At 42.2% G+C, this 144,179-nt stretch overlaps 4 protein-coding genes, 1 long non-coding RNA gene and 1 pseudogene across 6 annotated transcripts; 4 read left to right on the plus strand and 2 right to left on the minus strand.

Moving 5' to 3' along the window:
• Positions 1 to 10,879: 10,879 nt before the first annotated feature.
• LOC309632712 (olfactory receptor 2A5-like) lies at positions 10,880 to 23,158 on the plus strand (annotated as a pseudogene). Its single transcript has one exon. The product of its transcript is annotated as an olfactory receptor 2A5-like (transcript).
• A 5,893-nt stretch (positions 23,159 to 29,051) lies between these two features.
• On the plus strand, positions 29,052 to 35,342 carry OR2A7 (olfactory receptor family 2 subfamily A member 7). Its single transcript, XM_082400497.1, is given in 3 exon segments — positions 29,052 to 31,127; positions 31,132 to 31,191; positions 31,195 to 35,342. Coding segments are annotated over 3 exon segments (921 nt in total). The 5' UTR covers positions 29,052 to 30,962; the 3' UTR covers positions 31,891 to 35,342.
• Positions 35,343 to 35,460: 118 nt separating this feature from the next.
• OR2A1 (olfactory receptor family 2 subfamily A member 1) lies at positions 35,461 to 44,060 on the plus strand. Its single transcript, XM_082400496.1, is given in 5 exon segments — positions 35,461 to 42,136; positions 42,139 to 42,497; positions 42,501 to 42,742; positions 42,744 to 42,790; positions 42,793 to 44,060. Coding segments are annotated over 5 exon segments (918 nt in total). The 5' UTR covers positions 35,461 to 41,973; the 3' UTR covers positions 42,900 to 44,060.
• Positions 44,061 to 52,099: 8,039 nt separating this feature from the next.
• On the minus strand, positions 52,100 to 58,454 carry LOC309632719. The gene is made up of 2 exons (XR_014247027.1): positions 55,865 to 58,454; positions 52,100 to 55,537 (listed from the first exon to the last, which is right to left on the minus strand). It is a non-coding gene; the product is annotated as an uncharacterized lncRNA (long non-coding RNA).
• A 304-nt stretch (positions 58,455 to 58,758) lies between these two features.
• Positions 58,759 to 84,453, plus strand: ARHGEF5 (Rho guanine nucleotide exchange factor 5). Its single transcript, XM_082400457.1, has 15 exons — positions 58,759 to 58,911; positions 65,564 to 68,681; positions 69,267 to 69,318; positions 69,738 to 69,802; positions 70,013 to 70,266; positions 75,095 to 75,255; positions 75,779 to 75,931; positions 76,235 to 76,364; positions 76,610 to 76,684; positions 77,116 to 77,205; positions 78,353 to 78,510; positions 79,530 to 79,691; positions 81,120 to 81,190; positions 82,766 to 82,870; positions 83,506 to 84,453. Exons 2-15 carry the CDS (start codon positions 65,576 to 65,578, stop codon positions 83,661 to 83,663), a joined length of 4,740 nt encoding a protein of 1,579 aa, XP_082256583.1. The 5' UTR covers positions 58,759 to 58,911; positions 65,564 to 65,575; the 3' UTR covers positions 83,664 to 84,453.
• Positions 84,454 to 97,916: 13,463 nt separating this feature from the next.
• NOBOX (NOBOX oogenesis homeobox) lies at positions 97,917 to 102,619 on the minus strand (the record flags this gene model as incomplete). Its single annotated transcript, XM_082398755.1, has 7 exons — positions 97,917 to 98,894; positions 99,592 to 99,896; positions 100,209 to 100,440; positions 100,659 to 100,744; positions 101,017 to 101,214; positions 101,352 to 101,559; positions 101,983 to 102,619. Coding segments are annotated over 7 exons (1,968 nt in total), but the record flags the coding sequence as incomplete, so codon positions are not given.
• Positions 102,620 to 144,179: the final 41,560 nt, after the last annotated feature.

Raw genomic sequence — 144,179 nt, forward strand, 5'->3', positions numbered from 1 at the left:
GATATACCCTGCATCTGTGGAATACCTGAATAGACAACAAAATATCCCAAAATAGAGGCGGTGGACTTTGGGAGCAACTGTAGACTTGGGGTCTGCTGTCTACGACTGATTAGTTTCTGATTTTTATGTTTATCTTAGTATAGTCTTTAGCGGTTGTTATCATTGGTGGATTTGTTGATTGGTTTGGTTGCTCTCTTTTTTTTAATTAAAAAAATTTCTTTATTTTAATAAAATTTATTTTCTTTCTTTTTTTCCTCACTTTCCTTCTGCGCTGTTTGGCTGACAGGGTCTTGGTGCTCTGGCCTAGTGTCAGGTCTGAGCCTCTGAGGTGGGAGAGCTGAGTTAAGCACATTGGACCACCAGAGACCTCCTAGCCACACATAATATCAGTTGGCGAGAGGTCTCCCAGATATCTGTGTCTCAATGCTAAGACCCAGCTCCACCCAATGGCCAGCAAGTTCTAGTGCTGGATGCCCCATGCCAAACAACTAGCAAGACAGGAACACAACCCCACCCATTAGCAGAGAGGCTGCCTAAAATCATATTAACTTCACAGACACCCCAAAACACACCACTGGATGCAGTTCTGCCCACCAGAAAGACAAGATCCAGCCCCACCCACCAGAACACAAGCACCAGTCCCCTCCACCAGGAAACCTACAGAAGCCACTGAACCAACTTCATCCACTGGGTGCAGACAACAAAAACAATGGGAACTATGAACCTGCAGACTGCAAAAAGGAGACCCCAACCACAGTAAGTTAAACAAAATGAGAAGACAGAGAAATATGCAGCAGATGAAGGAGCAAGGTAAAAACCCACCAGACCTAACAAATGAAGAGGAAATAGGCAGCCTACCTGAAAAAGAATTCAGAGTAATGATAGTAAAGAGGATCCAAAATCTTGGAAATAGACTGGAGAAAATTCAAGAAACGTTTAACAAGGACCTGGAAGAATGAAAGGGCAAACAAACAATGATGAACAACACAATAAATGAAATTAAAAATTCTCTAGAAGGGATCAATAGCAGAATAACTGAGGCAGAAGAACGGATAAATGAGCTGGAAGATAGAATAGTGGAAATAACTACTGCAGAGAAGAATAAAGAAACAAGAATGGAAAGAATTGAGGACAGTCTCAGAGACCTCTGGGACAACATTAAACATGCCAACATTCGAATTAGAGGGGTCCCAGAAGAAGAAGAGGAAAAAGAAAGGGTCTGAGAAAATACTTGAAGAGATTTTAGTTGAAAACTTCCCTAACATGGGAAAGAAAATAGTCATTCAAGTCCAGGAAGCACAGAGAGTCCCATACAGGATAAATCCAAGGAGAAACATGACAAGACACATAGTAATCAAACTATCAAAAATTAAATACAAAGAAAAAATATTAAAAGCAGCAAGGGAAAAGCAACAAATAACATATAAGGGAATCCCCATAAGGTTAAGAGCTGATCTTTCAGCAGAAACTCTGCAAGTCAGAAGGGAGTGGCAGGACATATTTAAAGTGATGAAAGGGAAAAACCTACAATGAAGATTACTCTACCCAGCAAGGATCTCATTCAGATGCAACGGAGAAATTAAAACCTTTACAGACAAGCAAAAGCTTAGATAATTTAGCACCACCAAACCAGCTTTACAGCAAATGCTAAAGGAACGTCTCTAGGCAGGAAACACAAGAGAAGGAAAAGACCTAAAAAATAAAAACCCAAAACAATTAAGAAAATGGTAATAAGAACATACATATCGATAATTACCTTAAATGTAAATGGATTAAATGCTCCCACCAAAAGACATAGACTGGCTGAATGGAAACAAAAACAAGACCCATATATATGCTGTCTACAAGAGACCCACTTCAGACCTAGGGACACATACAGACTGAAAGTGAGGGGATGGAAAAAGATATTCCATGCAAATGGAAATCAAAAGAAAGCTGGAGTAGCAATTCTCATATCAGACAAAATAGACTTTAAAATAAAGACTGTTACAAGAGACAAAGAAGGACACTACATAATGATCAAGAGAACCATCCAAGAAGAAGATATAACAATTGTAAATATTTATGCACCCAACACAGGAGCACCTCAATACATAAAGGAAATGCTAACAGCCATAAAAGGGGAAATCGACAGTAACACAATCATAGTAGGGGACCTTAACACCCCACTTTCACCAAGGGACAGATCATCCAAAATGAAAATAAATAAGGAAACACAAGCTTTAAATGACACATCAAACAAGGTGGACTTAATTGATGTTTATAGGACATTCCATCCAAAAACAACAGAATATACATTTTTCTCAAGTGCTCATGGAACATTTTCCAGGATAGATCATATCTTGGGTCACAAATAACCCTTGGTAAATTTAAGAAAATTCAAATCAAGTATCTTTTCTGACCACAATGCATTGAGACTAGATATCAATTACAAGAAAAAAAAAACGTAAAAAATACAAACACACGGAGGCTAAGCGATACGCTACTAAATAACCAAGAGATCACTGAAGAAATCAAAGAGGAAGTCAAAAAATACCTAGAAAAAAACGACAATGAAAACACGATGACACAAAACCTATGGGATGCAGCAAAAGCAGTTCTAAGAGGGAACTTTATAGCAATACAATCCTACCTCAAGAAACAAGAAAAATCTCAAATAAACAACCTAAACTTACACCTAGAGCAATTAGAGAAAGAAGAACAAAAAGACCCCCAATGTTAATAGAAGGAAAGAAATAAAGATCAGATCAGAAATAAATGAAAAAGAAATGAAGGAAATGATAGCAAAGATCAATAAAACTAAAAGCTGGTTCTTTGAGAAGATAAAAAAAATTGATGAACCATTAGCCAGACTCATCAGGCAAAAAAGGGAGAGGGCTCAAATCAACAGAATTAGAAATGAAAAAGGAGAAGTAGCAACTGACCCTGCAGAAATACAAAGGATCATGAGAGACTATTACATGCAACTCTATGCCAATAAAATGTACAACCTGGAAGAAATGGACAAATTCTTAGAAAAGCACAGCCTTTTGAGACTGAACCAGGAAGAAATGGAAAATATAAACAGACCAATCACAAGCCCTGAAATTGAAACTGTGATTAAAAATCTTCCAACAAACAAGTCCATGACCAGATGGCTTCACAGGTGAATTCTATCAAACATTTAGTGAAGAGCTAACACCTATCCTTCTCAAACTCTTCCAGAATATAGCAGAGGGAGGAACACTCCCAAACTCATTCTACTAGACAACTATCACGTTGATACCTAAACCAGACAAATATGTCACAAAAAAAGAAATCTACAGGCCAATATCACTGATGAACGTAGATGCAACAATCCTCAACAAAATACCAGCAAACAGAATCCACCAGCACATTAAAAGGATCATACACCATGATCAAGTGGGGTTTATCCCAGGAATGCAAGGATTCTTCAGTATACACAAATCAGTGTGATACACCATATTAACAACTTGAAGGATAAAAACCATATGATCATCTTAATAGATGCAGAAAAAGCTTTTGACAATATTCAACACCCATTTATAATAAAAACTCTCCAGAAAGTAGGCATAGAGGGAACCTACCTCAACATAATAAAGGCCACATATGAGAAACCCACAGCCAACATGGTTCTCAGTGGTGAAAAACTGAAAGCATTTCCTCTAAGATCAGGAACAAGACAAGGTTGCCCACTCTCATTGCTATTATTCAACATAGTTTTGGAGGTTTTAGCCACAACAATCAGAGAAGAAAAAGAAAAGGAATCTAAATCAGAAAAGAAGAAGTAAAACTGTCACTGTTTGCAGATGACATGATACTATACATAGAGAATCCTAAAGAGGCTACCAGAAAACTACTATAGTTAATCAATGAATTTGGAAAAGTAGTAGGATACAAAATTAATGCACAGAAATATCTTGTATTCCTATACACTAATGATGAAAAATCTGAAAGAGAAATTAAGGACACACTCCCATTTACCATTGCAACAAAAAGAATAAAATATCTAGGAATAAACCTACCTACGGGGACAAAGACCTGTAAGCAGAAAACTATAAGACACTGATTTAAGAAATTAAAGACAATACAATCAGATGGAGAGATATACCATGTTCTTGGATCGGAAGAATCAACATTGTGAAAATGACTATACTACCCATAGCAATCTACAGATTGATTGCAATCCCTTTCAAACTACCAATGGCATTTTTCACAGAACTAGAATAAAAAATTTCACAATTTATATGGAAACACAAAAGACCCCAAATAGACAAAGTAATCTTGAGAAACAAAAATGGAGCTGGAGAAATCAGGCTCCCAGACTTCAGACTATACTACAAAGCTAGAGTAATCAAGACAGTATGGTACTGGCACAAAAATAGAAATATAGATCAATGGAACAGGATAGAAAGCCCAGAGATAAAACCACACACATATGGTCACCTTATCTTTGATAAAGGAGGCAAGAATATACAATGGAGAAAACACAGCCTCTTCAGTAACTGGTGCTGAGAAAACTGGACAGCTACATGTAAAAGAATGAAATTAGAACACTCCCTAACTCTGTATACAAAAATAAACTCAAAATGGATTAAAGACGTAAATGTAAGGCCAGACACTATCAAACTCTTAGAGGAAAACACAGGCAGAACACTCTATGACATAAATCACAGCAAAATCCTTTTTGACCCACCTCCTAGAGAAATGGAAATAAAACAAAAATAAACAAATGGGACCTAATGAAACTTAAAAGCTTTTTCACAGCAAAGGAAACTGTAAACAAGATGAAAAGACAGCCCTTAGAATGGGAGAAAATATTTGTAAACTAAGCAACTGAGAAAGATTTAATGTCCAAAATTTACAAGCAGCTCATGCACCTCAATATCAAAAAAAAGACAACCCGATCAAAAAATGGGCAGAAGACCTAAAGAGACATTTCTTTAAAGAAGATATACAGATTGCCAACAATCACATGAAAGAATGCTCAACATCACTAATCATTACAGAATTGCAAATCAAAACTACAATGAGGTATCACCTCACAGTGGTCAGAATGGCCATCATCAAAAATCTACAAACAACAAATGCTGGAGAGGGTGTGGAGAAAAGGGAACCCTCTTGCACTGTTGGTGGGAATGTAAAGTGATACAGCCACTATGGAGAACAGTATGGAGGTTCCTTAAAAAACCAAAAATAGAACTACCGTATGACCCAGCAATCCCAGTACTGGACATATAGCCTGATAAAACCATAATTCAAAAAGAGTCATGTACCACAATGCTCATTGCAGCTCTATTGACAATAGCCAGGACATGGAAGCAACCTAAGTGTCCATTGACAGACGAATGGATAAAGAAGATGTGGCACATATATACAATGGAATATTACTCAGCCATAAAAAGAAATGAAATTGAACTATTTGTAGTGAGGTGGATGGACTTAGAGTCTGTCATGCAGTGTGAAGTAAGTCAGAGAAAAACAAATACTGTAATGCTAACATATATATGGAATATATAAAAAAAATGGTTTTGATGAACCTAGGTGCAGGACAGGAATAAAGATGCAGATGTAGATAATGGACTTGCGGACATGGGGAGGGGTAATGGTAAGCTGGGACGAAGTGAGAGAGTGGCGTGGACATATATACACTACCAAATGTAAAATAGATAGCTAGTGGGAAGCAGCCACATAGCACAGGGAGGTCAGCTCGGTGCTTTGTGACCACCTAGAGGGGTGGGATAGGGAGGGTGTGAGGGAGACACAAGAGGGAGGGGATATGGGGATATATATACACATATAGCTGATTCACTTTGCTATACAGCAGAAACTAACACAACATAGTAAAGCAATTTTACTGCAATAAAGATGTTAAAAAAAAGAAAAAAGAGGGCCTAAATAAATAAAATCAGAAATGAAAGAGAAGTTACAACTGATATCATCGAAAAACAAACTATAAGAGAATAATACAGTTATACACAAACAAATTGGATAACCTAGGAGAAATGAAATATTCCGAGAAACATATAATTTTCCAAGCCTAAATCAGGAAGAAATAGAACATCTTAGCAGATCAATTACTGGTAATGAAATTAAATCAGTGATAAAAAAACTCCCTAAAACAAAAGTCCCGGATCAAAGGACTTTACAGGGGAATTCTACCAAATATTTAAAGAAGAGTTAATACTTATCCTTTTCCAACTATTCCAAAAAAATGAAAAGGAGGAAACACTTCCAAATTCATTCTAAAATGCCAGCATTACCCTGATACCAAAACCATACAAAGACACTACAAAAAAAAGAAAATTACAGGTCATTATACCTGATTAATATAGATGTAAAGAAGCCTCAACTAAATATTAACAAATAGAGTTAAATAATACATAAAAAATATCATACATCATGATCAAATGGGATTTATTTCAGGGATGCAAGGAGGGTGCAATATCTACAAATAAATCATCACAAGACACCACTTTAACAAAATGAAGGGTAAAGATCACATGGTCATCTCAATAGATGCAGAAAAAGCATGAAACAAAATTCAGCATCTTTTCATGATAAAAGTTCTCAACAAGGTTGATATAGAGGGAATATACCTCAACAAAATAGAGGCCATTTATGACAAACACCCAGCTAACATCACACTCAGTGGTGAAAAACTGAAATCTTTTCCTCTAAGATCAGGAACAAGACAAAAATGCCCATTCTCACAATTTCTATTTAACATAGTACTGGAAGACCTAGACTCCACAATCAAAACAGGAAAAGAAAGAAAATGCATCCAAATTGGAAAGGAAGAAGTAAAACGGCTACTGTTTGCAGATGACATGATACTATATATATAAAACCCTAAAGACTCCACCAAAAAACGAATAAGCGAATTTAGTAAAGTTGCAGGATACAAAATTAATATACAGAAATCTGTTAAATTTCTGCACACTAATAGTGAACTATCAGAATAGAAATCAAGAAAAAATCCCATTTACAATTGCATCAAAAATAATTTTTTAAAAATAGGAAAAATTTGGGCTTCCCTGGTGGCGCAGTGGTTGAGAATCTGCCTGCCAATGCAGGGGACACGGGTTCGAGCCCTTATCTGGGAAGATCCCACATGCCGCAGAGCGGCTGGGCCCGTGAGCCACAATTACTGAGCTTGCGCATCTGGAGCCTGTGCTCCGCAATAAGAGAGGCCGCGATAGTGAGAGGCCCGCGCACCGCGATGAAGAGTGGCACCCGCTTGCCACAACTGGAGAAAGCCCTCGCACAGAAACGAAGACCCAACACAGCCATAAATAAAAAAATTAAAAAAAAAAAAAATTAAAAAAAAAAAAAAAAAAGGAAAAATTTAACCAAGGAAGTGAAAGACCTGTACTCCAAAAGCTATGAACATTAATGGAAGAAATTCAATATGATAGAAATAAATGGAAAGATATCACATTTTCATGGATTAGAAGAATTAATATTGTTAAAATGTCCATATTACCCAAAGCAATCTACAGATTCAATGCAAACCCTCAAAACATCATGGCATTTTTCACAGAACTAGGACAAATAATTCAAAATTAGTATGTAACCACAAAAGATCCCAAATAGTCAAATCAGTCTTGAGAAAGAAAAACAAAGCTAGAGATATTACATTCCCTGTCTTCGGATTATACTACTGATACAAAGTTATGATAATCAAAACATTATGGTACTGGCACAAAAACAGACACACAGATCAATAGAATAGAATAGAGAGCCCAGAAATAAACCTGCTCACATATGGTCAATTTATGACAAAGGAGGTGAGAATATAAAATAGAGAAAAGATAGTCTCTTCAGAAAGTGGTGTTGGAAAAACTGTACAGTTACATGCAAAAGAATTAAACTGGGCTACTTTCTCATACCGTATACAAAAATAAAAACATGGATTAAAGACTTAAACGTAAGACCTGAAACCATAAAACTCATAGAAGAAAACATAGGCAGTAAGCCCTTTGAAATAGGTCTTAGTAATACTTTTTGGATCTGTCTCCTCAGGCAAAGGAAACAAAAGTAAAATAGATAAATGGGACCCAATCAAAATAAAAGGTTTTACACAGCAAAGGAAAACATAAACAAAATGAAGAGCAACTTATTGAATGAGAGGAGATATTTGCAAAGAATATTTCAGATAAGGGGTTAATAACCAAAACATATAAAGAACTCATACAACTCAATATCAAAAAAAAAAAAATCCAATTAAAACATGAACAGAGGACCTGAATTCTCATTTTTTCCAAAGAAAACATACTGATGGCCAAAAGACATGTAAAAAGATACTCTACATCACTAATCATCAGGGAAATGCAAATCAAAACCACAATGAGATATTACCTGACACCTGTCAGAATGACTGTCATCAAAAAAGACAAGAAATAACAAGTGTTGGTGAGGATGTGGAGAAAAGGAACCCTAATACACTGTTGGTGGGAATGTAAATTAGTGCAGGCACCATGGAAAACAGTATGGAGTTTCCTCAAAAGAAATTAAAAATAGAACTACCGTACAGTTCAGCAATTCCACTACTGGGTATTTATGCAAAGAAAAGGAAAACACTAAGTCAAAAAGATATGTGCACCCCAATGTTCATAGCAGTATTGTTTACAATAGCTATGAAATGGAAACAATCTAAGTGCCCATTAACAGATGAATGGATAAAGAAGTAGAATAGAATATTGCTCAGCCATAGAAAATGAAATTCTACCATTTGCAGCAATGTGAATGAGCGTAGAGATTATTATGATTAATGAAATAAGTCATAGAAAGACAAATACTCAATGTTATCCCTTATATATGGGATCTAAGAAATTCAACAAATGTATATAACAAGACAGAAACAGACTCACGGGTACAGGTTAGGGATGGAGCCGGGTGTAAGGTAGGGCTTCCCTTCTGTTTAGTGACCATCACCACCCTATCTGGGACAGGGTCGAGTCCCAGATTGCTGGAGCAGAAGCCCTGGGGGTTGAGTCTGAGCTGACTCACTTCCCTTTAAGTGTGTGCTCTTCCTCTTCCCAGCACCAGCACGCTTGCCCCAGAGGGGAGCAGTGCTGGAGCAAGAGGGGCTGGTGTGGGTATTTGGCAAGGGTCAGGGCACAGGCTGTGGCTGTCTGACCACCGTAGGAAATCCAGACTGTCTCTGATGCACCACCAGTGGAGTAGCCAGGAATGGCTGCCCCCTCCCGGCCCAGATGCTGCTTAGGGTTTGAGCTGCCACAGCACCTCATGGCTAAGCTTGTTCCTTGGTCATGGCAGTTCTCACCCTGGTGCTGGAGTGTTTGCTTGGCTCAGGCTATGCTGGGCACCTGCCTGGTCTCAGGAAACCAGTCAGACACTCGTTTGATTTCAATCCACCCTCTCTGCCCTGCTTCCGGAGCAAACAAACGTTCGTGCTCCCCACAAGCAGAGTTTAGGCTTCCCCCGGGCCCTCCAACCAGCCAAGGGGGCTTGTCTTCCCTTTGTCAAACCTCTGAGCCCAATATGTGGCTCTGACGGCTCACTCCCCAGGGAGGGATTTCACCTGTGTAATCTCCCATTTCCTCTGAGTTCCCTCCGAGGGGCACAGGTTCTGAACGTTTGCCTCTCTTCCCTTCCTACCTGATTCTGTGTGGATCTTCCTGGCAGCCTTGGTTGTACAGGAGTCCTTCTGCTAGCCTCCAGGTAGTTTTCAGTGAGAATTGCTCCACATGTAGATATGTTTTTGATGAGTTTGATGGGGGAGGTGAGTTCCGAGTCCTCCCACTCTACCACCTTCATTCAAGTTCTAATGGACTTTATTTTTAGTGCACTTTTAGTTTTATAGAAAATTTGAGTGCTAAGCTCAGAGAGTTCCATATACCCCCTCATTCCTCCCCAGTTTCTTATAAATATCTTGCAATATATATGGTGTATTTGTTAAAAACCGATGAGCCAATATTGATACATTATTATTAACAAAATTTCATAGTTAATATTAGAGTTCACTCTTTTCATTATATATTCCATCAGTTTTGACAAATATATAATGACATATATCCACCATTGCAGCATCATACAGAATAGTTTCACTAACCCTACAAATCTGCTGTGTCCCACCAATTCATTCCTCTCTCTCTCCCCAAAACCCCTGACAACCATTGATCTTTTAAATATCTCCATAGTTTTATATTTTCCAGAATGTCATATAGTTGAAGTCATACAATATGTAGCATTTTCAGATTGGCTTCTTTTACACAGCAATATTCATTTAAGTTTTCTCCATATATTTTGTGGCAGATAGACCATTTCTTTTTATTACTGAATAATATTTCATTGTATGGATGTTTGTTTAACCATTCACCTGTTGAAGGACATCACTGTTACTTCCAAGTTTTGATAATTATAAATAGTGTCGCTATAAGCATTTGTTTGCAGGATTTTGTGTGGACGTAAGTTTTCACTGCCTCTGAGTGAATACCAAGTATTGCGATTGGTAGATTGTATAGTAAGAGTATGTTTAGTGTTTTAAGAAGCTATCAAACTGCCTTCCAAAGTGACTGTACCATGTTGCAATGAATGAAAAAGAATTCCCTCAGCAATGAAGGAAAGTTCCTTTTGGTCCACATCCTAGTCAGCGTTTGGTGTTGCCCATGTTTGGATTTTAGCCATTCTACTAAGTGTATAGTGATATCTCATTTTTATTTTAATTTGCATTTCCCCGATAATATAGATGTGGAGCATCTTTTCATATGCTTACTTACCACCTGCATATCTTCTTTGAAGAGCTGTCTGTCAGGGTTTTTGGCCCATTTTTAAATTGAGTTATTCATTTTCTTACTGTGTGTGTGTGTGTGTTTGTGTGTGTGTGTGTGTGTGTGTGTGTGTTAACATCTTTATTGGAGTATAATTGCTTTACAATGTTGTGTTAGTTTCTGCTGTATAACAAAGTGAATCAGCTATACGTATACATATATCCCCATATCCCCTCCCTGTTGCGTCTCCCTCCCACATTCCCTATCCCACACCTCTAGGTGGTCACAAAGCACCGAGCTAATCTCCTTGTGCTATGCAGCTGCTTCCCACTAGCTATCTATTTCACATTTGGTAGTGTATATATTTCCATGTCACTCTCTCACTTTGTCCCAGCTTACCCTTCCCCCTCCCCGTGTCCTCAAGTCCATCCATTCTCTACACCTGCGTCTTTATTCCTGTCCTGCCCCTAGGTTCTTCAGAACCTTTTTTTTTTTTTTTTTTTTTTAGATTCCATATATATGTGTTAGCATACAGTATTTGTTTTTCTCTTTTTGACTTACTTCACTCTGTATAATATGACAGACTCTAGGTCCATCCACCTCACTGCAAATAACTCAATTTCGTTTCTTTTTATGGCTGAGTAATATTCTATTGTATATATGTGCCACATCGTCTTTATCCATTCATCTGTTGATGGACACGTAGGTTGCTTCCATGTCCTGGCTATTGTAAATAGAGCTGCAATGAACATTGGGATAAATGACTCTTTTTGAATTATGGTTTTCTCAGGGTATATGCCCAGTAGTGGGATTGCTAGGTCATATGGTAGTTCTATTTTTAACTTTAGTTTTTTAAGGAACCTCCATACTGTTCTCCATAGTGGCTGTATCAATTTACATTCCCACCAACAGTGCAAGAGGGTTCCCTTTTCTCGACACCCTCTCCAGCATTTATTGTTTGTAGATTTTTTGATGATGGCCATTCTGACCAGTGTGAGGTGATACCTCATTGTAGTTTTGATTTGGATTTCTCTAATGATTAGTGATGTTGAGCATCCTTTCATGTGTTTGTTGGCAGTCTGTATGTCTTCTTTGGAGAAATGCCTATTTAGGTCTTCTGCCTATTTTTGGATTGGGTTTTTTGTTTTTTTGATATTGAGCTGCATGAGCTGCTTGTAAATTTTGGAGATTAATCCTTTGTCAGTTGCTTCATTTGTAAATATACTCTCCCATTCTGAGGGTTGTCTTTTCGTCTTGTTTATGTTTTCCTTTGCTGTGCAATAGCTTTTAAGTTTCATTAGGTCCCATTTGTTTATTTTTGTTTTATTTCCATTTCTCTAGGAGCTGGGTCAAAAAGGATCTTGCTGTGATTTATATCATAGAGTGTTCTGCCTATGTTTTCCTCTAAGAGTTTGATAGTATCTGGCCTTATATTTAGGTCTTCAATCCATTTTGAGTTTATTTTTGTGTATGGTGTTAGGGAGTGTTCTAATTTCATTCTTTTACATGTAGCTGTCCAGTTTTCCCAGCACCACTTATTGAAGAGGCTGTCTTTTCTCCATTGTATATACTTGCCTCCTTTATCAAAGATAAGGTGACCATATGTACGTGGGTTTATCTCTGGGCTTTCTATCCTGTTCCATTGATCTATATTTCTATTTTTGTGCCAATACCATACTGTCTTGATGACTGTAGCTTTGTAGCATAGTCTGAAGTCCGGGAGCCTGATTCCTCCAGCTCTGTTTTTCTTTCTCAAGATTGCTCTGGCTATTCGGGGTCCTTTGTGTTTCCATACAAATTGTGTAATTTTTTGTTCTAGTTCTGTGAAAAATGCCAGTGGTAGTTTGATAGGGATTGCATTGACTCTGTAGATTGCTTTGGTTAGTGTAGTCTTACTGTGTTTTAAGAGTTCTTTGTATATTTTGGAATCAAGTCATTTCTCCAATATGTGCAAAGAATTTCTTCAGTCTTTGGCTTGACTTTCCATATTTTTAACAGTGTCTTTCACAGAGCAAAATTGTTTGCTTTTTTAAATTTTAATGAAGTGCAAGTTTGAATGATGAAGAGTTTTACATTTTTTAGTTTGTTTACATTTTTTCTTGTTCGAAGACATGATTGATGACTTTCAAGTTCTTTATATGCTCAGATAAAAGCCAGAAATCACCAATTTCTCTTTCAGTTTTTTAGAGTGCCCACGGTAGTTAGAAGTGGACTTATTTTCATAACTGAAAATAAAGCATTATCATTCCTATATTACTTTCTTATTCCTACTGAAACATAAAACCACAGATTTAGAGGCTTAGGACAACACAAATGTTTTATCCTATATTTCTAGAGGTCTTATGTCTACAATGGGTCTGCTGGATTGTCTTCTTTCTAGAGGCTCCAGTGAATGATTTGTTTCTTTATTTTCTACCTTTTACAGACTCTGCCTACATTCTTTGATTCCATTTTCAAAGTCAACTTCATGTTCCCTCCTCTCTGACCTCCTGCCCCCCTCTCACAAAGACTTTTGTAATTATAGTGGGCCCTTGTGGATAATCCCTGATAATCTCTGCATCTTGAGATCTTTAACTAAATTACATCTGCAAAGTTTCTTTTATCATGTAAGCTCACATACTCAGAGCTTCCTGGAACTAGGATGTCGTCATCTTGGGGGCCGGGCATTATTCTGTGTAACAGATGCCCCAAAAGATGCAGCTATTGTTAGTAAAGATGTTAACTCTCAAAACTTTAATAGTGAATTATAAAAGAATATGTTATCTCATTTGGTTCTCATTACTAAATAATGTCAACAAGATAATATGCTAATGTGTCACAGTAATTCTACAAATCTGCTTTGTCTATCTCAACTGACAGGTCACCTGATTTACCTGCTCTGCTTTCCACTTGTAATGCATATTTGAAAGAACTAATTTGTGTTTCTTGAATTTCATGTTTATACCTTATATGGACGTAAATATGCTAGGAAAAATGAAAGTAATGTCGACACCTTCTTATACGACCTGCCCAGTGCAGCAGCACTTGAGAAACCATTCTACAACTACTAGATAGTAAAAAACATTTTGAAGAAATGTTTGAGATTAAATTTATATAAGCTTACAACAAGAAACAGAAAGAGAAATTATTCTCTTCCAAGGTTATGAGTCATACCCAGGGAAATATGTGTAGGAATTCTAGAGGCTTATGAGATTGTTGAGAGTTGGTAAGGATTGAGGAGAACAGGTGAAGTCTTTCTGAGAGGTCATTTTAAGAGCTTTTGAAAATGGACGTACATTCAGTAGTTAGAGCAGAGGATTTGTTATCTGCATATGTAATTCATTCTTGGCGCTGGCAGTTGATAGAGTGGACAATATATTTATTTCTCTAATTTCATAATGCACACCTATAACGTGGCGACAACATATTAATCAATTCACAAGATTAAATAAAATACCATGTATGGTGTATATACCTGAGGTTCTGAAACACAGTAAACACTAATCAACACGTGTCATTATGATAATCTCACCGCTTTGCATCCCAATTTCATTCTTCAGTAGATGAAAATATGCATCTACTTGAGGGGACTTATTCCCCTTAGAAGTGGCAACACAGATTCTATAGGCACCTGTTTATTGGTTATTAGGGAGATACAGATCTTAATAAACCACCAGGGGGGTAAGAAGTTTGAATTAGCAAAGTTATTATATGGCCAAGTGTTATGTCCTCTAAATTGTGATATTTGCCTCAGGTTATAGCCTTTGAGGTGTTTGAAAATATATTTACATTCTATGACAACATATCTGCTTCTGACTTTCCCCAAAATATTTCCTGCACAAACAATCAAACACTAGTGATCTTTGTTCTCCTCCAGGGAGAATGTTCATCAAAACTTTTTTCCCTCAGGAAAGATGTTTATAGGTGTAATGACTAATGAGGCCTCCTTGGAAAATCTAAATTCTCAAGAGAGTCATGAGAATTGTTTGTATTGAACCAATTATAAAATACAACCTTTGGCAGATGCAAACTATTACATTTAGAATGGATAAACAATAAGGTCCTACTGTATAGCACAGGGAACTATATCCAATCTCCTAGGATAAACCATAATGGAAAATAATATTTAAAAAAAAAGAAGGTATATATGTGTATAACTGAGTCACTTTGTTGTACAGCAGAGACTGGCACAACACTGTAAATCAACTATGCTTCAATTTTTTAAAAAAAGAAAAAGAAAAAAACCCAAACTTTGCTCCCAAAAATGGAGAGAATAACAGCTTTATTATTCTCCATCATCATCAGAAAGTGAAGTAAACATTTTCAACTCTGGAATTTCTCACTATGGAGACTGTTATAAAGAGGAATAGTCTACTTTCTGTGGGATTGTCTGTAGGTTAAGGTTGAATCTTAAGGTAACAGCCAGAACTAACACCATCATATGTAGATGAGATATATTTGCACTGGTAGGTGGTTTGGGATAAGGATTATTGCAGTAGGATGAGGAGGCAGCAGATTCACCTGGGCTATGGTGAGAGAAAAATTATATCATGGATGTCTGTTTCTCTGAGCCAGAGTTTGTATTTAGTGCAGCTGAACTCGTAAATAAAGACATTCTCATGGGGAGCTCTTCCTAGCTGAGCTGTGAGCACAGGAATTCTGAATCTAGTTCCCATCGTTCTCCACATCATCTCCAACAATGTGACTAGGAATGGAGTCCAGAACTGGCACTAACGGAAAGGAGACAAAGAAAATGAGAGTCTCCTTGTCGAGGCTGTGGCCTCTGCATGTGGCTCTCTGAACTCAGCCACAGAGATGAAAGGACTTCACACACCTAGACGCAAGTATTGATGTGCAGAGTTGTTAAATAACTTATCCCAAAATCACTTAATGGAAAGATAAGGATAACTGTATGTAATTATGGATACTTCCACAAGTAAAATTTTCATAGCATTTGCTACTAATCTTGGTATCACTGAGTAACTAGCAATCAGCCTAAAAACAAAAGTCCTAGTGATAGTGTCTATGAGCAATATTTTATTGCCTTTCATGAAACAATGAAATAGTTAAGTGTGACTTGTAGTTATTTCTGAGGCATATTCTCCCACTTTATTCATGAGTGTTGGTATATATCATACTCTGATAGCATCCATCTTTTAGGAAAATGTTTTTCTGGTTCCATAATAGGATAGGATGAAAGCCAGTGCTTCTGGATTTTCTAAATCGACCATTGAGGTGGACATATATAGCAAAATTCTTTAGTGCAAGAAACATTTTTCAGAGTTTCCTGTGCTGTATGTTCAGTGGAAACCACTGCCCGGGTGAGGAAGTGATCTTACTGTTTTTTATTTCCATGAGTTGATGCACTTAAATTGCATCAATTAACAAATTGCACTGTCATTCAGCCATCAGTGCTTTTGTTTTCTTCTCTCTCCCATTGCTGTAACGGTATCAGTGTTCTGTGATATCTTAACTTTTATTTTTAGCTTTAATTTCAATTTGAATTTAAAAAGTAATATTAATATAATGGTAATCAAAATGAGGAATAAATGATTAATAATTGAAAATAGAAAATAACCACAATTGAAAGAAAAATAATCTGGGAAGTAAGATGGTGACGTATGACACAAATGTTCCTCATCAGTAGAAATAGGTTATCTTTATTTAAATTATTAAATTTTCAGTTTAGAGATTAAATATATTTTAATTATTGCTGATTGCTTTCAATAGTGTCTCAAAACATTATATATTCCTGATGTTTCTTACTCAATTCTAAGCTCTAGAAAATTAGTTTTGTAGCTAAATCTAATATCACATACTTAATACACTGTTACATAGAATCCTCCATCACTTGATCGTATGTATGGAAAATAAAATGTTGAGGACTTCATGTGAGCTTTTGCTCATAAAAAGACACCACCCCATCTTAACTGATGCTTCTCTCAGTTTCTTAGTTTAAAAACTTCAAAGCTCTGCCATACATTGAAACTGAGATTTCAAACTTACTTAAACAGTTCTTCCTCTTTTAATTAATAGAACTCCCTCTTTAGATTTCTCCAAATTGTAAATACAAAGCAGTTATTAACTATAAGATGCATTTAAGTGTTATATAATTTTTCTGTAGGTTTTCAGTACTCCAGTATTACAGACTGATTCCAATTTACCCTTAGAAAACAATATATTCTAAAGTGATTAGCTGAATTATTATAGTTTTTCAAATAAAATTATTGTCAAATTATTAACACCTAATGGTAAAAACTTTCTTTAAAGCAAAAATCCCAACTTTGCAAAACAGGATTTACGTATCAGCCTTCAGTGTATGTGTTCTTCATTGAATCGACACTCGTTCATTTAACAAAAACTGAGTGTCTTTTACATCATAGTGAACTATGGTGACCACTCAAAAAGACGAAATGATGTATATGATAATACATATTCCCAGGATACATTTTATATGGTAAATACAACATTTGAATTCAACTGAGTGGCTTTTTTTTTTTTTATCACACTTCTCACTATTTCATCTTTGACTATGTCCTAAAAAATAACCGGACATTTATAGTGATAATGTAATTATTTTTACAGATATCTTTGACCAATATTGCACATTTAATAGCAGTCCATAGCAACTCCTCATTCATAAAGAGTTAGTGCACAGAACAGCCTTGAATCCACCAAAGCAGAAAGGACCATGTCATCTTTACCCAGACTTTTACCTGAGCCTACCTAGAAAGGTTGAGCTGGCTGCCCGCCTTGTTCCTTATGGTAATTCTTTTTGTGTAAGCAAAGAGAGCTGTTTAACCAAGCAAGAAGTCAAGGCTCAGAACATCACAGGACTGTCCTGCACTTCAAGGCATCCCTTTGATCTTCTGTAAATAAGACAGTTGTCATTCGTTGGATAGTGAGCACCTACGCATGTGTCCAAGATGGATCTCACCATATTCTCCAATCGATATATGCCTTTATTACATCCAGAAAAAAATATACAATCATTGCCAATACAGTTTCATTACTCAGATCATCCTACTTGCATGGGTCTTAAAAAACAAAGACAATCATATATCTAAAGAAGAATAATTTTAGTACAAGTGAATTTAACTCACAATGTACTGTTTACAGGTATACATCATTTTATCATGATTTGCTTTATTGTACTTCGCACATACTGTGTTTTTACAAATTGAAGTTTTGTGGCAACCCTCCGTTGTCAGATGATGGTTAGAATTTTTTAGCAATAAAGTATTTTTAAATTAAGGTATATACATTTTTTAGACATAATGTTATTTTGCACTTCATAGACTATAGTATAGTGTAAACATAACTTTCATATGCACTGAGAAACCAAAAAAAGAATGTCTGACTCACTTTATTGTGATATTGGCTTTTTTGCATTGGTCTGGAACTGAACCCACAATATATCTGAGGTATGAACTGAACCCATAGTATACCCAAGGTATGCTGTATTATCTATGTGGAAAATTTGCTGTGACTATGCAAAGTAAAATGACATCTACCATGTGCGTTTAAATGCTATGTGGCTATGCTAAATAACAGAACATGATAAATTTATTCTCTTCTGTGTAGCTGATAAGGTCCAGCTGAAAAGTCTTTTTTTTTTTAATAGATCTTTATTGGAGTATAATTGCCTCACAATACTCTGTTAGTCTCTGCCGTACACCGAAGTGAATCAGCCACATGCACACACATGTCCCCATATCCTCTCCCTCTTGAGCCTCCTTCCCACCCTCCGTCTCCCACCCCTCTAGGTCGTCGCAAAGCACCAAGCCAATCTCCCTGTGCTATGCCGCTGCTTCCCACTGGCTAAGAATAGTCTTACTTTTGATGTCAGTTACACAAGGAAAAATTCTTAGAGTAGACCCTAAAATTGAGAGGAAAATCACTACATTGAATAGAGTTTTAAAATAGTTTTATGTATGAGCAATGGTAAATGTTTCATAACAAACTTTCTAAAGGGGGAGGAGGGAGCCTTATTTACAATTTGAAGCAATCAGTGTGTCATCACTATGCACAGAGTGGGCAAGGCAAGAGAAAATCAGTGCTAGTCAGCCAGAAAAAACCAGTTCCATCAAATGTTGGAGCTACAGTGGTCATCAAATATCCAAGTAATTCCCCATATTTACTAGCTCTCTTTAAAATTGGAATGACTACATATGACTGTTTCTGGCCTAAAAAGTGAGCAAAAGTAACATGAGTCATTTCCAAGCTAAAGGAGTTAGGAGCAGATATGCATCTTCATCTGTTTCCCTACTGTGATCCATTATGTTGATACTCATGTAAATATTGTTAAAGTAGTGAAATAATTAGTTTCTCTATAAGGAAACGGAAAAGCTGAAGTAGAGGATCAAGAATAAAATAACTGACTCTATTACTCCACAATATTATTTTTACACTATGGTAAATACTTTGTTCTTCCTTTATAAATGTGGTTCTGAAATATTTGCTACATTAAGACTGAAAATAATTGAAACAGAACAGAAATTAGTATGTGTTTCCTCTGAATTCTTTTGAATTAAATAACTTCAATTTTTATTAATTCTTTAGACTAATCTTTCTGTCATTCTTCTATCCTTGGCAGACTATCTTTAGATGTGACATGGGTCACATCTTGATAGGATTTCCACTCAGTGCAGAGATGGAAGTGTTCCTCTTCTGGATGTTCTCTCTATTTTCTGCCTTCAGCCTGCTGGGGAATGGCATGATCTCTGGACTCATCTCTGCATCCCAGACTGCACACCCTAGTGTAATTCTTCCTCTCTTACCTGTCATCATTGACATGTCCTATGCTTCCAACAGTGTCCCTGAGATGTTGGTAAACTTAGCAGACCTGAATAGAACCCTCTCCTTTGTTCCATGCATAATGCAGACCTTTTTATATTTGACTTTTGCTCACATGGAGTGCCTGACGTTCGTGGTGATGTTCTATGATAGGTTTGCGGCGATTTGTCTTCCCCTCCAGTACACTGTCATCATGAACTGGAGAGCGTGCACGGTCCTGGCCATCACTTCCTGGACATGTGGGTTGATTCTGGCTCTGGTACATGCAATTCTCCTTCTAAGGTTGTCCTTCTGTGAGTCCTCGGAAGTGGACCATGTCTTCTATGAAATCCTACCTGTCCTCAAACTGGCCTGTGCTGACCCATGGATCAGTGAAGCTGTCACCTTTGCTGCCTGTGTATTCGTCTTAGGCGCCTTTGCTTGGTGCTGGTCTCCTATTCTAGCAGCCTCTGGACCATCCTGAGGATCCAGTCAGGAGAGGGCTGAAGAAAAGCCTTCTTTCTTCACCTGCTCCTTCCACCATGGTGTGGTTGGGCTTTTCTTTGGCACTGACATGGCACTGATACGGTCCCCGTACTCTAGTCAAAGAGGAAATAAGAGAAAAAGCTGTTATTGTTTCACAGTCTCTTCAGTCCAATGCTGAACCCCTCATCTACAGCCTCAGGAATGCCTAGGTGAAGGGTGCTTCATGGAGGGAACGGCAGAAGAGGTCCATGTGAGGGGTGGATAGAACTTTTGGCTAAGTAGAGCCTTCTTCCTTTGGGATGTGGTCGGAGGATGACTTCAAGGTCAGAAAAATTACCTAACAGCAAAATTTGATAAGAGAATCTGAATTGTCCAAGACACTACCTGAAAATAGGAAAAATTTTGATGTGCAAGTTTCATCTCTGGTGTTAAGCATTTTTGTTCAGAGATGAGACATCTGGATTATCAATATGCTTAAAGCCATAAAAATCTAAAGAGCACAATTTTTTCAAGAAATGGATTAATAGCTTATTTTTTAAATTCTTGTTGTTTAATTATTGAAACAATGTCATTACACTAAGTAACCAATTCAATCATAAGCATTCACATTGCCTGGTAACAAGTGTTATTTTTCAGGGAAATGAACACCCAGAAGGAAAATCCCTGGCAGCAGAATGTTACTCAATACATACAATCATTGCAGAACTAAATGTCTCTACAGTATCAGTTATGAGTCAAGTGAAGACAGAACTGGGATTCACTGTTGGATAGTGAATAATTTCCAAGTCCTCTGACAAGAGTTGAAAAATACTTAGTATTGACCAAAAAAAGATAACACTGTCTCATAACCCATTATAGAAATGTTTCCATCCCTCCTTTACTTCTGCTTTCATTTTTACCTCTCACCTACATTCTCTTTTAGTCTCCCATTTATGTTTTACAACATGCGTAATTAAAGGCAGATTTATTCTCTAATTACCTCACTTTCCTACTATTTTTATATCTCTTAACAAGGTTTTCCCTGAAGCTTCTGCCTTTTTATTTTCCAGACTAGCAGAGTACTTTCAGGCAATAATATTTCACTTTATTATGTCTCTCAACCATTAAAAAAATAAAAAGTTAAATAGTAAACAAATATATAGTGAAATATAGTAACATACTAGAGACTTGACTTCTTGATGGGCAAAGGTAAACCACACTAATGATTATGCATGGAGTGGGACTTCCAGAAAATGTGATGCAAAATGACCATTACTTCTAAAACAAACTTTCCACTCCTGGATGAGTTTTTTTCCCTCATGAAACCAAATTATTAAAACCCCTTTTTTTGAGTAATCTTGTAACTACTATATTTTAATTAAAATTTTCAGTGCAGGGAAAAGATTTTCTAGATTCACATTAAAAATAAATTAGTACGTGTCTTGACTATACCAAAATAGCTGGTATTAGATTTACCCTCCCACCATTTATAGCTATACAATCTCAACAACATATAGAAAACAACTTTTGTCAATTGTTGAAGAAATGGAGGGGATGCATATGAGGTGAATACATTGGCCCAAACTCTCCCAGGAAGGCATTTTCCTGGACTTTGTCCAGGAATATGGAACCCAAGGAGGGATCAGTGGTCTTGGTGACCAGAGGAAGCAGTGATTAGAGTTCAAGGCTGCTAGATCAGTTAGGAATTGGGGGTCAATGTCCCATATGAGGAGAGCAATAGAGAGAGAATCCTAGAAATATTCATGTTAAAATGTCATTTGTTTCCTGAGTTAACTCCCTAGCTATGTGAAAATGGGCTAAGGAGAGACCTAGCAGAAAGCAGCAGCAGCAGCTGGAAGACTGAAAGAAGAAAAAAAACTCACAAATTCCTGGGAAGATGTTAGAGTTCAGATCCAGCCAGAATGGGAAGAGATTGGTCAAAAGCAAACAGAACAAAACAAAACTTAGAAACTCAGATGGGGCTCTAGAAATTCCATGTCTTGGGAGAATTCCCATGTCCTGGGATTAGGGGCTATGTTACTTACCATAACACAGCTTAAAACTAAGCCTTAAGAGGAGCAAGGTGATCTTCAAGTAGTCTAACTGCTCTCCAGAAAAAAAAAAATCTCAAAAGTCTTGAGAGTTTCTATAGCATATTATCCATAACTTCAGCATTTAAGAAAATCCCTAAACATGCAAAAAATGATTGATAAGAGATAATAAGTTACTAGGAAAAAACTCACAGATCATTCAGATATTGGAGTTAATAGAAAAGGATATTAAAATATTTATAATTGATATAAAGGAAATAAAGGAGAGAATAGATGACAACATGTATTCTTTTGATTGAAAATAAGAATCTGATTTTAAAAGTCTAGTTACCATTCTAAATCTTTCCATAAAAGAAATCTGACAAATAACTCATTAGATGTATTTTACAGAAGACAGGCTACAACTGATGTCAAGATTAGTGAAGTTAAAAACAGTTCAATATATATAGCCAAACTAAAGAGAGAAAAAAATAAAGAACTCAAGAGGGCAAAATGGAGTTGTAAGAAAGAGTCAAAAGGTCTAACATACATGTAATTGGAGACTCATAAGGAAAAAAGAGGAAAAAATGGGACAGGTGACTTGAAAAAAAATGATGACAAGAAGTTCTAAAATCTGATAGGCAATATCAACACACCAATTTAAGAAACTCGGGAGAACTCAAACAGAATAAATATAAGTAAAACTTCACTGAGAAATATATTAGTCAAACTGCTGGAAATGAAAGGTAAAGAAAAAACATTACAACTGGCCAGGAAAAAAAAAAGTCCATTACTTTCAAGGGAACAGCAATAAGATTATAGCTGACTTCTTAACAAACATCATGGAAGACAAAATAAAATGGAATACCATCTTAAATTACTGAAATTAAAAACTGTCAACATAGAATTCTATACACAGCAAAGCTGATCTTTAAAAATGAATTCTCTAAACAGAAAAAAAGGAAACTTGGAATATTAGGAAGAAAGAACATGATAAGAAAAATTATGAGTAAATTCCATAGGCTTTCCTTATCCTCTTGAGTTTCTCAATTATGTTTGATGGTTCAAGCCAAAATTATAGCTTTTTTGGGTACTTTTCTAAATTTCTGTAGAGGAAATATTGAAGAAAATTACAAATTGGAGAGAGTAAAGAGATGCAAAAGGAGATAATATTTCTATACTTCATTCAAACTGGTAAAAAAATGACATAAATTGACTGTTATTATATATATATATGTATACACACATATATATAATATAATATCTAGACAAAGCACTAAACTATAAAAAGCAACCAAAAAGCTAGACAAAGAAATACACTAAAAACACTATAGATAAATCAAAATGGAATTCTAAAACAATATTCAAGTAACCCACAGGAAAAATAAAAAGTAGAGAGTTGAGACTGAAAACAAAACAAAAGTAAGACTTAAGCCCTAAAGTATCAATAATTAGATTTAATATAAATGGTCTAGATGCATCAATTTAAAGACAGAGAATGACAGTGTATTAAAAAGCATGACCCTTACTTCTGTTTCTTGAATGCTGTCTATGAGAAACTCACTTCAAGTTTAACAACATAGGTGGGTGGACTTAAAGAATGGAAAAAGATATATCATGTAAACATTAATGGAAGGAAAGCAGGAGTAGCTATATTAATATGAGATAAAGCAAAGAAAATTTTCAGAAACAAATAGGAACTTTACATAATAAAAAGTTTAATCCACCAAGTAGACATAGCAATCCTAAATGTGTATCACCAAACAAAAGAGCTTCAAAATATATGATGCAAAAATGTAGACAAATCCACACATGGTTAGAGACTTCAGCACTGCCATTTCAAAAACTGATAGAACAACTAGAGAGAAAATCAGCAAGAATATGGAAGAACTCAACAGCTCCATCAACAAAAAGAATCTAATAGTCATTTATAAAACATTCCATAAAATTTATAGAACAACAGCAGAATGCACATTCTTTTCAAGTGCTGACAGAACAGATAGATCTATTCTAGCCTGTAAAAACACCTCACCAAATTTAAAAGAAATAATCATATGGAGTAAATTCTTCAACCACAATGGAATCAAACTAGAAATCAATATAAGAAAGACAGAAAAATCTCCAACACTTGGAAATTTTAAAATACACTTTAAAAAAACTTATAAGTCAAAGAAGAAGTCTCAAGAGAAATAAAGAAAATATAGTGAACTGAATGAAAATAAAAACACAACATTTCAAAGTTCAGAGAGGGAAACATACCAATAAATGTGTACATTAGGAAAGAGGAAAAGTTTCAGATGAGTAATAGATGTCCTTATCTCAAGAACCTAGAAAAAGAAGAGCAAAATAAATTCAAAGCAAGCAGAGGGTGGGAATTAATGAAGATTAGAACAGAAAACACTGAAATTTAAAACAAAAAAAAAATCGGTAGATCAGTGAAGCAAAGAGCTGTTTCTTTTAACGAATCAATAAAATTTAGAAACCTCTAGCAGGATTTATAAGGAAAAGACACAACCTAAAAATATCAGAATGAAACAGGGCATCACTGCAGACATCAAAGGATAATAAAGGAAATTATAAACAACTCAACACACATAAATTTGACCACTTAGACAAAATGGAACACTTCCTCAAAAAAAAACAATCACAACTCACCCGATATGAATAGACAATTTGCATAGCACTATAACTATATAATATGAATTAAGAAAATTTAATTCATAATTTTAAAATTACCAAAAATCAAATTTAGGAAAGCGAAGACTTATGTTTACACAAACACACCCCGCCCCCCAAAAAAGACCCTGTACATGTATGTTTATAGCAGCTTTTTTGGTAATAGCTCAAAACAATCCAGATGTCCATCAACAGGTGAATAGTTAAACTGGGGTACATAGAATACTGCTCAGTAATACAAAGGAGCAGACCACTGATACGTGTATCAACCTGGTTGAATCTCCAGAGAATTACGCTACGCGGAAAAAAAAAAAAGCCAAGCACAAAAGATTATATACTAATCACACTGTATGATTTCATTTATGTAACAATTTTGAAATATCAAAATCATAGAAATATAGAACAGATTTGTGGTTAAGGACATAGTGGGTGTGGGAGGGAAGTTGATGTGGCTAGAAAAAGGCAACATGAGAGATTCATGAAAATGAATCTGATGAAAATGTTATTGTGCACCTTGACAATATAATGATTATGATATTGTATCATGGTTTTGAGAGATGTTACCAGAGGGGAAGCCACATTCTGGAAAAAGATATCCTCAGTACCTATATTCAACAAAATGCTTACGTCCAGACTCTCTAAAGAATGCTTACAAATCAACAAGAGGGAAAAAAAAAAACCCTCAAAAATTGGGCAAAAGATTTGAACAGGCACTTCATACAAAAGGATATCCAAAAGGTCAATCAGCATATGATAATGTGTTCAATACAATTACTCATCAATAAAATATAAATAAAATCACAGAGAAATACCACAATGGTTAAAATTACAAAATTAATATCAAGTGCTGGTAGGAATATAAAATTATAAATCCACACTGGAAAACTGTTTGGCAATATCTACTAAAAATAAATCTGTGCCTATCCTATGGTTTGGTAATGCTGTTCCTTGGTATATACCCAGTGAAAACATGTATAAGAATATTCATAGAAACTTAAGTTACAATAGCCAAAAACTATAAATAACCCAAATGTCCATGAACGGTAGAATAGATGAATGAATTTTGGAACCTTCATATTGAATATTACACAGCAGAAAAAAGAATGAGCTTCTGATACCCAAACAACGTGGGTGAATCTCAAAAACATTATATTGGGTCAAAGAAGCCAGAGACAAAAGCATCCATAGTGTGTAATTTATTTATATGAGATTCAAAAACAGGCAAAACTAATCTATGTGATGGAAGTCAGAATAGTGGTTACCTCGGAGTAGGAAAGTGATTTCTAGCAATGAGGTGGTCACAGGAATTTTCTCTTGTGATGGAGATGCTCTATACTTTTGTCTGGATGGTGCTTACACACGTGTATTGATACATGAAAATTCATTGAACTATACATTTAATAATTTATAGATGTAGCACTTGGAACTTTTGACTGGCAGACCACGTGGATCTGAAGGTATCTCTGGTAGATAAAGATGTCTCTGGTAAGCCCCAATGGGTGAATCATGGGACAGGCCACAGGCACTCTGCATCAAGGCTTTCCATCTCCAGCAGAAGACAATACACCTTTCTCAACACCGTTCCTCACATATTGCTGAGACTTGGGAGAGACTATTCATAGAGTATCAAGTTACTACAAATCCAGAGTTGCCTGTCTTGAACTGAGATGCTATCAGACCCACCAAATTATAGGAGAGAGTGATCACAGCAATCATGCATCATATACTGAATGTGGTATAACTTAGGACAAGAGCATGTGCAGAAGACAAAGTAAGTTGGATGGACAGTTGGCCCAGATCCCCATATCACCTATATCACTGACGCTTCTCTCTAATGTATGTATGTATTTTTGTGTATGTGTGTGTGCACACGTGTGTATTATCTCCAAGAGATTTCCTACAACCAGTTGACAATTTAGGAAGAAAGGCCTGATACAAGGATGATTTGTCTAGATATATTGGTGCAATATATGTAACACTCAGGTGGGGGGCATTAAAGGTAATTAATGAGGTTAAACTTGTCATTGCCCATAGCTAGCCATTCAACTATTCCTCTACCTTGTGGGGAGAAAAGTTTCCTGAGATAAGAATATTCATGGACTCCTGAAAAATGGCAAATGGGTTGATTGGCTGATAATGGATCTGGAAGGAGGACAGTTGGAATATTGGGTGAATGGAGGTATGGGAAAAAGATGTGGGATGGTACACAAAGTGTATGAATCTGTACATCCCATATTCATGCCAACCAGAGACGTCATTGCAGAAGAGGCATTAAACAACCAGGTATAGCCAGTAAGTGTCAGGCAGCCTCTGCTTTCAGCCACTCCAGTGATTACACAGTGAGCACACAAATGCATTAGGCATGGTAACAGAGAGGGGGACTTTGCACCAGCACAGTCTGCACCTCACCAAGGCTGCTTTACTGTGCTGAGTATCTGTTCTGTTAGCAGCAAAGACCAATGCTGGGTCCTCAATATGGTACCTTCCTCTTAAGGAGACCAATAAGTCAGTTGGTGGCATGCTGATTCCTTCCACCCTACAAAAGGCAATAATTCACTGTGAGTGCAGATGATACACATCACAAGTATGACTTTCCCTTTCTTGTGTGCAGTATCTTGATTAGTACCTTTGTTGGAGGGCCATTAGATTATCTGATTTCTGATACGGTTTCCCACATAGTATCATCTCAGTCCAGTAGGCCCATTTCACAGCAAAGGAAGTGACAAAGGGCAAATGACCAAGGGATTCACTGGTTCCAACACATATTGTATTGCTCAGAACTTGTAGACCTGATAGAAATTGTAACCTGACACACAGATTTAAGGCAGTGGATTGTTGATAACACCCTGAAGAGTTGGAATACTGTATTCCTTCAGTATAGACTGTGATAGTAGTATTTGCCTACTCTGATAGGTAGAATACATATAACCAGCCCCACCATAAGGGTAAAGAGGACAGGAGTGGGCCCTCTGCTTTTACAGAGCTCTATCTTTCCCATAAGTGCAGGTCCAGAAATTATCAAAAAGGGAAATTTTTCAAAAGTAAGCTTCACTCAGCTCTTGTGCCTTATTCATTCATCCTCTAGACAGATCAACAAGCTGCAGGGCATGTCTAACGTGAAACCCTAACAGGGTGCCCACACATTTCCAGATCTGTGCTCAAGGATGTAGCTTCTGAGTTGCTATCTAAAATGATTTAATGGTTATTACCTTTGAATACAAGTTTATTCTCCTATAAGGTTCACGGCAGCTGGGAAACAAGACTATGTACACTAAAAGAAATATGGCTTTGGGAATTAATGTCAAGTTTCACGGTCAGACAATAACCAGGGATGAATCTCTGCATCTCCTGAGTGCCTCTTGAATGTTTGGGAGCTGGAACAACATAAAAATTCATGAAACTATAATAAATTCCTGTATTTGGGTACCTGTAATATTCATGGGGTCACCAGAGTATAACTTAATATGTGTGTATCCTTTTAATTATGAAGGTATTTCCTGTTCTTATCTTAACCTCTAAAGGTCTTGCTATTTCTCTGGCTACCTCAGAGACAGACTGCCAATCCTCTTCAGTCTCAGAAGGGGAACAGTGGTTGGCTTCTTTATGTCTCTATAGGGAGCACACTGGTGTAAGTGAGACCTACTGTCTCATGCCCTACACAAAGCCCTTATGACAATTGAGAAGGTGCCCTGTGGAGATAAATGAATAAAGTCTTCTCTTCTCTTAGGCAACATGAAAAGCCAAGATCCTTCCTTGGCAGTTCTCAGAGGAGGAGCAAGCCTTCCAGCACCATCAGGAAATTTAGCCACACCAGGTACGTTTGCTTTTTCTGCATGAAGATTTTGTGAGGTCCTTACACAAAAATCATCCGTAGATACACAAGTTTCTTAATTACTTTTGTGAGTTCTGGTCAAATATATTTTAACATCATTTTCATTGCCTGTTAGCTTTCACTGTCACTCTTTAATATCATGCAAAAGTATATTTTCATTAATGCTCAAATTTTTCTCATTGATAGTATAAATAGTAGGCTGAGTAAAAGATACTATTAAGCAATATATCAATATGTTAATATAATCAGTATATGAATGGTTTTGTTTTTTTTAATTTATTTATTTATTTTTGGCTGTGTTGGGTCTTCGTTTCTGTGCGAGGGCTTTCTCCAGTTGTGGCACGCGGGGGCCACTCTTCATCGCGATGCGCGGGCCTCTCACTATCGCGGCCTCTTGCTGCGGAGCACGGGCTCCAGACACGCAGGCTCAGTAGTTGTGTCTCACGGGCCCAGTTGCTCCGCGGCATGTGGGATCTTCCCAGACCAGGGCCCGAACCCGTGTCCCCTGCATTGGCAGGCGGACTCTCAACCACTGCACCACCAGGGAAGCCCTGAATGGTTATTTTTTACTGGTAGCTATTTTTAAGGTAACAAGATAAGTGTGTACGACTTTCTGGTAAATGTTTAATATTAATCAAAAAAGTCCAGTACCTTTTTATTTTAAAAACTAGGCTTAAAGTACCATATGTAGAGGGAAGTCAAATATCTAAATATATAAGGACAAATATTCAGTTATTGGATAAGTGTACAAATAGTTATGTATTTATGTACAGTATTATGAGACCAGAGTCTAAGCAGTTAGTATGAGTTCAGAGTTCCTATCATTGATAGCTCCACCCTCAGAACAATGGTAGGTATGTAATAGGAAATCAATAAATACCAAATTATTTTATTTTCAAACTTCTGGACCTGACAGTTATCATTGGAATAGCAATAGGGGAGTAACAAGGCAAATGGGATGATTTTTAAATGGGTTGATAATTTTATAGCCATTTAAATTGAGAATTACTGCTCACTCTTGCTCTCTTCAAGACAAGATGATTTTACATTAAAAAATGGGAATAAAATTTAAGCAAGGAGGGCAATATCATGTTTATACGTACATTCTAATTGTGGAATCATAGAGTAAGAAAGATGATTTAGTTCAATCTCTCAAGGAATTTAAAGACCGCTTTGCAGCATCCCTCACAAAAGTCCTCTAGCTATTGCCAATCACGTGCAGAGACAGTATCTAAAACTGGGTATTTCTAGAGTGTTTATCAATATTGAGTCAAAATCTAACAAAGTTACTGAATCTGTTTTTGTGTTTAGATAAACAATACAGTACAAATCTATTCAATCATTCATATAAATGTTCATCTAAGTATTTTGTAAAACCAAATATGAAAAAATAGATTTTAGGCTGAAAATAAGTCATTATATTTGAACAAGAAGAGATTTTGTGCAATATTAGTTGTGGAGGTGACAACAGATGCAGGAGTAGAAAGTGTGTTTTGACAGGCAGGTGAGAGGTTAATGGCTAATGGTGTATCTGGGAAATGGTACATCTACCTTTAGTATACCCTGTCCTTGATGAGCCCTTCCAAGTCGAGATTTAGACGTATTGCAGCTTGAGGACTTTAGCATGTGTATCAGTTAAGGGTCATGGTTTTTGAAAAAAGAACAGAAGTAACTCTAATATGAGCAAAGAAAAGCAGAATTTATTTGAAGGATATGAGGTATCTCACTGAATGAAACAAAAACTATGTATTCTATTAACATGTGGCAACATAGTCATTGGGTTGGCCAAAAACTCTGTTCGGGTTTTTCGTACTGTCTTAACATGTTACGGAAAAACCCGAACGAACTTTTTGGCCACACCAATATTTTGAAAAATTAGCCTCTGCTAAGAACTTAACAACAAGAAAGGAAATATATGTATATATGTGTGTATGTGTATATATATTTTAGGGTTACCAAATAAATTCTTTTTTAAAAAAATTTGTTTTATTTATTTATTTATTTTTGGCTGCGTTGGGTCTTTGCTACTACCTGCAGGCTTTCTCTAGTTGCGGCGAGGCGAGCGGGGGCTACTCTTCATTGCGGTGCGCGGGCTTCTCATTGTGGTGGCTTCTCTTGTTGCGGAGCGCGGGCTCTAGGCACGCAGGCTCAGTAGTTGTGGCTCGCGGGCTCTAGAACACAGGCTCAGTAGTTGTGGCACACGGGCTTAGTTGCTCCGCGGCATGTGGGATCTTCATGAACGAAGGCTCAAACCCATGTCCCCTGCATTGGCAGGTGGATTCTTAACCACTGCACCACCAGGGAAGCCCCAAATAAATTCTTTAAACGTTCATTTAAAAACACAAAAATTCACTGAAAGTGTCTCTGAACACTTTTTTATACCACAGAAAGGTATAGTTGACATAAATCTATTTTCAAAGACTTCTCTTTAACCATGGACATTAACTGAATTTCCTGTGTCATAGGGATATGGGAGACAATATGACATGTATCACAGAGTTCACCCTACTGGGATTTCCCCTTGATGCAACGATTCAGATGCTTCTCTTTGGGCTCTTCTCTCTGTTCTATGTCTTCACCCTGCCGGGGAACGGGGTCATCCTGGGGCTCATCTCACTGGGCTCTAGACTGCACTGTACTTCTTCCTCTCTCACACCTGGCCATCGTTGACATAGCCTATGCCTGCAACACCATGCCCTAGATGCTGGTAAACCTCCTGAGTCCTGACAAGCCTATCTCCTTTGCTGGCTGCATGACACAAAGCTTTCTCTTTTTGACATTTGCTGTCACAGAATGTCTTCTCCTGGTGGTGATGTCCTGTGATCACTGTGTAGCCATCTGCCACCCCCTCTGGTGCTCTGCCATCATGATCTGGAGAGTCTGCATCGTGCTGGTGGTGATTTCCTGGACCACTGGAGTCCTTCCGTCTTTGATTCTTCTAGTGTTACTTTTACCCTTACCCTTCTGTATATCCCAGAAAATCAATCACTTTTTCTGTGAAATCATGGCTGTTCTCAAACTTGCTTGTACAGATACACACATCAGTGAAACTGTGGTACTGGCTGGAATGATTTCTGTGCTAGTGGGACACTTCTTCTCAATTGTAATCTCATATATGTGTGTCCTCTGTGCCATCTTCAGGATCCAGTCTGGGGAACGTCAAAGAAAAGCCTTCTCCACCTGCTCATCTCACCTCTGTGTGGTTGGACTCTTTCACGGCATAGCCATTATCATGTATATTGGACCTAGATATGGGAACCCCAAGGAACAAAAGAAATATCTTTTCCTGTTTCACAGATTTTTCAATCCCATGCTCAACCCCCTTATCTATACTCTTAGGAATTCAGAAGTAAAGAATGCCTTGAAGAGAGTGCTGGGAATAGAGAGAGCTTTATGAAAAGATGGTGGTATCAGTGTTGACAGTGACCTAGGAGGATATTACCTTAAGAGGTCCCAAACCCAACTCAGCATAAGATTATCTAAGACTCTTATTAAAAATAGAACTGTCTCCTGACCCACCATTAGATCACTGATTGAGTAGATGTAGGAAGTATTTTGTAGAAATCTATGCCTTTAAATATTATCATTGTCCAAATATTATCTATAGCAAATTGTGATGCTATTGGATGTTATAGACCAGTATTTGGAAGCGACAGATCTAGAATAATACTATTTATAATTTCTTCATCAAGCTATGTTCCAGCCCCATATCTCCCAAAATGTTTTCCTCAAATCTCTAGCCCCTTAAGAGGGCTTTAAAAATAAATTCTGTGGTCAAATAAGTTTGAGAATTATTACATATTAAATGTCTCATTTTAGGGGACTCACAATTCATATTATCATACAGTAAAAACTGTAAAAATTCCTATGGTAAATAAAGAATTCTATTGCAACTTTTAGCCAGTGTTTTCCAAACTTATTTGGTCACATGAAATTATTTTCATAACACTTAATTAGAAGTTTACTAGAACAGGAGATCTTGATACTGATTGACTCATTGTGAATATTTCCTGTAACCATCCTCTAGAGCAAAATGATTTTTTGTTCCTGCAAAGTGAGCCTCTAAAGAGGATGTAGGTCTAAACACAGTACCCTAGATCAGCCTGTGAGGGTCTGTGCTCTCTTTGGATACAGAAAGTGAGGGTCACTATCCCTACTCTTCAATGTTGGATCATCTGGAGAAAATTAATCCAACTCTCTGCTTTGTCTTGGATAAGTATTCCAAGATACATCTCAGGGGATGACCTCATTCAATTTAAAAAATTTATTCTGTATACATTTTCCTACTTACCGACTGCATGAAATCAATCTATTTTTCTGTCTCAAGGCTTTAAAGAGAAAACCAGGTTTCTCAAGGGAATCTGGAAGGATTTGCAAAGTCGATCACCTACATAGTATATAAGCTTTAGAAAAGTTTAATCGTTGTGTTTAGAAAATAGAGACACGGGAGAAGTTCTGTAAGAGAATGTTCACAGGAACAGGTGCACGATGAATATGATGGATAAAAAGGAAATGAATATAAAATAGAATGCCCAAGGGGCTAGTTGATCCTTTGGAGATTAAGAACAAAACAAAATAGGGAAGGTACATTATTTATTATTCATCGGTTATTCTTGCAATGAAAAAATCTCAAATTATAGCCACACAAACAAGAATTTCCTGACACTCTATATGAAATGCCATATACATTACTAGAATCTCAAAAGACAAAGGGTTAAGTGAGGTGTTTATGCAGTTATGAAAATTTCCTCCTAATGAAAAATATTCTATGTATTTTGTGGCTAAATACATAGACAAAACTTTAAGAATTTTTTTTCCTACTGCTGGAAGAAAATAACACTGTTTTTAAGGGATATAAAGTAAATTATATCTTTTGCAAATTATGGTTTTTTTAAATGTTATCTTGGAATAAAGTCAGGTCTCAACTACTTGAAAAGCAATAAAGCTTGGAGATAAGTAAAAGCTTCTAAGCACAGTTATAAAAATGTTTTGGTTGTAAATTAAACCCTGGAGTAAACTGAAGAAGTAAGTTCTATCAAAAGCTTTAATGGAGTTAAGCCCTGCTGAACAATTAAGAATTTGGGGGATTAAGAGAAACTACTTAATTGCACCAGAGTGTTTTATATTATTGAACAAATATCATCATTTCTTTTTAAAATTTTTTAAAAATTAATTAGTTAATTAATTTTTAGCTGCATTGGGTCTTCGTTGCTGTGCAAGGGTTTTCTCTAGTTGTGGTGAGCGGGGGCTACTCTTCCTTTCGGTGCATGGGCTTCTCACTGCAGTGGCTTCTCTTGCTGTGGAGCACAAGCTCTAGGCACGCAGGCTTCAGTAGTTGTGGCATGCGGGCTTCAGTAGTTGTGGCTCACGGGCTTAGTTGCTCCCCGGCATGTGGGATCTTCCCAGACCAGCGCTCGAACCCGTGTGCCCTGGGAAGCCCTCATCATTTCAATAAAGGGATCAGTGTTCTTGTTTAATGTTTAATGGGGTTAATGTTTAGTCCTTAATAAAGTTTATACTTAATTAAGTCAGAAAATAGTGTTCTAACCTCTCAGTTAACCATTTCTATGGGAACCCTGATGATCAGACTATGAAATCACAATTTGAGCATCAGTGTTTATCTGGTGTGGGGCTTCCTCATTGGGAGTTATGGTCACTGAAGAACTGACTGCCCCTCACAAAACTCACGAGATAATCATGGTTAACCTGGATGCCAATTTGAACCTTATAATGGAGGATATTTCTTCTCAGGAAAAGGAGTACCTATACCCATTATCCAAGATTCCCCAATTTGCCTCTCAAAAATCTGAGAAATGAATAAAAAATAAGGACATGGCTCAATGAGCCTAGAATCAGAGCAAATGCAATTGAATAATATTGAAGGGTATTTTCTAAAACTAGAATAAATTTCCCCCCCAATAGATCACAGTTCTCATAATCAGAAACCAGGTGTCTACTAAATGAAGTTTCTGTGACTTGGGCTGTGCTCAGTAAGCAAATTCTGCCTCTTTAATTTCCCAGTTTTCAGGATTCCAAATCAAACATTGAACTTCTGACCTTTTAACACATAATTACTCCAGAAATACAGTTCATAATATTTTACAATTGTAATTTTCCATAAATTCCAAGCCTGTCATGACTTTCTGAAAACAGGTTCATCCTTGACTTGCATATTTATTTCATCAATTAAAAGCCACCAATTTGCAAACCAATTATTAAGATAATTTAATTTGGGAGGTGTTTATATTATCAATGTGTTGATTTTTATTTATTCTACTTTCAAATGGAAATTACGTTCAAATCCTAGTCGACCTTGCTATAACCATAATGGTTATAGATGCAGGTTAAAAGAAGATCAGTGATTACAGAAAATGCCTGGTGCTGACAAAAAATGTCCAATGCTGACAGATAATATAAATATTTGAGAACATACTTATTGCAATTAAAAGCTGACTGTATTATGTATGTTATTTTCCTTCATATACATTTATGTTTTGTATATGTTTATGTTTTACTCTGACCACTTTTAGAAGTTGTCCACAAGTTAAGAGTTATGTCACCTTGATGTGTGACCAAAAAAACCATGTAATTTTGAAATGATGCATTTTCCTACGGTTAAGTTTGTTTGGTATCATAAATGTTTATATTTAATTTATTATTGTCTTTGTTCAAATTTTTTTACTTTTTATGACCTATGGTCAAATGAACATAGAAAACTATGTTTTCGTTTTGAAACTAAACATGTGAAAACAATAGTCCTAAACTATTGTTTTCACAGTATTTCAGTTTTTCTTTTATGTGTTAGTTTCCTGATTTCCACATTTTCTGCAGGTCACATGGAACATGAAAGAGAGAGAGAGAGAGAAAGAAAGAAGGAAAGAAGGAAGGAAGGAAGGGAAAAAGGGAGGGAGGGAAGGAGGGAGGAAGGAAGGAGAGAAAAAGAGAAAGAGAGAGAGAGCAAAAGGAAGGAAGGAAGGAAAGGAGAAAGAAAGGAAGAGAGAAAGAAAAGAAAAAAAGAAAGAAAGAAAAAGGGTCCCAATATTTATGGATTGCCTAATATGCACCTGGCATTTCATACGATTAGGAGCCAACTTTGTGTGTTTCTTCTCACAGTGGCTGTGTACAGTAGGAGCACAGCTGGACGTGTTCTCAAAACTTGGTAACTGTGCCCAGTTTCCCCCAAGTTTATGTCACAACCCCAGTAAGTCAGGAATCACACTGTAATGAACTAACTAGGTCTTAAGTTGCATGATTGATTGATGTGAGATTTCCAAAATAGCATTTTAGCCCTTTTATGTTCAGTAAAAGAATGCAGCAAAATACAAATAAATATGACAACATCTGAGGTAGCAAATCTTCTCCCAATCCCCGTAGAGGCAGGAAGCCTCTAGGGGAAGCTGTCTTGGAGAGTGTCCTTTCCTCCCCTGAGGGACTGGACTCAGAATGGAAATTAGAGATTCTTCTAATGGTCAACCTACTTTGGTGGTTTGCATCCTAGAAAACCCTCCTTTAGGCAGGATCTAATAAGCCCCCTGGGACACCTTGCCCCTTTGGACTCCCCAGTCCACTCCCCGCTTCCATAGCCAGCTCTCTGCAGCATCTTAACACCTGCAGTTGTTACTTGAAATCAGCTGCTTTTTCAAGGTGCTTTCTGCCCAACTCTGCTGCAACACAAGGGACCCAGTCACTGGGGAGAAGCTGAACTCCAGATGTTAATGCCAGGAATTTATTCCTTGTCACACTGGGTCTGCTTCCTTACAGGTCCACCTGAACCATCTGGAGATTTTGGAACTAGGTCAGTGCTGGGGATTCATGAAATCCAAATAATGCCAAGTATTAGGCGACTGTAATGAGTGATGTCGTCTCAGGGGTGCGCTCTGGGGCTGTCTGTATTTCCTAATCGTGTGTCCTGCTGGGGATGAGCACAGAAATCGAAAAAGAGAGTTGCTGTGTCTCTCCTCCCCAGTGGAGGTGGGCATGCACTGCACCTCACAGCACACCCCTTCCAGTGAACTCTCAAGAGCTGCCAGCTAGGTTGAGCCCATCGGAGAATAAAACCTCCTTTTCTGAGGATCTGGTCCCATTTTCAATCAGGAACAGAAGTGAGGGCTCTGCAGCTCCCACAGAAGCCCCCCAAAGCAGGACTCCATCCAACCTTCAGGTGCTTTCCTCTTCTGAGGTCTTGAGTCCAAATGTGGACGCTAATCAGATTGCCTTCTTTTGTTTTACTATCAATTCCTCTTACATATGTTGTAGCATCTGGTCTTTTGATTTTGTATTTTTAATTTAATTTTTATTTTGTATTAGTGTATGGTTGATTTACAATGTTGTGTTAATTTCAGGTGTACAGCAAAGTAGTTCAGTTATACACATATCCATTCTTTTTCAGATTCTTTTCCCATATAGGTTATTACAAAATATTGAGTAGAGTTCCCTGTGCTGTACAGTAGGTCCTTGTTCATTATCTATTTTATATATAGTAGTGTGTATACGTTAATCCCAAACTCCTAACTCTCACTTTTATAGTGCTATTCTTCTTAAGCATAGGTAAGGAAATTCAGTCCTCTATAAATGTGAACTGATGGTTATTCTGCTATGGGGACAGTTTGAGGAAAAGTTAATGCTAACTTTTTGAACATATTCGTCACAAATAGTGTACGTATGTGTAGAATTTGGTTAATTTTGTTCTATACAGTGGTTAAGTAGCTGCATGAAAGCAATAACCTTGTGAACATTGACGCTAGATAAAAAAATAAGAAAAGCCTGTGTGATGGATTTAAGTTAAATATATGGAATCATTTTCACAAACCAAAGAAGATTATACTGGGATGTATTATGAGTGATCTTTCATTTCAGGGGAAAATGACATTAGTTCAGTCCTTGTGTTTATGTCTCATCAACAAAACCACAATATATAATCTATGAAGCCCATACACATCTTATCCATTACCCATAACTTGGAGAACAGTGTCAGACACACAGAAAATACTTTAAATGTTAGACTTTCCCAAACCTGGAATGTACATGAATGTATGTGCGTGTGTGTGGTTGTGATTTTGTGTGTGTGTGTGTGTGTTTGTGTGTGTGTTTGTGTGTGTGTGGTTTTGTATATGTGTGTGTGTGTGTGTGTGTGTGTGTGTGTGGTTGAGGTGGTTGAGGGAAGTGAAGAAAAGGGAAGGAGTTGCTACTTAAAGGATAATCTCTTTAGTTTTTAATAGAATTGTCACAGTTTTCTGTTCTTTTTAATCCCTAATATCTCTTCAACTAATCACTTTCCCAATAAAAACATTGAAAGGTCAGAAGCCAAAACCTGCTTTCCTGATCCTTCAACTGTATATTATCCACAAAATCGCATTGTTGACTTACATTGTAATACTTACAATTCCTGTGTGGCAGGAATATGCTCAGTTTTTTGTCTCAGTTAAATCATTTAACTATTTAACACGTATTATCTCAGTCTTCACAACAACCTCATGAAATAGGTACTATCACTTTTCTCCTTTCAGAAAAGTTAATACTAGGGCTAAGGGGTTAAGAACTATACCCAGCCATACAAGTAGTAAATGTGTGTCTGACCCTTAAGCTTATGCTCTTTAATTACTACTCTGTAGTGCCGTACTATCATACATGAACAATCCAGCAGGCAGAAAATCAGTAAGGATATAGCTAAACAACACCATCCATCAACGGCATATAACAGACACCTATAGACCACTTCATCCAACAGCCAAATACACATTCTTCTCAAGCTCACATGCAACATTCACCAAGATACACCACATTTGGGGCCATAAAACACACCTGAACAAATTTAAAAGAATAAAAACCATACAGTGTCTGTTCTTAGATCATAATGGAATTAAAGTAGAAATCAATAACAGAGAGATAGCTGGAAAATCCCTCCAAATATTTGGAGATTAAACAACATCCTTCTAAATAACACATGGGTCAAGAAAAAAAACTCAAGAGAAATGTTAAAATATTTTGCTCTAGAAAAGAATCAGAGAAGGGTTCTATTGAGTACATTAATTGTAACAAGTATTTCTTATAACTGGAAAGTAAAACATGCAGTACTTAAGTTGAATTGAGGATTTAAAAATAGCTTTCATTTTTAGGAATGCTACGTGACTCATGCCCACAACACTAGAAAAGAGTTTGTGAGCTCATCAGGTCTTAAATTTTACTTCTTGAAACGTAGGCCGCATCTAGTGCTGACAGGTTTGTTCGTGTATAAAGAAATGATTTCAATCTTAGATATTTACTTTGAAACCACAGAGATCATTGATAACGTATTAGTCACAAAATGATTTGCCAATTTTTAAAATGCTAACTTGTACATACATATAAGATGTATCGTTTTATAGCATCAAACGATGCTTGAATGTTGCATTCGGAACTGCAACATATTTAATTCCTTTCTTAGTCTCTCTTTTCACTTCTGCTAGTCCTTTAGCAAATTTAATCCATTTGAGTTCAGGTAAGATGCTTTTAATAACATGTAGAATGAAATAAAATATGAGGGAAAAAAGAAAGAAAATAGAAGTGTCTTTCAAGTGTTCAGTGCTTAAACATTTTGAGATTCTACAGTTGTTATTATCAAACTTCAGTCAGTGTTCTTTTTGGCCTTGGGATGAATGTCCTTAATTGGGTATGATTATGGTCAAGAAGATTTAAGCAAGTCAGAAATTACAGACCCAGTCCAAGAATGGTCCAGACTTTCAGTATTTAGGCATTCACTCATTTATGTGTATTCATTCATTCATTTGTTCACTCAGTAAACATTTGCTAAGTGCCAAAATTACAAACCTAGATACACCTGTTCCTTGTTCACAAGGAGTGGGTTACAATCCAGTCGTCAATATGTCAACTGTTTTTGTAAAGACTCTTAATGTACTTGTTAGGACCTTCTTTCTCTTTTCTCTCCCTTTAGGTTTCCAAAAGATTCATACTTTGTAAGTAGTGTTTCTTTTTCCTTTATCTAATCATTTTGGAAGTTACAGAAGGAAATAAAGGAGGACTGAATAAAGAGATTAAGCATTTTATAAGATGCAGATTCAAACTCATTTTCACAACTAAATATTTTAATGTTTTCCAAATAAATTTAAAAGGTTGTCCTAGCACAGTAGTTTTTTATATACTCCTGAAAAAAAAATAAGCCTTAGTCACATGTTAGGAGTTCATAGTATGGTAGATTCTATTGTGTCTTGGTAATATAATAATTTATTGATAATACTTATTTAAAAAACAGTCATTTGTTGCTTCTAGAGAGGGATCTAGTGGGGATGTCCTTCAGGATTTCAATTAGCTTCTCAGAAAAGCTTTCCTTGGGTTGTATTTCTATGTGATTATCTCTGTCTAGGGCCTGGCCCTCACTTTGTAGATCCAGCTTCAGAAATTTTATTTATTTCTCATCTGTATCATACTATTCAAACTCAAAAAACGAACCATGAATAACCCTGAATGGAATTATTTGTTATAAAAAAAATTGGCAAGAACTTGGCTTACCAGCACATTCCCTCTTTGTCAAAATATCTGCATAAGAAGGTAAATTAATACCTCCCAGTCGATTGGTGAGCATGGAATCGGGGCAGGGGGAGTTAACTGGAGATTTTACCAGCGAGGGTTATTGATCCCTGATCACTCAAGCCATCTGAGCTGTAGACATAGACCTGCCAGGAGGACAGCACTCTCATACCATCAGGCCAGACTCCCCTGGACAGTGCTGAAGACGTGCCGATAACCACTGGCCCCATGGGTGACCCTCTTCCTTATTCCTCAGTCTTACTGTAGACAAGTATCTCACACAAGTGTCACATTTGGATTCCTGAGTCACGATCAGATCCTCCTCCGCCTCTTCCATGAGATCGCATCAAAGCTCCTTGAGTGGAGTTTTTGGATGCACTCAGAACTCTCCAGTTATATGTCTACACAGGTTTTCTTGCTTTCCTCCTCCAGTTCTTCCCATCCATTATGAGTGGATTTTACAAGTTTTGCTTCTCAAAGATCAGTATTGTTTCTCTTATTTCCAAGGTCCTCAGGGAGCATCTCATTAATGTCTCCATTGGTATAATGACAACTGGACCAGGATCTTATCAACAAAAGCACCTTTCCATCCATTAACCCTGGAGAAGCCTTTTCTTTAGTGGCAAGCAGGCACAAATTCAGTAGTTCAGCCCCAGGTTATTTTTGCCTAGCAAAGGTGCTAACTAAATGTTTGCACCAGCAAAGATGCTAGATTTCTACATGGTATTTTGAGGCAGCTGTTATCCAGGACTTAAGGACAAGCCAACTATTGTTTGGTACATCACCAATTCACAGAAGTATCAAATACTGGACCACCAATTTAATGCTATATAAATCTGTAAAATGACAAATTCACTAAATAATCTCTTTACCAAAAAGAAATTAGCTATCTGTAAAGCAGATATCAATTCTTGTGTTGCTGAAGTAGGGCAGAGTTGATTTTTTTAATGAATTGTCATTTCTTGTCTTTCTGAATTTCACAAATGAAACATGATGCAAATGTTAAGCCGTCACACAAATGGCGAGGCCCGCAACACACTGTTGTTCCAGGTATGGCCTTTCCCAGTTAGATTGTGACCTAGACTTTCTCTTTTAATAGGAGTAGAGTAGTAGGGTTACAAGTAGCACATGGGGAACTATGTCTTGAAGTGCTTTCACCTGCATCCACACTCACCACAGCCTTCAAAACGATGTGTGAATGCCTGACTTCAGACTCACACCCCTGCACACAAGTCTAGATTCACAATACATGAACACTGGGCAGCCCCCAAAATCCAATTCCTACAAATTGTAAGGATTGTTATTCAAAAAAGTTATTTGGTAAATCAGTAACTGTGACCCATCAGTACATTAATTGCCAAATGCCCAGTGGTTGGTTTGATTTCATCACTCATGAGAGCTCACATGGAGCATATCCACTGATTCCTTCTTAACAACTTAAACAATCACATTGTCATAAAAGTTTCATTTTATCATTTTCTTCCTCCTGTTATCATGTAAGCTGCTCTAGAGAGCAAAGGTTGATTTCAGCTGCTAAAAGTGACACAGTTGATATTTCTCTTGAGAAACTGGAATTACATCTCTTTTCTAAGACTACTCTAATTCTCATATTTGGACTTCTTCCATTACTGATTACTTCTGCATCCCAGAAATTCTCTTTGTGATGTTGACACGTGCAGCTCCAAGATCATCCCCATTTCATGGTTATTTTATTTCCTCTTTTGATTTGACAGTCTTTCTCCCCATCACAAGTGTCAGTGGCTCTAGGTAACCTATCATTGGTGACCCAGTCCCCTTCCTATAAAACTGGATGTTAGATTAAGTGATTAACTTAATGAAAAACTAGTCATCACCCTAAAATTTTGTCCTTTAAAAATGACTATTTTTATGAAATAATGTCTAGATGTTTTCGATAACTCTGTCCTAAGCAATCCCATTTTATCCTTTTCATAGTGAAATGGGGGAAAATCAGACAGTGGTTACAGAATTCATTCTACTGGGATTTTGTCTTGGCCCAAGGATTCAGATACTTCTCTTTGGGCTCTTCTCCCTGTCCTACACCTTCACCCTGCTGGCGAACGGGGTCATCCTGGGGCTCATCTCACTGGACTCCAGACTGCACTGTACTTCTTCCTCTCACACCTGGCCATCATTGACATAGCCTATGCCTGCAACACGGTGCCCCAGATGCTGGGAGACCTCCTGAGTCCAACCAAGCCCATCTCCTTTGCTGGCTGCATGACACAGACCTTTCTCTTTTTGACTGTTGCTTACACCGAATGTCTTCTCCTGGCGGTAATCTCCTATGAGCAGTATGTGCCCATCTGCCACCCTCTCCAGTATTCTGTCATTGTAAGCTGGAGCCTCTGCATCACCCTGGTGGTGATTTTCTGGGCATGTGGCTCCCTCCTGGCCCTGGTCCATGTGGGTCTCCTCCTGAGACTGCTCTTCTGTAGGCCTCATGAAATCAACCACTTCTTCTGAGAAAGCCTGTCTGTCCTCAAACTGGCGTGTGCTGATACCTGGCTCAACCAAGTTGTCATCTTTGTTGCTTCTGTGTTTGTCTTAGTTGGGCCCCTCTGCTTGGTGCTGGTCTCCTACACATGCATCCTGTTTGCCATCCTCAGAATTCAGTCAGGTGAGGGCCACAGAAAGGCCTTCTCCACCTGCTCCTCCCACCTCTGTGTGGTCGGGCTTTCCTTTGGCAGCGCCATCATCATGTACATGGCCTCCAAATCCAGCCACCCAGCAGAAGATCCTTTTCCTGTTTTATAGTTTTTTCAACCTATGCTGAACCCACTGATCTATAGCCTGAGGAACACAGAGGTCAGGGGTGCCCTGCGGAGAGCACTGTTCAAGGAAAGTCATTTCCAGTTGGAATGACATTTGAATCACAGCCCTCAGTAGTCTACTTGGAGCCTTGGGTACTGAATACCACCTAAGCTCATCACTTTCTTTATGTCTGAGACTAAATGATCCAAGACACTCTGTAAAGCATTCTCTTTTCCTCCCCATAAAATATTTAGGTTTTGCTGCATTCGTTATATTTAGTTCTATCAAACATATTTATTTTTTCATTTAACTGCTTGGTGCATTAAGACTATCTAGAGGTAAAAATTTATTCCATCCACTACTAAGGGGCCCAGAAGGTTAAAATAGACACTCTACCTCTGACTTCATCAGGTGTGTGCAGTAATAGCAGAATGGCAGGCATTACTGATGTAGCCACATCAATAACAATTTTTTAAAATACTGTAGCTACAGGTAGAGACCCAGAATCCATTATTAACTTTGTCCATTTTTACCCCACATTCGGATGTTTCCTCTCAATTGTAAATCCTCTTACAAATAGTAAATGTACCTAAATGCCTACTTAGGCTTAGGGGAAATTGATTTTGTTGATTAAATCCTATCATCTGTCTTACAATTTCTGAGATCAGAGAGTGAGTTCACACACATTCAGCTGGCATCCCAGGGAACTGCCCAACAAAATCCACTGTCCAGTCTGCCCTGGGCTTTTGATGGCCACTTGTTTCCAAACTCTTTTCATCTTCTCAAGAAAAATATCTATGATTCTCTCTGAATAAACATACACTCTTCACTTAGGAGGAGTTAGCAAGTGCTACAGCCCACCTTTCAATCACTGGGTATGAACAGAAAGCCCTAAGCAGAGGCAACTGAATGGAAAAAGGGGTGTTAATAATAATAATAGTTAATAGTACTATTAATTACTCTGTGCTACCCATTGCACATTGATAGCTAGTTTACAGAGATCACCACATTTCATCATCATAACAAATCCATTTCTCATTATCATCCCATTTTATAGATGCCAATATTAAGCAGATGGCAAATGTGAGACTCATACCCCAACAATCTGACTCCCAAGCCTTTTCTACTTAACAGGACAATGTAGTACCTCACTATCAATGTTATTAAATTAAAAATAAGGCTAACCTATCCCAACATAAGATATGTTAGGAGAGTGTGGGTTCCTTCTCAATCTAATATATGCCACAGTGAGGCTGGGAGAGCCAGATATTACGTATTGAAGGCTTCTGGTCCTGGTCAGTGAGTCCTGTGGGCATGGTCGCTAAAGATGTTCAGAGTTTTGGAGCAGCACAGAGAGGGTGGGAATGGAGGCTGTTCTCACTGAAATTAGAGGTTTGGTTTAGACCTGAGCATGGTGTTAAGACCCAGAACTAGGACATCTCTGTTTTCACATATATCACTCACGTGTTCATACACATACATGTGCACACATATTTACTGAGTACTCACTATGGTGGGGCACTATTCTAAGCATCTTATAAGTATTAGCTTTTCAAATCTTTGTAACAGCCCTATGAGAAAAAACAAGCACAAAGAGATTAAGTAACTTAACCAAAGCCTCATAGGTAATAAGTACCTAGTCCAGGATCAAATAAAGGCAATCTAATTACCAAGACACAACCAATATATAAAAATCAAAAAGATTGTGATGTTTCAGGAGAAGGAAGAGGAGAGAAGAAAACACTTTCAGTGTCCAGCCAAAGATAGGCCTTGAGCTCCATATAGAAATAGTACTTAAATTTGCTGAAGAAAGCAGTTTCACTTTATAGTGGCGTGAAAATGAGAGTGAGGTAGCAAGAAAGGGCTGTGACTCCAAGGGTCAGGGATGGAGGAAGAGCCTGTCAACTAGCAGGACAGCGAAACTGAAAACAGTGCAAGAAAGGGTCTTGCGTGGGGATCTTGGAAGATCCCACGTGCCACAGAGGAACTAAGCCCATGCACCACAACTACTGAGCCCATGTGCTACGACTACTGAAGCCCGCGTGCTACAACTACTGAAGCCCGCGTGCCTAGAGCCGGTGCTCCACAACAAGAGAAGCCACCACAATGAGAAGCCCGCACACCGCAATGAAGAGTAGCCCACATTCGCCACAACTAGAGAAAGCCCGTGTGCAGCAACGAAGACCCAACCCAGCCAAAAATAAATACATAAATTTATAAAAAACAAAAAACAAAAAACCCTGGCAAGAGGGTGGAGACAGTTATGGGTAGAAGCTCCCAGAAATGATAGGAACGGGAATCCATGTGTGGCAGCAGGTTCACTTGCTGCCTGATATTGGCACCTGTAGCATCTTTGGCATGTGGACAAGGGATTGCCAACCACAGACCTGTAGGATTGTTGTTTACCATTTACTGTGAATGTAGAGTATCATTGTTAAATATGGGTTGTTGCGAGGGGGCAAAAACAAATGAAAGGAGAATTGGAATGCTGTCCCACTGGGTGAAAATGTAGCTATGTTTTCCCAACCAGCAGGGAAGTGTCTTATACTTCCTGCTTTCTTGACAAACTTTGAAGAGCTTTGACTCATTTTGGTCTTTTTTTAACCTGTGCTTCTCTTTGTTTGTTTCTAATTTTTGAAATCATGTTGGGTCAAAAGAAGAGGTGGATCCTTGAGCACAGCATGATTCAGTCAACAGAGTGCTGGCTTAGATTTGGAATACCTGGGTTCCCATCCCAATTCCCCCACTAAATCACTATATGACCTTAGAAAGTTGTTTAACTCCTCTGGCCTACAGTTTCCTCATCTATAAAATGAGAAGTTGAACTAGACAATCTTTAAGGTTCTTTCTTAATTTTCTAATGTTCTGTCTGTTGGTTTCCTCACATTTCACTGGAATTTGGATTTTCACTTTTTCCAAAGGAATATAGAATAAGTTCCAGGCAGAGAAAATGAAATGGATTCTTAAAATAATCGAATATCTTGGTCTTTAAACATGGTAGGAACACAAGAGTACCAGCTGAATTAATAAATGAATTGAATATTTTAGTGCTCCAGGAAATAGGAATTCCATAAGGCTGGCTGAAACATAAGGTGAAATGCCCACTCTAAGAAAAGTTAAGTTTTATTAGCCTTCTTGGAGCTTGTTAAGAGTAACTTCACTGGGGTAAGTTCTAGGACCTGGAATAAAACTTAAACATCTAATTCTGTATCTCTACTGCCCACATTATAAATAATAATTTACTATCTAATATTTATTGAGCACCTAAGTTTCAGGCATTGTGGTGAGATACGTGCATTATTATCTTGTCTAAGCTTCATGACAATTCTATGAGTCTAGTACCTTTACTGAAGTCATTTTTAAAAAGAAGAAATGGAGGCATAGAGATGATAAGAAATTTCCTGTGGTTACAGGAAAGTGTATGACACAACCTAGGTTCTAATCCAGGTCAGCCTGACACCAAAGACCACAACCATAATCACTAAGCATACTTCCTCTCTGTAGCCAGGACTTCTGGAAATTTTTCTGCCTATAGCTAAGTAAGACTCAAAAAAATCAGCCTGAATATTCTGAAAATCCATTTTAAGAAAAAGATAAAAATATAGCTAACAGAGTTTCAATAGATGTATAATGAAAAAAATAGTCATACAAAAAACAGTTTTTTAACTGAGCAAAAATTCCTAGATATAGTAGAGACAAATGAGCCCCACACAGTAGAACAAGTAAAAGCCACAAATGAACATGATGAGAGATGGACAGACTCTCTAGTGATAAGAGAAATTAATTTTAAAGCATGAGATACCATTTTTTGCCCCTCAAGTGGACAAAAATAAAAAGATTGATACTTTCTAGCATGGCTGAGCATGTGGGCAAATAGGAATTTCCTCACAGTCTTGGTGGAAATATAAATTGATTTCATGGTTATTTGGGAATATCTCTTCCAAAATTAAAACGTGCATACCTTTGATGCAGCAATTCCAATTCTAGGAACACATCCTATAGAAATATTCACATATATATGTAAAAAATATGTATGTGTAAATTTATTTTAAATTGAAACATTTGCAATAGCAAAATGTCACAAATAACCTAATATCCTTCAATAGTGGGGTTGTTAAATAAAACATTATAAATCTGTATTCTGGAATATTCTGCAACTATTATAATAAACAAGTTTTATCTATGTAATATTTGGAAGATTCTAGTTAGTGAGGAAAAAAAAAGTCATATTGATATAGTACTTTCTCATTCCTATAGAGAAAAACCTATGTGTGTGTGTGTGTGCATGTGTTTGTATGTGTGTGCAGACATATATTAAGGTACAGGAAAATATTCAAAATGATAAACATTAAAGGCTTAAGAAGATGGCTCTCAAAATGGAAAGTATACTGCAAAAAACAATACTGCATTTTTAGAAAATTTTAAAGTAAACAAGGGTCAGTACTGCCATTTAAAAAAGGAAAAGAAAAAGTTCATTTAGGTTACCTTATTCTGATCTCCTCTTGACTTTCTGGCTCTTAAATACATATCAGCACACATTTGCTCACACATTATAGTTAAACCCAGGACAAAATAATCAAAGATTAATATCATTTAGGATTTTGTTAGACTGTTTTAAATTGTACCAAGGTATTTTTTTCAACATAATACAATTTTTTTTTCTTGTTCAGAGAAGGAGTTCCCAACCAGTAAGCAATTAGCCATCAACTGGTGATTCAGAGACCCAGGGTCCTCACACCTTGTGGATCTGTCACCATGCCCATGTGGTTCCCAAGGTTGTCATGTGTGTTGGAAGGAGGAAAAGCATGGAGGCTTTAGTGGGCCTGGCCTAAAACTGATTGGCACTTCTGCTGACATCTCATTGGCTAACACTTGGTCACATGGTCATACAAAACCACAAGGAAATCTGGGATATGTGGCCTATATATGTTATTTCCCAGGAATAATAGGAAACAGTTTTGTTAAACATCTAGCAGTCTCTGCCACAAGTAATCAGAGTCTCTGAGTTCCCTAGCTCTCTGGCTTTTCAGGACAACAGTGAAACTCGAGAGAATTGGTGGTACTAAGGGATGGAATAGAGAGACCTGAGCCCCCTCCCAGATCCTCAGCAGGAGCACTCCCATTGATAAATACGATGGATTTGTGTTCAATTTTATGTGAAATACAATCCAAATAAAGCTTCAAGACAAATCCTCTAGGCCCCACTACAGCAGAGATATTCTGAACTGCTGACACTCCCCAGATCCCTTCCTGAGGGACCCAGCCAGTGTCAGCCCTGATCATCAAATCTCTAGATAGGAGGGGATCCCAGGGACCTGAGTTCAGGTATGTCATGATCAGTCTTTTTGCTTTGGTTTGCTTCCCCATCTGTAAAATGATGATAAGATGCCACCCACCCTATCTGTTCCAAAGGGGTGCTGGGAGTTTCAAAATGGTAATATACATGTCAACAATTTTTAAGCTGAAAAGTAGTGAACATTATTTTTAGTACTACAGCATAGAGATTCATCATTTCTCTTCTCTCACCGTCTTTCTTTACTCCTCCCCTACTTTCTCTATGTATATTTTACCTGACTCCTTGTAAAACAGATAGAGGATTTGGAACGTGCTCTCTTTAACTAAAACCCACTACAGTTCAGTTCTAAGGAAGGCAGATATTAGGGAAGAGCCAAAGAAGACTGTCTGAACAAAAGTTATAACTGGGCAAAGGGTTAGATTTGGGGTAACCTGTTAGACAGGTATGTGATCCTTTCTTCCCAGAAAGTAGAATGTAATAGGAGATTGGACAGCTGATACTTTAAGGTGGTGGAGAGGGTAAAAAGGCTGGATTTCCAGTTATCCAAAATGATATTCCCATGTTGTTTGTATTGAACTGGAAGAGCAGAAAGGAAGTAGTGGCTGAAGTCGGTAAAGAGTCAAGATGGTAAGTGATTGAATCTTCCGGTGTGCAGCAGACATCCAGCGCTCCATGCCTGGGTTATCTGACCCTTCTCCATCAGATCTAGCAGAACAAATTGTTATTGTGTGTGCAATGGGAATCTTTCTGTGGGCTGCAGCAATGTCACTGATAGAGTATTACTGACCTCATGGGCTATTTGTCCTTTTGTGAAGTCAATGCCTACCCAGTATGATTTTAGAGGCACCCTAGGCTTACAATTATCTCTTCCTCTTGCCTTCAGATACTCAGAATTTCTTTAGCAGAACCATCCTTTGTTTCACAGTCATAAATAAGCATGCAGATGCACATATTCATGCTAGGTTGTGAATAGTAGGTACTAGGGGACCTGTTTTGATAAGACTTACAGTCCTAGATACCTAACAAGGCTGGCACTCCTCCTGCCAATTTCACCTATTTTAATCCTTTCCTCTTCTGAAACCGGTGGCCACCGAAGATTTTTAGCTACCATCTAAGTCTCTGAAACCCTCCAGGAGACAAGAAAACGGCAAAAACAATACCAAGTAAGATAAACACACACTAAGTTCCACCAGTGGGGGCTGATTGAGTAAAGGGCAGTACCTCTGTGCAGTGGAATGTCATGAAGTTAGCAACAAACAAACAAAAAACAATATGGATGTTCTTCTATATCTTACGTAGAAAGTTCCCGAGTTACATTGAGAAAAGCAAGTATAACGGAAGGAGGTGTGGATAATCTATATCTGTATGTGCTCATATGTACGTAAAATAATTCTGGAGGGATACATAAGAAACCAAAGAGAGAGGCTGGAAACTGGGATGGTGATGAGAAGCAACAGCATAACTAGGCTGAAGCTTATAAAACTTTGGGCAGCTTCTTTAAGGAAAAGAATGTGAATTTATGACTATAAAGTTAGTTCTGGCCTTGGAAGCGGCCCTTGGTAGGGGCTCTGAAGCTTAAGCTTCACCAACACTGTGGTAAATATACCTCTTGGGACAAGCAGGAGAAAGAGAATGTGAATGAAAACTTTTGAATGTTAGACGTTTGAGCCATTTTTAACTACTAAAAATCTAATTCAACGAAACAATCTATATTCCCAGGGATTTTTTTTTAGTGGACCCAATAAAATTTCTAGAAAATGATTCTGTAAGTTCCTGGAAGGTATGAATTTTTCCCTGAGCTCCCCATTACAGTGTTTTAGCTCCTTAAATATAAAGGACCTCCTTTTCCCAACTCCTCTGAAAAGAGCCATGACAGCCAGTGTTTCTTCCTTTATTTTCCTTTATTTTCATTGGGGATTTAGAGTTGCTTTGCTACTTCAAAGAAGACGGGATCCCTTGGGACATGGTTAAAACCCAAACCTGAGGACACAGAGCCTAAAAGAAATAATCCTAAAGTGAGAGAATATTGGATCCTAAGTGTACGGGATTTTTCTGAAAATAAGAAAGCTGTCACTGATTGAGAGCTGCTAACTCAGCCATCAAGATTTAGAATCTATGAGAAACCTTTTGTTACTTGTAAATTGTGTGTTCCAAGCATGATTTAGAGCCAAGAACGCATTTCAAGATTGATTTTTGCAAAGACGACTACTCTTTTCAGAACAAAAAGGCTTGTGACCTAAAGCATTTAATTCCACAAGATGGTGCTATAGCTTCTGCCAAGCAGAAAACTCACATTTCCTTCAGAAACTAGAAATCCAAAATACGCTTTGACTGGGGACCAAATTTGTGGATGAATCTTTCAAAGAAGCACTTTGTGCAAAAACGTTCTGGTGGAGGTTGAGGTGGGCCATGAGGGTGAAGGTCATTTCAGGTGATAATGGTTCCACCGCCTACACACATCCCCGAGTTGATGTCTCAAGGCTTCATGGTCACCTTGCTGCCCACTCCTTCTCCAAAATGTTGCTCTTACCACTGTCAGGCATGTGTCAGGAATGGAACCTGGCTATTAAGGAGTGGCGCAGAGCGTCAGCCGTCATGGGAATGTATCGCCCACACCCGCCCACACTTTCTACCCAGGGGCAGCTCAAGACTCACCTCTTCAGGGGACCCTTTCCTTTCCGCTTTAATCACACTTTCCTTTCCCTTTCCCTGGCATTGATGTTTACCTCTCTTTAGGCTGATCAGAGCCTGCTTTAGAATATTATCATTTGCATCTACATTTTCCAAATTCTTCAGGGACAGAGTCCATGTCAGCATTGCCATTGCATATCCCACAGCAATGAGCACCCTACCTTGAGTTTACGCAGTCACGGTGTCACGAACACAGACGACCTGAAGGAAGCGCTCAGCACCCTTGGCAGCCTGAGCAATCAAGACGATGTTAACCCCACGTGGCCACTACCTAGGAGCTAGGGGTCTGACAGACAGACAGACAGACATTTATTTATTTATTTATTTATTTATTTATTTATTTATTTATTTTTGGCTGTGTTGGGTCTTCGTTGCTGTGCGAGGGCTTTCTCCAGTTGCGGCAAGTGGGGACCACTCTTCATCGCGGTGCACGGGCCTCTCACTATCGCGGCCTCTCTTGTTGCGGAGCACAGGCTCCAGACGCGCAGGCTCAGTAGCTGTGGCGCACGGGCTTAGCTGCTCCGCGGCATGTGGGATCTTCCCAGACCAGGGCTCGAACCCGTGTCCCCTGCATTGGCAGGCGGATTCTCAACCACTGTGCCACCAGGGAAGCCCGGGGTCTGATCATTTAAATCACAACCTCTCTGGAGCTCTTTGCACATCAAAAAAGGATAGGTTTGAACTGTCCTCCTAACTCTTTTAAATATTTTGCTTCTATGTCTTTAACGGCTCCAGTATCCCTGTTTTGAGGGAGCCACGGAAGCAGGAATATTTGTATCGTAAGGAACTAGAACGATGTTTCTGCTGAAGTGAATGGCATCTCTCTCTCTCTCTGTTCATCTTTATTCTTGTCTCCGTTTTTCTGTCTCCTGTTCCGTGCCTTGGCAATCAAAACTGTGACACGGCAATACATGGCTGGTCACTCCCCCTCCCTTTGCTGCCACGACCTCTCGGGGCACGGGGACACCAGGGTACTCTGGGCCTGCTCTCAGGAGTAGGACAGAAAACCTGCTGCGCAGCTGTGGGAGTTGTGGCTGCATTTGGAAGAAGAATGGGATAATACGGATTAGGGTGGAAGAGGTACACTTGTACCTAAGGACAATCCCTGGGGACTTTGAGAGGTAGAACAAGATACTTCCAGAATTAGACATCAAGGGCTTGAGATTAGGAATAAGGCCAATGACTTTCTACCAGCACAAGGGAAAGACAGTGTTTAACCAATAAGTTCAGAACTAAGATCATCTCTGTGTTCAAAATAACCAGCACGTGGTTATCAGTTTTTGCCTTTTATCATGGCCATCAGAAGGAGAGACAATACACAAAGACCCAACTTTTTCTTTCAATAATATGATGAGATTTTAGTCTAAAAAAGACAAAATACACACACACAAAAGACATAATGCACTTTTCCAGCTTCTCCTAAATAAGAGAAAAAAAAATACATAAATATATAAATGATAGAAGAAATATTTGACTTTAAGCCCCCATCAGAGGAATTCCTGGGACCCTAACTCCCTCCTTCTGCTAATGTAAGAGCTGGTATAAACATTTTTGTATATATCAGTATGTATCTCTGTGTGTGTACTTCTCATACCAAAAAGAATATAATATGGCTCATAAATATATATTTGCACATACATATTCACACATAAGATAAAATTAAAGTAGGATAGAAGAAGAAAATAGGGCAAAAGGAAAATAAAAATAGAAGGGATAAGGGTTCACACAAAAAAATGACTAGACCTTCAAAATTTATTCTGATTGGAAAAAGTGAAAATCATAAGATTGATAGCACAGCAGCATTTATGTAAATTAAATTAAAAATACGCCCATGCAAACAATTCAGAGGTTTTTTTTAATAGTACAAAAGGAGTAAGTGAGCAGAACAAAGGAGGAAACTTGAACAAACCAAAGGAACCAGAGACGACAGTGTGCCATGAAGATTGTAATCAATCCAACTTTCTGCACCTGCCCTCCCCAAATAAAAATTAAGCAGGTAAATTATAATAAAACCTAGGAAGTGCCATTATGGAGATTAGCTCCAAATGGTGAGGAAGTTTGGACTAGAGAAGCGGGAAGGCTTCACCAAGGAAGTAGCCTCACTGTGGGATCTTGAAGGCTGTGTAAGAGTTTGCAGAAAGTAGGAATAGGGAAAGTGTAAGCTAAGGGCAATGGAAAAGCAGAGGTTTCTAAATACAGTCAAAAGATAAGAAGGGAAAGATTATAGATAATTTATTATATTCTTAAGTGATCATTTTGAGATGCACATCTAGCCCTGTCACCTCCCTGCTTTAGATCCTTCAATGGCTTCCCTTGCCCTCAGGATAAAGACTCAAATCCTTAATGTGGTCAACTAGGCCCCCGTAATTTCTGGTCTCCACTCACATCATCAGTTTCATTTTGTGCCTATGTCCCTCCCTCCACCCTGACCCCTAGATCTGAAACACTCTAGCTTTCGTTCAGTTCCTTAAATGAGCCCATGGCCTTCCTGCCTCAGGGTTTTCAAATACTTTACCTCCTCCTGAAACCCTATTTCCCATCCTCTTTTCCTAGTTCATTTGTATTCATCCTTCAGAGTTCAGCTGAAATATTACTTCCAAACTATTGATTTCTCCAACTCTCCAGATAAAGTTATTCTCTTAGGTTAAACATATATACTTTTTGTACCCATTAAAATTATAATAACATAATTATTAAGTAATCACTTGTTTAATGTTTATGTGTTGTCATAATATAAGCTGACATTATAAGGACCACGTGGACCACGATATCCCCAGCCTCTCTTTCAATGCCTTTCACATAATGGGAACACAAGAAATATATGTTGGATGACTGAATGAATGAAATAATTGAGTGAGAGTGCCTTACTTGGGTTGGGCAGGGGTGATTCTGCTTCTAGACAGCTACAGGAGATGATAGAATCTAAATAAGAGTTGAGGTCCAGTTAAGGAAACACTGATCGCGTTCTTTCTATCAGGGGTCCACACAACAGGATGCTCAGTGGATCTACTGGGAGAATGAGATGAAAATATTAGAACTTTTCATATTTGTTTTCATCTCATTATTTTAAATGTCTGTTTCGCATTAATATAAAGAAGTACATGTATATTGTTTACAAATGAATAAAACACATATTGGGGATACTTGTTGAAATATTTTTATTGATAGAAAGTCAGATAAAAACTGTTTTAAAACCATTGCTGTAGATCAGAGATTCTCCATTATCATCATGCATCCAAACCAGCAAGGAGACATTTTCCAATAGTTCTGCTTGACCCCATGCCATTGAAACTCCATAGATTTGGGGCAACAGTCAATTCATAAAACTTATCAGGTGATTATGATAAAAGCCTCTGGTAAAGAACCATTGCTTTTATATCAAGAGTCCCAAATCTGGCTTCTCATCATAATCACATGGGACACTTAAAAACAAACCAACAAATAATAACAAAGAAAAAAAAATCTTCCCTAAATATTTTGCTGATTTGCCAGGTTTGGGAACCACTGCAATAGAGCCAGAACTCCACTAAATGGACTTCATTGGTTTTAGTCTCTTTGCCAACAGGGATCATCACCATCTTTATCTCCATCCTTATCTTCTAAGATTTGGGGATGGGAGAACTTCTGAAACATCCCCAAATGAAACACTCAAAAAAAGTAAGACAATACGAATAATAGCACTTCCAGGGATTGCTTACTGCAATATGGGATAGGATCCTGCTGTCACTTTACAACTGTTGGCACTCTCCATGGCTGTAACCATTCTGTGGAAAGATGTGGTCATTCTCAGACACTATTTCCCAGACGTTTTGAAGAGGTTTAATTGAATAAAATGCAGAGGAATAAGATGCAGAGGCATATATATTTTCCTATGATATATGTGCCCAAGTTAAAAATATACCTATAGGAGAAATTTCAAGAACTATGAGCCTCCAGAGACCTGGGGAGAGTGTGAATTCAGGCCATGAAACGTCTTGAAGGCCATACATGCTACTGAGTTTGGACTTTATGCTTCCAGAGATGCGGCTCCTCTAAAGGATTTTGTTCAGTTTTACTGAGGATAATTGACAAATAAAAATTGTATATATTTAAGGTGTACAACTTGATGTTTCAATATACATATACATTATGAAATGATCACCACAATCAAGCTAATTAACATCCATCACCTTACATAGTTACCACTTCTTTTTTCTTTTTTTTCTCTGCCATTTCTTTACCATACTTCATGTTAAGCCCACTATTTGTTCTTCCCTGAACAGAATGTGCTTATGCTTCTGTTTTTCATATTCCGTTCCCACTGCTGGTATGCCTTAACTCTAGCCTCCTCTCCACCATGTAACAGTGTACTTTTTAAAGACAAGTCAACTCAAGCATCACCTTATCCTTGAAGCCTTCTCTTGCTCCCCAAGCAGTGCTCTCTCTTTTATTCATCACACTTTGTGTAGATATCAGCATAATACTCATCACACTCTGCTATCATTATTTGCTACTTGTTTCTCTCCTCAGTTGGATTGAGAGCTCTTTGGGGACAGAGAGTTGGTTTTTGTATATTGACTTCTAAAAATGAATATTAAGTAAACAAATGAAAAAAAGAATGAGGCAATTACTATTTATACCTTGAACAGCATTACATTTAGGCTAGCGCCAATGTACAAAGGTTGAGAAAAGAAATAAAGGGAAATCAAGGAAAGACATAAAGGGAAACCAAGGATGAGAAAGAAAAATATGTTCATCAGAATAGAACAGGATAGGGGCTTCCCTGGTGGCGCAGCGGTTGGGAGTCTGCCTGCCAATGCAGGGCACACGGGTTCGAGCCCTGGTCTGGGAAGATCCCACATGCCATGGAGCAACTGGGCCCGTGAGTCACAATTACTGAGCCTGCGCATCTGGAGCCTGTGCTCCGCAACAAGAGAGGCCGCGATAGTGAGAGGCCCGCGCACCGTGATGAAGAGTGGCCCCCGCTTGCCACAACTAGAGAAAGCCCTCGCACAGAAACGAAGACCCAACACAGCCATAAAATAAAAAATAAATAAATAAATAAAAAAAAAAAAAAAAAAAAAAAGAATAGAACAGGATAGTTAAGAACCACACTGGCCAAGTCAGGGTGGATTTAAAGGAGAAAGAGAGACAGACCATGGTTGGCCAAGTTAAGAAAAGAACTGAGTTCAAAATCACTTCAAAAAGGTTCAAAGGTGGGTCACGGGATCAGATAAAAAGCAGAATCAGAAAGGCCAGAGCACTATTCAAAGAACTAGTGCTGGATCCGCTGAGGGGCAGTTAACCAAGTGGGAGGCCACACAGCCAATAACATGGGATGAAGAAATCTGGTCAGGGCAGTGACAGCCCCAGGGAGAACGCTGATGAGTTCCTGCTTCAAAGAAGGTCACTGTAATCCCTTTGCTCCCAATACCTAGAACTACACAGGACAGTTCTCTGTCCTCCCTCCATCATGGCTGGATCTCAAAGGCACTGTCTCCAGTTAACATGTCCCCCAAAACGAGAACCTTTTACTTTTTTCCCCCATTGAATACAGCTCTCATTTTAAAATAACTTTACTTTGAATTGGTTTACCTTTCCCGTCTCTTATCACCTTGATATTGTAAATTTATTCATTCAACATACAGAACTATCAAGCACTGTTACGAAAGGAGACCATATCAATCACCTTCTACACTTGTACTAAGGTGATTCTATATATTACCTTGCTGAATCACCACAACAACCCAGTGAGGCAGGGATTATTAAATATTATCCCCACTTAAGACAGTAGGATAATGAAGCCTAGAAAGATGAAGATGAAGCACAGGAAGTTAATATGCCGGATTTTTGCATTAAGTAAGTGGTGAGGGTGGGATTCAAATTGACCCAAAGCACCCCATCTGAATCTAAATCCCATCCTCTTTCTACTGTATCATTCTCTCTCCTCTCTGGTCTTTATAGAGGAAATGGCCCAAATAAGATATCAAGATCTTTTTATAGGATGACAGGCCTGATTAAGAAGCCCACTCACCAAGAGCAAGCATCAAGAAATGGAAAAGAAGAAAAAAGAGAACGCCAGTGTGCAAAGTGAAGGCAAGAGAAGGCTGGGGCGCTAGATGGTTCGCACATGCAAACACCCTGTAGACAGGGGCGCTCTGTGGGAAGGATCAACTCCCTAAGCGGTAAGTTTTAACTTTCCTACATGTCACTACTAGTTGAAAAGTCAGGTCAAGCCTTGTATGCCTAACTCTCAATGACCCCAAGATCATTGAATCAAGGGCGGTGACTTAAAAAAACAAAAACGCTGATAGGTCAGAGCTCGCAGAACAAGAGGAGGTCAAGTCTATGAGACTTGACATTCAGAGAAAACAAAGGGCTAGAGGGAGAACCAAGGGAAGCCACAGTGGAGCAGAAAGAATAGCCAGGATGGTTTAGAAGGCAGTTCCAGCACCTCTGACCACAGTGCCCACTACCAGGAGGCAGTATGAAACAGCAGAGATCGGTCACTTCTGCCCAAAGATCAGGAGTTTGCTTACTTTGCTCAGCCATTAGAAGTCAAGGGCTCTCTCACACCCTGGACTGAATTCTCTCTCCCAACTGAGAAATAGACAGTTCTAGCTTAAACTTTTTGACTTACTGCACTCCCCATTCTTATCCTCTTGCTGAGCTAATGGCATGTGTGAGGCCTGCCCTTACAAACCTGAACTCCTAGTTCTGGTTTTCCTCATGGCTTCCCACACCTTACATAGCAGCTCAGAGTAGGCTAAAGCCTGCTGGACTATTTAGGGCTTAACTCCTTGGAGTACTATAGCCCAAGTAGTGCATTCTTTGAATATAGAGTTGCTTCAGGACCCTATTGGAAAAGAAACCATTCTGCCTTAATGACATTCTATCCTAAAGCCCCCTTCCAAGTACTGTTCCAGCCTACTCAGCTGGGATCAGTGCAGCAGCCAATGGGCACAGTAATCTGGAAATCGTCTAACCGAATAGCTGTTTGGGCTTATAGATCATGGCAGTCCTAAGAGCAAAACAGCCAGAAAGCCCATTAAGAGTCTACTTGACTGGAGTAACGAGTGAGGTTGGGGGCTGATCTAACTGAAATGAACATACCAAAAATCTCTGTCCCCTACATGAGGGATTCTTACTGTGTGTGTGTGTGTGTGTGTGTGTGTGTGTGTCTGCAGCATAGAATATTTTGGCATTCTTTGAAGTCTACAGAGAGGCATAAAGATTGACCCACTCGCCCTTGGACTCAGAGACCAAGAGAACACAAGGTTTCCCTGAAAATATCAGAAAAAAAAAAAAATACAGGCGTGAGAAAACACACAGGCCTGAGACGTAGGCTTAGATACTTACATACAAACACACGCAAGTCCTGGGAAGAATGCCGGAGGAACACACACCTTGGGAGACATGAACTCAGATAATGCATGGAGGAAAGACCTGGACAGGCTGCTTTAGAGATGCATGTTCCCAGGCCCTAAGAGACGCCCTCTTAGGGAGTCAGAGGGAGAGGAAGGAGAAGAGGGAGGGGCCGGGGCAGGGAGAAAGGTGGAGAAGGAGCAGGATACACCCTTCCTCATAAAGAGAGAGACAGGTAGCCATCCAGGAAGCGAAATTAACATGGAGGCCTGATGATACACATGCAAATACAGACGGACACAGAAACGCAGAAGTTCAGAGACACAGACTGGCCGAGAGATGAACATCAACAGAAAAAAGATCAGCATGGGTCCGGCTCAGGTAAAGACCTGAGGAAATACTGGGGAGAAGAAACTCCCAGGCAGGTCTGAGAGACCTAGCCGGGCCCAGGAGAGGCCCCGCTCTCCGCTCTGCTGGCCCCACGCCCTCGGGTGGCCGCCGCCGGCCGCGGTCCCGCCGGCCCCGCGCTCCCCTCCCGGCCCGGCCGGCACTTCCCAGCTCTGACGCGGGCGCTCCCTTCACACCAATGAGGCTGCGGCGCGGACGGGCCCCGGCCCTCCTCCAGGAAGGTGTGTCCCTGGTTTCCTCACCTGAAACTTCCGAAGAGAAGCAGATCCCTCCCTCCCGGCCGGGCGGGGCGGCTGGGCGGCCGGGGCCTGCGCTGGGGACTGCCGGCCGGCGCCGGGGACCCGAGGGGACTCTTGGGCCAGGACAGCATGTGACACTTCCCAGGTGGGTGCCCTCCTCCCCCGCGGCTCCCGTCTCCCGGCGGGCGGCTGTCGAGCCCCGGCGGAGGTCAGGGAGTGGCGGGAAGGGCCGGAATCTAGGCCTTCACCTTGGGACCTGCCGCGGCTGGGTGCCGGGACGCAGGCTCCGGAGAGGGGGGGCTGGGCAGATAGGCAGAGCCCGGGGTGTAGGACCGAGTACCTTGGTCTGGAAGAGGAGGGAAGCTGGACGAAAGGTTCTTGCCTGGAAAAATTTGCTTCCGGCCTGGTCCCCGCCTTGCAAATGGGCACCCTGCCCCTAGGTGTTCCGCGGGCCGGTAATGAGGGCTCTTTCTTCAAAGGCTAGGCCCTGGGGAAAGCTAACCCCTATAATAAGGAATCACTGAGATTCCCTTTGTGGACGTACTCCCTCCCTGGAGATGTTCTGTTGTCTCCTTTTTTCTTAACCAGGCCTGGGCCTTCCTTCCCTTATCTTCCTATGGGTTCGCATACTGTGTATGTCTAAGTACATAGCTCTTCCCTGTTAGCCGAGGTGCTTTAACCTGTAAACAACAACGGCTCCTGCCCTGCCCTCCACCCGGTTTCCCCACGTACGGGGAGGGCTTCCAAAGCTCCATGTTGATCACAACATCGCATTCAGAACTTGGGGAAGTGGGAAGAGAGCTCTTCAGAGTTGGGGTGCTGGAACACCCTGCTGAGGTCTAGAGCACCATTCATAACCTCCCTCCAGCAAGACTGTCCTAGGAGAGCCCATCCCGCTGGGTGCCACTGGATTCTCAGATCTCAGCCCCTGCTCTCCTTCCTGGATCCGGGATTCCCAAGACAGATTTGCCCTCCTGTCTCCCAAGGAGTGAGGAGTGAACTCTGGCTGGGACTCTTGTCAGATTGAGAGGGAAAGGTGTGTCCGACAGACAAGGGAGGGAGAGTGACTTTCTTTTCTAGCTTCTTCCCCCATTTGCTCCCCCACTGCAGTCCTGGGTCTTGCATCCTTGGCTACCCCAGAAATCTCAGCTCGTGGCTAAACAGCTCCTGATGTGGCCCCTTGTTCAGACTTCCTGGTTTATCTACACCTGGGCCCTGGCAAAATGGGGGTCATTTGTTAACCAATCTGTGGGCCTGAAACTGGAGCCATGTCCATTGAGGGGATTCTTGGGGGGCTGGGGAGGGGAAAGGATGTGGGGTGTCAATTCTGAGTGAGACTGTCCGGCAGGAGGAAGGTCTGTCATTGTCTTGGTGGGGAAGAGAGAGAAGTCAGGCTGTGGGGGAAGGAATCCCTCTTATCAAAAGGATACAGTGATTCTAAATATAGTCAAGAGTCTTTATAGATTAGGGGTCCCTAGAGCGTATGGCTCTCCACAGCGCGGTCTCTCTGGGGTTGCCTGTGGCTGCATTAAGCACAGTGTCTGTGGGATAGACAGGAACATGTCATTCATGGTGTCTGGTGTGGTCAGTCACTATGTGGTATGACAAGAACAGGATCAGTGTTACTCAAGTGTCACTCAAGTGGTGTAAACCCAAACAGATGATTTACAGAATCTGGTGTAGACAGGGGTGAGTCACTCACCATGTCTGTGGAGTGAACAGGAGCTGGTCATGTGTAGTGTCTACAAGGTGGACCAGAAGAAGGTGACCGTCAGGGTCTATGTTAAGGACACAAGCGGGTCACTCACACTCACATCTGTGTGGATGGCACCAGGGCCACAGGTGGGCTTGTGGGGTATATTTCAGCATTGCCACTAATGATGGTCTGTGTGAGCCCATCAGGGCTACAAGGCAGTGGATGATGTGATATTTTCAGACATTAGGGGTAGATAGAGGTGTTTATTACAGTTTTCACTTGGATGATGGGGCTTTCCTAAAATGGGTAGAACACAGGTCTTAGCAGTTAGTGGTCCAGAAAGCTACTCTTATTTTGATGTCTTTGTAGCACTGAGGGCAATAATGTGAAACAGTGAATAGCGGCATCCATCTACGTGGTGATCTTATTTTTGAAATCAAAATGAGAACATCTCTTTTGATTTGGTGGGTATTTTCCTAAAATAGCATATAGGCGATACAGTGTAAATGCAGAAGTGTTGTAACCTCAGGAGTATCTCAGTGATTTGTGGTGTAAGTCAGAATATTTGAAACTGACACTGCTAGACAATCCAGGAAGCATGGTCCTCAAAAGTACACGTGGCACTTGACACTGGATTGAAGAAGAAGCAGTGTAATGGGGGTGGGAGATAAGGAGGAGGGATATCTTTGAAATACAGATTGATGTCTGGTGACTTGAAATGGACAAGAGCTAAGGTATTGGGGGCTCTAAGGGGACTATTGAATTCTATCACACGCTGTGTCAATGGGGTGACTTGGAGCTTTGTCTTGAAAGAAGTCGCATGTGAACAGGGGCAGCAGATGCAAAAATTACCCTGGTCTGGAGGGAGGCCAGATCGCCATGGTGCCATGCTCTGTCTTTGCCTGTGCTCAGATAAAAATGATTATTCACCCCCAGTGCAGAAGAAGATGAGGAGGTGACTCTTACAAAGTGGGAAGTGCAAAACAAATCTCTCTCCTGATGCCCTTATGTGAGCAAAACCATGTTTTACAGATTTCTTTTAGCTTTGTCACGTTCTAGACTTGTAATGCCTGATTGTCATAGGATTATAGGACAGGACCAAGTACAGGGACATGGGGGCTGAGCCGGTGACCACCAGTATTTCCAAAGGGGTAAAGATAATGTTAGAAATAGTGTCAGTGGGGTTGCAGGAGACAGACACACATTGTGTCACTAGAGTGGAACTGAAGATGTTCGCGTAGCGCATGCTGTCTGTAGATGTAACCTGAGTATAGCAGAAATACGCTGTGTGTTTAGAGGCTGCTCGTTTTAAGGACATGAGAGTGTCTGTGAGTATAGGGCCGGGACAGTACACGTGCCAGTGAGGGGAGGCTACAGGTTTAATCACAAGGTCTCCTTAGGCAGGTGGGAGCCAAGTTTCAGAAAGTGTTTACGGTGAGTAAGTATATTATTTAACGTGTGGTTGGGAAAACAGGGTCACGTCACATCACAGTATCATCTGTAGTGATTATAATGTTTTGTACTTAGGGCTGGATGTAGGGGCCAAATCACACACTGTGTCAATTACCTGGAAAAGGACGTAAAAGCCCTTCTACACATTACGCTTGTGTTAGACACGGCCCTTTACCCCATAGAGATGGGTATCTGTGTCTATGAGGTGACCAGGAGCTTGTCACATACTACAGCTGCCGGGTGGCTAGGGAAGTACCCACGTGGTGATGTCAGGCTCTCCTGCGTAGAACCTGCAAGAGTGGTTTATTTTTATTTTATTTATTTATTTTTATTTATTTTGGCCGTGTTGGGTCTTCGCTGTTGCGCACAGGCTTTCTCCAGTTGCGGTGAGCAGGGGCCACTCTTCGCTGCGGTGCGCAGGCTTCTCATTGCAGGGGCTACTCTTGTTGTGGAGCACGGGCTCTAGGCGTGTAGGCTTCAGTAGTTGCGGCGTGTGGGCTTCAGTAGTTGTGGCACGTGAGCTCAGTAGTTGTGGCTCGTGGGCTGTAGAGCGCAGGCTCAGCAGTTGCGGCACACGGGCTTAGTTGCTCCGTGGCATGTGGGATCCTCCTGGACCAGGGCTCAAACCCGTGTCCCCTGTATTGGCAGGAGGACTCCCAACTACTGCACCAGCAGGGAAGTCCCTGCAAGGGTGGTTTAGTGTGTGTGTGTATGTATGTATGTTTATGCAAGTGTGTATGCACGTGCACTATTCCAGGACAGCAGGCATTTGGGGCTTTAAGCCTAGACCAGACAGGAAAGGTGTGAGTCCAGGTGCAGCTGTGAGTTCTGTAAGCCCCCAGGGTCTTCTCTGGACTAGAGACTGGCCAGCTTTCTTACAGCTGGACTTCTGGTTGCTTATGGTAGACTGAAGTCAGGAGGCCCTGGTTTGAGTTCACCTGTGCATTTGCTTAGGAAACTTGAGCAAGTGCGTAGGTTATCTGAGTTCAGTTTCCTCATCTGTAAATTAGGCGAAGTTTTCTATGTGTCTCTAAAAGTCCTTCCAGCTCAGAAATCCTGTATTTCTCTCCTACACTTTCTGTCTTTCTCTCTTTCTCTGTCTCCAACAATACTTACAATCCCTAACATTTCTATTACCATCAGTGTTAATAATGCACTTTTTTATTTTTTACGTTGTCATGTTTAATCTTTGTTAGAAGTCCTTGGAAAGCGAGTGTATTATCCCCTTTCTAAAGATAAGAAAATGAAAGTTCAGATAAATTCCATGATTTCTACAACTGTGTGAAAATTATCAAGATGCAAAAAAAAAAGTAGAACTAAAAGTAGGACAGCACTCTTTTAACTCTGTGTTCTTCCTTTCTTCATTTATCCATGCAGTGAATCTTTGTTGAGGGACAGGTAAGCCCCAGGCAGAAGGGATTGAGCAGTTAAATACGGCAGTGTCTGTGTTCTCATGAAGTTCATGGTTTAACCTAGAAAATAGACACTAAATTTGTAACTACAAGTGCAATGAGTGTGAGAAGAAGTAAAGGGTTCTCTGGGCAGGAGAGTAGGATTCCAAGTAGAGAAGCAGCACATGTGAAGGCCTACAGGTGAGAGAGGGAGGTGAGCTGAGGGGACTGAAAACCGACAGGTGTTGACAGGGGATGAGTCCACTAGAGAGGAAGGCAGAGGCCAGGTTGTGGAGGGCATGTAACCCACAATGGATATTTGGGTTTCATCCCAATGGCAGCAAGAGGCTACTGAAGAACTTAAACTAGAAGTGGGGCTTTTAAGGATCACTCAGGTGCTGGGGCGAGAATGCCTTGGAAATAGGGGAAAAGCAGCCGTGTGGAGGCCAGCGGCCAGCTGTGCCCCATGTGCAGTGGCCTGGGTACGAAAGGGCAGCAGGGTGGACCAGGCTGTAGCAGCGGAGATGGAAAGAAGTGGACAGACTTGAGGGATACTTAGGAGGCGGGGTCCATAGGACTTGGTGACTGATTAGATATGGGGAGTGTGGGCCAGGAGGGAAATAAGAATTTTATTCTGTGATGGAAAAATATTTATTGAGGGCTTAGTCTGGGCCAGGTATTGTGTATTAGGTGTAGACAGTTGAGCAACACAGATATTGTTTTTGATCTCGTGAAGCTTACCGCCTATTGTTGGAGATAGATGATAAATCAAAATACGCACGTAACTATATAATTATAATTGTATAAATGCTACAGAGGAGAAGTAAAGTGAACTCTGGTTGATAAGTGCTACAAAGAGGAGCACGGTAACCGAGTTAGAGGATTGGGGAACACTTAAGGGGTTACAGCAGGAAAATGTAGTCTCACAAATAACAAGAAAGAGTATTTCTAATGTCAAATTTGTGTCCAATGTAGTGTCAAATGCTGGCAAGAACCACCAAAATAAGCGTCCATAGAGTCTTGTTTGGAGTTAACAAGTTAAGGTTGTAGGAGAGATGGGCAGAGTGGTGCTATTGAAGCTCAGCTAGAGGTAGGTGAGATGTGAGGATATGAAGACAGCAGATGTGAAGAATTCCATTTACACACTGGAAAGACGAGAAAGACATGAACATGCTTAAATTCTGGTGGGATGCTTCCAACAAAGAAGGTGAAGGTATGAAAGAACGAGATAATCCATAGCATCAGGTCCCGAAAAGGCAGGCTAAAGAAGGGGGCACTTAGAGAGGAGGGATGCTCTTGCATTGTCAGAGGGGCAAGGTGGACACAGTGAAGTGTGGGTCTCTCTCAATTGCAAGAAACTGAAGCAGTTCCTCTCCGCTGGTGTGTAAATTCTTTGCAAAGTGGGAAAGAGAGGTGGAAGGTCAATAACGTGGGCAGTAATGAGAAGAGTTCACACGGTTGGTGGAGAGAAGGGGAGAGTAAGATAGTGAGGGGTACACAGTTTGATGGACCTCATTGAAGTGGGTACCCATTGGATCTGCTCTGGGTCTCATCTATTAAGTCTAGTTATCATTCTGCTTTACAACAGCTGCCTCTATAATTGAAAAACAATTTTTTTGTTAATTAGTTACAGACTCTGCCAGACACTGTGGGAAATAAGATGAGTGAAATCCAGACCCTCTATAAAGGAGATTACACGATGCTGTAGTACCTCAGACACTGGCCGTAATGGCCAGACCTGTTTTAATCCCCTCAGCAGCTTAGGTGGACGATCCCCCTCCAGACACTGCTTCTCTGGGCTCTTAGATCTAGAGTGTGTCACTCACAGTGTCGGGGAGTTATATGGAGCTGAGTCACTCTTGGTGCCCAGAGAGTAGACAGGGAGACACTATGACATAATACAATCTAGAGGGTAATGACCACTGGGAATGCTTGGTGCTCTTTGACAACGGTCTTGTGCTCTAATTTAATTGTTTATCATCTGTGTCTCCCACAAGAGACACAAGGCTCCATGAGGACACAGTCTTTGTTTGCCTTGTCCACTACTGAAAGGGTCACTTGGTAAATATTTATTAAATGAATAAATCAGTGACAAGTTTTATAGAGGCTGTTGCTTATTTTGTGAAGTACTTTTTGTCTCAAAGAATGACAGTAAATGGAACCAAAGAAATCATCACACACTTGTACTTTATGGTCTGTCCCTCTGATACATAAAAGCAGAAGAGGGGATAGAAAGTTTGTCTCTTATTCCTCTTTAGGATTCAGCCCTGATGGAGGCTGAGGAGCCCCAACACGGAGCCTCGACTCCCATTCCTGCCAGAGTGGAATTCAGTGTTATCCTGGCAGCTCCCATGAGAAACAGGCAGACCCCTGCCTTGGAGCCTGAAGCTGAAGAGGGCGAGGACCCATCCTATCAGTGGGCAGGGAGACACTCACTCTTGGACACCCAGCAGAGACACGTAAGGGGTGTGAATGACTGTGCAACTGAGAGCATGACCTCTTTTCCCATCGAGGCCTCTGCAGATGTGGAGACCAACCAGGAAAACCTGATGGCTGAGGCCTGTGACCCTCCAGAGCACCAGGAGGCAGGGCCCCAGCGCCCAGCAGATAGACAGGCAAGGCCGCCAGCTCCCGCAGAGCTCTGGGCCTGCCCCAACCAGGGTGAATATCTAGACACGGCCTCAGTATCCAGTGAACTGGGTAGCAGCATGGAGGTGGAATTTAGACCAGAACTCACTTCTTTGATATTGGAAACCGGACAAGCCGAAGAAGAGGAGGAAACTTCCCCAGACACCTCTGCCCAGACCAGATGTGGGCCTTGCTGTGAAGAGCGCCCTGCAGAGACCAACCAGCCACAGGACTCAGAAAGTGGACCTGCCAGGCAGGGAAGTCCAGAGAGAGAAGGGGCCCTGTGTCTCCAGAAGGCCGAGGAGCTGGAGGGCGAGGGGCAAGGGGAAGAGAGACTTCAGGGGGCGGGAACTCCGCGGGAGGATGTTTGTTCTGATGGGCTTTCGGGGGAGCGGGCGCAGATGGGAGAACAGGTTCGCGGTACGGAGGAAGAACAGAGACAAAAAGAGCAGCAGAGTCAAGATGATGTGATGCTTGCAGAACAAGGAGAAAGCAAGGGCCGTAGCGGGGAATTGGGAGGTCTGAGTTCTGGTGAGTGGGACTGGAGGACCCAGGGCCACGGAGATCTAGAACGAGGGGAACGGAAGAGCGGCGAGTTGACGGGGCCAGAGGAGAGTACGGTGGAGGCTCGATACGAGGAGAATCAGAGCTTAGTGGGGAAATCAGTGAGAGTCACCGGGAAGCAAGAAGATCAGGGTCTACAGGGGAAAGTGATGCCAGTAGAGGGGCAGGAGGAGAAGGTAGGGTCAAGCAGCGAGGAGGAGCCTGGCGGTGGGCATGGGGACACCCCGGGGGGAGGGGGAGGAGAGAGGCGTACAGAGGAAGGAGGAAAGCATGATGTCCCTGCCGCACTGGCTCTGGTGGCCCCTGAGGTCTCTTCTCCTCACGACTTGTTTCCAGATGCCTGTTGTCCCACAGCCAGGATCCCCGGGACTCAGGCAGAGCCTAGGGCCGAGGAACCGTCCCCTGGAGCTCCTACCCTGGAGCTGGCAGGATGGTCCCAGCAGCTCATTTCTTTACCTCATTCCTTTCCTGCCGCGGAGTCGCCTGACCAAGAAACAGCTCAGTACAACCAGCAAGTGGGCTCTGAGCTGGGGAAGGGGACAGCATCCAGCCGGGGAGGGGAGGGCGTCTCTGCGACCCCTCCAAGGACAGCAGTGTCAGCTTCTCCCAGCCCTCCCGAAGTCTCCCCCGGCGTGACTGCCTCATCGTCTGCCGGCCCCCAGGTCGCCTTCCCCAGGAGGGAGCCCTCGGTTGCTGCATGTTCTCCGGAAGCCTCCAGAGCCTCTCGACCGGCCGACAGCCCACCTCCCTGTGGGGCTCCTGAGAGCGCTGCAGCTGCGCGCCACGGCTTCCCCTCAGCAGGTCAGGCCAGCCCTCACGCTCCTCCAGGCATCCGCACTGGGGCGGCCCAGCACCTGAGGGGCAACTCCTTGCCGGGCTCTCACGGGACAGAGCCGACTCCGGACCTGGAGGGAATATCACTCTCCTTCTCCCACTCAGAGTTGCCCCAGAGACCCCCCAAACCTGCCATCTATGGCTCTGTGATCCCAAGAAGGGGCAGGAAAAGCGGAAGGGACTGCGCCATCATTCCAGAATCCTCAAGTTCACTACCCACTCCAGGGCAGGACTCTCAAGAATTTGCCTCAAATCCAGCAAGGCCTGGCAGCCCCCAAAGCGGTCAGCCGTGGGCCTCCACACATCCCTCAGCGTTCGCCCCAGAATCTCCTGCCCGTGGCTCTTCCCCACCCACTGTCTCCGTAGATATGAGGATCCGTGAGCCTCCACCCCCTCCTCCCCCGGAGAAGAGGCGCATCCACTCTACGGCGGAGGGAGACAGCCATCGCTCTGCCGTGGTCCCCACGCTGAGACGGTATAGCCATCCTCCGCCGCTGGCCCTAGGTTTAGGGCTACACGGCCACCTCAAAGGCCCACTGCCCCGAGTTCCTGACCCCCTTGTGGCAAGGCAGCACCGACCCCTGCCTTCCACTCCGGACACCCCCTACCATACTCAGACCTCTTTCTCTCCCAGGCAACGATACAACAAGCCATTGCCCCCAACTCCCGGTTTGCCTCAGCCACAACCTTCTCCTGTTTCTTCTTCGAGGAGCTCAAGGATCTACAAGCCTCTCCCCCCGGTCCCTATCGTGACTCCTCCTACTGAACCACCACCGTTACCCCCAAAGTCCAGGGAGAGGAGCAGTTGCACTCAGGCGGGACTCGGGAATTCAGGGGGTGAGGCCAGGACCAGGCCAGTTTGTCAAGAGTGGACCATCTCCACTCCCCATTCGGTGGGACGTGTCTCCTGGCCTCCGGCCACGGGCAGATCGACAGACTCTTTGGTTCCCGCCAGTAGGAGTAAGAGTGAAGTGCCCCCTGGCATGGCTTTCAGTAACATGACAGCTCTTGTAAATCCCTCTTTCCTGACCACCCCCTGGACTCTGGAGGCCCAGGGACCCACCTCAGAAGAGTTTGAGGTCTCTGCCAGAAGATCTTTGAGAAGAACAGCGCCCCAAAAAGGAGCCAGTGGCCTGAGGAGGTCGGATCTAGGCCGAGCAAGGCAGCCAGAAAAACCTGGCCATCCCCATCTGGAGAAGGCGTCCAGCTGGCCTCACAGACGGGACCCAGGGAGACCAGCGGAGGGCAGCAGGGGACAGGCAGTGGTCCCTAGTGAGGGGTCGAGTAAGCACAAGCACTGGCATCGGCAGGGCCTGCGCAGACCCTCCATCCTGCCCGAGGGCCCTTCAGGTGAGTGAGGAGCCAGGACCGCGGTGACATCCGTGTCGGACCGAGCGCTCCCCAGCTCTTTCCTCCTCGTCCATCTTCTGTCCCCCAGCCCCCTGCTGATCTCTCCGCTGGCTTCGCTCACCCGCATACACAACCCCTGGGCAGAGGAAAGTCCTGGAGACCCCCTCTGAGTTCATGGTGATGCCCCTTCTTCTCCTTCCATCACCCAAGCATGGTGTGCTTTTATTGTGTATCTCTTTTTCCCAAGATTGTTCCGGACCTCCCCCCCTCACTCCGCCACTACTTTCCAGTTACAAACACCTGCTTGATGTCCTTCCAGTAGAAGAGAAGGCATCTTCTACTTGTCCAGTTCATATTCTGACACGAGGGACGCGGACAGACCTGGTACCATTGTCCTCAAATGCTTTCGACTTTGGCACTTTCCTCTCTCACAGATTCCCAGCTGAGCCCTGCTACCCACCTGCCACCCCCCACGCCCCACACTGATGCCTGCATCTCCCACTCTAGATCTTATGTTCTTTGGCTCTGTCTGAATGCCCCTTCTGAAGTCTCAGTTACTTTACCCATTTCCATTTTCCGACACAGGAGGTCCAGCCGTGGAAAAATCCCCTAGCCTTTCAGACGCCATTGTTTTTCGGTGAGTCACCCTCTCTCCTAATGGATACGGTTTTACTCTTTTTTCTTAGGATACTGAGATTTTCATTAGTTGACAAAGGTTCTGGGACCCTGTCTTTTCCAGGGTTAAGGAGGGGAAGAGACAGACACCAGGTTTCCAGGGTAGGGAGATTTTTTTATCTATCTGCTTCTATCAACTGAGTCCAAATCTCCCATCCCTATAGGCCATTTGACCCCATGAACTAAACCCCACCCCCGTAAAAAAAGCTTGACATCCAAAAAAGCTTCAAACTACCCAAAAGTGGGTCAGGCTACAACTTGCCTCTCCAGGGGATTTGGCCCTGACATTCAGTGGTTAGAGACTGTCTTATCTGTAGTCACCTGGGGCTTCTCCGTGTCTGAAGGCCAGCAAGCACCACAGAGCCCTTCTTGACTCCACAGGGAGAAAAAGCCAAAGGAGGTGATGGGAGGCTTTTCAAGACGTTGCTCGAAGCTCATCAATTCCTGTGAGTACCTTGAAACAGAACTGTGGACCCACACGAGTGTTCTGCCCAAGACTGGAGAGGGGTTCCTGGCTATCAGCAGTGGGGCAGGGATATCTGTAGGGAGAGAGAGATGCCAGGAGAGCCAGAAGCAGCTTGGTGGCTTCTGTTTCTGTGCCTCAACTCCGCGGCTCCCTAATTCTCTCCCTCTCCCATGCTTCTTCACCCCTGTAGCTCAGCTGCTTTACCAGGAGTACAGCGATGTGTTTCTGAACAAGGAGATCCAGAGCCAGCAGCGGCTGGACAGCCTGACAGAGGCACCGGAGCCCGCCTCCCCCCGGCAGCCCCGAAAGGCCTTGGTCTCCTCGGAGTCCTACCTGCAACGCCTCTCCATGGCCTCCAGTGGCTCCCTCTGGCAGGAGATCCCCGTGGTGCGCAATAGCACCGTGCTGCTCTCCATGACCCACGACGACCAAAAACTCCAGGAGGTACCTAGCAGGGCAGGGTGGGCCAGGGGAAGAGGCTACAGGAGGGAAAGCAAAGTCTCACTGCTCTCGTCCTTATCTCCTACTCCCCACCACCACTACGAGCGGGCTGTCCTTACCACGTACTCCCCACACACACGTATTCACCACGCACACGTGCACACCATGACGGTGGGTCATCCCCACTGAATTGCTTTCTGAATGTCCCCACTCTCCCTCCTCTCTACCTCCTCATGCCATTGCCCATTAACTCCTCCCTGTTACTGGTTTGAGCTCATACAAAGTGACCATGATGCCCCTGAGTTTGTTGGGAGGCGTGTGGAGTTAATCTAGTTATTCTAGTTAGTCTAGCTTCAGGCTAGACTAAAATTTCCTTCTTCAACCAGGGTTTCAGTCTACACTAAAGTTTTCCTCTTCAACCAAGGAGCATGCAGGGGCTTTTTGTTGGGTCCCTTGAAGAGTGGACCTTGCAACTGTCCTGTGATTTTGGTCTTCTAGAGGCTTTTGAATGACCATCAGTCTCTGCTTGGTCCTTACTTCCAATAGCAAGACTATAGGAAAGGCTGTTGGTCTGATGTTAAGTTACTACCATTAATATGTTTTACATGGAGAGCGTATCTTAATAATCAATCTAAAATATGGGTTAAAACCTTTCTTCCTGGCAAGACAATATGGCACAATGGAAAGGCATTATGGAACAATGTTTAAGTATTTAGGTTCTGGCTTAAATGACCTGGATGTGAAGCCCACGTTAATATTTGCTAGCTATTTAACTTTGGCCAAATTACTTGATCTTTCTAAGTTTCTGTTTTCTCATTTGTAAAACTGGGTTGCAAAGAGCTACTGGGAGAATCAAAAAAAGGTAAGTTCCTCTTCATATCAGTACTATTTATAATAGCCAAGACATGGAAGCAACCTAACTGTCCATCAACAGATGAATGGCTAAAGAAGATGTGGTATATATATACAAATAGACTCACAGACATAGAAAACAAATTTATGGTTACCCGGGGTGGGAGAGAGGATAAATTAAGAGCTTGTGATTAACAGATGCACACTGCTATATATAAAATAGATAAACAACAAGGACCTACTGTGTAGTATAGGGAACTATATTCAATATCTTGTAATAACCTATAATGGAAAAGAATCTGTAAAAGAATATATATATGTGTGTGTATGTGTGTATACCTGTATGTGCATGTATATATATATATATGTACAACTGAATCACTGCTGTACACTTGAAACACTGTAAATCAACTACACTTCAATTAAAAAAATATTTTTAAAAAGTTCCTAGTACATAGTAATCAATCAAAAAATGTCTACCACTTTATTTTTTTTTTTTAACTGAAGTATAGTTGATTTACAATACTACATTAGTTTCAGATGTGCAACATAGTGGTTCAATATTTTTATATTTTTTATTTAAAGTTATTATAAAATAATGGCTATATTTCCTTGTACTATATAGTATATCCTGGTTGCTTATTTATTTTATATGTAGTAGTTTGTACCTCTTAATCCCATACCCCTATCTTGCCCCTCCCCTCTTCTCTGTCCCCACTGGTGACCCTAGTTTGTTCTTATATCTGCGAGTCTGTTTCTGTTTTGTTATATACATTTGTTTGTTTTATTTTTAGATTCCACATACAAGTGGTAACATAGAATATTTGTCTTTCTCTTTCTGACTTATTTCACTAAGCATAATACTCTCTAGGTCCATCCATGTTGTTGAAAATGGCATAATTTCATTATTTTTGTGGCCAAGTAATATTCCAGTGTGTGTGTGTGTATATATATATATATATATATATATATATATATATACCACATCTTCTTTATCCATTCCTCTGTTGATGGACACTTAGGTTGCTTCATTATCTTGGCTCTTGTAAATAATGCTTCAGTCTCTTGGCTCTTGTAAATAATGCTGGTATGAACGTTGGGGTGCATGAGTCTTTTTGAATTAGTGTTTTCATTTTCTTTGATATATACCCAGGGGTGGAATTCCTGAATCATATGGTAGTTCTATTTTTAGTTTTTTGAGGAACTGCCATACTGTTTTCCATAGTGGCTACACTAATTTATAATCCCACCAATGGTGTACTAGGGTTCCCTTTTCTTTCTCCACATCCTTGCCAGTATTTGTTATTTGTAGACCTTTTGATGATAGCTTTTTGCCAGGTGTGAGGTGATATCTTATTATAGTTTTGATTTCCATATCTCTGATGATTAGCAATGTTGAGCATTTTTTCATGTGCCTGTTTGCTATCTGTATATCTTCTTTGGAAAAATGTCTATTCAGTTCTTCTGTCCATTTTTTAGTCAGGTTGTTTGCTTTTTTGATATTGAGTTTTATGAGCTGTTTATATACTTTAGGTATTAAACCATTATCGGTCATATCATTTGCAATAGGTTGTCTTTTTGTTTGTCGATGGTTTCCTTTGCTATGCAAAAGCTTTTAAGTTTAATTAAGTCCCATTTAAAAAAATTTTGCCTTTGTTTATTTTGCCTTAGGAGACAGACCAAAAAAAATACTGCTACAATTTTTGTCAAAGAGTGTTCTGCCTATGTTTTCTAGGAGTTTTATGGTTTCTGGTCTTACATTTAGGCCTTTAAATCATTTTGAGTTGATATTTAATACAACCCCTATCAAAATACCCATTATATTTTTCATAGAACTAGAACAAATAACCCTAACATTTATACAGAACCACAAAAGACCCCAAATTGCAAAAGAATCTTGAGAAAAAAAAACAAAGCTGGAGTTATCATGCTCCCTGATTTCAGACTATACTATGAAGGTACACTAATCAAAATGGTATGGTATTGGCACAAAAGCAGACACATAGATCAATGTAACAGAGTAGAGAGCCCAGAAATAAACCCACAAACTTATGGTCCATTAATCTATGACAAAGGAGGAAAGCATATACAATGGAGAAAAGATAGTCTCTTCATAAGTCTGGGAAAACTGGACAGCTACTTGTAAAGTAATGAGATTAAACATTTCCTAACACTGTTTACAAAACATTTACTACTTTAATTTCAAATCAGGCTGACCTGGATTTAAATCCTGGATCACCATTTACTAGCTGTGTAACCTTAAGCAAGGTATATAACTTCACTAAATCTCAGTTTACTCATCTAAAAATCAAGGATAATAATGACTACTTTTCAGGGTTGCTGTGTGGTTTAAATGAAACAACACATATTTAGCTTTTAGCATGGTATCTGGTGTATAGTTTGATACACATTAGTGCCATATCCTCCCTCTTTCAGAAGTGGGAAGGAGTAAAATTTTGGCCGTAAGGACTTATGGATAAACAGTGCTTTTACCAAGCCAAACAGGTATACATTTTTAGGTTTTTTGAAGCTCACACTTGGGGGCCTTGTGCTGACCTCAACTTTTAAAGCATATGGAAGATATTTAGAAAATCACTGGTCTGCCCATATTTATGGCCCAAACAGTGGGCAGATGATATGAACCCTAGCTCTCTTTCACCAACTCCAGAATTCAAGGAAGTCCACCAGGGCTCCTAGGCCAGGCCTGGTCTCACGTTTCTGAGAAGAAAAGCCTCTATACTTATAGGAACACATATGTTCCTTTCCTGAATTAGCACTTCTGGGAAAAAGTGCTTTCACTGACTCCATTTCTTTTGACTGTCACAACATCTTTGTGAGGAGAGGGTCACTATATCTATACAGATAGGAAAACTGAGGTTCAGAGAGGTTACATGAGCCACCCAAAGTGATATACTCGGCGAATGTTAGAGCCAGGACGCAAATGAACCTTCAGTGTCCTGGTTCAGTGTTGTCGTGTGTGAGCGGCCTCCAGCCATGTCATTAGTTATCCAAGTCATCACCACGGTGTGTGTGTGTTCTTTCTCTTTCCTGTCCATGCATCTGTCTTAAAGCTGCATACTTGGATGAAGAGCATGACCAGGCCAGCTAGAGAATAGGGCTGTGAGTCATTGTGTCTCCTGCTGGAACTTCCCAATAACTGGGCTGTTTCCATTAAACCACAATTGCACCATCTCCTCAAACATCCTGCTTCCTTTCATTGCTCCTCAAACCTCAAATTACCTTCATCCCCTAAATCTGTTCCTCTTCCAGAGTTCTCTAGTTCAGTAAGGAACTCTGTCATTCACCCAGTTACCAAACTCAAAAACTGAGGCATTAGCTGTGACTCTTTCTGTTCTTTCAGCCCCTATTTCTAGCAAATAAACAAGCCCTTCCAAATCTCTCTCCTATATAATTATGAAATTGGCTTACCTCTCCCCATCCCCATGGCTATTTAGACTTTCATCTCTCCTCTGGAATTACTATAACGGTTCCCTAACATGGCTCTCTTGCCCCCTCTAATCTTTTCTTCCTACTGTGCGCAGAAATATCTTTATATGATAGAAAACAAATTAGATCAAGTTAGTCCCATACATAAAGCCTCTTTTCATTTCCCCACTGTCTTAAGTCTAAGCTATTTTACCTTCTTTACATAATCCTCCAGACCTCCTCTCTGCCTCTCCAGCTTCATCTCCGGCCACTACTTTGGTACACTTGGTTCCAAGGATACTCAGTTTATTTGAGTTTCTTGAAAGCATCTTTTTCTCTTCCACCTTTGAGGGTTTGCACATGTTTTTCCCTCAGCTTCAAAGGTTCTTTCTCTCTCCTCCCTGATATCAGGTTGGATTCTGGTGTTGACTGTGAGCTCTAAAAGGATCCGTCTTGTTAACCGCTCTACCCCTGAAATATTACACAGTGGCTAACATACGTCAGGGATTCAATAAATGTTTTTAATTAGTCTTCCTCCTCCCTTATCTCCTAGGCCAAATTTGAGCTGATTGTGTCAGAGGCCTCCTACCTGCGCAGTCTACATATAGCCGTGGATCATTTCCAACATTCAGAGCAGCTGCGGGCCACCCTTTCCAACCAGGATCATCAATGGCTCTTCTCTCGTTTACAGGATGTGCGTGACGTCAGCACCATGTGAGTTTCCCCTTCTCCCAAATACCACTCACTCAGCCTCACTCTGTTTAGTCTGTAAACCTCTCATTGGCTTTTTCCTTTTTCAGAACCCTCTCATTGCTCCCTCCATGATTCCCAGTGGCTACAGGGATAGAGAGAGCAAAGAGAGGAGAATGTGAGTGGGTGGTTGGGAACAGTAATGGATAAATGAATGAGAAATGCTTCCTGGGTTGAGGTTTTGGATGTGCTGTGGGCATGCAGAGCGTTGGAGATGAGGTGGGAAACATCCGAAGATCAGAAAACCAGAACAGGATGAAAAGAACAAGAAATGGGATATTAGGACCAGAGAGTTAGATCAGGGGCAAATGAGCGGCAGCCTTGGAGAGAACTCTAGTGCATGGCAAGCGGCACAGAGCTAAGGACAGTCAGTAGAAGTTATTGACTAATGGAGGGAAGAAGTAGCAAGCTCAAGCTATAGCAGGGGTCAGCTGACTCCTCGCTTGAGACCCACAAGTCTGATGAGACTTGTTTTAATCCTGTACAGGTTCCTTTCAGACCTGGAAGAGAACTTTGAGGGCAACATCTTCACCTTCCAAGTGTGTGATGTGGTCCTGAGCCATGCCGCCAACTTCCGCCGGGTCTACCTGCCTTATGTCACCAACCAGACCTACCAGGAACGCACCTTCCAAAGCCTGCTGTGAGACCTGATCCCCATCCCGTCCCCACGTGGGCCCTGCGATGACCTTGCACCAGACCCCCAATACCCAGCCCAGAGGGCTACCCAGAGAGCACATGTTCTTGTGCCTGCTCTGTGATCTCAAGCCCCACCCCGCTTGCAGATCAGACGCCCTCAGCCATCACATCTGGGGCTCCTGTACGTTGGACCCCACCATTCCTTCCCAACCTACAGGCGTTCCACGGAGCCCCCACTCCCCACGCCTTCACTGTGTCCCCCAGTACTCACCAACCCCTCCTCACCCAAGGCTCCCTGCCCACACAGGAATAGCAACAGCAGTTTCCGAGAGGTCCTGGAGAAGCTGGAGAGTGACCCCATCTGCCAACGCCTTTCCCTCAAGTCCTTTCTCATTCTGCCCTTCCAGCGCATCACCCGTCTCAAGCTGCTGCTACAGGTAATGCAGCTCCCACCTCAGCCCACCGCCTGAATCCAAAGGACTGTCCATTCTCCTGCCACTCTCCCACCCCCTGTGGACAGTGTGAGCCGTCTCCCGTATCACCACCCCCACTCTTCTTTCTCAGAAATGTTTGCTGCTAAAATTTTGTTCCTGAACTTCTCCATTCACCCACCCTCAATCACCTCTTCCTGTTTGCCCATCCTTTCTTTCCATCTGGCTCCCGCCTACGGTTTGTTCTGTAGAACATTCTGAAGAGAACACAGCCTGGCTCCTCAGAGGAAGCAGAGGCCACAAAGGCACACCACGCCCTGGAGGAGGTAGGCGGCTACCACCCCTACTCGGACCCCGCGATGGTCCTTCACAGAGACCTCTTCCCCTGCCCCGGCCCATGACTCCAGAAAGTACAGGCCCCTGATAACGGGATTGCTCAGCTACCTCACTGCACCCACCAAACCTCCAAGCATTCACACCCCACAGCCTCAAGGACACTCCATGCCAAGGGACTATGCTCTCCTACCACAATCCCCAGATTAAATCTTACTTTCACGAAGCCCAGCAATGTTCTGTCAGGTCTCTACAAAGTATACCATAGTCCTAGAGCTTCAGCGTCTTGCTGTATTGGCTCATTTCCAGGCTGGTGGAAAGACTAAAGCTATCACAACCAGTTTCCAGATTTCTTGCAGGGGACACAAAGCCAAAGCCTCTAACAGGGATCTCTTCCTCTCTCTTCACCCTGCTGAACACGCAGCTGATCCGAGACTGCAATAATAACGTCCAGCGGATGCGACGGACAGAGGAGCTGATCTACCTGAGCCAGAAGATCGAGTTTGAGTGCAGAGTAAGTTAGTCCCTTGGGTCCCCACCCTGCCGGGAAGCAGATCCCACAGCTCACCTTCTATCACAGAAGCATCTTGCTCACGGTATCCCAGTCTCTAACCTCATCTCTGCACACCTTCTGTTCTGCCCTGTTTCTGGGGTACCCAAATGCCTACTTCAATCTCCATGATATATTGTTAAGTGAAAAAGGGGAAATGCAGCACTATGTGTATTATATAGTATCTTACCTTTGGTGAAAAAGTAGGGTAAAAATCTGTATATGCATTTGCTTGTGTATACAAAAAGAAACTCTGGAAAGATACATAAGAAATAAAGGACAGTGGTTACCTGAGGGGGAGAGAGTGCCTTTGGGAACTGGGCAGATGAGAGAGAACTTATCAATGTAAGCCTTTATAAAGATATATTTTTGGTACTTGAATTATTCAATATTTTATTACGTCTCCGTCTAGTCTAACCAAAGCAACATAAAATTGAATCCAAATATAGAGCCAAAATCTCTCATCCAAATACAAATATAAAATAAACATTCCACATTCAAATTTCAGCTCAGAACAGATACCATCCTTACCTCCCAAGAAGAGAGGGAAAATCCTTTATCTACATATTAATCATTGTTCAATACCCTTATCACTACCCAAACTCCAGCTCTAGGCAGACCCCACCTAGTTCTCTTTATTCTCATCCCCACATCTGATTCCGACTGCTCCTCTCCTGTCTCTGGTTATAATTGAAGAAAGAACAGATGTCAGAACCACCCTAAACTTTTAACTTCTAAGAGACATATCATACTGTTCTCTGCTTTGTTTGTTCACATGCCCCAGTTGGGTTCTCCCATCTCTTCTTCAGTTCCAGCTTCTAGGGCTGAGCTTTCTCATGTAGTCACTCTCCTGGGATGGACCATAGGCACCTTCCATTTGCCTGAGCTGGGGACATGGGAGCCACGCAGCAGTAGACAATGGTAGTTAGACGGTTCCGAGAGAAACAGAGTTTAAGTGGATGGGTTATGAGCAAGAAGGAAGATGTGAAAGAGATGATTGTCAGGGGTGGGACTTATGAGGAAGAGGCATGGTGAGGAGGGCAGGCCTGGGAGAAAGCCTCATGCTTGTCCTGTCTGTGACACCATCTTCTTTCTCTTCCCTGCTCTGTAGATATTCCCGCTCATTTCACAGTCACGCTGGCTGGTGAAGAGTGGGGAGCTGACAGCCCTGGAGTTCAGCATCTCCCCAGGGCTGCGGCGGAAGCTGAACGCACGCCCGGTCCACCTGCACCTCTTCAATGACTGTCTGCTGCTGTCTCGGCCCCGAGAGTCAGTGACTGGAATGGGAGGCCAGAGCACAAGGGGAAAATAGGAGGAGGCGGGAGGGAAGAACTAAAGGGACAGGGAAGGGTCATGTTCCTATAGAGGAGCCCTTCTCAGTGGCTCACCCCATGGAGTCCAGGTCATGACCCAGAGAGGAGGAAAATGGTCCACAGCAAAAAAGGGGATCCCACCGAATTATGTCCCGAGATCACCTGGCAGGACCTGGACCATGTTATAGACACACAGCAAAATGCAGCAAATTAGCTTATCACATTTTCACATCAGTCTATTGGTGCTTTCTTTGGGCTGGGCTCAGCCTACTAGCCTAGCATCGATACTTAGCCACTTCCAGATCCTAACTCTTTGGTCCTGAGGGCCTTAGAAACTTTATATTGGCTCTGTTTCTTCAACTCTGTAAAGTGGTAAAGCATCCGTTGCACTGGATATGTGCTTTGCCAAGCCATTGACAAATCTCTCCTAGGAGCAAGTTGACACCATCTTATGGTTTTTATGAGAATTTGCAGGCTGCAGATGCTAAGGCCAGGGATTTTTTTTCTTTTTTTAAATGATATTTTTAGTACCACTTAACACCTTACTGTATCATTCCACTAATTCTCACAGTAGCTACATGTTTTTTTTTTTTTTAATTAATTTATTTTTATTTTTATTATTTATGGCTGTGTTGGGTCTTTGTTTCTGTGCGAGGGCTTTCTCTGGTTGTGGCAAGCGGGGACCACTCTTCATCGTGGTGCGCGGGCCTCTCACTATCGCGGCCTCTCTTGTTGCGGAGCACAGGCTCCAGACGCGCAGGCTCAGTAGTTGTGGCTCACGGGCCTAGTTGCTCCGCAGCATGTGGGATCCTCCCAGACCAGGGCTCGAACCCGTGTCCCCTGCATTGGCAGGCAGATTCTCAACCACTGCGCCACCAGGGAAGCCCAAGGCCAGGGATTTTGAATTGGCAAGATAAGAGGGTGGAGGAAGCATGATAACCCTAGAGTCAGGCTGAAAAGCCTTGTGTTTTGCAGGGGTAGCCGCTTCCTGGTATTTGACCATGCTCCCTTCTCCTCCGTCCGAGGGGAAAAGTGTGAAATGAAGCTGCATGGACCTCACAAAAACCTCTTCCGACTCTTCCTGCGGGACAATGCGCAGGGCTCCCAGGCCGAGTTCCTCTTCCGCACCGAGACTCAGTGAGATGGGGCTGGGCAGGGGAGCTGGGGGAAGGGAGGGAGGACAGCCTGGCAAGGAAGTGGGACCAAGGCAGAAAATGTGTCCAGAAAACAGCCACAGTACTGCTTAGTCCATTCTGGACTGGGGAGCATCTAAAGAGCATCCTGAACCCAAACTCCTAGAGCTAATAAATGACTTACAGGAGACTGGGTGGGAGAAGGTGTAAAGTCGCTGTCACTACCAAGGCTTAGCGTCTATTATGCTAAGAAGGACAAAGTCTGTAATTGGATTACTGACGTCCGCAACTGAACGTGTATAAGCCAGAAATTCCTCAGTGCCCAAGGCTGGGGGGGCATATATGTGAATAAGACATGAAAAAGATAAGCACTGGGGTGCCTTCAGCTTTCTTTGCTCCCACCTTCCAACCTGGTGCTCTGCTGAGCAGAAATCCATAGTATTGAGAATTTTGATTTGCTCATCTTTTTAATATTATTAATAATAAAATACATTCACACATATAAACACTGTGAAGAGTATTAAAAATAATACCTATAAAATCTGGTACACAGTTCCTACCTTAATGAACAATTGTAGCTATTATTGCTGTTATAAAAGATATAAGAAATCTCTTCTTTAAAAAGTTTGACAAGATACTTCGTGGTCTGAACATCCTCATGTTGTAGACACTTTGCATTTTTGTCCCTTAGAAGACACTTCAGGGTAGGATCAATAATACCTGCCCTCATTTATGGAACAGAGGGGCTGGTACAGGTGCAAAACGTCACCTAAGTCAAGTAATCAGATACAGACTCATGTTCTTTGTCTAGCACTTTGGGCAGCATCTTCCTGGAGCAGTAATAGTGTCAGCTCTCAATTACTCCAGGATGTTTGGAAGCAGAGGCTAAGATAATACAAAAACCTTCAGATAATTACAAAATTAGGCTTGGATTATATTACATGACCAAAACAATAGTAGATATATCTCCCTGATCTAATCATGATTACAGAATAATTTTCGTCTCTGAGATATTTGATTGAAGGAAGGTAGGCAGAAGAGTGTCAAAAAGTATGCAAAGTGATAGCGGGAATCTCAACTGAGATGAACATTTTGCTTAGTACACTTCCCAAAATGGAAAATCTACATGTGCATAATTGACAGTTGACTTTATGCCCCTACTTGAAAGATACAAGATGCCATTAAGAAGATAAGCTTGGAAAGAGAGGGGGAAAGATAAAGGATGACAAGACACATGAACATATAGTTCATGATCCTGTCAAATTTCCATCCAAGTGGAGTCCCATTGACTTTTGTCCTGGATATCATTGAACTAGACAATTTTTTGAACTAGACAAGTCTTTCCCACGGTCCCTTCCCTTCCCTATCATTGGCCCCTGTCCTATACCGCCCAGAGGTGAAGTTGAAGCAGTGACCCTGCTTTGTTTTCTAGAAGTGAAAAGCTTCGCTGGATCTCAGCCTTGGCCATGCCAAGAGAGGAGTTGGACCTTCTGGAGTGTTATGGTGAGTGAAGGTCTAAGAGGGAGAGAAAAATGGTGGGGTCAGAAGTCTCCTTTAGATGCAGGAGTTTAGGACGTTGGGTAGTAACTGAGGGAGGCTTCTATTTATTGCTTTTGTCCAGAATTTCAGAGTGGAGGGCTGGTCACTGGAACTTAAACACCTGAGATGCATCTGCTTAAAGTTGCTCGTCACCAGGGCAGTGCCTCCTCCCCAGCACCATACATTCCTTGCCTTGGGCAATAGTTTGCTCTTTTAAAATATCTGTAGATTAGATAGATATTTAGGTTTTACTGACTTGAAGGTCTTGGGGAAATAGGGGGAGAGAGTCCATCTGGAGTAGGGGTTGGGGAGGATAGCAACACAGTAGATTTGTCCTGACCACAACCCCTCCTGTACAGGATGACCTGAGACACTGCCTTTACCCCAGGCTTCCGGGTACTCACGGGCAACCACAGGCACACACATTAGGAAGCGTCTGCATTCATGCTAAGAATGGACTTCTCGGTCTCATGTAAGCCCCACAGCTGTCCTCCAGCAAAGATTCTCTAATTCATATCCGAGAGGAACTGAATTCAAAGGAGCACTGAGCCTTTAGTGACTCAAAAGAACAAACAGATACAGGGGACTTTGTAAAAGGAAGTAGGAGAGCCAGGCTGTAAATGGAGTTCTGGTCAGTGCGCAATCCGTCTGCTAGGCTTCAGTTCCCCAGTAGGTAAGGAAGGCGAGATAATTCTTCCTCCTTCACTGTGATCTTGTGAATGGCAGATATGGATGAGCTTTGGAAATACAAGTACAGATAACAATGCAGTGTTCTGTTTATTTTCTAAGAGAGCCAGTGCAGTGTGGTAGAGTAGAAAGAGCCATAAACCCATGTACGATAGAAGGCTGTGGGTCAGGCATACTCCGGGACATCTTATTTGGAGCTTCAAAACTGTGGAAATTTCTCCTCGTTCACGAAGATATAGAAATACAAAAAATCCAGAATTTCCTTGATCAACTCAGTCATTTATAGATGAGGAAGGGTGTTCAGTGCCTTGCTTAGATCATACCTGGAACCCCACTGGATAAGTCTCTTCTAGTCCCACATCTTGTACCACGAAGAGAATGAAGAATGAGTCACAGACTCAGAATTTGCAAATTAGTTGGAGAGGCAGAACACAAACATGAAACAATTAGGTAAAAGATAAATGGTTTGCCATAAACAGTCAGTTTTAAAGGAGTTTAGAATCCATTGAGGACTAAAGAATCAGGGAAGGTTTCAGTGGGAAGATGGATCTTTAACAGAATATCAATTATTTGTAATAATGAGTCACTAAAAGGTGGTCACAACCTATTTCTCCATCTTCGCTGGGGAAATAGAATTTTTGATTCATTTCAAGTCTGGCATTTCTATTTCCTTATCAACCATTTTGTTCCCTGGTAGAAGATGAAGACTTTTCCAATTGTCTTTCTTGTGTGTAACTTTCAACAGCCCAAACTTTCTCTCTCCCAAGTCCTCCCAAGCTCCCCCTGCAAGTCCTTTCTCATGTTCTAGTCGCCTGCCTTTCCTAACCTCTCTCACACTCTTCTCTTCCAAAGAGTCACCACAAGTACAGTGCCTTCGAGCTTACAAACCCCGAGAGAATGACGAGTTGGCACTAGAGAAGGCAGACGTGGTGATGGTGACTCAGCAAAGCAGTGATGGTAAGAGGGAGAATCCATGAGGAGCAGGCTGGGCATTGAAGGTGGGACACTAAGGGTGGATGTCTTCATTTCCTAGGGCTGCTCTAACAAAGTAGCACAAGTTGGGTGGCTTAAAACAATAGAAATGTATTCTCTCATAGTTCTGGAGACTAGACGTCCAAAATCAAAGTGCTGGCAGGGCCATGCTCCCTCTGAAGACCCTAGGGGAAGGTCCTTCCTTGCTTCTTCCAGCTTCTGGTGGCCCCAGCTTCCTTGGCTTGTGGCAGCATCACTCCAAGCTCTATCTCTTCCCCTTAAGATGACCTCATCTTAACTTTACCAATTACATCTGCAACAACCTTATTCCCAAATAAGACCACATTCTGAGTTACTTGGGCTTAGAACTTCAACATATATTTGGGGAGAACACAGTGCAAGTGGTAAGAGTGGAGAAGGTTCAGGAGCAGGCAGCTGTAGACTGTGCCAGACATACAGCAGCCAGGGTGAGTGCACGGGGCGGCTGGATTTCCCGTGCTGCGGCCTCTCCAGTCCTTTCAGCCTTACAGTTCGGAAGAATTTCTGGGAAGGAGGTCTGGGGGAAATTGTTGTGGGTCTTTTCCAGGTAATTCTTCTTCCCACCCACCTTGTGCCCACAGGCTGGCTGGAGGGCGTGAGACTCTCCGATGGGGAGCAAGGCTGGTTCCCTGTACAGCAAGTGGAGTTCATTTCCAACCCAGAGGTCCGTGCACGGAACCTGAAGGAAGCCCACCGAGTCAAGACTGCCAGACTACAGCTGGTGGAACAGGAAACCTAGCTGTTTTGTGGGAGGAATCCCCTGAGCTTAAAGACAAGATGTTCCTGGACAGGCCTGGCCCCAGAATCTGGCAACAGAGGCCTTCTGTGCACCAGGAACTAGACCTTCTGAAACCCAAGGATAACACCGAGCTGCCAGTCGCTAGTCCCAGGCCTCCTTTTTTTGTGCTTTGTGCTTGGTGGGGGGATTTTCAGGGACTTTGCACTGGACTCTGGGAACCTTTTCTCATAGGAAAAGGGACCAATGGGGCCTAAGCCAAGGAACTTTACTTCTACTACCCTGCGGTACTTAAACGTTCTCTGCTTCCAGAGTACCAATTCCAGTGACCAGAGTTTCCATCATGGCCGTGTGTTAAAGAGAATCTGACCTCAGCCCGTTGGAGGGAGCTGTTTAAGGGGGATGAACACATCAGTTGGGAGGGTTAACCTGGTGACCTTTTAAGGTATCTTCCAACCCTAGAGATATCCCATAATTATCAGGGCGAGGTCAGTGCCTGCGTCTCTGGGATCCATTGGTGGCTATGTGAGGGTGATACTCTCTCACTCTAATAAACTTGGCACTTCTCCGAGTGTTTTCTCCCCAGACCCCTGAACAAGGTTCAGAACGTGGAATCCTATGAGGATTCCAGGCTATTTGATTTAGGTGTCATGAAAGACCATGATGGTGCCTGGGTTATGGTAGTGGTCGACTCTTTCTTTGACTCCTGAGAGTTTGGGCAGTTTTTCTGCTTGTTATGGCCTCAGAGGTTGTGTAAGGAATTAAAGTGAGTTGATGGGTGATGAAAACCCCATTCAAAGCTTCTTTTTTACTGCACCCACAAGTTAAGGTCTAAGCTAGTTTAGGTAGATTTGGAAATCCTACTCTGACCATTCATGAGTTTATATTTTGACTTGAGTTATTGTGAAGGTATCATTACCACTGTTTCATCCTCTTTGTGAGAAGCAGCATGGGGTAGAATCCTAGAATCCTAGATTCTAGAAAAGAGTCTGAGAATCCAAGTCACGAGACCTAAACTCCTGTCACCGCCCGGCCACAATGCAGCTTGTCCACGTCTCCGTTTCCTTAAATGTAAAATGCAAGATCGAACCAAGTAGCCTCCAGACTCCCATCCAACTCTATGATATATGATTCTCTGTCTCCCCTCAGGTTGCCTTTCTCAGTTGAAGAACATCACCCTTTACCTTTTTTTCTCATGTTGAGCCCTCATACAGCGGTGGTAACATCATCTTTTAAGTGGGCTCATTGTGCTTCTTCCCTGGACATTCCACCACTCTGGTTTATCTTTAGGGGGCCTCGAAAGTAGCCTTGCATTGCAGCTTTGTACAAAGGTAAGAATAATATGGTAAACTTTGTCCTATACCCAATTAATGATGATATGACACAATAATATCACTTCTGATAAGACACTTTGTTTTTAATCCATCCTCAAATGTAAGTTAGCTTGCTTAATCTTTAGAAAAGTTATCACTATAGTAATTAAGTTTGGGTTAATATTAATTTATCCTAAACAGGCTGACACTGCTAAAAAAATCGAAAATAGGGATGACTTTAGAGAAGTTCGATTGAGATTTTTCACTCTTTTCATAAAGCTAGCTTTTTATTATTAATATATGATATATTAATATGTATGTATTATAAGTAAACTAACAACTGATTCTTCTTAATAGCAATAACAGTAATTATAATCCAAATTTTTTGTTCACACCAGTATTTGAACACTGGCCATATGGCTCAAACAGAGCCATATCCAACCTTATATTTTCCAGGTGAACTCTCCCTTATTTTCCCAGAGAGGTAAAATATCAACGTCTGAATGATACACGTGTAAAAAAATTTTTTAATTGAATGATTGCTTCCTTGCTTGAAGTCGCTAAGACTTTCTGAGCACCTTTAGAGCTGACTTCTGTAAGACTGAAACTGTCTTTAGGAATTTAATATATATTTGTTTAATCAGGTTATTCTCACCTAATCTGGGAAATTAAGAGACAATTGGCTTCAACTTGTCTTTAGATCCTTGGTTTTAAAAACAACAACAACAACAACAAAAGCTTAGGTATGAGTAATCTTTCTTGAATTGAATTACTAATTTTTTTATACTTTAGGTTTCAGAAAGTTGGGCACAGTTCTACTTATTGTTCCTTCCTTCTTCAGATTTCCAGAATTTAACTCAATTTTTTCTTTAATCCTGCTTGGCATCAATGTGTTAGAAACGTAGCAATTTCTTACGAGAAATTGTGAAAACAACCATTAACGAACACCTTTTGGACAGACTGTATTTGAGGCATATATGAATATATAGTATTTTGTTGGTTTTTTTGAGCTAAACCAGGAAGGAATAATGTCTTCAGGAGACAAACCACAGTCCTTTTTATTGCTCCTTTGCTGAATTGTAACAAGCTTGGAGCTTAAAATCCTATAGATATATGCTGAATCACTTCCTTTGGGCCCTTGACCACATTGAATTTCCATCTGTTACTTTTACCTAATCACAACTTAGAGTACTACTTTGTAAAGTTTATTTTCACCATCAACTTTTCACTTAGAGTTAACTGTGATCTTAAGATTTTTACTGTGCAGTACTTGCTCTGTCATTTATAAAATGTCATTTATAATGACTTTAATAAGATCAGCTTGCATGTTAGTATCCGGAAGGCTCATAGTTTGAGATGTGTTTATTCTCCCTAATTTTGTTTTCTCTTAAACAACTTCTATATCCACGACACGAGGTAAAATGGATTTTGGTCCTAGGATGACTGATTCTTTTTTTTTTTAATTAGCCTTTGGGATAGAAGTTGTTTAAAAGTCTTTGAAAATGTAAAGAAATTACATTCACAGGCTCTCCTTCTTTTACATACATATTTATCCCCCTGAAATAAACCCAACATCCTTTTGGACCCCATGTTGCTGTACCCATAATTGTCTGCGTGCTTTAAGGTATTTAGTGCCCTTATCATAACCTCTTCTTGTTAATGAGGTCAAATTAGAAATGCAATATTTTGGTACGGTGGCCCTTTATAGACACAATCGTTCCTCACCCACCTACCCCGAGACACATCACTGAGACTTGTGCGTGTTTGTACTCGGTTTTCCAAACCTCTGCGTAAATACCTTTTGGTGGTGGTGACTTGGCCCTATCACTCACAGAGTTCAGTTACCTTAGAGCTGCATTTGCTATTAACATGACTCAGGAGCTGCATGATTACAGCAGCTCAAAGCCTGTTGTTTAATGTAATCTTCTAACTCTGAAATCAGGTGTGCCAGGGGGCCAAAGGTTACAAGCAAATGAGCTAAAGGGAAACAGGTGCCAGACTTAGTCATGATTCAAATGGACTGAGAACATTCTCTATACTTAATGGCTTTTGACACATTTCTTCCAACCCACCCATTTTCAATGACAATTACGGAGTGGAAATTTCACTATCCTCTTCCTTGGAAGAGGAAGAAGCAAAGCATGCCTTCAGTCTGCAGAATTCTCAGGGAAGGTCCCCAAAGCGAGGCTACGGCACAAAGAAGACTCAGGGAGTACAGGTGAGTGGGAGCTTGTGAAGGAAAGGAGCTGGGTTGGTGTGAGCTGTAAACTTTTTCCAAGCTGGTGAGGGAGCTCAGAGGGAGTGACTACAGATCCCAGCTGCTTGGTGCATGAGTCAGGGCCCTGAGGGCTAGAGCCTGCTACAGGGAGGGGCCTGAGTCTGGCCCACAGAGTTCCCCAGGAGCACCAATGGGCAGACAAGATATTTTCCTGGCAGTTCACCTGAGTGATTCAGAGAGGCAATTATCTCTGAACAATGCAGATGGAAAGCCAGGAGTAGAGCAGGAGCTGGGTCAGTTTGCACTGCGTGAGATGGAGGCTCTGAATCTGCTCGCAGGCCACAGGGCTCCAGGGAGAAAGTTCAGACTCTGCTGGGAAAAGTGCCTGAGGGCGACTGACCGTGGGAGACCATGGGAGAGTCCACAAGAGTCACGAATCCAGCAAGAGACTTCAGCCATCACAGAAGCAGTCTCAGGGAGAAAGGGAAAATGCAGAAGGAAACGAGGGATCCGTGGGTGAGACTCACCCATCCAGTTCTAGAGCATTTCCTTATTGAGGCCAACCCGTGGGGGTGAGACAATCATCCACTGTTGGAGTGGAAAGAACCCTAAAGATCTTTGTGTCTGACCCCTTCCCTGTCACAGTGGAGCCTGGTGAGGGGACATGATTTGCAGAAGGCCACACAGCCCGTGAGTCGTAAACTGCAAATCACAACTGCCTACTCGTTACCTCTGGGATTTAAGCACATGATCTGCTGAGCTTGTGCTGCTCACAAAGGGCTGAGGGTGGCTTGCCATAAAATGCTGAGATTGAGTAAACAGAACGTGTGGAGGCAGGTGATTTTTGAGAAAGTGAGAGGAGCCGGTGGTCAGACTTGTGGAATGATTAAGAAGCAGGTTTTAGTGATTGGATTGAGCTTGGCCAGGCAACAGACTGGAAAGAAAGATAAGGAGTGGTTTTTGCAGCCATTCATCATCCTTACAGAGCAGGGCCCTAAGAACTGGAGAGTCTCAAGAGTGTGTGTGTGTGTGTGTGTGTCTGTGTGTTCAGCTTTAGGGGAGGAAGGGACAAGAGGATCTTTAATAGAAGACGGAATCTATGCAGAGAGACGGGGCTTCCTCCTTGAAATCAAATGATACTGGCATTGACAAATAAAAGGGGAAAAAAGATGAAGGAGCTTTTCAGTTGGAAATCAAAGAAAATGATGTATAAAATATTTTTTCAAACATTTGACAGTAAGTCCTTTAAATTGATTCTGGGGAGACATTTCAGTTCACTGGGTATGAAAATGTACCTGATTTCACTGATCCAAATAACAAAGAGTTATAGGAAGTGACAGAAAAGTCAAACCAAAATGAATAATGGGCAAGAAGGTAAAATAAAGAAGTGGGCACATTGGGACACTTGGGGAGATTCAATGCTTGTTGTGGCTCGGGGTGGGGGGGCTCTGAATAACAGATTGCACCCCTGGCGGCTACAGGAATATGGATTGGGACAAGGGTGCCAAGCTGGAGAGAAGGGTGCCCTGGGTAGAATCAGAGGGAAAGGATGACACAGCAGCAGTAGGGCGAAAGTACATCAGAAAGGACCATGGAATCCGTGTGGTCGGAAATTCCATTCTCAGACAATAAAACTGTGCATGGATGAATGTACCTGAGGCAACTTGACCAGAGTAATGAGACTAAGAAACAAAATGTGAAAGCTACACATGAAGATGCAGAAGCTATAAGGCTGAGGCAGAAGCCAGCTCCATGTTTTATAAATCATTCTCCTAGATGCCTGGGCTCTATAACCGGAGGTCAATTTGACATTCTCCCCTTCCTACCCAGACAATCACATTCTGTTGTTTTCCTCCTAGCATCACTCTCATTGATGGCTTCCCTCTTGTTCCCCTACCACTATTTTAGTCTCAACACCTCATTCGGGGACACTGGCATGATGTCCCCACTGGTCTCTGTACTCCCATCTTTTTGGAAGAGTGCATTGTAACGATCTCAGACTTGACTGTATTCTCTTTACCCCTCTCATTAGCTACGAGGTAATAAGCCTGGACCCACCCTAGCCATCCAGCCTCACCTCCCTCTTCTCACGTGGCCCCTTGTAGACACTTTACTCCCCTCCAGGCCTGTTCCTTTCATGTATTCCAATTCCCTTTCCATCTTTGGAATATGCAGCTTCCTCTTCCCTTTTACCAGTGTTCTCTTCTCCCTCTTACATCTCACAACGCTGTCCCTCCTCCTTTTTAAATCAAACAGTACTGAGTGTTGAAGTTATTTAAACACAGACTGAGGGTCTCTGGAGGGATTTTATTCTAAATCTAATCTAGATCACACCCATTGTTTTATCACACTTACGCCCACCTTCTGACCTTCTTTCTTATCTCCCTCTAAAGCAAAATACTTTGCTTCTTGAAGTTGGCACCTCCTGACATAGTTGACATCCTGTCCAAAATTTATTTTGCAACTTCGGACAAATACGTAAACCTCTCTTGCGTCTCAGATTTCCACCTGTCAAATGAATGATACCTTATAGGGTTGTTGTAAAATGAAATTCCCTATTAAAGAGCTAGATACACAATAAATGCTAAATAAATGGTTATCACCATCATTAATATTTTGAGGACCAATTTCTGAGTAAAGTAAGTAAGCTATTTCAGTTCCTCCTTTGGTCTCATAAAACATACACAGAACTGGCTATCATTGATAGCCTCTTACGTATTAAGGATCTTTCAGCTTTTTACGTGATATATTGACATGCAGGAAGCAAGACCTATATCTGCATTTGGTGAAGTGGAAAATAAACTCAAAAGCCCTCTCAGTTAAGGCATTCTTAGGAAATCATTGAAACCTCATAAATTGGGATAATGAGATCTAATGTGCACAATTATTTGTCCAACCTCCTTTCCAGGCCTACTGACCCAGCTGGACTTTTGATCTTTCCCCATCCAGCGCCTCTTCCAGCTCTTTCCACCTCTACTCAGCCATTCCTTATCAATCTCAATGCCACCTTTTCTTTTGCCTCACACTTCTTTCCTTTGTTGGTGTTTCCCTGAGTCCATCCTAAGACCACTTCCTTCGTTCTACATGCTCTCTGTCTGAGCCATTTTGTATGGTCTCTTGACCTCAACTAGCATTTTCTGTGCTGAAGAAGCCCAGTAGTAACCTCTAGTCCTCACCTCTCTCACAGACCCTAGCTCCATATTTGTCTCCCTAGACATGTCCATCCAGATGAACACAGGAAGTAAAGCCTCAACACACACAAACTAAACGGCCTCCCTTTCCCCATATTTGCTCCATCCCCATTATTTCTTTTCTCAATTAACAGCATTTTTAAATTACCGAAGTCTTTGTCCTCTTCCCTTACTCTTTGATTCCTTTCAGCTAGTTTTTTCTCATAATGATCCTGACTCTTAAATATTTCTCAGATCTGGCCCTCTTCATTCTTTACTTTTCTCTAGCCTCTCATCATCTCTCACTTAGACTAACTCAGTAGCCTTGTCTGGTCTCCCTGCATCTCCTCTCTGAGCCCTCCAATCTTGTGCTCCATTTGTCTTTCTGAAACCCGAATTTGGGCAAGTCATATGCTTGAGTTAAAAATGCCAGTGCCTCTCTAATCACCCAAAGAATACAGCTCAAGCATCTTAGCCTGGAATATGGGGCCTTTCCCTCTGTCCCTTACTAGCCTCAATGGCCACAGTCCCTCCACTGGCCTCTCTACATACAAATCCAGCCACTCCGACCTTCTCCCTAATCATCTTTCCAGTCTCAATGGCCTTCCACTCACTATGCCTTTTGCCTGAAATACCCTTTCCTCCCTTCCCTTCTCTGCTTATCCAAATTCTACTCTCCTTTATGATTAATGCCCTGGACTCTGGAGCTGTCTTAGCCCCAGCAGACATGGCTGCTGCAACTTTTAGACGTATGTCACACCTTGTTCTCATGGCTGGTCACCCTCCTGCAGTGTAACTGGTCATTTGTGTTGTCCGACTCCCCAGCAAGACCGTGAGTTCCCTGAAACCTGGAAAGACACTTTATTTATCTTTGTGTTCTCCCAGTGCTGTTGCTGCCTGCAAATCCCCGCTGAATGACGGAATGAGTGTCTGCCTTCATTTCTCAGGACTTTGTTATGAAACTCAAATGAGAGGGTATTTTTGAAAGAACGTTATAAACTAAACTACAAATATAAGAACCCTAAATAACCCAGGCTTTCCCTGGGCCCTAAAATGACACCACTTCTGGGTGAATGAAGGAGATTCTTCACTTCCAGGAAATCAGACTTACTCTCAATCAATCAAGACCATTTAAGACTTGGAGTGGAATCAACAAAAGCCAAATTGTCTTTTGCAGCCTGTTTTTCTGTGTTCTGTCAGCGCAAATGACGTTAAAATATGCATTTCAAAATACGTTCTAATGGACTATCTCAGAAATATATAAGTAACTAATTAATAATGTGGCTAACAGGAACAGAAAATATAATAGGATTCCAACAGATTTTAGAACATTTTTTTAGACAAGTGTGGAGCCTGAATGGAGGGTTATAATGGCAGGAGGGAGGAAAATACTAAATGAACAGGACTGTTCAGAGCCTGAAATGCAAGAAAGGTGAGTAGAGATGCAGAGCCCAATTCCTGGCTCCTGGACAATCTGTTTGAAGTGCGAAGATATGGTGGACGTAGCTGTCCCTAGCAAAGTGCTGCAACTAGGGCTGCCAAAGTTAGCAAATAAACATACAGGGCACCCCCATATTGCAGGAAGCATACTTATACTAAAAACATTATTTGTTGTTTATCTGCAGTTCAAATTTAACTGAACACTCTATATTTTATCTGGCAAACTAAGCTGCAACCCAAGGGACTTTAATATCTTTGAACCTGATCTCAGTGGCTCTAGGGCGTTTGAGAGAAAGAATTATTATGGGCTTTCTTATTGTAAACAACCAGGATACTTTAAGGCCACAATTAAAGTGGTGGTGGACCGCCATCTAGTGGAAAAATTCTGAGAGTGCAAGCTTAAGTTGGAGGCGTAGAAGGGGTTTTTTTCTGGAGTCTGCAAGGAAGGATTCTGCTCCCACCAACTGCACACTGTTGCACTGTTGGAGGGTGATCGCATCAAGAGGATGGGGACTGGGGGGAGGGGGCACGGGGGGAGGGTGATGTGGGAGGAGTGCTGAAATGTGCGTGCCCTGTGATTTAAGGAGAGAAGTCGCCTGACCATGGCCCTCCAGCATGCAGTGTCTGCTCCCTCACTCCCACCAAATCCAAAACAAGAGCTATAGCTAATTCTAGCTCAAGATCCTTCCAAAGGGGGTTGGCTCAGAGGCATGTGGAGCTATGACATTCGGCGGGTCTAATCCCAGGTAATTATTATGAGCAATGGAAGAAGTCATCCAAAAGGTAACACTGTGGCTACAAGCTCAGATTTTAAAAGGGCTGAAAAGATGTACAAGTTAAAAGGAGGAACATCCTGGAATTTCAAGGGTAATATCTCAAAGTGTGGAACCCAGAAACTCAGTGCTGCAAAACATGCTAAAGACCAATACTAACGGTAAGACTAGCAATGATAATAATAAAACCAAACTTGGAACAGGAAGAACAGGGAAAAGATAAATGTACTTCTCAAGGAACACATTATAACGTCCACATATAATACCGAGAACATGTGACTCTTATTTTAGTCTGTCTTCTCCAGAAAAGACAACATTCTAGAAATTAAAAGCATTGGACAAAAAACCCAGGATGGTCTCAAAACCCAAACAGGAGTCTTATAGCTGATTTATATTTAATTATAGATTGTATTTAATTCTATATTTCTTCCAGAGCAGAACAGGAGAGGATCTCTAAGATTTAAAAGCTGATCTCTAAGATTTAAAACAGGCAATTGTCCTAATTTTCAAAGAGATGATTTGTAGAAACTAAAGGAGAACAAATTTAATGTAAAATTCTCATAAATTACTGGAAGAGATGATTGAAAGATGGTTTGTGAACATTTAGATTAAAATAATCATAAAAGACAATAGGTGTTCCTTATGAATGAGCCATGCCAAATGAATCTTATTTATTATGTTGTTAGGTTTCCAAGAACATTAAATTATTAGAGTACTATAAAGAGAATATGTTTTGATTTTAGTGAGTCATACAACAAAGTTTTTTTTTTTTTCCCCAAAATCCTTTTCCAAAATCCTGTAAACGGCAAAGGATGGCCCTGGATGATAATATAGTGATGGAGGATTTTAGCTAGTTTAACTCTCTACTCAAAAAAGTGCTCATTAATATTTTCAAGGAGTTACGTCAAAATGTTCTGTACTTGCTTGTATCCTGTTTACTAATTTTGAATGACTTGCTCATAAAATTCATAAAACATACTGAACAAACTTACAGGGAGAAAAAAATTGCAAAAATATGGCTAATCTATATAAGGACTCCAAACCGTCTTAACAGTGTCAATAATGGGTTAAAATTAACCAAATGAAACTAAACAAGCAATATAAATGTTTGTATATTTAGATTCAAAATGTCAATTCTACAAATACAAAATGAGAGAGAACGGCTTTAAAACAGCTTCTATTAAAATGACCTAGGGGGTCACAGTTGACAAAAAGTTTGTCTTGGATCAAGAATATGAACTGGCTAAAAAAATAAATAAAGGCCAATTTCTCTCCAGACAACATTAATTGAAGAGAAAGTCCTATTTGATGGAGGTAAACAGTCATACTGCACAATGCAATTGACTAGAACTCCAAGTAAGGTTCAGTTCTGGCTCCATTCTTTTTTTTTTTTTTTTTTAATCATATTGGAGTATGGTTGATTTACAATGTTGTGTTACTTTTAGGTGTACAGCTACGTGATTCAGTTATACATATACATATATCCATTCTTCTTCATATTCTTTTCCCATATAGGTTATTACAGAATACTGAGTAGAGTTCCCTGTGCTATACAGTAGGTCCTTGTTGATTACCTATTTTATATATAGTAGTGTGCATACGTTAATCCCAAACTCCTAATTTATCACTCCCCCCATCTTTCCCCTTTCGTAACCATGTTTTTTTTTAAAGTCTGTGAGTCTGTTTTGTAAATACGTTCATTTGTATCATTTTTTTAGATTCCACCTGTAAGTGATATCATATATTTGTCTTTCTCTGTCTGACTTACTTCACTTAGTATGACAATCTCTAGGTCCATCCATGTTGCTGCAAATGGCAATATTTCATTCTTTTTTATGGCTGAGTAATATTCCATTGTATATAGGTACAACATCTTTATCCATTCCTCTGTTGATGGACATTTAGGTTGCTTCCATATCTTGGCTATTGTAAATAGTGCTGCAGTGAACGCTGGGGTGCATGTATCTTCTCGCATTATGGTTTTCTCCAGATATGTGCCCAGGAGTGGGATTGCTGGAACCTCCATACTGTTCTCCAGAGTGGCTGTATCAATTTACATTCCCACCAACAGTGCAAGAGGGTTCCCTTTTCTCCACACCCTCTCCAGCATTTATTGTTTGTAGACTTTTTAATGATGGCCATTCTGACTGGTGTAAGGTGATACCTCATTGTAGTTTTGATTTACATTTCTCTAATAATTAGTGATGTTGAGCATCTTTTCATGTACTTTTTGGCCAACTCTAAGTCTTCTTTGGAGAAATGTCTATTTAGATCCTCTGCCTTTTTTTTTTTTAACATCTTTATTGGAGTATAATTGCTTTACAATGGTGCGTTAGTTTCTGCTATATAACAAAGTGAATCAGCTATACGTATACATATATATCCCCATATCCTCTCCCTCTTGCATCTCCCTCCCTCCCACCCTCCCTATCCCACCCCTCTAGCTGGTCACAAAGCACCGAGCTGATCTCCCTGTGCTATGCAGCTGCTTCCCACTAGTTATTGGTTTTACATCTGGTAGTGTATATATGTCCATGCCACTCTCTCACTTTGTCCCAGCTTACCCTTCCCCCTCCCCATGTCCTCAAGTCCATTCTCTAGTAGGTCTGCATCTTTATTCCCGTCCTGCCCCTAAGTTCTTCATGACCTTTTTTTTTTTTTAGATTTCATATATATGTGTTAGCATACGGTATTTGTTTTTCTCTTTCTGACTTACTTCACTCTGTATGACAGACTCTAGGTCTATCCATCTCACTACAAATAACTCAATTTCATTTCTTTTTATGGCTGAGTAATATTCCATTGTATATATGTACCACAACTTCTTTATCCATTCATCTGTCGATGGACACTTAGGTTGCTTCCATGTCCTGGCTATTGTAAATAGAGCTGCAATGAACATTGTGGTACATGACTCTTTTTGAATTATGGTTTTCTCAGGCTATATGCCCAGTAGTGGGATTGCTGGGTCGTATGGTAGTTCTATTTTTAGTTTTTTAAGGAACCTCCATACTGTTCTCCATAGTGGCTGTATCAATTTACATTCCCACTGCCCATTTTCTGATTGGGTTGTTTGTGTTTTTGATATAGAGCTGCATGAGCTGTCTGTATGTTTTAGAGATTAGCCCCTTGTCAGTTGCTTTGTTTGCAAATAGTTTCTCCCATTCTGTGGGTTGTCTTTTCCTTTTGTTTATGGTTTCCTTTGCTGTGCAAAAGCTTTTGAGTTTAATTAGGTTCTGTTTTATTTTTGTTTTTATTTTCATCACTCTAGGAGGTGGATTCAAAAAGATATTGCTTTTTATGTCAGTGTTCTGCCTGTTTTCCTCTAAGAGTTTTCCAGTATTCGGCCTTACATTTATGTCTTAAATCCATTTTGAGTTTATTTTTTTAAATCTGTTTATTTGGCTGCATTGGGTATTTGCTGCGGCATGCAGGATCTTTTTTGCACAGCACGAGCTTCTCTCTAGTTGTGGCACGTGGGCTCCAGAGCACAGGGGCTCAGTAGTTGTGGCACTCGGGCTCTCTAGTTGTGGTGCACAGGCTCTAGAGCACGTGGGCTTAGTTGCCTCATGGCATGTGGGATCTTAGTTCCTTGACCAGGGATCAAACCCACGTCCCCTGCATTGGAAGTTAGATTCTTAACCATTGGACCACCAGGGAAGTCCCCATTTTGAGTTTATTTTTGTGTATGGTGTTAGGGAGTGTTCAAATTTCATTCTTTTACATGTAGCTGTCCAGTTTTCCCAGCACCACTTATTGAAAAGACTATCTTTTCTCCATTGTATATTCTTGCCTCCTTTGTCGTAGGTTAATTGACTATAGGTGCATGAGTTTATCTCTGAGTTTTCGATCCTGTCCCATGGGCACCACTCTTAAAAGGAACATCCACAAACTCATATTCATTCAAAGAGAGGAATTTAAGGTGGTAAAGAGTGAGACCGGGCCACTTCAGGCCAGGGCTCTGAGGAATGACATACAGTCCTCAGATTTTGTGATATTAGGTTTATTCTTTGTAGCACGTGGAAAGCAAAACTCAGATCAGTTAAACAATATTGACTTCCTCCTAGTAGAAGAAAGAACTTCATAATAATTAAAGCTTTCAAACATTCTGTAGGCTCTTGTGTAAAGGAGCTAGCCGCCCCCTCCTTTGCAGCCCCCCTAGAAAATCAAGACTGAATGATCCTCCATCAGTGGTGGTATAGAGATCATTCCTGCATTTGCCAGGTGGTTGGACTTGTCAGCTTAGGATTCTATGCTTCTAAGAAGTTTTCACCATTTTTCTCTTTGTTTGGTCTATCATTCATTCTCAATTCTCAATTAACTCATTTTGTTTTCAGTATACTATTGGATTGCCTAACACTTTAAATCTAATTGTTGCATATAAGCCCATCATCCTTAAATTCTTAGCTTTAGATATCTACTGTTTTGCTATCCATACAAGGTGTTACTTATCTGAGTGGCAGGAACCTAAATCAGTTAAGATCTGGAGGAGAAAATATCCAGCCTCCTTGTAGGGCTTTGAAAGCAGCAGTATGTTGTGGTGACTGATGGCAAGAGAGGAAAAATAGCATGGAATTGAACAGTTGTTGTTTTTTACCCCTTACATAGAAGAATCTTTTCCCCTTACATACGTCTGTTTTTAGGCTGCTCATTTCATGGGCATCATGAGACAAAATGTGGGAACAAAAGAGAGATGTATATTTTAAAAGAAAGACCTAGTTACATCACAATATAAGACATTTACTGTTTCAGTGTATATGTTGCAATCCCTAAATTAAGGCTACTGAAGCCCAGCTATTAGGATCCTTGTGTGGCAGTAAATACTAGTGCAAAGCTACTAAATACTGTTGGTCTTTAAAACCCTACACAGATACCGGGACGTGCGTTTGTGTAGCTAAGACACTTCTCCATTTCTAAATATTTTTCCTTTTCAGTTCTCATGAGCCATGACGCTAGAACTAGTATGATGGATTTAAGTTAATAATTGCTTGTAATACATGTTTAAAAAAAAAAATTGTGTATTTTCCAATGATCGTAGCATTGGAGGTCCAGAATGGCACCCGATGTACACTCGTCAAATGCACAGTGAGGTGGTTTGAATCAACAGCCCTCAAATTCTAGGTATTTGGGCACTGCAGGGTCATCAGATGTGGGTGCTAAGTTTGTGTCTATAAATATATATAAATAAATATATATAAAGATATATATGTAAATATAAATATATAAATATATATTTATATATATATATATATATGAGCATCCTCTTCTTGGTCCTCCCACCCCTCATTCCCCCCCCCCCGCCCCCCCACTCCAGAGAAAAAAAAACCCACTGGGAATATAAAAGTCATGGTTCACAATTCTAGAGGCTTAACCTAAATAGCCTTGAGCTTCTCTCGGTAATCCTACCACTGCAGGGCCCTAATTCCAGAGAAGGGCCGGGGCTCAGGTTTGCTCAGGCTCAGTTCTGGGTTTGGGACTAGAACACGGTTTAATGGCAGGAGCAAAGGCGAAGTCCAAGAGGCAGGAGACGGGAGGGTGCCAGGCTCCACGTGATCCTGCCCCACGGGGACCTCGCCTGGGCCGCCCAGGACGCAGCTGGTCAGCTGAGTGGAAAGCAGGGACGAGCACGGCGGTCTGCACTGGCGTGAGAGGGGAGACACATCATCACAGAGAGAAACCCAAGAGTAGACCAGTTTACTGCTTACAGTGGACACTGTGGCTCATCCGTGTAGCAAGGAAAGGAAACAACACAAACTGATACAAACTTCGGAGGCGATACAGGCCACCGTCTTTCTTCAGGGCCACCATCCAGAGGTGTGGGGAAAGGGAAGGGCCAGGCCTCTTCCTTCTCAAATCAATCAGCGTCCAGCAAGATGAGCCCACAGAGGGGGGAAACGTGCTACCTCCACCCCCATCCGTAGAGTCCAGTCTCTCCTAACAAACACTTCAACCGCCGTCTACTCTGGGGCGTCCCAACCCTCCCCAGCAGGGTGGCCTCTTCACTCCGCGGCCGCAGCACTAGGGGCCGTGGCTGGTCTGGTCTTCCTCTCGGCCCTCCTCAGGGGCTGAGGGCAGCTCCACGGCGGCGGCAGGCAGCTCCTCTTGGGCCTTGCTGAGTAGGGGCTCAGCTCCGGGCCTGGTCCCTTCAGGCAGCCGGGCGAGGCCCGGAGAAGGCTGCCTGCTCGAAGCCTGAGCACAGGGGGCCGCAAACAGATCCAGGAAGTAGCCGTCCCCTCCCGGGGGGCCCCCCAGAGCTGGCGGACAGAAGGAACTGGGGAAGGGCAGGTCCAGCAGGCAGGGGTCATTCCAGGGGACTGTACCTGTGGGATCAAAAAGCACAACAAAGAGTAACTAGGATGACGGGTACCCACCACGTTCAACGTGTTCTGTGACAGAGTCCCCTCCCTGCTCCACAGAAACACGGGTTAGGACCCTGGAGCGAGTCTCCCCGCAGGACCAGGCAGGCTCCTGTCTCGAGGTCCTACGGTTGGGTAACAGTGACACAAAGTGGACCGTGGGTCAGGCCGAGTGGGTGCCCTCTCACGCAGGCAGGAGACTGGGAACCAGCATCTCTTCTTCCCCTTCTGCTGGAACTGAGTCCTCCTAAGATGGTCACTTCCAGGATTGCAGGGTCCAGGTGGCCCATCGGATACTCACATCAGCTACCATCTATCCTGTGCCAAGTATTCCACGCATGTTGTTCCTAATCCAGACCAAGCCCTCTAAGATATGGGAATATTATCCCCGTTTCAGAGTCCAGGAACCTCAGGAGAGCCAACAGCTGAGCTGGACTTTTAAACTTTGCTTTTCCTCACTCCAAAGCTCTCTTGCTGATTCTTACTCTGCTCTGACACCTCCAAGAAACTTGAGGAAGAAGAGCTTCATAAAGACAAGCGGTCTTTCTTTAAGTAACAGTGATTCACTCACCCCCGTGCCTTCCCTCCAGCTCATAAGGCTCTCTCCCTTCTCACCGTCCTCAGTCACCAAAGGCCCCTTTCTCTTCCAGCCCCGACTCACCCATGTTCCCGGCAGGTGGCTGCAGCAGGATCTGCCCTGATGGAGGGCCTGGGAAGTAGCCCTGGGATGTGCCCCCGCTGGGGCCATAGGACAATGTAGACAGAGAGTCTTCCAGCAGTGGAGGGGTCAGGGAGCTGGGCATGTGGAAGGGGAAGGGGTGCAGGTATGGAAACTGGGGCTGGGGGTGTTGGAAAAGCTGGGTCTGTGGAGCCTGGGAGAACTGGAACGGTCCTGGCTGGCTGCCGGGTTGGTATTCCTGGGGTTCCAGCTCCTCCAAGTACGAGCAGGAGGGGGGTGGCGTGACGCTGAGAGAGACAGAGGAGTATTTGGTGCAGCTCAGGTGGCGGCCCCATTCCTACGGCGCAGCGAGGCTCCCCTCCCCACCTCCACGACCCCAGACCTGCCGCCGCCTGTTCTCTCTCCTCCTGCTCTAGTGTCTCATCCTCGCGCCTGCGCTACTGCTGTGATGTCCTAGATCCTTCACACCCCAATCCTCATCACATTTACTACTCCTTGCTTCTCCCAGTTACCCTCCCCCCTCCCAAGCTCCATCTATCTTTCCTCCTCCTGTACCTCCCCCAGGATAAGTCAAGTACCACCGCCATTAGGTTGCGTACCTTGTCCCCCACGGCCCACAAGGGCCATCCTTGCGGCTGCTCTCGTTGCCTGGGGTATCCAGCAGCAAAGACATCAGCTGGGAGGTGTGCATGGGGCCGAGGGGGAAAGGAAGGTTGGCTCTTCGGACAGGTGGGGGGCTGAAAAGCGGTGGGGTCACGTCCACCCTCTGGGCACCCTCACTCTGTTGGGTCGGGGCCAGAGTCTGGTCAGATGTCAGCAGCATGGGGGGCTCTAGGAACAGAGGTCAAAGGTGGGTTGTAAGAGTACGAAAGTGGAGGGCAGCCTTGGCAGCGCTGGGTGTGGCCCAAGTGCACAAAGCCCGGGTCCCCCTGAACAAAACCGTGGGGAGCTCCAGCCACTCCCAGGTCTTTCAAGAAACAGTCCTTTGACTCTGCTGTCTTCCGCACCGCTGTATTCCCCAGACAACCCTCGGAAGGTGGTTAGCTCACCTGGAAGGGGATCCAGTGGGGACTCCTGAGCGAAGGTCCCAGGCTCCCGGTCCGCGGGCACAGCAGGTGGTGGTCCGGCTGCAGAGCTGGAGGGAGACGAGTGAAGACTGTAGCTCGGGCAGTCCCTGGATTCAGACTGGGGCTTCAGTGTAGGGAAAGGGACCCAGATTTCCAAACTGTGCCTCCTACAAGGCACTGGGCAACTTCCCAACCCCACGCAGTCAAAATCCCCCTAACTATTAGCCATCACCTCCCTATACCCAGCCTTTCAGTCCCTTCTCCCTCTAGAGCCCAGGATCCCAGCTTAGCCCCCAGTTCCTGCCCACAGGGACGGGCCAGGAAGAGGAGAAAGTCTTACCTGCACTGGTTGCTGGTGGGGCTGAGGGCGGGGCCACCAGTAGCGTCCTTGCTCTCCTTCCCAGTCATTTTCTCCACTTTTCGCCACTTTGCCCGGCGATTCTGGAACCACACCTGTAGGGGAGAGACACCTGAAGAGCTTGAGAAACAGGGTAGAGCCTGAGGCTCAGTCCTGCTGTCCCATGATGTCTCCGTGACTGTAGGAGGTCACTGCACCACTCAGATTGGCAGGGAAAGGTTCATCGAGATGGCCTCTGAGGCACTTTCCTCTTCTCATATTCTAAGGCTGCGGCAGTGTGGAAACGGGCAAGAGCACAGCCCCATCTGAGGCCTCACCCCAGCCCCTGCCCAGGAGGTGCTGAGCACTTGTTTGGCTCTCCCAGAGTGCCGGCGCGTGGGTTCTCCTCCCCCCGAGACCGAGGGCCAGTGCCCTTTACCATGATGCGTTGGGGGGTGACTCCCACCGTCTGGGCAATCTCCCGGCGCTTATCGCTGTCTGGATAGTGGTCTTCTTGGAAGAGCCTTTCTAGCTCCTCCAGCTGGTCTGGAAGAAGAAGACACTGGCTTGAGGATGAACACCAGCGATGCGGGAGCAGAGGAGAGAAACAGATGCCCTCCAGATGGGACCGCTGTCCCCAACCCGAGGGCCTCCCCAGAGCCCTGCGACTAAGTTCCCCATTGGGCTGGGGCCTCCTCTCTCTCAGGCTTTGTGGCAGGGAACTGTGTGGTGTTTACTTTCCTGCCGCTTTCTACCCTGGGCCCAATTTCATAGTCTGATGAGAAAACCCAACCTTTCCCTCTGAGGTCAGAGGTCATGGCCTGCACAGGTCAAGAGAGGACCCAGCCAAAGTGACGTACAAACAAACCACACTCCTCTCTCCTGGGGCTGCTGCATTCTCTGTTGAGCCCAGCTTTCCCAGAGGTGACGCCAGGCCCCCTAGGTTTCCGCTCACCTTCAGGGACTTACCCGAGCGGTACAGAGTTCGCGTCTTCTTCCGGCCCTGGCAGGTGACTTCCGGGGACTTCTTCTGGTCTGTGTTTTGGCTGTTCTGGGCCAACGTGCTGAGGAGGTTGGCCAGATGGCAGGAGCCCCGGCCTGACCCACAAGGCACTGGGTTGTACGTGGCCCGGGCTGGGTTAGCGACACTGGGAGAGGCCGTGGAGTCCGGACCCACAGCGTTAGGCTTCCTCTGCTCACCGGCGGCGGGAGAGTAGGGCCTCTTGCCCAGCTTCCCCTCTCTCGCCGGGAGGGGGTGCCCTTCCCCCGGAGGCTGGGGTCTAGGCGGGCCCAGGGCTCTGTCTTTGCGGACAGCCCCTGAGCCCTGGCGCTGGCAGGCTCTCCCAGCACCGGCCCCAGCTACTTCTCCAGGGGCCTCTGCTGGCTGCTTGTCCCCGGGAGCAGCGCAGGAGAGGGGCACGTCCTCACCTGGGGCTTCCTGAGTGTGGGGGGCTGAACTCTGCAGGGGTTCCTCCTCCTCCTCCAGCCTGGCAGCCGGGGGCTTGTCTCCGCCCTCCTGACCTGTGGAGAGCCGGCACCCCCTGACCTTAGCTCGGGAGAAGGAAGAGCCTGGTCTGCAACGGGTGTTCTGTTTGATCTGAAGCTTTCATTTGTCCACTTATCAAATAGGGTAATCATTCCAGGCGTACCTTCCTAACTCGGCTACTGTGAGGATCAAATTAGATTATCCCACAGCTTGGAAAAGCAAAAGCAAATAGATGCAGCCATGAAGGGCCTGAGCTCACGTACCTAGACAGTAGGGGTGCAATCCTAATTTGGGGGGAACTTACTCTCTGTGAGTTCCCTGTTTTCTCCCCGAGACCTGGAATGTGAGTTTGAGGGACAGGCATCTATTCAGGGGTCTCTAGGGGACAAATGTTGGGGTGGGCTGGGAAGAGAGAGAGAGAAATCCATGGAGACTGTGCTGCTTCTCAGACTGGACCTCGTTCCTGCAGCAGACACAGGCGTCAGTGCTCAGAGCAGGGACACGGAGGGACCGAGTGGTCTCCAGCAGCCCAGGCAAGGACATCAAAGGAGCTAACAGGAAAGTCCACCCTGACCTCCCACAGAACCCACTCTGTCCTCGGCCACCCTCCTCTCCCTCATACACACCCCCATCCCCTCCCTGCAAAGCAGAACCTCACTCAGGGGCCTCGGGCCCAGGTGAGCGCCCTCCTTTCACAGGTAAGGGAGAGTGACCTGGCTGGCACTGAAAGCTCCTGTCACGCATCCTCCAAGCTTGTCTGTCCTTCTCTGAGCTATGACTGATTCATCAGGACTTTACCATGTCTCAGGCATTGTGCTAGGCACCGTTCAAACATTAGTCCAGCACGCGTGTAATCCTTGTGAGGAAGGCATGTTTATAGCTCATTCTAACAGGAAGAAATGTGGACGAGAAAGCTGAGTGATTTGCCCAAGCTCACACGGCGCAGTGCTCTTGATCACTAGACAGAGTCCTTCCTGGGGTCACCAACCCCGCCCCCATTCCCCTCCCAACTTACTCATAACCTCCAGATCCCAAACCGTCTCAGCTCAAGGAGCTGCTTTATCATTTCTAACTAAACTGGAATATTTTTAAGTGGATGCCCACTGGGGACTAGGAGCAAGGGTTTTTTTTAAATGAAAGTTGCATGAGATAGAAGGTCTTAAGGAACGACTTTCTAACAACGTGTAAGAAAGATGTAGGTCATGGGCTAAGGCGCTCGCTTTGTCAGATTGTTTCCTAGGGTACAAGCTGCTGAAGGGGGTTTGCAGGCCTTCATGGCGGCACGAAGCGCCGAGGCTGGATGGTGAAATGGGGAAGGAGGGACAGACGGGTTTTACAGCATTTTAGGAGCGCTTGTAGCCTAGCAAGCCCGGTACACAGTAGGTGCTCAGTAAATGCGACGTATCCGGGTGATAGGCCCCGGTTAGAAAGGTGACGGGTGTGGGAACCTAGAGCAGAAGAATCGCGGCCCTGCTTTTCTTCTCTTCATCCTTGGAGATCCGAACGCCAAGGATGCGGGCCGCGGCGTGGTGGGCTCCCTGGCCCCCTGCCCGCTCCAGCCCCTCTCAGCTCCCCTCCAGCACCCACCCTCGGCCTGCCGCTGGGCCCCAGCCCCTCAGGCCCCCGCGCACTCACCCCGCGGCTCCGGGCTGGGCTCCATGGCCTGGACTCCGGCACGCGGCCGCCGGGCTGCTTGCGCGCCGCCTAATGAAGCCTCGCGCGCGGGCAGGTGTGCGGAGCTGCGAGCCGGGGTGGGGGTGGGGGGGCCCGCGTCCCCACCCCGCCGCCGGCGAGGCCCACTCGGGAGGGCGGTGCGTGGGGCAGCTGCGGCTGGCGGGGCCCGGGGGCCACGCCGCTGCCCGCCCCCGCCGAGGCCCGAGCCGGGGCAGGTGCGGGCTCCGCGGCGGCGGCCCCTCCCCGGTGGGTGGGGGCTGCACGCGGGGCGTGGGCGAGAGCCCGCCTCCGGGGTCGCGGTCGGGAGGCTCGGCCTGGAGGGCCAGGGCGTTCGGCTGGGGGAGGGGGGCAGCTCCCTGGGCCGGACTGGGCAATGGGCTTGGTGGCGCCTTTGGCCTTGGAGACAGAGTCCTTCCTTGTGAACTGTGGAAGGCGACTTGGGGAGCCACTTATCAAGGGAGCCCCAGACCCTTAACAAGGGTTGCCCGTCTCCCAGCTGCATCACTGAGGTTTCCCCAAGCCTCAGGATTACTGAGCCCTCAAGACCCCCCCGTGCCGATGGGAAGGTCCGTGGAGCACGGAGCTGTCCTCGAGGATGAAAGCGAGCTGGAAGAACCCAGGCTGCAGGGTGAAGTGGACACCTCTTGAATGCGACACAGTTGCACGGGAGGCCGCAGGTAAGCCGGGAGAAAGTACTAGTTCGTCAAAGTTTTGTCTCATGTTTCCACCCACTTGATATCAATTTTTTTGGCTGAGAATGAAGGGGCGTCTCGTAAGGGAGATCTCACAGGTGTGACCTTTACGACTCCCAGTTCCTGGAATGTTTCTTGTCTGCTTTATAACGTAATTTCAGGATTTAAAATCCTCATGGCCTCTTTCTTCCATCTGCCCTTGAGTGGGAGGTGCTGGCTGGATTGAAACAGGTGCTTGGTGCTGGAGGTTTGGGGGGAGGGGGTGGTCCAGAATAGAAATCAGGTGTTTTGCTTTTAGGATTTAAAAGACTCTGGACACCACGTGCTTTCGTGCTGTAATCACCTACTGGTACGTTTTTCCTGTGCCTTAAATTCCTTTCAGGGGTTTGGCCTACACACGTGAACTTTGGAGAATTACTAGTTCTTTCTGAAATATAAAAATTATAAACGAGTTAACTCCGTGACAACATGACCAAAATTCCAGGCATCTGGTGTTTCATTCTGACTCCTATAAGACTAATATCCTCTAATAAATGAGGGATTTAAAAATAGGGCCCAGTTTCAGCTAGAAAGGAAGCATTCTAGGCCATGTGAGCAAGGAATGGGGGGCAGTGAAGTCGCCTTCTTTGTGAAACCATCGTTTGGTGGTGACATGGTGGTAAATGGAATGCAGTAGTCTGCTTGATTAAACATTTACAGCACACCTACCGTGTGCCAGGCACTGTGCTGCAAGTCACCTCCTGCCTGCAGAAGCTTACTGGCAGAGAGGGGATTAGAACAGTGACACAAGTAAATGGACAGTGTCCGTACCAGGAGGTCGGTGGTGAGTTAGAAGGACGCACGGAGGAGTAGGAAGCTCTGCTGGGCTCGGATTGGGGGTGGGGCAGGAAAGGCCTTCTTGGAGAGGGTGACACGTGAGCTTTGAGCTGAAGTTTAAGGGAGAGGCATTCTTACCATGTCACAGCCCTGCTTAAAACCTGAAGTGGACCTTGCCTGCCTGTGTGATAAAAACCAAGCTCCCTAACCAGGAGAGGAGCCTTCTGAGGTCTGGTCCTTTCCTCTGAAGCCTCAGCTCGCCTGCTTCCCACACCCAAGTATTCCAATTTTAATGTCTCTTTTGACCTAGTGTTTTTCCCCTGGATCAGAATTTCCTAGGGAATTTGTTTAAAATGTGGCTTCCAGGCCCCATCCCCAGAAATTTTAATTAGTATGTCCAGAGAAGCATCCTGAAAGTGTAACAAGCCCCTCAGGTGATTTTTATTCACGTTAGAGTTTGAGACACTCGTAGATCTGCAAAAACAAAGTCAACTACAACCATCCCGGGGGATGGAAATAGGGAAAGTGGATGGTGGGGGAAGGAGATGACCTGTTGTCCTTTACTGAGGTGTCTGCTGCAGTGAAAGCGGGTCACAATTAATTTCTTAATAGGTTATCCTATCTCATTAAATTAAGAATAAATCATCCTTCCCTGCCATCACTTATGTTGTATTTCCTCTCACCGTCTCTTTGCCCTCTGCCTGGGTGAAGGTCAGAAAAGCAAAGACTCAAATCACCCATAGACTGGACACCACCCTTACACAAAACTTTGAAAGATACAGAGTCTAACCGTATAAAAGAGTTTGCTCTGAGACTTAAGGAATTGAAAATGTTGGCATTTTCTAAACACATAAATAATTGAATTTGTTGGGCGTGGGCTATGACATTAGGGAAATCGAAGCTTTCTCTCTCTCTCTCTCTCTCTTTCTTTCCTCCCTTCCTCAGTCTTGATATTCTTGCCTTGTTGTTTTGTGGTTTTTTTTTTTTTTTTTTACAAATGATATCGTTTTCTTTATTTACATGAAAATTTGATTTAATGGCTGCAAGTGAATTTGGTCTAAGAAGGCTTGGGATAGTGTCTTGACGTGTTTGGTTGAAAAGGGATTGTACTTAAGATATATGCTGTGGAGAGTGCTATCTTTCAGATAGGGAAGGGAGGCTGCTCTTATTGGGAGGGTAAAAAGATACTGTTTTAGGGGTACTTGGAAATATTTATTTCTAAGACTTGGTACATGGCATCTTCATGATCTTCAGGCATGTTCATATACCAACCTTGTTTAGAGGGAAGGATTTTTTTGGGGGGGGGGGCGGTGCGTGGAGGGGAGGAGGTTGTCCTTAGTTTTCAGAGCCAAACTATAAATCACCACTTCCACCCTCTTAGCAAGAGCCATTTATTCCAACATCTTTTTCTTCTCATGGATAGGAGAATGACAACAAAAAAGAACAGGTCTGATGCGACTAAAGGGTATAATTAATCTTTTTTTAAAAAATAAATTTATTTGTTTATTTATTTTTGGCTGTGCTGGGTCTTCGTTTCTGTGCTAGGGCTTTCTCCAGTTGCGGCGAGCGGGGGCCACTCTTCATCGCGGTGCACGAGCCTCTCACTATCGTGGCCTCTCTTGTTGCGGAGCACAGGCTCCAGACGCGCAGGCTCAGTAGTTGTGGCTCACGGGCCCAGTTGCTCCGCGGCATGTGGGATCTTCCCGGACCAGGGCTCGAACCCGTGTCCCCTGCATTGGCAGGCGGATTCTCAACCACTGCGCCACCAGGGAAGCCCTATAATTAATCTTTTTTTCCCCCATTCTATGTAGAGTTAACCATACAATTAGTTTAAGCAAGTGAAATAAGATTCTTTGTCCTTCCTCCCTCCCTCTCTATAATGAGAAAAATAACCAGTAGAAGGTGGTTGACTGAGAAAATTTTTCAAAGCAGAGACACAGGGTAATTCATTCTTGCCCTACATGCCACTTCTGGGAGTAGGCAGCAACAGGTCATTGGAAATCCTGGGACCAGAGGCAAGAATACGGTTGTGAAAGGCAGAAATCTGAACGGGCCCTGGGTCGGGAGATCACCTTCCCAGCAAACACGGGAGGTAAAGGCCCCAGGAAACAACCAGGAGGAGAAGCACCCTCCAAGGCAGGGGAGGGCAAAGGGAAACCGGAGCTCATCACAGGTTCGGGGACCAGGACGTCCTGAGCCCGAAGGAGGCCCTTGGCCGGATGATCAGATAAACGCCATGGGCTCACCATGACAGAGCTGAGGGTGCCAGTGACGGGGGAGACACGGGGAGTTGCCAAAGTCTCTGCAGAGCTGCTTCCTTTGGAAACCCCGGGAAAGGCTGGCTGGAGGTGATGGGCATTGAGAACACCTGGCTAGAGCAGAAGCTGCCCTGGCGGGGAGAAAACAGGTTCTGGCATGAGTGAGCCTGGTCACTTCTGATCCCCGTGCCCCAGACTCCCGAGATTTCATGCATCTAACAAGAATAGTGACCGTGTCTGAGCAACGTAGTTGCTGCTGCTAGTTTTTAATCAGGCCGTCCTCCTAATAAATCCCTATTGCTTGTGTTTTGTAGTTTACAAAGTACTTTCCCTTCCATTCGAATCCCCTCCTGATGTACCTGTGTTCTGGAGACAGACTATCTTCTTTCTGCTCTGTTCTGGTCTTTTCCAGGATTGCAAAGCTGTAATGCTAACTGTAGCCCAGCATTTAAGACCCCCTCAAAACCCAGCCCAGCCTTCCCTCATTCTTCATCTGGGGCTGCTGTTCCTCCTCCTCCTCTCACCCCCCACACACACCCTCGTCTGGTCTCCTCATGGTCTCCTCTCGTTCTAATCTTGTGGTCCTCTCTCAGAATGGCCCTCGCCTTCTCATGCCTCGGGACCACAGAGCACATCGTTTTATAGGCCCGGAACATCGTCCCTTCCCTTTTATGTCTGTAAAAGTCTTACTCATACTTGAAAGCCCAACCCAAATAATCTCTCTCCCGTGAAGCCTATCCTAGCTTTCCACCGCCAGGAGGAACTACTCCTTCCCGTATCCTCCCACCGTGCCGTGTGTACCTTGATACTACATCACCTAACACAGGCTGACCTGATGAGAGCTCTGTATGTTCTCCACCGGATGGTGAGCTCTTACATGTGTTAACATACATCGGTTCACGCCAGGCACTTTCTACTTGCTCTACAAACATCAACTCATTGAATCCTCACGACAACCCTATAAGGTTCTATTGTTAGCCCCATTTTATCGAAGAAGAAGCTGTGACACAGAGAGCTTAAGTGCTTTGCCAAAGATCACACAGCTGGTAGGTGGCACACCCAAGATCTGAACCCGGTTGGTCTGGTTCCCGGCCATACTCCTAACTACTAGGCTTTCCTGTTTATGTCATTTATATTTGCGTCAAGATCCTCCAGGGAACTGAATGTCAATATGATGACATAGTATGAGTGTGTTTCGTGTTTGGTAATTGCAATCATTGTTGCTTTTGTTGTGGTCATCCATTTACAATGCTTGGTGTCAGTCTATTTATCTCTTGTAAAAATAAAATACAGTGTGTGTGTGTGTGTGTGTGTGTGTGTGTGTGTGTGTGTGAAAAAAGAAAAAGGTACAAAGTTTCAGTTATGCAGGATAAGTCCTGGAGAGCTAATGTACAGCCTGGTGCCTGGAGCTAACAGTGTGTATTGTATATATAAAATTGGCTACAGGGTAGATCTTATATTAAGTGTTCTTATCCTACACACAATAATAAGGATAAAGGGGTGCGAGGGAACTTTGGGAGGTGATGGAAATGTTAACGGCCTTGATGATAGTGATGGTTTCATGGTCATATATTTATCCCCAAACTCATAGAGTTGTATACATTCCATACGTATGGTGTTTCAAATGTCAGTCATAACTCAATAAAGTAGTTTTAAAAAGTAAAAAAAAAAAAAAAAAGATCCTCCAGGGCTTGGCATGGTGGTTTGCACATGGGGATCAATGATTGTGCGTTGACCGGAAGTTGATCACCATTGCCAGGAGTTAGCGAGCAGCGTGGGGCGGGAGGTGGCTATGGCTATGACTGTACAAGGGAGCAACAGTGATGGAGCCGTTCTGAGCCTTGACCGTGGGGGTGGTCGCGTGAGTCTACCCGTAAGATAAAATTGCATAGGACTAAACAGAGTTGACCCTTGAACAACACGGGTTTGAACTGCACAGGCCCACATGTGTGTGGATTTTTTTAAATAGTAAATACCATAGAACCGCATGATCCATAGTTGGTTGAATCCGCAGAGGTGAAGCCTCAGATCGGGAAGAGCCACAGATACAGAGGCCAACTGTAAGTTATCCATGGATTTTCGACTGTGCAGAGGGCTGGTGCCCCTGACCTCTGCGTTGTTCAAGGGTCAAGTGTATATATGTATAGACACACAAATGAGTGTGTGTAAAACTGGTGAAATCTGAATAAGGTCTGTGGATTGTGCCAGTATCAGTTTCCTGGTGTGATACAAGATGTTTCCACGGGGAGAAGCGTATATGAGATCTCTCTGTATGATTTCTTAACACTTTGCGTGAAACTACAGTTGTCTCAAAATTAAAAGTTAAAAACATATATATGTGTACGTACATACACGTACATATATACATAGACGTGTATATATATATATATATATATATATATTAATCCCAGTGTTTTGACCACAAGTTTAGTTTTCCTGGATTCAGTTAAGTGTAATTGACAGAAATAAGATTTCGTGTAGCGTAGCACCCTTAACCTTGTGTTGACCGTGATTTTAAAACATTTAGATTTAAATTATATCTATTTCTTTAAGCGGGCTGTAGACAGGCAAGCAGAAGAATTTATGTCTAATTTGTTTTAAAAGTAAAATAACTCTGTCTCTCTTAATAGGAATGCAAATTTATCAGGAAAATATTGGTAAATACAGAATGATTAGAAAAGAAAACAGTACAATTTTCCATCAAACAGTATCAGTTGTAGACAGTTTGGTACCCTTCCTTACAGTATTTCTGCCATTACTGTGTTTCATATATGTTCTACATGATTGTAATTGTACTCCATATATAATTTTGAGCATTCCTCCCTGCACAACGTACTGTGGAAAGCAGAGTCCTTTATTTTTTTTTTCCGTCTTAGGAACTTATTGCGTGACCATACTGTAATTTAACTGTTCTCCACCTGTTGGCAAAAACTTTTAATTTGAAGGTCTACATTTTTTTAAATTAAAAAGCAAATTTGAAATAAAGCTTCTAATTCTTTTTTTTTTTTTCCCTCTTACAGACTTTTAAAAAAAAAATCTCTCCCAGTTGGTGATTGATCTGACCTATGGTTTTTTATAGTCCCAAACCCATGAGGAGCCACAAAGTTGTTCATTGCACAGAAATAGGCAGCCAGGCTGGCAAGTGTACAATTAAAGTGCTTCATCAAGGAGGGGCCTGAAATTCTGAGGTCCTAAGCTTGACTGGCCAACCGGGCAGGTCTAGTGAGAGTTAGAAGATCCCCGGAACAAGGTGTTTTTCCTCCTTTGCTGGCCTGGGGCTACACCTCTGCCAGTGGCTTGACTGACTTTTCTGGTGTTCAGGTGTAGGGTCGTGGCTCCCAGGAGAAAGTGCTCTGCCAGGAGCCCTCATCATGCAGGAAGAGAGCTCTGCCTTCTGGCCAGGGTGTGGTCCTCACCGTTCTATGGGTGCTTTTAGGACATGGACTCATGTCCTCGTGGGCTTTGAAGCCTTTGAGCCTGTGCGTCTGGCACCCTGTGACCCAGGTACCATCCCCTCCAGGTCCAGTGAATAGTGTGAAAGGTGGGGCTATGTCGTGGTCAGCAGGCTCCTCTGTGCTTTGGGGCACCACACTTTAAAGTCCACCCACATTAGAGTGACAATTCCAGCTCTTTGGAATTGGAGGTGAGCTGCCCTTGTCTTGAAATGTCTCCTTTCTCCTGATGTCAATCAAGGGCAAGATCGGTAGTGCAGGTTAGAAGCTAGCAGCAACTTCCTTTGCATGCAGGAGGGGATGGTGAAATATCAGGCATGCATTTAAATGGGGCAGAGAGATGAAATAATAGAAGACTAGATTGATTAACCGAGAAATAATTAGGCAGGCAAAACCTGTCATGCAGCTTGCTGGAAAGACAAAGGAGCAACCGTATGGGCTGATAGACGAGTCTTCAGCTTGCAAAAGTCTTTTCATTGTCTCTATCTTATAAATGGGGTGCTATGTGTGTTATTAAATTGACCCAAGGAAGTGTGGGCCTTGCCTGGGCCACCTGAATTCAGTGAGGCTGTCATTCAGAACAGTCCCAAGGAGAGGGAGAATAAAGCAACAGAGGTGGGGAAAGCCATATTTGGAATTAGAGATGCACCAGGCAATATGAGATCCATCTTCTTTAGCTGGGAGATATAATTTCTGATCTGAACTCTCAGAGATGCTGCTCCAAGGCCCAGCTGGTTTGGGCTCATGAGCAAGGGCAAGCACTGATGGCTTTCAGAGTTTTTAAACTTAACCTCATTCTCAAACTGAACTTCTGATTCCCACCCCAAAACTTGTAACACCCCCAGGCCTCCCTCTTTTTGTTTCAGCCACCCAGCTGGAATCATCCTTGATTCCGCCCTCTCCCTCACAGCTTACATATAAGGTGCCAGAATATTCCAGCCAGTTCAACCTCCGAAATACATCTCAAATCCTTTAACTTCTCTCGGTCATCACCACTCTGGCCCAAGCCCCTCTCCTCTCCTGCCTGTTCTTTAGTGACAGCTTCCTAAACTTATCTCCCTGTTTCCACTCCTGTCCCATTATAATCCATTCTCCACAGGCTGGCTAGGGAGGTAGTCTTAAAATGGAAATTGTCATGTGTGTCACTCTGCTATTTATATGCTTTAATGACTGTCCATTGTACTTAGAGGAAAATGAAAACGTCTTACCGTAGCCCTGCATGATCTGGTTCCAGTTTACCATTTCTGCTTCACCTCAGGTGACTGTTCTTGTCCTTCAAGCATCTTAAACATATTCCGTTCTTCTGCCTCAGGGTCTTTACATATGCTGTTCCTGTGCCCAGACCTCTCTCTTGGTGGTTCGCATGGCTAGCTCCTACCCAGCTCTTGGTTTAAGTGTTATTTCTCAAGGAGGAGTCCTCTGGCCACATTTTCGACTTAACACCCGCCTCCTAATATTTTCTCTTTGTTTTTATTACTACTCTTAACACAACATGTACTTATATTTTCATTTACAGACTGTCTCCTCTACTATATTTTAAGCTCCATGGGTACTGAAACTACAGTGGTTTGTTTCACCAATATATACCTGTGTATACAGATCTGGCACAGTGGCAGCCTTATACATGTTAACTATTTGGCTGATGAATGAATGAATAAAAATATGGATTTTTTAGTTGGAAGAGGGGAAAAAAAGGATTATCAGATTCATGGCACAAATTACAGTTTCTGGTAATTCATAACCTGATGTCTAACAGGATTTGATAAGGCCGTTAAGTTGGAATGCTTCCTGAAAGTGTTGACCGTTTTGAGAACTGAGGAAGCCAGAAGCCAGGGATAAAATGTGGCATTTTAGTGCTTGCTGTAAAGAACACAGTGAAACTTGGCATGCCTCTTAGGTAAAGTCCATATTCACCAGAGGCCATGACTTTTCAGAGGAAAAGCATGACTTTTCAGAGCTGCAGCTTGTTAGGGCTGGTGCAGTCTTCAGAGATGAGCACAAACAACCTTATATTTAGAGTGGGTTTCTTGTAGACAGCATATAGGTGGCTCTTGGTTTTTTTAATCCAGTATGAGTCTCTGCCTTAAATTGTTTAAGTGTTTAGACCACTTACACATAATATATCATTCACATGTAATGATTATTGATATGGTTGGGTTTAAATCTATCCTCTTGCTACTGTTTTCTATTCATCACCTATGTTCTTGGTTCCTCTTTTCCTCTTTTTATGCCTTATTTTTGAGTAATCAGGTATTTTTATGATTCAGTTTTATCTCATTTGTTGACTTATGAACAATAACATTGATTTATAACATTTATTGACTTTTTTAGTGATTGCTTTAGGACTTTTGGGATACATGTCTAATTTATCACAATTTACCTTCAAGTGACATCATACCATTTCACAAAAATATAAGAATCTTACAACAGTTTATTTCGGTTTTCCTTCCCGTTCTTCGTACTATTGTTGTCATACTTTTCCCTTCTACATGTTACAAAACGCATGATACATTGTTATTATTTTTGCTTTCAACAGTCAATTATTTCTTAAAAAATATTTTTAAAATAAAAAAATAGTATTTTACATTTACTTACATATTTACCATTAGTAAGCATTCATTCCTTTAGAAATAAGAGATTTCCATCTGGTATCATTTTCCATGTTAAAGGAATTCCTTTTACATTTCTTGTGGTAAAAATCTGGTGATGGAGTTTTCAGCATTTATATGTCTGAATAGTCATTATTTTCCTTTTATTCTTGAAAGCTGGATATATAGACGTTTAGGCTGACAGTTTTTCTTCCTTTTGGTGCTTTAAAGATGTGGGTCCACTATCTTTTGTCCTTTATTGTTCCTGAAGAGAAGCCTGCTATCATGCTTAACTTTGTTTCTCTGCACCTGTATCTTTAGTTGATTTTAAGATTTTTCTCTTGATCACTGCTTTTAAGCAGATTGACTATCATGTACCTTAGTGTAGTTATTTTAATGTGTTTTGTGCTTGGGGTTCATATAGCTTCTTGGATTTGTGTGTTCATAGTTTCCATCAAATTGGGAGATTTTTCATCCATTATTTCTTCAAATATTTTTTCCATCTCCCCTTTCTTCTCTTCCCTTCTTTGGGGACACAAATTATGCTCAGCCTTTTGAAACTGTCTTATGGTTCACTGATGCTTTATTATGCTGCTGTTCTTTTTTAACAGGCTTTTTCTTCTCTGTGTGTCATTTAGGAGAGTTTCGATTGCTATGTCTTAAAGTTTTCTAGTCTTCCTCAGTGTCTGTAGTTAATTCCATTCAGTTTATTTGTCATCCAAGACATTGATTTTTTTTTTTCATTTCTAGTACTGTAATTTCACTTGGGTCTCATTTATATCCTCCATGTCTTTACTTAACATGCACATATTTTTCTTTACCTTCTTGAATATATGGAATATAATTGTATCACTGTTTGAATGTTCTTGTCTAATATTTTTGGGTCTGTTTCTGTCAATATGCTTTCGTCCTAATTATGAGTCATATTTTCCTGCTTCTTTGCATGTCCTGAAATGTTGTATTCAGTGTCAGACATTTTACCTTGTTGTGTATATGTAGGTGATGTGCATATAGATAGATATATCTATATCTGTATCTCCTATATATACAACAAGGTGTGTATGTATGCATGTATGTATGTGTGTGTATACACACACATAAATACGTATATATGTATATGTGTGTGTGTGTGTATATTGTTGAGCCTTGCTCTGTGTTCTGTGTTACTTGGAAACACTTTAATCCTTTAAAGACTGACTTCTAAGTTGTGTTACCTAGAACCAGAGAAGCCTTCATTCTGGCGCTCATTTTCCCTATTCCTGAGGCAATATCCTTCTGAGTACTCTACTCAATGCATCATGTATTGCAAGGTTCTTCCACTCTGGCTATAGGAATACAGACTATCCCTGGCACTGTGTGAACTTCAGTGATTATTTTGCCTTTTCATTGGTTCTTTTCCCAACTAGGGTAGTTTCTCCACACACATGCAGTGACCAGTACTCAGCTGAAGATTTGAGGGGAACCCCCTGAAGATCTCTGTGTCTCTTCTGCAGTGTTCTCCTCTCAATGCAGCTCTCTTCTCTCTGTGTAGTGCTTCCTTTCCAGCACTCCATCCTGTGAATGCCAGCCACCTTAGTCTCCCTGAATTCTCAGTTCGATATCCTCAACCCTGCCCTGCAACCTGGAAATTTCCTCCAGGCAGTATGCTGGGGTAATTGTAGGGCTCAGCTCATTTGTTTCTCTTTTCTCAGGAATGACTGTTCTGCATTGGCTGTTGTCCAATGTCTGAAAATACCTGTTTCCTAGATTTTGTATAGTTTTTACTTGTTTAAGATGGTAGGGTAAATCTGATGGTGTTTGTTACTTCATATTGGCTGGAAGTGCCCACAAACTACTTTATAAATTTCAGTTAGCTCTCCCCTGCCTACAGGATAAAGTTCAAACTCCTTAGTTTAGCATTCTCAGTCCTTTATAAGCTGACCTCATGACAACCCCAATCCCCAGCCCACCCACTTTCAGTAAATCAAAACAGTTTGCCAAATCTTTTTTTTTTTTCCTTTCTATATGTGGTGATTTATTTCCTCCACACTGTATAAACCAAACAGCTGCATTTAGAGCAGATACATAAGATTCAATTATAGTTACAGACATTACTAACCTGCCATTTTTCTAAACATTTTGAAACACTGAAAATGTAGTTGAAAAGACAGCTTGCATCATGTTTGATCATGGAGAAGCAGCATTCCATGATGTTAGGTGAAAGCTGTATCGAAATCCTACACCTGCTTGCAAATAGAATTTTAACTGCAATTTGCCAGATCTTGATCGTGTCCAAACTTTTTGGTCCTCAGCGCATTGCACGTGCTCTTCTCTCCACCTAGCGAGACCTTCTTCCCGTGTATCCCCCATCTAGCCAAACTCTACTTGTTCTTTAAGACCCAACTCAATTATGAATTCCTCTGTTAAATGTTTCCATACCTCAGTGTTTGTTGCTACCGCTGTGTTCCCACAGCACTCAGGCTATACCTCTGTCGTGCACTTAGGACTCTTCTATGGAGATCCTTAGTTAGGCTTCTACACCTGACTGAGGTCTCCTAATCTTCTTAAGGGTAATAACCTCTACGTTTTATTTACATTTTCATCCCTCAGCCTAACCCAGGACCCGTCTTGTAGTAGATCCTTGGCAAATGTTTGCGTAACGAATGAATGTCCTGTCACAGTGTATAATCTTGCTTTCTGCAGATAGTATTGACTTGCCCACTTGAAGAACTTGGAAATTGTAAATAAGAAAACCAGAATAAAACTTGCACTAGAATAGCTGCCATCATCTAGCAGGCGTTCCGCACTGTGTTTATCAGTGAGGGTGCTGAGCAGGTGCTATTCCCTTCTAGGATATCATCCCACCAGTAAAGCAGTTCATAGCCAAGAGTTTTTTCTCTCTTCTTAACAGATGGTGCAGTTCTGTGGCTGATTTCTGTAAGAAGTAAGTGCAGGAAAAGCTGTTCCTTGGGAGTTCCTTGGAGTTAACGTAATCATTGTCAAAGCAACAGCTTCAACTCTCAGAGATGATTGGAATCAGGATACTTCTGGGCTGACTGAAGGCCAGGATCTTAGAGACCTATGACTGAGATAGCCCCTGAATTGCCCTGGACATGTGCAGTCAGGATAATGCATATTGGAAATTCGAGATTCTTGACTGTTCTTGAAAGCTGTGACAATTTAGAAAACAGCAAGCATTTTGGAAGCATGTGTCCATAATCAAGATAGGGAAGGGTAATCAGGTGTGTCACCAAACAAAACAAAGTCCACCAGAACGATAAAGGAAAAAAGAAATCCTGAGTTTATTTACTTGCTTGCCAGGCAAGAGAAGAAATTCACTAAATAACTTGGGGGTGGTGGGAGCAGGGATCAAGGAGCTTTATTTGCTAGAATGAGGACTTCATGGTGGTTATGCTGAGCAATGATTGAAAACTACTTCCTCTCTGAATGGCACAGAATGACTCCATAAGTCTATACATGATTGACTAAAACAAATCCATTTGTCAGAAGAGTGTCTATGGCTTGATCCCATGAGGGGCTGCCATACCACATTACAAAAAATTCTAAGTCCTTTATCAGCTTGGTTTGGATAATGGTTTGCTGAAAGTTTGTGGTTGTTTAATGATATCACCTGGTTGGAAACAGTTTTGGTGAGTCCCAGCTTTCAATTTTGATCTCTCCTAGGCATGTGTAGCTGTAAGTGGAAGATTTTCTTTTATAGGTGTGATAATGTGATTTTTCCCATGAAGAAATCTGGAAGAACACACCTGATTTAGCTTAGAGAAGGGTACAGCGTGGGCTTTGTGTTGGTAGGAGAAAATTAACGATGTTACACACCTAGGACTTCTAACAAATAAACTTTATCAAATGCTGAAGCAAAGACTTTGGAGGAGGGAAGGGTTGGTTTTGCTTTGCAATTTAGCCACCTATTAGCTTGATAAATTCACCTACGTCTCAGTTTTTTCATGTAAAGCAGAGGTAACAATATCAGTCTCATATCAGTTAATGGGAAGATTAAGTGAGATGATGTATGTAAACCAAGTCCCACAGTCGCCTACCTGCTCCTTACGTGATAAACAGTAAATAGCTGATGGCTTTCCTGCCCTGCAAACTCTCACCCACATGCACCCTCATATACGGAGCCTCAACTGTCCCTCCATCCCCCCTGGATTCCTGGTCTCCTTCTGAGCATGCCCCTCCCATAATTGCCCCCTTCCCCTTTTCCATGTTTATCCCCTTTTATTTCTCCCTTCTCCTTTCAGTACTCAAAATACCATTTGCAGGTCCAAAAGATGACCTTTATCCATACCCTTCATTAATAAGTTAGACATAACTTCAGTACAGAATTCTTCTTTGTTATAAGATTCTAAAGGCTTAGTGTTGGAAATTGAGCTGCTTTGGGGAAGGCAAATAGTCAAATGCAACTACAAAGGAATTTTAGATTTGGGAACACCAGAGAACCAGCATCTTAGATGCTCAGAACCAGTAAGTATGTCTCCCTTTATCCCTCATCCCAAATACAGAGCCCTATACAGCCTATAGCATAATGCTAATTTCCCTCAAATAGCAAAGACCTTCTGTGACTGGGCTAGAACACCCTGAAATATTTGACAGTCATTGAGTGAGGCTGGGTGATCTGTCATTCTTTGTGATCACAGGATAAAATGGGCAAGGTTGTGGGGATTCTAGGAGACAGAGGAATTAGTGGGATTATAAACTAACAGATGCCCAAGTTCCTATAGAACAAGGTGGAGAACTGGGTACCTTGTTATATCAAAAGAAATTATATGCGTTTGAAAATTTAGGAGACTCCTGGAGTACTGGCCCTAAAACCTGAGAGGAACTCTTAACTTTCTCTACCATTGTCCTACTGTATCTAGTTTGAAGCTTTCTCTTTGCTATTGGAAGAATTTTTCTAGAGGAGTGACACAAGTGCATGGTATACCGGTAGTGACTTAGAATGACCACTCTGTTATTTTGCAGCTTTTTAAGGCAAGTTCGAGACTCTAGTGTTGATTGTAGGTAAAGGGCCATCCGTGAAAGATGTGGACAGTGTGAATCTTGAAGCCAAACCTGGCCTCTGTACCCCGATACTGAATTAAATCTCGGAGACAGAGTTTTGGGTGGAATAGAAAAGAATAGCTTTATTGCTTTGCCAGGCAAAGGGGGCCACAGCAGGCCAATGCCCTCAAAACTGTGTGTCCCAACCTGGAGGGGGTCATGAGGAGTTTTACAGTAATGGTTCAAAGAGGGCGTGATCAGCTCGTGGACATTCTTCTGATTGGTTGGTGGTGAGGTAATTGGGAGTCAACATCATCAACCTTCTGGTTCCAACTAGTCTGCGGTCTACGTGCTTGTGGGCAGCATGCTGTTAACTTCTCCCACCTGGTCGGGGTTTCAGTATCAGCAAAACAGCTCAAAGATACTGTTCTGTGTATCCCTTGAGGGGGAACCAGGACCCTGCCCCAAGGCCACACTATTGTTTCTGGACTGTTCCTCCCTTGTCTCCACATCCCCTCCCTTCCCTGATTAGCAACTGTTGGAACCTGCTCCTCGGAGCTCAGGGAAGCTCATGGAGGTTGAATGACGCCTATTTCCTATAATCAAGAAATGGGGGACACAGACACAGAAAGGCTTTTGTACCCAGGGGACCCACAGGGTCCTGCTCTGTTTCAGTCTTATCAAAGGGGAAAAAGAAGATTGCAAGGTAGATGTGACAGATTAGGATAGGATCAGTTATGCTGCATTATTTTAAAAACGACCCTGAAATTCCAGTGATTTGAAACAACAAGACTTATTTGTTACTCAGATTACATGTCCAGCATTAGTTAGTAGGGCATCTGCTCTATATATTCAGGGACCCAAGTTGACCGTTGTATTGACCCATTGTCTGGAAACCACATCCTGTTTCTCAGAACTGCCAGCAGGGGAAGTGAGGACCTTTCAACTGCCTCATCTTGGAATTGACTCCCATCCCTTCTGCTTGTATTTTGTTACCCGGAACCAGTCATATGGCCCTGATTAATTGCAAGGGCACTGGGAAATGTGTGAGAAGCTGGAATATGGGGGGGAGCATGATTGTCTCTGTCTTAGACTGTTCTTCTCGTCACCAAATATCTATTTGCTTCCTTCCTCCCAGTTTCTAGAGACAATCTAAAAGTTCTGTTTGATCAATGCATCTGGCACCAATTCCAGGATCCCTGAGCGCTGTTCACCAGTCACAGTATCAGGTTAGGTCACGGCCCCTCTTGGTCTTGTCAACTAAAAAAAAAAAAAATCACAACCTAAAAGTTGAGAATTATGTTTTATTTGGCAGGAAGTTTTAGGACTTCAAGCCCAGGAGGCAGCATCTCAAGCAACCCTGAGAGAACTGCTCCAAAGAGGTGAGAGGGGAGCCAGGATATATAGAAGTTTTGCAACGAAGGGCAGGTAGTCTGAACGTCAAAAGATTATTGTTAATGAAAGAAAACCAGATATCCCAAGTTAAGGCATTTAGTGCTTTTCTGTGTATGGGAAGATGCAAGAGTCTGGGCTCACTGAAATCATTCCTGTGATATGTACCTCAGCTATCTGGGGCCAGTATCCTGTGTTTTCATATTCTGAGCTTCCTCAGGGCTCACTGTGGGGCGTGACTGCAGTCTGATGGCTGCTAGATGACAGGTATTCTTTCCTTCCTGAGTTCCCTCAGGGCTCACCAGCTCACCATCAGGTGATGGCTGCAATAGCTGATGACTGTGACATCCTTTTATGGCAGGAAATATTCCATTTCTCAGTCTGGAGATACAAGAGGTAAGAAGACAGGTTACCTGCTGCCCACAAACTAGTACATGAAGATAGAAGAAGAACAGGTTAACTGCAATAAACACTCACCTTCTCTAAGGTCATGAATGGGGGTTCTGTATAGTCACTCTTCTTTATGGCCTCCTCTCACCAATAAGAAGGGCCTTTTCTTCCACTTTCTGGACTTTCCCTGCTATCTGAGAGGGCTCTTACATTTCTAAATATAGGCTCTCTCACTACATAATTAGTCCAATTCTTCCAGTTTCTCTAGGGACTTCTACCCTCCTATTTGTATTGTTAAGTCTCCCCACTACCCCCAATTGATTTCTTCCCTTCTACTTGAATGAATTTTATTTCTATGTGTATGAAGCACATTCTGTGTGCAAAGCAGGATGTTCAGGCTGTAGAGTAACAAAGATGAAGAAGATTCTTGATGCTCAGTGGTGCTCATAATCTCATGGAAATAGGTAGGAGAGAGAGATTGCAAGATAACTTTTAGAGATACTAATTTGCACAGGCATGCCTTGGAGGTATTGCAGGCTCGATTCCAGACCCTTGCAGTAAAGTGAATATCACAGTAAAATGAGTTGCATGAATTTTTTGGTTTCCCATTGCATCTAAAAGTTATGTTGGGACGTCCCTGGTGGTGCAGTGGTTAAGAATCCGCCTGCCAATGCAGGGGACACGGGTTCGATCCCTGGTCTGGGAAGATCCCACATGCCGCAGAGCAACTAAGCCCGCATGCCACAACTACTGAGCCCACGTGCCACAATTACCGAAGCCCGCACACTCTAGGGCCAGCGTGCTGCAACTACTGAGCTCGCATGCTGCAACTACTGAAGCCTGCGTGCCTAGAGCCTGTGCTCCGCAACAAGAGAAGCCACTGCAATGAGAAGCCCGCGCACCGCAACGAAGAGTAGCCCCCGCTCACTCGCCGCAACTAGAGAAACCCTGTGCACAGCAATGAAGAGCCAATGCAGCCAAAAATTTTTAAAAATGAAAAAAATAAATTAAAAAAAAATACAGATTCCTGCTAAAAAAATAAAAGTTTTGTTTACACTATACTATAGTATATTAAGTGTGCAATAGCATTATGTATTTTAAAAATGTACATACCTTAATTTAAAAACACTTTATTGGTTAAAAAAAATGCTAGCCATCATCTGAGACTTCAGTGAGTCGTAATCTTTTTGCTGGTGGGGGGGACTTGCCTCAGTGGTGCTGGCTGCTGACCGAGGAGGGTGGTGGCTGCTGAAACTTGGGTGGCTGTGGCCATTTCTTACAATAAGACCGCCATGAAGTTTGCCACAGCGATGGACTCTTTCTTTCGTGAATGATATCTCTGTAGCATGCAGTGCTGTTCGATAGCATTTTACCCACGGTAGAACTTCTTGCAAAATTGGAGTCAATCCTCGCAAACCCTTTCTTCAGTAAACTCTGTCTTAATTTCTGTGGTATTGCTCATTCCTCAGTCCTTATCTTAAGCAATCCTTTGACCCTTTGCTCTCCGAGCCTGCTTTCTCTGTCTCATATCTTTGTATTTCTTTCTTTCCAGTATCCGGAGGAAGTTATCATAGGTTCTATTTTTGTCCTTTAGTGTTCTCCAAATCTTATAAACTTAGGCAGAAAAGGAATTTATTGAAAAATATATGAGTAGTTCATAGCTTCAGGCCTGGGGGGAGGCTGAAATGTCATACATGGAAAAAGGACTCAGCAGAAGTCAAGTTCCCACCCAAAGAAGAGTCTGGAATGGGTATCACCATGGACACCTTGACACTAGGGAGGTCAGTGCTGTGAATTATTTATTCAATCTTTCTTGCATCTTTGAGACTCTCCTTTAAGACTCAAAGTCCTCTGTAGAAGCACCTAATTGACGTGGTCTTGATACCTCCTCACACTCCAGCCACTGGCGGGTAGAGGCAGGAATAGCTGGTTTCTAGGTTCTGATAGTGAGACGTAGAGCCCTCCTTCCACCAACATCCACACAGTAAGCATTCTTCCAAAAGAGGAAGCTATCTGGACATTGAACATATAAAGAAACTTGCCCTCCGAGTGTTATTATCTGCCTATATTTTATTAGGAAATTCAGATTCATCCTAGCTCTGTAACTCTAGCCCTGACCTTTTTCTCCTTTTGAATCCTGTCTTTACGGTTACATTCAGAGCCTTCCTTTTGGGTGCTCTGTGGTCCTCCAAACTTAATAAAGACTGACCACAGCAGCTTTCTCCCCTTCCCATACTATGTATTCCTTCAAGAATCACCTGGGAAACCAGTTAAAAATGCAAATTTCCTTGATTCGCTTCCCCTCCCCCACAATTCTGATTTTGTGCTTCTGGGCCAAGGAATCTTCCAGGTTAGCAGGTGGCCCAGGTGATTTTGCTCCTTGTGATGGCTATTCTCTTTGAGAAACAGGGTTCTCATCAGTTATAAACTCTGGCCAACTTTTTTCTCTGCCATCTCTCTCAAATCTTTCTTTTCCTCAAAGCGATATGCCTTCGCTGTTGTAAACACTATTTTCAAGGCCACTTTTTGACCTTATTGGCTTTGTTATCTATGTGTCTCACCATCACTGGTGTAGCGCTTCTCGCGGGCATCTCTGCAGTGGTCACAGCACGCAGGTAGCGGGAAGCTGTCTTCTGTTTTCCACTGCCCCTGGAGATTCGGCTGTACTTCCAGAAATGGGGTTCTGTGTGGTTGCTCTGGGTGATACAGTAGTAGCTACTCGGAAAGGCACAATCGGAACAGATGCTGGTTGTAAACAATGGGTACCTGATGCAAAACTGGCCTGAATCCTGCTCATCATAAATATTGATAGTGCGTAACTCTTTGATTGGGCTTCTGCTGCTGCAACCCCACAGGCCTTCACCAAGGCCCCCCAGCACAGTCATGCCACGAGTCAGATGGGTTGTCAAGGTGACCTTCTGGCTCCTGCTCGGGAGATGTTCTACCGACTGCATGTTGAACGTGACCTGCAGTGAACATTACTCCCTTGTGTGGGGACATTAGGTCAGGGCCTTATGAGTTCCCTGAGACGTCCTCCTTTTCAAACTTCACACTGTATTCAAAGCTTTGTTTTGTTCCATGATGCTATTCATAGGAAATTATTGTGAGAATTTTTCTGGTTTTCACTGCCCTGCCACAAATAGTACAGCTTTACTTCCTCTCTTTCCGGTCAGTGAGGGGTTAGGATAAGGAGGCTGCCTCCCCCTGCATGGACAGTTTTTTATTAAGAGCATTAAACAATTTCCGTTTGTCTTGTGCTTTATATATTGATGTGGTTTTATGTCTTTTCTCGCCTTGACATATTTTTGGTAGATTTTTATTTAAAAGTCGAAGAGAGAGGTCTCCTTTCCTTGATTCTTTGACCTCTGAGCTGGAGGATGGTTGTAGTAAATCATTAGGGGCAAAGAGGTGAGAAAGTACCATTTATTCTGGGAGCAGTCTACATCGTGCATTTGACCTTAGACTTACAATAATGCTAAACCCCAGGAGAGGAGCATCGTGGTCTCCGTCCCTGACCTGGAGCAAGGAAAGAGCATCCTGTGCAGCCGGTGAGAACGCGCACGGTACACTGCTCCCTTGCTTCTGGACGTCACGAAAACACCGTGCCTCCCGATCCAATCGGGAGACCGGTAGTGCAACCAACACCTGAGTGCGCAGGCTGAATAAATACCGAAACTTACCTTGAGTGTTTCCAGTTTACTTCATGACTGTGGCGAGCGTACGGATCGAGCTTCACACGTTCTGCTGTGTAAGAAATAGCGCGCTTCTTGCGTTCTCTAAGTCATTCTCCTTTTGATGCTAAACGTCTGTCTCTCTAGGCTGCCAAGAAATTCAACCTGTCATTCTGCAGGCACCTCCCGGGTTCTGGGCCTGACACAGTGGGGACCAGCTGGCTTTCTGTCATGTGTCCCTCTAGGTCCTCAGTGGGGCGTCTCTCGTCCTTGTCTACAACATCCCCTCGGGCCCGAGCGCTCCCCGCGTGGGGAGGGAATCTTCGCAGAGCGGATCAGGGCTGCTGTCCCCATAGAGGCAACATACTGTCCTCTCTGAGGCCTTGCCTCTTCCTCCTCCCATGGTCCGCCCCTCGGCCCGGGGACAGCCCTTTCTGTCACAGATGAAGCGCCTTCCTCTTGTCTGCTTCTCCAGCACACTCCACTTCCCCCCTCAACCCTTGTTTTTCATTTGTTTGTTTGTTTTGTTTTGGCCACACCAGGGCTTTCGGGATCTTAGTTCCCTGACCAGGGATTGAACCTGGGCCACAGCAGTGAAAGCGCCGAGTCCTAACCACTGGACCGCCAGGGAATTCCCTCCAAACTTGTTCTTAAACTGAACTGTTAGCAACCAAAATTTTACTTTTCCTTTCCTTGAGAACAGGGAGGACAGAGGCTCGGAAAGTGAGGGGGAATTTTGCATCCCATCCTTCTAGTGTAGCAGAAAAATACAGAGAGGAGTCTCCCATGCTGGCACCAGCAATCTGTTAGTTCCTACTACGTGTAGCGTCAGGACCCTTCCTTCTTCTCACGAGTCGGCTCTGACTCTTCCTGGATGCTCTGCGGAGCGCTGATGGGTGTTGTAGTCCTTGCCAGCGTCAGGCACGGTTCTGCGGTGCAGGCAGCCAAAACCCGTTCTCGCCGACGTAAGCAAAAAGGGTCTGGAGGCATCAGGAAAGCTCCCCCCTCCCCGCCAGAAAAAAAAAGAAAGAAAGAAATGATGCGGAGTCAGGCAGATAAGTGGGTGGTAAGAATAAATGGTAAGAGGAGATTGAAGAAACAAGGAGGGGCCAAGCACTGGAGAAGGAGAAAGGAAACGCAAATGACTGATGTAGTCTCTGCCCAGGAAGGACTTTACAGCTTGGTGGGGAAATGGACTGCCCTGCGCATAATGTGAGAAAATGACTGAAGTGAGGCAGAGCTTAGTCACAGCCCTGCTTGGAAGCAGCCAGCTTCAGTGTTCCCGGAAGGAAAGCTGGTCTTGCGCACCGTGTAGCTTTTAAGGGTTAACACCTTTAAGTGGCAGAGTTGATGATCAGGTCCTTCTGGACGAGGACCAAGAGAACAGGCTGTCTTGCGCTGTGACTAGAGCATCCCCAGTGGAGAGGCCACTGTAAAATCCTCTTCCTGCAGCCTTGCTTTGTCAGTGGGAAAATGTCATACCTGACTTTGGAAGGAACCATCAGAAACCATATCATTTACATTGTTGATACTGAACATCTTGCAGAGAAGGCCATTTCCATGGGGTCCGACCCAAGTGAACAGAGACAAGCATGTCCATATGCCATTTGATCTTCAAGCTACTTACTTTTTGTTGATCCAGGGCAGTTATATTGACACACATTTTAGTTACTGGAAACTAAAGGAAATTCTCCAGTAGGTACATTTCAGTATTGAACAGATAAGTAAGATGCATGTGCCATTAGTCAATGGGACGTTTGGATGCCTGGAAAAGTATTCTGAAATAGTTTGGTTGCCTTAGGGGAATTAAGTGAATATAACTACATGAATATAATAACTGTGTTTGTGGCAGGTATGTAGACTCCTGTCTCTCTGCAAATAGGATTACTCATTAATCGCATAAGCCTCTAGCACCAGAGTCAATGTCTTCTAGGGTTCTTTCCAGCTCTGAGCTTGTGCGAGTGTATACCTAGCTCTGCAGAACAATTTTGAGGCCAGAATTATTAGGATTCTTGCTGCCAGATGGAGCTAGAGTAGAATCCTAACAATTCCAGCCCAGGTGTGAAAACTCCTAGAAACCACCCACTTGTAGAACAGATAACAAGGAGCAAATTCGAACAGGAAAGAATCCCCATTTCCCTCTATCAGACGACAGCCCTGTAAGCAAAGAACATGCATGGAAAAGGTAAAATGGAAAATCAGGCAAGGTCAATTTTAACAATGCCAGGTACCTGACAGATTTTCCTTAAGTTGACTTCTTCCTTACCAGTGTCTAAAAGGACCACACAAGCCAAGGGAGAATAATCCATCTGCCTTTGGGTTCTGGAACCATCAAGGATATAAGAAACATCTTGACATTGTGGAATGATCAATGTAATAATATATTCCATCAAATTTATACCCCTTCCCAGACTCCTTTGGCTTCATTTCCCCAGGTCGCTGGCTGCTTGGTTCACGAGAGTCCCATCACCGCTGTCCCCTCGCTAACACCACTGTTCACCTCGTTCTCCCCCAAGGTGAAGGCTGAGTTCTATGGGCCTAGTCAAGTCAGGCATGGGCACCAATGCTGCCCTCATCCTGGGAGAGGCCAAGGCAGACTTCAGTGAAGTGCCTGGGATTCAGCTTCCCTGGCGGCTGCCTGGACAGCCCGGTGACAAAGCTAGTGGAAGCGCTAGGGGTAGGGACTGGGCTGTAGGACACAGCTTGTGCAAACGCCTTGAGACAGCAAAGAGAGTTCAGAGAACCGCAAGGTGGCAGAGTGGCTGGCGTGTGGCGAGCAGACAGGAGAGGAAGGCAGAGGACAGATGACACAGGGCCTTGCAGGATGACCTGGGACCTTCGCCTGAGGGCAGCGGTAAGCCGTGTGTAGAAGAGTTACACCAGCAGGGTTGCCTTTTAAGAAGATCACTCTGGCTGCAGTATAGAGACGTGACTGGAGGGAGACCAAACTTGGGAAAGAGAGACAAGTGAGGAGGCGTTTGGTGGAACAGAGGCTGGCGCTGACGGTGACACCAGCTGGTGGCAGATGACCTGCAGGCAGGTGACCAGAGATCTGCTTCTGGCTCTGCCTCTAGCTCTGGGCGAGTTATTTCAGCCTCCTGATGCTCCGTGTTCTCATCTGGGTGCTGGAGTTCCAACTACCTGATTCCTGGTCTCACCCTGAAATGAAATAAGGTCACGTGAACATACTTGCTAAATAATAGATGCTTCAGAAGTGCAATTTGTGTGTGAGGTATGAAGAAGGAGTGACCTCCCATGATTAACACAGCTGTCCTGCCGGTTAAGCACGGTCACCACAACATCCTTACCAATGCAAGCCCTGGCTTTCCTCCTGCTGAGTAACACAGGTGACCTCCCTGGACCTATGGAGGCTCATCTTTAAATATGATCTCCACTGGGTTAAGGATGGAAGCAGAGCTATTTCTGGTAATAGACATGTCAACACCAAATGGCTGGCAGACCACCTGAAACAGCAACACAGAAATGTGCCAGCTGGCATTTGCTGCACGCTGTGCAGGGCATGAATTAAAACACGGGCCAGTGAACACTGCCATTAACAATCCTGGAGTGATGCTGTGTGCCTACAGTGAAAACAGGTGATGGATTTGAAATGCAATTTGAACTTAATCATTTGGGTGAGGTTATTTCATAGTTGACTAATTTAGCAAACCACTTTTAAGGGTGCTAATTCAACATTGCCCGAGGTTATCAATTTGCTGCCAGAACTGCAAAAAAAAAAAAAAAAAAAAAGGGCATGGAAGGGTTTCAGTCCAGATTATTACTGAATAAAGCATAAGACTTGATTACCACGTCAGGGGAATTTTTAAAATGGCAATAATTTTACTTGGAGCATGTCTTTTTATTTAGAGGAGGAGTTACCGAAAGACTAAAATGACATATGGTGTCTTATGTGGCTTATTTTGTTCATCATTAATTATATCTAGTGTCATTAGGGCAAACTCTCTTTTACATGCTGGACTGAGGAACCTTGGGGTTCTGTTTCCTAGTCTCTTGATTGTCTGGGATGGCACTGAAGCCTGAAAGCACATGATTATCATGTCTATTTCAGTCATCAGAGTCTGATGGTTTCGTTAGAGCATTTAACATGCCATGAGAGTGGCTGGTGCAATTCTTCTTGATGCTTTTCCACTTTCTTTTGAAGATTATACGAATTAGTTGTCTCCAGAAAATCTGCAGAATTAGAATGGAAGCTTCAAGGGGACAGGCACCACGCTTGTCTTATTCTGTGCTCAATTTCCAGTGCATGGCATGCGGCAGATTCTCAATAAGCACTTGCTAAATATAGGAATCCACTATGGGCCAGGTGTTGCTCTAGAGGCTTGGGATATATCAGTAAATAAAGCAAAAATCTCTGCCCTTTTGGAGATTGCATTCTAGCGGGAAGAAGAGGTAACATAATAAATAAGTAAATTACATGGCATGCTAGAAAGTGATAAATTCTTTGGAGAAAAATTAAAGCAAAGTAAGGGAATGGAAAGTGCCAGAGTTGAGGTGATGTGGAGTTGGGTAGTTGGTCATGTTTCTTTATTAAAAAGCACGCTCCAGGTAGACCTTGTTGAGCAGATGAGGTTTGAGAAATGATTTGAAAATGGCAAGGACAGTAGCCTAGTGGATTCTGGGGAGAAGCATTCCAAACAGAACAGCTAGAGCAAACACCCTAAGGAAGGAGTATGAGTGGGTGTATTTCAGGAATAGCAAGGAGGCTCGTGAAGCTTGAACAGAATGAGCAGGGGGCTTATAAGGTTTTCCTAAGCCACTGCAGGGTTTTGAGTAGAGAAATGCCATGATTAGACATGGCAGCTGTGCTGAGACTAGTCGGGGAGGGGGAGAGAGAAAGTAGAAATAGGGACCGTTGGGGGGTGATTGCAGTGATTCAGATAAGAGATAATAGTGGCTCGGACCAGGGTCATAGTGGCAAAGGAGGTGAGAAGTGGCCAGATTCTAAATGCATTTTGAAAGTAGAGCTAGAAATTGTGAGAGAATGAGGAGACAGAATGACTCAAGGATCTGGGCTTGAACAACTGGAAGGATGGGGTTGCTGTCATTGAGATGGGAAGGTAGTATGTGGAGCAGGCTTTTGAGAGAACAGCACAGGTTCGGTGGTGGATGTGTTGAGTGTGAAAAGGCTTTTAGATATCAGAGTGGGGATGTTGCGTAGACAGTTCGATATGTGAGTTTCCATGCAGATGTTGTCTGAAGTCATAAGTACTAGATGAGATCACTAAGAGAGTGAGCAGACATGGTGAAAAAGCAAATAGTGAGTAATGTCTTTGATCCTTTGTATTCCTGTGGTGCTGGTTGTAACTTCTCCTTTTTTATTTCTGATTTTATTGATTTGGCCCCTCTCTTTTTTTCCCCTGATGAGTCTGGTTAAAGGTTTATCAATTTTGTTTATATTTTCAAAGAATTGGTTCTTAGTTTTATTGCTTTCTATTTTTTTTAAGTCTCTATTTCATTTATTTCTGTTATGACTTTATTATTTCTTTTCTTCTGCTAACTTTGGGTCTTGTTTGTTCTTTTTCTAGTTCCTTTAAGTGTAAGGTTAGGTTTTTATTTGATATTTTTCTTGTTTCCTGAGGTAAGCTTGTATCACCAAAAATTTTCCTCTTAGAACTGCTTTTGCTACATTCCATAGATTTTGGATTGTTGTGTTTTTGTTTTCTTTTGTCACCAGGAATTTTTTATTTCCTCTTTGATTTCTTCAGTGACCCATTGGTTGCTTAGTAGCATATTGTTTATCTTCCACTTGTTTGTGGTTGTTTTTTTCTTGTAGTTGATTTCTAGTCTGATAGCATTGTGGTCAGAAAACATGCTTGATATGATTTCAGTCTTCTTGAATGTACTGAGACTTGTTTTGTGGCCTAGCATGTGATCTGTCCTGGAGAACAGTTTGTGTGCATTCTGGTGCTTTTGGGAGGAATGTCCCATATCTATTAAGTCCATCTTCTCTAATGTGTCATATAATGCCAGTGTTTCCTTATTGATTTTCTGGGTGATCTGTCCATTGATGTAGGTGGGGTGTTAAAGTCCCCTACTAATATTGTGCTACTGTCAATTTCTCCCTTTATAACTGTTAATATTTGCTTTATGTATTTAGGTGCTCATGTATTGGGTGCATATATATTTAAAATTGTTATATCTTCTCTGATTGATCCCTTTATCATTTTGAAAAATGCTTCTTTATCTCTTGTTACAGTCTTTGGTATAAAGTCTATTTTGTCTGATATAAGTATTGCTATTCCAGCTTTCTTTTCATGTCCATATTCATGGAATATCTTTTTCCAACCTCTTACTTTCAGTCTCTGTGTGTCTTTAGATCTGAAATGAGTCTTTTGTAGGTAGCATATATATGGGTCTTATTTTTGTATCCATTCAGGCCTCTGTGTCTTTTGATTGGAGCATTTAGTTTACTTAAAGTAATTATTGATAGGTACGTACTTGCCATTTTGTTAATTATTTTGGTGTTGTTTTTGTGGCTCTGTTTTATTCCTTTTTTCTTCTTTTGCTCTTTTGGGATATGACTGTTTTTAGTATTATGTTTAGATTCCTTTCTCTTTTTTTTGTGTGTGTATCTATTATAGATTTTTGGTTTGTGGTTACCATGCTACTTATTTTCTTAAGAAATATAGAAAAAGACAGAAGTAGAGAGAAGAAGAAGTTACCTACAGTTTCATTATTCAAAGCTAACCATGGTAAAAATTTAAATATTTCTCTTCCAGTATTGTCTAATATTTACATAAATTGTGATCAAAATGTTTATACACATTGTGTCTTTTTTGCTCTTGACATTAACCTATTACTAAAAACTTCTCACAAATGTCTTTTTTTTTTAACTGGATACATAAACATCCATCTTTTACTGCTATGTTAACTGCTGTGTTAATATTTGAAAGTAATGCTCACTAGCATTCCAAATGGATTAGAAAGGGAAGCAAATGTTCCTCTTTTTCCTCTCTTCTTTTTTCCCCATCTCCTTCATCCAAGGAGAATGTCCCATTTTTCCTGTCTTTTTTCAGTCTTTCTTTGTCTCCATCCCCATGAATCTTTCCTTTTTTCCTTCTCTCTCTTCCCCATCTCTCTTTCTCCTGTTCCTCTCTCTCACGTCTCATTCATTTCATTATAATGTATGCCTGTGATGGCATCATTGTACTTGTGTCTGCCTTGCAGTAGGCACTCAAATTTGTGTTTAAGGACAGCAATGTGTCAATTTGGAATATCCCATTTAACTGGATTTTCTGCTTTATTGAAAGTTAACTCATTGTTATAATGAAATGGCACAGGGTTAGTCTCCTGCCTGGGATGTTGGAACTCTTGTTGAACCGGGGAAACTCATTTTTATCTACATTCTTTCATCTGCATTCTTACAGAGGTCACACCCTTCACCAGCCATAAATCTCCAACCTAGAAACCTGACTAGCAGATGCAATAGCAGTAAATTTTCAATGAGGCCATAAGAATACATTTGTAGGACTTCCCTGTTGGCGCAATGGTTAAGAATCTGCCTGCCAATGCAGGGAACACGGGTTCGAGCCCTGGTCCGCGAAGATCCCACATGCCACGGAGCAACTAAGCCCATGAGCCACAACTACTAAGCCTGCAGTCTAGAGTCTGCAAGCCACAACTACTGAGCCCACATGCCACAACTACTGAAGCCTGTGTGCCTAGAGCCCATGCTCCACAACGAGAGAAGCCACCGCAATGAGAAGCCTGTGCACCGCAACAAAGAGTAGCCCCTGCTTGCCGCAACTAGAGGAAGCCCACACACAGCAATGAAGACCCAACACAGCCAAAAATAAATAAATAAATAAATTTTTAAAAATACATTTGTAAAAAATACAAAGTTAAAATTGCTTATGATGCTTTTAGCTAAGCAGCACACATGTAGAAAGCAGCATATCCTTGCCCTCAATCTTCATATAGGTATAAAATCTTGGATTCCTGTGGAGTTATTCAACATAGAATCTTGGAAATTAATTTAGAGGCCAGATCCCACAACTGTTAGTCCGGCCTTGCATTGTCCACCAGGGAGTTTGCGATATCACGAGGGAGTGAGTCCATGCTGTGACTTCTGGAGGGCAGAATTGTTAGGGGATTCTTTTTTACATTAAGATGAAACGTGCCTCCTTGAAATCTACAGGAGGTCCTGTATGTGGAATGCGTTGAGTAGGCAAGAATACGAGTAAGTGGAAACTTAAGTAACTCAGGGCTCCTGTAACTCCTAATCCTTTGTAGTCAATCCATTCATCCTATCTTCTTGAATGTGATTTTTGTGCTGTGGAGCTTCAGCTCCTATAAATTACACATCTACCCAAGAGAGAGGTGAAGAAGTCTTAGGGCAACTTGTGCAAAGCTATTTGTTCCTGAATATAGGAATAAATCACCATAGCATCTATGTGACTAACACCATTTATATATTTATATGGATACACAATTACTAGCAACATCTAATCTAGAGAAGAAATTATGAAAATGATTTGCATAGCCATGTCTTATAATTTAGAGTAAATTTTTCTTTTTGTGGAAAACTTAACTGTCTTCCTAAAACATCTCTATCCTGCTTCCATTTGGCCTTGAAAAGAATACATTGACTTCCTCACAATTTAATATGTGACTTTTTCTCATGAAACTCATTGTTGGTGCCACTGGCATACAGATATTCAAACTGACCATGTTGCTCAATTCCTTGCAATGGAATTGAATAAAAACTTGGATTAAAAGGTCAACTTTAAACTATGCATAATAGATTCACTGAGTAAAAGCTATCCCAACAACTTTCTGCACCGTTTCTCCCCATCTCATTATTCATGTAGGCTTCCCTGAATTTAAAGGAGTGCAAATAAAAGAGAAGAATGTGTAGACAGACTGTTGGGGCCTAGAAAATTTTTTTCATGAATAGGGAATGAAACATAGATTGAAAAGTACTTCTTAAATTAATGAAGTTGATATAGTCAAGAGAGAATTGATGGACACATAACATTTCCGATAGTACAAAAAGGTAAAACCTCTCTATTTTTGTGAAAAATCTCTTACTCTATGGCGTTCATATATTTGGTCCCATGACCATAGTATTGAAAGCCTCACTATTTTTGAGATGATTATTTTTAATAACTGATTTTATAATCGATACTAAAATTATTGGGGTTACCCAGCAGGGAGTGTTGGGACAAAGCATGGAGATTTCTATAAGGGACAGGTGAGCAGAATGTCTTAATATTATATAGAATGCTTGTTCATGCATTCTACAAATATTTTCTGAGTTACTACTTGTGTTAATAAAAGGAACATGAAGGCAAGTTTATTGGATAAGATAGGGGTTCCTTTTGATAAAAAGCTAATTCTTTTGTGGCATTAATAATTTTTTACAAGTTAGTTAACAGTGCTGTTTATTTATTTTTAACATAATTATTGGAGTATAATTACTTTACAATGGTGTGTTTCTGCTTTATAACAAAGTGAATCAGTTACACATATACATATGTTCCCATATCTCTTCCCTCTTGCATCTCCCTCCCTCCCACCCTCCCTATCCCACCCCTCTAGGTGGTCACAAAGCACCGAGCTGATCTCCCTGTGCTATGTGGCTGCTTCCCACTAGCTATCTATTTTACGTTTGGTAGTGTATATATGTCCATGCCACTCTCTCACTTTGTCACAGCTTACCCTTCCCCCTCCCCATATCCTCAAGTCCATTCTCTAGTAGGTCTGTGTCTTTATTCCCGTCTTGCCCCTAGGTTCTTCATGACTTTTTTTTTTTTTTCTTAGATTCCATATATATGTGTTAGCATACTGTATTTGTTTTTCTCTTTCTGACTTACTTCACTCTGTATGACAGACTCTAGGTCCATCCACCTCACTACAAATAACTCAATTTCATTTCTTTTTATGGCTGAGTAATATTCCATTATATATATGTGCCACATCTTCTTTATCCATTCATCTGTTGATGGACACTTAGGTTGCTTCCCTGTCCTGGCTATTGTAAATAGAGCTGCAGAGAACTTTTTGGTACATGACTCTCTTTGAATTATGGTTTTCTCAGGGTATATGCCCAGTAGTGGGATTGCTGGGTCATATGGTAGTTCTATTTTTAGTTTTTTAAGGAACCTCCATACTGTTCTCCATAGTGGCTGTATCACTTTACATTCCCACCAACAGTGCAAGAGTGTTCCCTTTTCTCCACACCCTCTCCAGCATTTATTGTTTGTAGATTTTCTGATGATGGCCATTCTTACCAGTGTGAGATGATATCTCATTGTAGTTTTGATTTGCATTTCTCTAATGATTAATGATGTTGAGCATTCTTTCATGTGTTTGTTGGCAATCTGTATATCTTCTTTAGAGAAATGTCTATTTAGGTCTTCTGCCCATTTTTGGAATGGGTTGTTTGTTTTTTTTTTGATACTGAGCTGCATGAGCTGCTTGTATATTTTGGAGATTAATCCTTTGTCAGTTGCTTCGTTTACAAATATTTTCTCCCATTCTGAGGGTTGTCTTTTGGTCTTGTTTATGGTTTCCTTTGCTGTGCAGAAGCTTTTAAGTTTCATTAGGTCCCATTTGTTTATTTATTTTTTTAATTTCCATTTCTCTAGGAGGTGGGTCAAAAAGGATCTTGCTGTGATTCATGTCATAGAGTATTCTGCCTATGTTTTCCTCTAAGAGTTTGATAGTGTCTGGCCTTACATTTAGGTCTTTAATCCATTTTGAGTTTATTTTTGTGTATGGTGTCAGGGAGTGTTCTAATTTCATACTTTTACATGTACCTGTCCAGTTTTCCCAGCACCACTTATTGAAGAGGCTGTCTTTTCTCCACTGTATATTTTTGCCTCCTTTATCAAAGATAAGGTGACCATATGTGCGTGGGTTTATCTCTGGGCTTTCTATCCTGTTCCATTGATCTATATTTCTGTTTTTGTGCCAGTACCATACTGTCTTGATTACTGTAGCTTTGTAGTATAGTCTGAAGTCAGGGAGCCTGATTCCTCCAGCTCCATTTTTCTTTCTCAAGATTGCTTTGGCTACTCGGGGTCTTTTGCATTTCCATACAAATTGTGAAATTTTTTGTTCAAGTTTTGTGAAAAATGCCAGTGGTAGTTTGATAGGGATTGCACTGAATCTGTATATTGCTTTGGGTAGTATAGGCATTTTCACAATGTTGATTCTTCCAATCCAAGAACATGGTATATCTCTCCATCTATTTGTATCATCTTTAATTTCTTTCATCAGTGTCTTAAAATTTTCTGCATACAGGTATTTTGTCTCCTTAGTTAGGTTTATTCCTAGATATTTTATTTTTTGTTGCAATGGTAAATGGGAGTGTTTTCTTAATTTCACTTTCAGATTTTTCATCATTATAGGAATGCTAGAGATTTCTGTGCATTAATTTTGTATCCTGCTACTTTACCAAATTCATTGATTAGCTCTAGTAGTTTTCTGGTAGCATCTTTAGGATTCTCTATGTATAGTATCATGTCATCTGCAAACAGTGACAGCTTTACTTCTTCCTTTCTGATTTGGATTCCTTTTATTTCTTTTTTTTCTCTGATTGCTGGGGCTAAAACTTCCATAACTATGTTGAATAATAGTGGTGGGAGTGGGCAACCTTGTCTTGTTCCTGATCTTAGTGGAAATGGTTTCAGTTTTTCACCATTGCGGACGGTGTTGGCTGTGGGTTTGTCATATATGGCCTTTATTATGTTGAGGAAAGTTCCCTCTATGCCTACTTTCTGCAGGGTTTTTATCATAAATGGGTGTTGAATTTTGTCAAAAGCTTTCTCTGCATCTATTGAGATGATCATATGGTTTTTCTCCTTCAATTTGTTAATATGGTGTATCACATTGCTTGGTTTGTGTATATTGAAGAATCCATGCATTCCTGGGATAAACCCCACTTGATCATGGTGTATGATCCTTTTAATGTGCTGTTGGATTCTGTTTGCTAGTATTTTGTTGAGGATTTTTCCATGTATGTTCATCAGTGATATTGGCCTGTAGTTTTCTTTCTTTGTGACATTGTTGTCTGGTTTTGGTATCAGGGTGATGGTGGCCTCGTAGAATGAGTTTGGGAGTGTTCCTCCCTCTGCTATATTTTGGAAGAGTTTGAGAAGGATAGGTGTCAGCTCTTCTCTAAATGTTTGATAGAATTCGCCTGTGAAGCCATCTGGTCCTGGGCTTTTGTTTGTTGGAAGATTTTTAATCCCAGTTTCAATTTCAGTGCTTGTGATTGGTCTGTTCATATTTTCTGTTTCTTCATGTTTCAGTCTCGGAAGGTTGTGCATTTCTAAGAATTTGTCCATTTCTTCCAGGTTGTCCATTTTATTGGCATAGAGTTGCTTGTAGTAATCTCTCATTATCCTTTGTATTTCTGCAGTGTCAGTTGTTACATCTCCTTTTTCATTTCTAATTCTATTGATTTGAGTCTTCTCCCTTTTTTTCTTGATGAGTCTGGCTAATGGTTTATGAATTTTGTTTATCTTCTCAAATAACCAGCTTTTAGTTTTATTGATATTTGCTATCGTTTCCTTCATTTTATTTTCATTTATTTCTGATCTGATCTTTATGATTTCTTTCCTTCTGCTAACTTTGGGGATTTTGGGTTCTTCTTTCTCTAATTGCTTTAGGTGTAAGGTTACGTTGTTTATTTGAGATGTTTCTTGTATCTTGAGGTAGGATTGTATAGCTATAAACTTCCCTCTTAGAACTGCTTTTGCGGGATCCCATAGGTTTTGGGTCATCGTGTTTTCATTGCCATTTGTTTCTAGGTATATTTTGATTTCCTCTTTGATTTCTTCAGTGATCTCTTGGTTATTAAGTAGTGTATTGTTTAGCTTCCATGTGCTTGAATTTTTTACAGATTTTTTCCTGTAATTGATATCTAGTCTCATAGCATTGTGGTCAGAAAAGATACTTGATACGATTTCAATTTTCTTAAATTAACCAAGGTTTGATTTGTGACCCAAGATATGATCTGTCCTGGAGAATGTTCCATGAGCACTTGAGAAGAATGTGTATTCTGTTGTTTTTGGATGGAATGTCCTATAAATATCAATTAAGTCCATCTTGTTTAATGTATCATTTAAAGCTTGTGTTTCCTTATTTATTTTCATTTTGGATGATATGTCTATTGGTGAAAGTGGGGTGTTAAAGTCCCCTACTATGATTGTGTTACTGTTGACTTCCCCTTTTATGGCTGTTAGTATTTGCCTTATGTATTGAGGTGCTCCTATGTTGGGTGCATAAATATTTACAATTGTTATATCTTCTTCTTGGATTGATCCCTTGATCATTAGGTAGTTTCCTTCTTTGTCTCTTGTAATAGTCTTTATTTTAAAGTCTATTTTGTCTGATATGAGAATTGCTACTCCAGCTTTCTTTTGATTTCCATTTGCATGGAATATCTTTTTCCATCCCTTCTCTTTCAGTCTGTATGTGTCCCTAGGTCTGAAGTGGGTCTCTTGTAGACAACATATATACGGGTCTTGTTTTTGTATCCATTCAGCCAGTCTATGTCTTTTGGTTGGAGCATTTAATCCATTTACATTTAAGGTAATTATCGATATGTATGTTCCTATTCCCATTTTCTTAATTGTTTTGGGTTTGTTATTGTAGGTCTTTTCCTTCTCTTGTGTTTCCTGCCTAGAGAAGTTCCTTTAGCATTTGTTGTAAAACTGGTTTGGTGGTGCTGAATTCTTTTAGCTTTTGCTTGTCTGTAAAGGTTTTAATTTCTCCATTAATCTGAATGAGATCTTTGCTGGGTAGAGTAATCTTGGTTGTAGGTTTTTCTCCTTCATCACTTTAAATACGTCCTGCCACTCCCTTCTGGCTTGCAGAGTTTCTGCTGAAAGATCAACTGTTAACCTTATGGGGATTCCCTTGTGTGTTATTTGTTGTTTTTCCCTTGCTGCTTTAAATATTTTTTCTTTGTATTTAATTTTTGATAGTTTGATTAATATGTGTCTTGGCGTGTTTCTCCTTGGATTTATCCTGTATGGGACTCTCTGTGCTTCCTGGACTTGATTAACTATTTCCTTTCCCATATTAGGGAAGTTTTCAACTATAATCTCTTCAAATATTTTCTCAGTCCCTTTCTTTTTCTCTTCTTCTTCTGGGACCCGTATAATTCGAATGTTGGTGCATTTAATGTTGTCCCAGATGTCTCTGAGACTGTCCTCAGTTCTTTTCATTCCTTTTTCTTTATTCTGCTATGCAGTAGTTATTTCCACTATTTTATTTTCCAGGTCACTTATCCGTTCTTCTGCCTCAGTTATTTTGCTATTGATCCCTTCTAGAGAATTTATATTTCATTTATTGTATTGTTCATCATTGTTTGCTCTTTAGTTCTTCTAGATTCTTGTTAAATGTTTCTTGTATTTTCTCTATTTCCAAGATTTTGGATCATCTTTACTATCATTATTCTGAATTCTTTTTCAGGTAGACTGCCTATTTCCTCTTCATTTGTTTGGTCTGGTGGGTTTTTACCTTGCTCCTTCATCTGCTGTGTGTTTCTCTGTCTTCTCATTTTGCTTAACTTACTGTGTTTGGGGTTTCCTTTTCGCAGGCTGCAGGTTCGTAGTTCCCATTGTTTTTGGTGTCTGTCCCCAGTGGCTAAGGTTGGTTCAGTGTGTTGTGTAAGCTTCCTGGTGGAGGGGACTAGTGCCTGTGTTCTGGTGGATGAGGCTGGATCTTGTCTTTCTGGTGGGCAGGTCCATGTCTGGTGGTGTGTTTTGGGGTGTCTGTGGCATTATTATGATTTTAGGCAGCCTCTCTGCTCATGGATGTGGTTGTGTTCCTGTCTTGCTTGTTGTTTGGCATAGGGTGTCTGGCACTATAGTTTGCTGGTTGTTGAGTGAAGCTGGGTCTTGGTGTTGAGATGGAGATCTCTGGGAGATTTTCGCCATTTGTTATTACATGGAGCTGGGAGGTCTCTTGTGGACCAGTGTCCTGAAGTTGGCTCTCCCACCTCAGAGGCACAGCCCTGACGCCTGGCTGGAGCACCAAGAGCCTTTCATCCACACGGCCCAGAATAAAAGGGCGAAAAAATAGAAAGAAAGAAAGAAAAAAGATAAAATAAAATAGAATAAAATAAAGTAAAAAAGTTATTAAAATAAAGAATAATTTTTAAGAAAACATTTTTAAAAAGTAAAAAAAAAAGCAAAAAAAAAAAAACCGGACAGACAGAACCCTAGGACAAATGGTAAAAGGAAAGCTATAGAGAACAAATCACACACAGAAGCATACACATACACACTCACAAAAAGAGAAAAAGGGAAAAAATATATATATATATCATTGCTCCCAAAGTCCACCTCCTTAATTTGGGATGATTTGTTGTCTATTCAGGTGTTCAACAGATGCAGATACATCAAGTTGATTGTGGAGATTTAATCCGCTGCTCCTGAGGTTGCTGGGAGAGATTTCCCTTTCTCTTCTTTGTTCACACAGCTCCTGGGGTTCAGCTTTGGATTTGGACCTGCCTCTGCGTGTAGGTCTCCTGAGGGCGTCTGTTCTTCACTCAGGACGCGGTTAAAGGAGCAGCTGCTTTGGGGGCTCTGGCTCACTCAGGCCGGGGGAGGGAGGGGTACGGATGCGGGGCGAGCCTGCAGCGGCAGAGGCCGGCGTGTCGTTGCACCAGCCTGAGGCGCGCCGTGCGTTCTCCCGGGGAAGTTGTCCCCGGATCACGGGACCCTGGCGGTGGTGGGCTCTACCGGCTCCCGGGAGGGGCGGTGTGGAGAGTGACCTGTGCTCGCACACAGGCTTCTTGGTGGCGGCAGCAGCAGCCTTAGTGTCTCATGCCCGCCTCTGGGGTCCGCGCTGATAGCCGCGGCTCACGCCCGTCTCTGGAGCTCCTTTAAGCGGCGCTCTTAATCCCTCTCCTCGCGCACCAGGAAACAAAGAGGCAAGAAAAAGTCTCTTGCCTCTTCAGCAGCTCCAGACCTTTTCCCAGACTCCCTCCCGGCTAGCTGTGGTGCACTAGCCCCCTTCAGGCTGTGTTCACGCCGCCAACCCCAGTCCTCTCCCTGCGATCCGACTGAAGCCCGAGCCTCAGCTCCCAGCCCCGCCCGCCCCGGCGGGTGAGCAGACAAGCCTCTTGGGCTGGTGAGTGCTGGTCGGCACCGAGCCTCTGTGCAGGAGTCTCTCCGCTTTGCCTTCCGCACCCCTGTGGCTGCGCTCTCCTCTGTGGCTCTGAAGCTTCCCCCCTCTGCCACGCGCAGTCTCTGCCCGCGAAGGGGCTTCCTAGTGTGTGGAAACCTTTCCTCCTTCACGGCTCCCTCCCACTGGTGCAGGTCCCGTCCCTATTCTTTTGTCTCTATTTTTCCTTTTTTCTTTTGCCCCACCCAGGTACGTGGGGAGTTTCTTGCCTTTGGGGAGGTCTGTGGTCTTCTGCCAGCATTCAGTAGGTGTTCTGTAGGAGTTGTTCCACATGTAGATGTATTTGTGGTGTATTTGTGGAGAGGAAGGTGATCTCCGTGTCTTACTCTTCAGCCATCTTGAAGCTCCCCAATTAACAGTGCTATTTATTAATAGAGAACGCTGAATCAAAATCACAAATAATGAGATTTTGTGTGGGTAATACTGTTAGAGATAACATACCTTTTTTTAATGGTTTTAGACTCCCCAGGCTAATTTCATATCCATGTTAAAGGTTTAATTTGTGGAACAAGTAGATGTAGACACAAGCAAAGGAAATAGCAGAATTGCATGCCATGGCCTTGAAGTATTTGAAAATAACATATATTCTTATCTGTAGTCTATTTCAACAAATGATAGCCAAGGGCATTCCTTGAACCACCAAAGTTAGAAATAGCTGCAGCTACAAGATTTCCAAGTCTGAAAAAATTTCTTTGTTACCTCTTATTTTTCCTTTTTTTTTTTTCCTGGCAGTTCAGGCCAATTACAAGTGCTCTTCACATTTATTTTGACCTTGATTCTTTTTTTTTTTTTTTTAATAAATTTATTTATTTATTTTTGGCTGAGTCGGGTCTTTGTTGCTGTATGCGGGCTTTCTCTAGTTGCCGCTAGTGGGGGCTACTCTTCATTGCAGTGCGCGGGCTTCTCATTGCACTGGCTTCTCTTGTTGCGGAGCACAGGCTCTAGGCACGTGGGCTTCAGTAGTTGTGGCACACAGGCTCAGTAGTTGTGGTGCATGGGCTTAGTTGCTCCGCAGCATGTGGGATCTTCCCAGACCAGGGCTCGAACCTGTGTCCCCTGCATTGGCAGGCGAATTCTTAACCACTGCCCCACCAGGGAAGTCCCTGATCTTGATTCTTTTAACCAGTCTCCCAAACCTCCATCATAACTTGCCCATGGCTCTCATTTTCCCTTCTCTGTCCATATCAAGCAACTTCAAATTCCTTGATCTTTTGATTTCCTTTGTGTTACTGGCTGTGTTTTATCTTGGATGATGTCTTTAAGCCCAGCTTTGGCACTGTGAATATTATTTCCTTCTTCAGATATGTGAGAGAGCAAGTTTATAACCAGGTCTGCCCAGTCTAGAATTAGGCACTTATCTTTAGGACTGAGGAAACCATTCAAGAGAAACTTTAGCATCTAATTAAATTTTGGATAGTTAGGGATCAAGGAAGGAAAAGAATGATAGTTTTTAGGGGCTAGGGAAGTCATGCAGTATGTTCCTGGGGCTTGGGTCCAAGTGGGGAGGTTAGTTAATGCACCACACAAATATTTTTTGCACCCCTGCTGCAGACAAGGCCCTATTCTAAGACAGAAGATATAGCAGATAACAAGGAACACAAAGTCCAAACGCAAACTCTCAAGGACTTTATATTCCAGCAGAGGATTCATAGTGTTAAGCAACTAAGCACAGAATTAATTATGCCATTCAGGTGAGACTCTGCTCAGTTCCTGCAGAATTGTATACTCCTAACTTCCCATGTTTATTGTTCAGAAACATAACTGGCTATTAAATATTCACTAGTCTTTAGGGCTTAAAGGTATGTTCAAAAGGAATAAATATCTAAGGTATGATTTATAATCTTAGTCTTATCAATGCCTTTTAGAGTGAGTTAAAAACCCTTTTCAACCTTTGGACTAACACCGTATTATAATGTGAGATCTCTTGGTTCTCAGGGACTAGCTATAGGTCTATTAGGAAAAATTTATTATTTCTTAGCAATGGGTGATCTCAGCTCCTTGCTGATGTTTTTCAAGTTGTTTGCAGAGATGGCCTTAGTTTTTCTTTTTCGTTTGTTATGTACTGTACAAAGCCCTTGCTTTCAGTGGTAGAATTAATACATAGGGAACAAGTCCTTGGATCTGTTTACTTATCCATTACCTGTGACGAAGAATGGTGTTGCCATGACCTCTTTCCCAGGTTGTAACTGTAGCTGTTGTGTGCACAGTGCTGAGATCCCAGGTTAGCTCTGAGCCCCCCGGGGTGCCAGGCCAATGCAGAATAACTGATCATGGCTGCGTGCAGAATTGTTCTGAAATGACACTCAGACCGGGGCTCATCAGAAAAGAGAACTATGATTGATAAGTGAAATCTGCTGTGGGCAAGGAAGGGCGAACTTGTACTGTATGAGCCAGGAATTTTCCATTCCATATATATTGACACCCTGGGAATGGCTTGACCTTGTGGCTTCAGTTTTAATCTTCCTCAGGTATGGGGATCATTTATTCTATTTTGAGTAGAATGCTTTAGACACAATTTAAATAATCTAGCTCTCCTCCCCATTCCTAATGAAGTTAAATTGATTTTCTTATTCTCCAATAGGATCACATTCAGCCTGCTGTCATTGGTGGGTTATTCCTCTTAGCCCACATATGAGAATAAAAACTATTATTAAGTGGTGCAGATAAAGTGGTAAACTATACTCATATTGTCCTAAACTTAGGAAAGACATGTATGCCTAATGCAGAACCCTTACACACACACACACACATACACACTCACACACGCACACTTTAAAAAAGTCCCTTTATGCATTTTACTTTACCCTTTGCTGTATTTTTTTTCAATCTAGAATAGACTCCTGGGTGTTTTTCAATTTAGAGTAAAATTATTAGAGTACACTGTGTGTGTGTGTGTGTGTGTGTGTGTGTGTGTGTGTGTGTGTGTGTGTAGAACAGATTACAAGACAAATTGTATTTCTTGTGGGTCATGGTCAATATAGTTTGAAAGTCACAATTCAGACCATACTCCTTTTATAATCCCAGAGCCTTAGGGGAGAGAAGAATAGCTTCTTGCCGCTTATAGACTGGGCATATAGCATCATCTCAATCACATCAAGTCCACGTGCTGCTTTACTTTGGTTGTTCACGTAAAGCTTTGGAGGCATGAATTTGGAGCAGGAGTAGTAAGCAAGGTCCGCTTAAAATGCTTTCCACACATACGGAAGCACAACACGAAACCCTGAGCAGTTACCTTTATGAAGGCCCAGGCTGTCACGGCCACCTTCTCCATGCTCTGACCGACCCCTGGAACTAGTGAAACGGCCCTAGGTCCCATCCCAGGTGAAAACTGCTCTATGTCTGCTTAGCAAAAATTAAGGAATGAAGATGTATCATTCTGCCAGACCTGTGTCTGGGAGTGTGGTCCACCTCCAGTTCCTTGGACAGCACACAAAACTTACTACATTTCATAGTCACTTGTGACTCCGGCCAGGGTTTCCATAGCTGCAGCCATTTCCCAGCCGCCTGAAGAGAGATCATAGCTTATCTTCACTACTCAGTGACTTAGGCAGCCAGATGCCATTTTGGGGTGACCATCACTAGATTATAAAAGCTATAAAT

This window comes from Balaenoptera borealis (genome assembly GCF_965194805.1).
Source record: "Balaenoptera borealis genome assembly, chromosome: 7".
Taxonomy (NCBI): domain Eukaryota; kingdom Metazoa; phylum Chordata; class Mammalia; order Artiodactyla; family Balaenopteridae; genus Balaenoptera; species Balaenoptera borealis.

Excerpts from the sequence above, each read along its gene's own strand:
- ARHGEF5 (XM_082400457.1), top strand. The coding sequence starts at position 65,576 with ATGGAGGCTGAGGAGCCCCAACACGGAGCCTCGACTCCCATTCCTGCC. Across the intron at positions 78,511-79,529 it reads CTGCTGTCTCGGCCCCGAGA|GGGTAGCCGCTTCCTGGTAT; the intron begins GTCAGTGACTGG and ends TGTGTTTTGCAG. Across the intron at positions 79,692-81,119 it reads CTCTTCCGCACCGAGACTCA|AAGTGAAAAGCTTCGCTGGA; the intron begins GTGAGATGGGGC and ends TTTGTTTTCTAG.